The 124738-nt window shown below is 51.9% G+C and overlaps 3 protein-coding genes, 1 long non-coding RNA gene, 1 other non-coding gene and 1 pseudogene across 8 annotated transcripts; 2 read left to right on the forward strand and 4 right to left on the reverse strand.

Moving 5' to 3' along the window:
* Positions 1-789: 789 nt before the first annotated feature.
* RPS17 (ribosomal protein S17) lies at positions 790-4021 on the reverse strand. Its single transcript, XM_036306329.1, has 5 exons — positions 3799-4021; positions 3385-3536; positions 2793-2898; positions 2005-2070; positions 790-916 (listed from the first exon to the last, which is right to left on the reverse strand). Exons 1-5 carry the CDS (start codon positions 3799-3801, stop codon positions 836-838), a joined length of 408 nt encoding a protein of 135 aa, XP_036162222.1. The 5' UTR covers positions 3802-4021; the 3' UTR covers positions 790-835.
* A 2377-nt stretch (positions 4022-6398) lies between these two features.
* On the reverse strand, positions 6399-69717 carry CPEB1 (cytoplasmic polyadenylation element binding protein 1). 4 transcript variants are annotated; one of them, XM_036306310.1, is made up of 12 exons: positions 69620-69717; positions 58784-58958; positions 31203-31391; positions 19894-20117; positions 17677-17947; positions 15607-15720; positions 15265-15354; positions 14270-14406; positions 11071-11269; positions 9668-9762; positions 9097-9177; positions 6399-7853 (listed from the first exon to the last, which is right to left on the reverse strand). In XM_036306310.1, the coding sequence occupies exons 3-12, from the start codon at positions 31354-31356 to the stop codon at positions 7743-7745; spliced, it is 1476 nt and encodes a 491-aa protein (XP_036162203.1). In that variant the 5' UTR covers positions 31357-31391; positions 58784-58958; positions 69620-69717; the 3' UTR covers positions 6399-7742. The 4 variants fall into 4 exon arrangements, with proteins under 4 accessions (XP_036162203.1, XP_036162202.1, XP_036162205.1 ...); XM_036306309.1 differs by having other exon boundaries at positions 15250-15354; XM_036306312.1 differs by lacking the exon at positions 69620-69717 and adding an exon at positions 68556-68794.
* An 8514-nt stretch (positions 69718-78231) lies between these two features.
* Positions 78232-109068, reverse strand: AP3B2 (adaptor related protein complex 3 subunit beta 2). Its single transcript, XM_036306330.1, has 26 exons — positions 108753-109068; positions 100268-100343; positions 99633-99707; positions 99261-99356; positions 93919-94079; positions 93198-93264; positions 92915-93097; positions 92543-92826; positions 92052-92106; positions 91662-91733; positions 89998-90060; positions 89551-89683; positions 89175-89284; positions 87940-88116; positions 85645-85831; positions 84980-85098; positions 84436-84544; positions 83927-84050; positions 83291-83474; positions 83112-83172; positions 82486-82592; positions 82098-82326; positions 81410-81494; positions 81073-81170; positions 78713-78851; positions 78232-78613 (listed from the first exon to the last, which is right to left on the reverse strand). Exons 1-26 carry the CDS (start codon positions 108863-108865, stop codon positions 78463-78465), a joined length of 3258 nt encoding a protein of 1085 aa, XP_036162223.1. The 5' UTR covers positions 108866-109068; the 3' UTR covers positions 78232-78462.
* LOC118654998 lies at positions 96425-98031 on the reverse strand (annotated as a pseudogene).
* Positions 109069-119887: 10819 nt separating the features above from the next.
* LOC118654997 lies at positions 119888-122844 on the forward strand. Its single transcript, XR_004967171.1, has 2 exons — positions 119888-119971; positions 122614-122844. It is a non-coding gene; the product is annotated as an uncharacterized LOC118654997 (long non-coding RNA).
* On the forward strand, positions 121825-121951 carry LOC118655005. Its single transcript, XR_004967176.1, has one exon.
* Positions 122845-124738: the final 1894 nt, after the last annotated feature.

A 124738-nucleotide genomic window follows, 5' to 3' on the forward strand; every position in this document is an offset into this window, starting at 1 on the left:
TTTGTGGGGCCAAATAGCCGCATGTGGCTCGCGAGCCGCGGTTTGCCGACCAGCCCTAGCTGATTTGGCTCAGTGGATAGAGCGTCGGCTCATGGACTGAAGGGTCCCTAGTTTGATTCTGGGTAAGGGCACATGCCCAGGTTGCGGGCTTGGTCCCCAGTGGGGGGTGTGCAGGAGGCCGCCAATCAATGTCTTTCTCATTATTGATGTTTCTCTCTCTGTCTCTGAAATCAAAAAAAAAGGGGCACCTGTCTATGCATATATACATTCTCCTGAACACTAAGAATCAGAAAAAAGTACATATACAGAGAATATAAAGCAATTGGGGCAAAATATAACTGAAAGATCTAGGTAGAACATTTTGAAGCTCCTTTGCACTGTTCTTGCAGCTTTCCCCCGTTTGAAATTACAAGAGACTTTTAGAATGTCTGCTACACCCGTCTCACAGAAGCAGGTGTACAGGGATCCGTGGACAGCCAGACCTGAGCTCTGCCACTTCTGTGCAGAGACCCACACACATGCACGGCATAAACACACCCAGACCAGCATCAGCAGTAAAAACAGACAAGTGTGCAGAACACACAACTGAACAGCTCCTTCTCCCCACGACTCAAGAGGGACGCCCAGCCCAGTGCTCGCCCCTCCCCATGCACACAGTAGGACCCACAGCCTCAGCGGATCCAAGGTCAGAGCCACCTACCCAGGACGCTGCCAGCAGGCTCTCCCTTCCTTGATAAGGAACTCCTGCCCTTCGCTCCAACCAGCACCCAACCCCACAGACGACACGGGCAAGGTGTCCATGGTTTATTGATAATATTACAGCATAGCAAAAGATTCAAACGGCTCCACGCGGTGTTTTGAAATTCATCCCAACTGTGGGCTGAGTGACCTGCAAGTTGGACAGACTGCCGAAGTCCTGGAACAACAAAACGGGTTCAGTGAGATCTGTGGTCATGGCTCCAGGACCACCAGGGAGCCTTGCTTCTTGGCCTCCACCCGCTTGCAGTGGGACTTCAAAGAAACCCAACGAAGGGCGTTCTCCCCCCCACCCCAGAATGATGACTTAAAGGACCCTGCACTCCAACAGGCAGCAGCTAGGAAGCTGTCCTGTGCTCTGTCGGATGCTTAGCAGCACCGCTGCCCTCTATCCACCAGTGTCTGCACGGATTCCCTAGCTGTGACAAGGAAAAAACGTGTCCAGCCCAGCCGACGTGGCTCAGTGCTTGAGTGTTGACCTATGAACCAGGAGGTCAGGGCACATGCCCAGGTTGTGGGCTGGATCCCCAGTGGTGGGAGACCCCATGTGGGGCGTGCAGGAGGCAGCCGATCAATGACTCTCTCTCATCATTGATGTTTCTATCGCTCTCTCCTTCTTCACTCAATAAAACTTTATTAAAAAAGAAAAAGTGTGTCCAGACATTACCAAATGTCCTGGGGTAGGAGTGGAGGTATGTCTCTCTCCCTTTTCGAATCATTTCTCTAGGCATACACAGAGCCACCTCCTGTCCAGGACCAGCCTGAGGCAGGCTGCCTCACAAATGGCAGGCCCTAGGCAATCAACAACTATGTAAAAAGGCCTAAGATAAGCCACAGAAGAGACACACATCAACCTGTACTGAAGACAGCTAAGCTCTCTAAGTAGTGCCTGTATTAAGCATCTGGAAAGGAGACCACAGCTCACTCAAGTGGTCAGCACACAGACAAAGAAAGAAGGAAGTCGGGGGTGGGGAGTCCAATGGGGGGACAAAAGGGGACATATGTAATACTTTCAACAATAAAGATAATTTTTTTTTTAAAAGGAAGAAATAAAACCCCCAAGGGAAAGCCCACATAATGAAAAAGAACCAGCTGGATGGAACCATGGGGGCAAATGTGAGGAGCCAGCCACAGAACTGAGGTCGAAAGAAAGTAATGCCTGGAAAACACTGAGAACAAACACCTGGTGTTATACAGACAGAGGATGCTACTGGGAAGCCCCACTTCAGGAACTCAGCACATGCTTACCAAGAGCTTCAGCATTTCCTTAGTGTCAGGATCAACTTCAATGATCTCCTGATCCAGGGCCGAGACCTAGAAGGAACAGGACCCCACCAAATACCATCAGTGAGTTCTCTCACCTTCCCCGCCCTTTCCCCAACATTCCTAAACAAAAAAGAGGCGCACTTGCAAAGGAGACAGGATCCCACTAAGAGAGCAGTTGGCTTAAGGATCACAGGCCCCAAAGACCACTTCTGGGTTCACCTTGTATGCGCCCTTCGCTATTCTCTTACCGGCATTCTGGAAACCTTAAGACTATGTTCATGTTTCGGGAATACTGTGCTAAGGCAAGCAAACATGACGAAGGGCTCTCAGGTGAAAACCAGGATGGACTTAAATGGCCCCTACAGCCCTGGCCGGTTTGGTTCAGTGGGTAGAGCGTCGGCCTGCGGACTGAAGGGTCCCGGGTTCGAGTCGGATCAGGGGCACATGCCTGGGTTGCGGCTGGAGCCCCAGTAGGGGACGTGCAGGAGGCAGCCGATCAATGGTTCTCTCTCATCACTGACGCTTCTCTCTCACCCTCTCTCTTCCTCTCTGAAATAAATTTAAAAATGTACCCCCCAAAAAATGGCCCCAACAGGGCAGAACAGAGATTCACACCCAGGCAGGCAGGTTGCGGGCGCCTGCAGCTGGGTGAGGGTTTATGGATAAGGAACCTTCTTCTCCAGCTCAGCTGAGGTCCCTTGAGAAGCCAGGCACCTGCTTTCCCGTTTCAGCAGGAGCCCGAGGCCCAGAGAGAGGCGCGGCGAGCTTACCTCGGGCACGTAGTTGTCCCTCCTCTCCCTCTCCTCCTCCTGCAGCTTGATGGAGATGCCTCGCACGGGGCCCCTCTGGATCCGCTTCATCAGGTGCGTGACATAGCTGCAGCACAAGCGCCCCCCAACACTGAGAACGCCCCTGCACGCTGCATCCGGGCATTCCCGCAGCACTTTTAGGGCTTCTTCCTCCGTGAGAAGGGAGAGGACCCCCCGTCCTAGGAGCCCCGACTCCGACAGCGACACACAGCGCCTGCCTGCCTGCCACCCTCTATCAAGTTCTGCCAGCGCATCAAGACTCCCAGGACCCCTCCCCAGCCTTCGTTTCCTCTCCTCCCAATGGACTGCAATTAAGATTCAGTCTCCCGGAGGCCTGGCCGCGGCCAGGTGTCACCGCCCCAGGTATGACACCAACACGGCCCAGTCCCACCCGGGCTCCCTGCAAACGCGCGCCCGCCTCCGGGGTGACGGGGGGCGAAATCCCCAGGACACGGCGGCCCCCCACCCCCACCCCCGAGCCGGGGACGGCAGACCCGGGACAGACCCAGGCCCCGCGCCCCACCTCCCGCCAGGCCCCGGCGGCTCCCCTCACCCCGCGATCTTGTTCCGGAGCTTCTTGCTGGGGATAATGGCGATCTCCTCGCACACGCGCTTGTTGGTGTGGAAGTCGTTGCCCAGGCGCGTGTAGTATTTCTCGATGATGACCCGGGCCGCCTTCTTCACGGTCTTGGTGCGAACGCGGCCCTGCGGGGGGGGAGAGACGGGGTCACCGCGAGCCCGACCCGCTCCGGGGAGGAGCGCGGCGTCGCGCGCCGGCCGCCGGGGGCCGCGGGGCTGGGGCCGCGCCCGGGAGGGAAGGCAGGGGCAGCGGGCGGAGCTGGGGCGCGGGAACCGACGCGGGAGCCCGCGGCCCGCGGAGGCCCCGGCCTGACGGGGTTAGAAGCCGCAGAAAGACGTGGATGGAGGTCGATTGCGGGAGATAACAGCTGCGGCCCAGAAAACCTACCATGGTGGCGGGTGCCTGTTGAAAGAGGAAACAGGAAGCACAAGAGAGGCCTATAAGGCGCCGGCTAGACAGCCGCTTCCGCTCTCCCTGGACGCGGAGCCAGCGCGGGGGGCCGGGCGACCCCTGGCGGCCGGTGGCGGGGGCGCAGGCGGCAGCCGCCGGCGGGCGGGTCTCCGGTTTCCCAGTCCCGCGCAGCCTCGGTCCCGCTTCTCTAGCCCCAGGTTCTGGGACCGGGTCGCCTATTTGCTGTGCTCCAGGCCAGGGCGACAGAGGGAGGGAGGTGGAGTCCTTGGGAAGCCATTCGGGGGCTTGGAAAGGTGAGGAAGGAAGGAGGGCACCCTGCCCAGGACCCCCACCTGGTCCAGGGGTCAGTGATCTGTCGGGCCAGCCTGGTGGGGGCCGGTCCACCTGGGACAGCTTATCTCATTTTCCCCAGCCTTTGCTCAAACGTCCTTATATGAGGGGCTTTCCCTCCAACGTACATAGCGTCGCTATCCTTTCAAAGCTGCGCTAATGTTTCCTACTCCTTGTCACAGTGACATGTGAGTCTTCTCAATCAGGGGCGAGCTCCATGGCGCAAGGGCCCTTTGGCTCAGCTCCTCCCCATGCCCCGCACAGTGCCCAGCACAAAGCAAGCTCTCCGATAGGTAAGCCCAGGGCCCAGCTCACCTGCAATGCTGCCAACTGAGGCACCTTCTCCACCTACCGCCCTCTTCAGGCTGTTTCTGCCATACCCATCCCAGACCCAGCCCTCTAAGCCACCAGCTCAGGCCGCCCTGGTGGCCTCATTCGCCTAGGGCCGTGGTCAGCAAACAGTGGCTCGCGAGCCACATGCGGCTCTTTGACCCCTCGAGTGTGGCTCTTCCACAAAATACCACGTGCGGGCGCACACGTACAGGGCGATTGAAACTTCGTGGCCCATACGCAGAAGTCGGTTTTCGGCCTGGGCGAGTCTATTTTGAAGAAGTGGCGTTAGAAGAAGTGGGGGGTGGACATACAGAGAGGATGAACGAAAGGAGATAGACGAAATAAGTATGTAAGACGAGTGTGGATGGGAGAGTTGGAAGGGGTCGAACTCAGCGAATGTACCTCAATCAGCATGAGGACGTTTTTAGCCAAGGCCAGCTTAGGAGCACCCTGATTAAGTTAATAACAATGTACCTACCTGTATAGTTTAAGTTTAAAAAATGTGGCTCTCAAAAGAAATTTCAATCATTTTACTGTTGATATTTGGCTCTGTTGACTAATGAGTTTGCCAACCACTGGCCTAGGGAGTACCCTGCCCCCTCCCTCCAACTCTGTTAAAGGGAGACCTGGCCACCTCCACCCTCCACCCCAACTGACTCAAGGAAAGGCTGGGCTGGCCAGGTTGAATGAGTTAAGGGGCACAGCGCTGTGCCTCATTCCTCAACTCCTCTACCCATCACCTCGGTCAGTCCAGTCACTCTGAATGGAAGGCTCTATGGAGTAGGGGGGTAGGAGAAGAAAGCCTGGCCCATGGCTCAGTGGCTGAGCGTTGACCTATGAACCAGGAGGTCACAGTTCCATTCCCAGGGCACATGCCTGCACCAGGCTCGATCCCCAGTGGAGGGTGTGCAGGAGGCAGCCCGTCAGCGATCTCTCTCATCACTGATGTTTCTATCTCGCTCTCCCTCTCCCTTCCTCTCTGAAGTCGATGTGTGTATATATATATATATGGGCAAGGGACAGGCAGACTCGCTCTGAGAGTTGCAGGAACTTATTTTACCAGCAAACTTCACACCAAGCTGCTGCCATCCAGGCCTCAAGTGGAAGGTGAGGGCTCTGCTTGGCTGAGGGATTCCCGACCCCACGTGTGGGCTCCCGCACCTGCCACAGGATGCTTCTTCCGAGGGTGTAGGGTTCCTGCACCTCCAACTAAAATGCTATCTTCCAAAGGACCAGCCCGGCAGATGGGCCCAGCACAGCCTACCTGACGGAATTTGAGCAGACCCTCTCAAATCGGGAGCCTGTGAGGACGAGGGCAGGTGATGGGGCCCTCCAACAGGAAGACACAGGCTCAGGGCTCACAGGAAAAGTGAGACGAAAGCTGCCAAGCAGCGGTGCCCCCACGTCCTCCAAGCTGGGTCTGTGGCCGAGAGAGGAGGAGCCCCCAGCAGCTTTTCACACTTGGCCTAGTGGTACCCACCTCCAAGGTGCACTTGACCACGGAAGTGACCAAGAGTACTTACAGGGGCAGGCCCCCCACAAGGTCCCACCATCCACCTGGGCTGGAAACTCATCACTGAAAATCAGAGGAAATGTGAGGCGTTTTTTGTTTGTTTGTTTTGTTCTTTATTCCTTTCAGAGCAGAAGGGAGAGGGAGAGAGAGAGAGAAACATCAATGATGAGAGAGAATCAATGATTGGCTGCCTTCTGCACACCCCACACTGGGGATTAAGCCCGAAACCCAGGCATGTGCCCTTGACCGGAATTGAACCCGGGACCCTTCAGACCGCAGGCCGACGCTCTATCCTGAGCCAAATCAGCCAGAGTGGAAATGTGAGTTTTTAACTCTGAAATCTTATTACCCCACTGCCCCCAAGCCCCCACCCCTCAGACACAGTGACAAGAGACAAGAGCAGGAGTCTGCTGCAACGTGTTTATTATGTGCCAAAAAAAACGACACCACAGCTTACTCCACACATCTGTAGGAGAGTGCAGTCTTGCCTGCATATACTACAATGAGGTAGAGACTTCACACAGCTTCACAAAACCCACAGAGTAGCTGGGATAGGCAACAATGCAAGGTCAGCTCAGCGGGGAGGGGATGGGGGGGAAGGACACTGGTTCTTTGGCACACAGCTTCCCAAAGAGGGGCAAGTCGATTCTTTTTTTTTTTAAAGAAAGAAAAAGTCAAGTTTTCAAATCCCAGTAGCATTTCCATCCACTGCAACGGTTGCTCCATACATTTCTCAAATCAAAGAAACAAGGAAGGGTACTTGTCCCCTCTGAGAGAAAGGGCTCCTGTGAGCCTTCTTCTGCCCCCACCAAAAAGCAGCCCTTTTTAGCTCAGTTACAAAAGAAAGAAGTCCTGTGACTGTGATTAAAAACTTCTATCAACCCTCCCCCCCAAATAAGTGCAACGTAAGAAGGTGCAGTAAACCGTTTAAACCTATGTACAGCAGCTGCTCAAACACCTTTTACCCGGTCCAGTTTGCAATTCAAAAACATTTTTTTTCTTGGTTGCAATTTTTTTTTTCCTCTTCATTCGCAACTGTGAGAAACAGTGACCAGCAGTCCCCCAGACACAAATTTGCTATAATGTTAAAAGCTGCCAGGAAAGAAAAAAGAACAACTCTTGTTCCAAATGACTTAAAAACTATTTTAAGGAGTGTAAAAAGGAACCGGTAAAAACCCTCGAGCATAAAATATGAAATATGATTTTGGTTTAAATGAAGAGCAAAGTCTCCTTGTTGTGTACAGTAAAAACACCAGCTGAACACCCAGTTTATGCCGTTCAGGTGGGGGTTAAATAAATGGAAAGGCACTGTATGGCAACTGCAAGAATGAAACCAACGAGACCTGCGCATCACCACCATCAGTATTGCAAGGAATGTAAAAAAAGCGCTTTTAATAAATAAACCTAGATGTAGGCATCGTGTCAATACCTTCTGGACACGTAATTCTTTTTTGCTTTTCATCGGCAAAATGAGGAACTAAAATCTGGGAAAACTACAGAGTCGCTTGGAGGGTGAGCCAGAGGGTCCTTGCCCTGGCCCAGCCCCTGAAAACAAACCCGACAAAACTCATTGTGCATTAATTAGTGCAGAAACAAAGACAGACTCAGCGAGTGCAAAGGTGACTACGATCTTCCCTTGTCCTCGGGAAGCCGGCTCCCTGGTCGCCAGGTGCCCAGGTGGGGCAGGCCGCTGCCTGACCTGCCAGCTGCGGGCGCCGCAGGCCACCAGGCAAGGCCGGCTCCTCTAGCTGGAATCTCGGTTCTTCTGGTTCCGCATCAGGGGGCTGTGGTGGCGCAGGCCCTCCGTGCTGTGCCGCCAGTGCCAGCAGCTCCGGCAGAAGTACTTGAAGCACACCTGCGCAGAGAAAGGGAGACAGGGCGCTCCGGTGTCAGCCGTGTCAGCCGCAGGCCCCGTGCGCAAGCGAGTGGGGCCTCCTGGGGCCTCCGTGGTGCTAGAAGAGAGGGTCTCAGGAACTTGGAACCTCTCACACAGGCCTGATCGACCCTGGAAACCTGCTGTGTTCCTGCAGGTGCCCTGACTTCATCCAACATTCAGGGCTCCCACTGTGTACAGCTTCCCTCACCCCTCACCGCTGCAGCGGCTCCTCAGGCCCCGCCCTTCTCTCACCTCCTCGCTGCTAACCTGCAAGGACATCTGAAGACAGTGACCCCAGGTCCCAATGTAAAGGACATGCCTCCTTCTTCAGCCGAAGTGAGGGAAGGTGACAGACCCTGGGGCTCTGTCCCACCTCCTGCTCTGAGCTGTGTAACCTCTGACAAGCCACTGACCTCTGAGCAATTACCTAAAAATGGAGGGTCCCCCAAAACCTGTGATGAGGCTGATCAGAGAGATGCTCGTCCTTAGATCCAAGGTACTGCACACCCTCACCTGGGAGCATCGGTTTAACCACTGTCGACCAGGGGCTCCCAGCCTGAGCGAGCACTGCAAACACTAGTGGACGCACCGCCAAGCCCCAAGCTCCCGTCACACATCACAGACCAGCTGCAGGGGCACCACTTGGACACTTGGCAGAAACACGAGTCTCGGGCCCCACCCCAAACCCGCTGAGTCACAATCTGCATTTAAACAAGGTCCTCAAGTGATGTGCACACACATTCAAGTGTGAGAAGCATTTTTGCTGAAAAACACGCCCAGATGTGTGCACAGCCACCCACAAACAGTCAACAAGAAGCTGCCGTGCTGTGCTCTCTGCCTGTGTCTGACAACTGGGGGTACAAACCAGGTATAAACATCAAAAACACTCCAGGGGTCCCTGAGTGGGGGAACAGCAGCCTCGAAGTCCTAAGAATTAGAACAACACTGCCTGGCTCACAGGTCCTGCTGACCAGGCCCACCCAGGTTCCTGTCACCCTCAGAACCCACCCATGATCAGCAGCAGCCCACATGTCTGCCCACATCGTGTAAAAGGAGAAGGCCCGAGTGTCAAGACTCAACTCGAGAGCTTTCTGATCACCAGCGCCTCCTCTGCTCAACCACAAGGTACCCGAGAACCCCAACACTCTGTGTGACGAACCTGGCGTAACCATTTTCAATTAAGGGGGACTTCCTAGGCACCTCCAGGGCCCAGGGGACTCACCTGATCTCGACAGAAGAAAGGGCCAGGCTGAGAACTGCAGATATGACACAGAGAATCTTCTAGGTAGGGGTCGATCTGAACCTGCATGAAGCGAGACAGGAGAAGGAAGTGGCTCTAAGGCCAGGCGGCCAGTGGCTGGGAGGGAGGGTACACGATGGGGCTCTCCGCGTGAATGCAGGGCGCTTCCTGGGTTAAAGGGGCGGAGAGTGTGGAGACCCCAGGGGACAGATGAGCTCACCATGCAGGGCCAGGCTGGCAGCCTCTGCAGTGTGGGCGACCACACACATTCCTGCCTGGCCCCCAGCTCACTGCACCCCCCAGTCTCACCCAGGGAAGCGTTCAGAGGACACAGATCAGGAGAAGGCAGTCAGGCTCCGGCAATGCCCAGCCAGGGCAGGCGCCCCGCAGGCTGGGAAGGCTCAACAGCCATGGCCCCTCTCCTGAGTCACCACAACCAGGCTCTCCCAGACCTGAACCCAGAGTCCCCAGGGCACACCCAGCACAGGGACCGCTCCGCCTCAGCTGCCCTGGTGGTAACCTGCCCAGAGGAAGGGACAGATCAGCCTCTCACCTTCTTGGTGAACTTGGTGGTTTTGATCTCCACAAAAGCAGCGCTGACGGCTTTCAGGTAACTGCGTTGATTATTGAAGGTCACGCGCCCAGACCCTGTTGTAGAAACAGCAGAACAAATTCACCTTCTAAGGGGTAGGGATGCCCAGCCCTCAGGCTGTATGGGCCGGGGAAAGCATTTGGTCTGGCCCTGCCAAGGCACTGGGTGAGTTAATAGTGCTTGACGAAATAGAGCAGGCCAATTTTTAAGTTGATAATTTTGTATGGCCCAAGAATGACATTCTAGCCAAATTCTCCCACATGTCACTTTTCAACACTTGTCAGCACTCAGGAAACCCTGTGTCTAGACCAGTGACGTCCAATAGAAATGTATTGTGAGCAACTCGTATTAAGTTTTCTAGTAGCCACGTCTAAGTGTGTGTGTGTCGGGGGGGTGGTTGGTGGTGGTGGAATTTACTTTAATATACTTTATTTAACCCAATATATACAAAACCTTATCATTTTAACCTGTGGCACTAGCCACATTTCCAGCGGCCCAGCAGCCACATTCAGTGGGTGGCTACCAACTCAGACGGCTGGTTACAGACCACATAGGCACCAGCCCCAAAGGAACAGGGTAAGGCATGCTAATGGGCATGGGGAGGGAAGAGCCCTCTGGTGCAGGCAGGGGCAGAGGGAAGACTACAGGGCTCAGAATGGAAGCCAAGATTCAGCTAGAGCCTCTCTCTGAAGGTGGGCCCAGCAGCCACACACTCGTCCGAGGTCCTGGAGACCAGGCAGGGAGCCAGGAGAGACTAGTCCTGCCAAGGGCCGTCCGCCCCCGCACCTTGGAAGGCCGCTCTGTCTGAGGTGCAGCACCAATGCACACGGCTCCACGTGAGGGGAGTGGGTCAGCCACGTCCCGATCACTAAGCTCAAGGCTCCACCTCCAACCGGCTCCTGAGATTCCTGTGCGGTGTCTGGAAGTGGCCTCCCTGCTCAGAGGGGCTGACCAGAACCCAGCGGCTGGGCCCAGACTGCCCTGTGCTGGGGATCACCCAGTTCTCCCTCAGCCTGACTGGGCTCTGCCCCTGCACAGGACACTTAATAAAGGAAAGCCAGGCAAGTTCAGGGAAGTACTGGCCTCTTCGTGAACTATATGACCTGTTGTGTCCCAGACGGTTTGGCTCTGAGCTTCCCACCAGAGTTCCTGTCCCATTTTCACCTCCTGGATCCCTGCCTGTGTGTTCCCCCTTTCACGGGAGGAGGGGGAGGGTGGGTGCAGAGGGTGGTTTAGCTCTGCTGCTGGGATGCGCCATCTGCAGCCCTGGGCCAGGCCTGCCTTTCGCTCCCACGGGGAAGTCTCACGCTCTTGGGCTGCCTCCCAGGGCCGCACGCGGCCCCACACAGAAGTGGGACGCTCACCAATGGGATACTTGTGCTTATCTGTGTCAATCCCGGCGTACACCACTCCTCCAAACAGGTCGTTCAGGATGGCCGCCAGGGCCTCGGCATTGAGCATCCCGTGCAGGGCGCCCACAAACACCGTCCTGCTGGGGTCCAGTCTCTGAGATGGGTTCCGCACAAAGTTGCTGTCAGCCAAGACCCAGGGGATCACTTGTACCTGGAAAAGCACGCAAAGGTGTGTCATGCTGGCAGGGAGCCAGGCCGGCTCTGGCAGGGAGAGGCGCAGCTCCTGGCCTTGCTGGAGCCGGGTGGGAGGCCCGGGCGGCGGGCGAGAGGTGCTGCCCCCAGCACACAGGCCTGCCTCCCCCAGCCCAACCAGAGTTGACTTTCACTGAGTCCATGTGTCCAAGTGGTGACAGCAAGTGGCCCAAACGCAGTCACTCATCCTGGGGAGCAAGCAAAGCAGAACCGAACCGTCACCTGTGTGGTTCCAACAAAGGGCCGTGGACACTGATGTACAGAGAGCACAGGCCAGAGTCCCAGGAGCAGAAAGGCTCCACAGGGAAACTTAAGGACAGGAGCTGGGGGCAGAGGCTGGGGCGCTTAGGATACTGGTAGGCGGTGGTCACTGGCCCGGAAGCCGGTGCCGTGGGGGCGACAGAGGCGGGCAGGGTCACTCATGGAGGCTCACAGAGCAGACCAGCACCAGGGCAGGAGCCGACCACGTCTCTGCCTCAGACAAAACCTGGCAGAGCAGGCAGAGATCCACAGTGCAGTGCAGACTGTAGTGTTCTGGAAGATTAATGTGTAAAGTTCTAAAAGACTGTCTCAAAGCAGGAAGAGATGAGGTGGAAACCAGCAAAAGGCAGACGCAAAGGAGGGTCAGAGGAAGGAGAGGCAGACCTGCAGGGCCTCCGGGGCACGGGCACGGGCAGCTAAGCCCAGAAGACCCGCCGGCAGAGCCCGGGCCTGGGCGTGTGGGACAACAGGAGGAACCTGGCCGGGGTCCAGGCCTAGAGGACCCTGGGAAGAGAGGGCCTGGCAGAAGTCACCCAGAGCCAATTTCACTGGGAGATGCAAAAGCCCACTCTACTTTGTCCACTCCCACGGGAGGTGCCACCATCTTGGTCCACATGCCACGGGCCACCAGGCTCTCCAAGCTTTTTGTTACACTAAACAGAACCGTTGAGGACCACAGGCCATTCCCAAAGAGAGGCCCCAGGGGAGGCGGGCCAAGCAGGCAAGAGCCCGGAGAGGTGTCTGAAGGTAAGAGCAGAGCCACAGGTGAATAACGTGTCTGATCCGGAAAGAAGAGAGAAGAGAGTCAGATGCTGACCATACGGTGGTGGGAAGGGACCTGAAGGAAGTAGAAGAGGCCAAGCGACAGGGCAGCCTACGGTCAGCACACCAGACACTGCAGGGCAGTCACTGCAGGGCAGTGAGGGAAGAGGGACAGGACGGAGTCGGCAGGGCACGGAGGGGGCGGAGGGGGCTGAGGGGCCGGGGAAAGCAGGACAGGCAGAGGAGCATGCTGACCAGTCCTAGGGTGCAGCAAGGGGTCACTGCATGGGCCCCAGCAGAGAGAACGGAAAGGAGGGGGAGCTCTGGGTCACTGGGGGCAGCCAGAGGATGGACCCGCCCTGTGACTAAGACAAAATGTGAACTGACACCAGGAAACAGCTATAAAACAAAGAGCCAGCTTCGTGACATGCCTTGTTTTTAGAATATATCTATATCTATATCTATATCTATATCTATATCTATATCTATATCTATATCTATATCTATATCTATATCTATCTATCTATCTAATCTTTTTATTGACTTCATAGAGGAAGGGAGAGGGAGAGATAGAAACATCCATGATGAGACTCTTGGATCGGCTGCCTCCTGCACGCCCCCTACTGGAGATGGAGCCGGCAACCGGGGCGTGTGTGCTGACCAGAATCGAACCTGGGATCCTTCAGTCCGCAGGCCGACACTCTATCCACTGAGCCAAACCAGGTAGGGCACGTGCCTTATTTTAATTCTGAGGCGACCACCTCAATAAAATAGACATTTCCCCACTTACCCTACAGATTTTACTTCTAGAGCAGTTTTAGGTTCACAGCAAAACTAAGCTAAGGTTCAGAGTTCCCTCATAATGCCTGTCCCCCTCAGCTCAGCCCCCGCATCAACATCTGCACCCCAGGTGCACTTGGTGGTCAGGGAACCTCTGTGGCCACGTCACTGTCACCCCAAGCCAGAGCTCACATCAGGGTTCACTGTTATGGGTGTTGTATGTTACGGGTGTGACACCGTAACGGGCAGGGTGAAAATAGCACCTGCCTCCTTTCCGCAGGGAGGGACCTCATTTTGGGGGTGGTGCTAGTGTAAGGACATGTGTGAACCTTTACGGGATCACAGAGGTGTGTCACTGCCCTGAAGACCCCCCGTGCCACCTGTTCATCGTCCCCTCCCCAGGACCCTGGCAACTGCCTCTCCTCACGAACACAGGCACTCCGATCCCCCATTTGACAGAGGAGCAAACCATGTTTCAGAGACACTACACATCTAGTCCAATGTCACAACAGGGACTTGAATGGAACCAGAATCTAAAACAGCAGCACCGGTTCCTAAGCTCAACAGCCCCCTTTACGAGATGTGAGGTCGTGATGGGCCCTCGTGACCTAAAGGGCGTTGTGAGCTCAGGAACCAGTGCTGTTTTCAAAACCTGTTTCTCAAACACCATCCACTCCTAAAACCACGCGGCAGCTTGGCTGAACGGGAGCTTCCTGAGCTCCCCCCACACCGACGCAGTGAGTCTGAGAAGGGCCCGAACACGCACTGAGGTCCAGGCGGGAATCTGGGCTAGAAACCCCAGAGGCGAAGGGCACGCGGCCGATAGAGAGGGAGTGAGGAGAGAGAGCACCCGCAGGGGAACCACAGGGCTAGCAAAGGGCAGGAGGGAAGCAGGGATCCCGGGAGTGTGGGCTGCAGACTTACCCACCCCGGGTCAGAGGTGGCTGGGAGCCAGTGTGACCTCCATGGGCAGGAGACACACATACCACGAGGACCCAAAGGTTGCTTTTTTTTTTTTATGGAATTGAGAGTATTTTGCTGTATTTGCTGTGAGGCAGGAGGAACTTCTTGCCTCAGTAGGACACTCGCCTGCAGCCTGCGTGTCCTGCCACCCAAGGACACTGGCCTCTTAGGAGAGGACGTGGTGCTCACTCACCTCCTTGCAGCGCATCCTTCGGCTGGACATCTTGAAGTAGTATTCGCTCAGGCCGTCGGGGCTCAGCGGGTCATGCGAGCAAGCCTGCAGCAAGGCCCGGACAGACTTCTCCAGTTCGAAGACCAGGTACACATACCCTATTCCCAACGAAAGAGAAGCAGCATGAGCACCCTCGGCCCCTCCTCAGCCTTCGTTCTGCAGCTCTCGGTTCCAGGAGAGGCGGCCTCGTGCGTGCGTACGACACAAGTGTGTCCTGCTCCTGGGGAGTCTTGTTGAAGGGAGTCCTGCTCTGCCGAGCCCAGGCCTGGGGGGGCGGGGACCTCTCCCACCTGGCAGGGGGAGGTTGGCAAGGCAGGACGGGCCTGTCATACCACACAGCCCTTCACCCGACCGGAGCACGTGTTCCTGGCCAGGGGAGGCGGGGAGCGGAGGCAGGTCTGCAGCCTACCTGCGGGGTGGGGGTGCTGCTCTAAAAGCCTAGTTACCACTGGTCCCGTCCCCCCCGGGACACTGCCAGTGGAGACGGGCAGGGTGAAAATAGCACCTGCCTCCACTCTGCAGGGAAGGGATCTCATTTCAGACCAGTGAGGGATCCGAGGCTTGGTCCTCCTTCCTGCCGGCTCCAAAGGGAGCTCAGAAGGAGGTCAGCAACAATGTAACTAAGCAGGGGGCAGGCAAAGGGGGCCCTGCGAATGCCTTGTTCTGCGAGGGAAGCGGCTGGGTCCAGGTGGGGGAGGGCACAGGAGGTGTCACACGGGGGTTTCAGCGGCAGCTCCCACTGCAGGTCAGTTTGGACAGACGGACCATTAGCCAGAAGAACAGAGGGGTGGTGCTAGGTGGGGAGCAGTGCTGACAGCGGAAAGCTGTGTGCTCCAGGTGCCTACACCACGGTACCAGCATGCAGCGGTGACATCCCAGCATCCCTCAGTGCAATTATGTGCCAGGGAGGAAAAAAAAAGCTCCTACCATGTCTTTATTACCTTTGGGCATATTACCTTTGGGAGGACACCGGGGGTGCTTGCCATCCTTACCGGGCCACTCCACACTCAGGGAGCCAAAAACACGGAAGGTGTTAACCAATCCAGCTGCGAAGAGATGGACAAGAGGGGTGCTGAGGCACACCCTCCCCAGGGGGCCCAGCTCTCCCAGGCTCATCCCCCCACAAACAACATCTGAGAGGACTCTGGTCTCGGGGGCAGGTGCAAGCACCGAGAAGAGCACGATGGGAGTCGGTGAAGCGCCCCTCCCCAGGCTCCTGGAGACCCTGAGCTCAGAGGTCAGCCCGGCCTCCAGCCCAGCGTCATGCTCCTGAAGCAGGAGGCCTGGAGGCAGCTCACCTTCCGTAATATCCCAAGGAACACCTCCGAGGAACACTTTGCAGGAGTAGACAGGGTTCTTGTAGTTCCGGGGAGGAAGCTGGCCACTCCAGGTACAAGTAGCTTCATTCACAGCTTTGGGGGCAGAGACAGAGAAATGGGTCAGAGAACCACCGCCCTCCCCTGGGGTGAAGGTGTCCAGGAAGAACAGGACGGCCCGGCGCAGCCAGGCTGCTGGGAGGACACCCCTGGCTATTCCGAAAGGCGGGAAACCTTACACCTCACCACGCCGTCAGCCCAATCCCGACAGCCCGGCCCTCATCACTAATTCTGTCTCCACGAAAACAGAGATGTGTAGGTAAAAATGCTCACAACCCAAGCTGTTTCCAAACACGTAACTGGTAACTAACCACAAAGCAGTTTTGTCTAGGCATTGCTTCCAATGCTAATTAAAATAAAATTACTTGAACGTAAATAGAACAATTCTGTGTACGAGATCCCAAAGGCTGGCTGCTCCACATGGGCCTTGTCCCCACATGTTCACACAAGAAACAGTTGCCTCTACTTTCGCTGCCTTCGCTCTGAACTCACCCATCACGGAAGTGAGGACCCTGCCAATAAAGCGCCCCCACCAGCAGCCCAACAAGACCAGAGTCCCAGCCGTTCCCAAGCCAGAACCAGGCCCCACCCCCACAGCTATGTGTGCGACGCCCCAACAAACATCGGGCCTTCCTTAGATAATGGACCCACCCCACCCCCACCCCCCCACTCAGCGTCCAATGTATGCCCATGACAAGCCTGTCCCAACCCGCTGTGATGTGTCTGACTCCGACTCAAAACTCCGACTGCTCTTCTGTTCAGCCCTACAGTTTCTAACGGTTCTCAACCTGTGGGTCGCGACCCCTTTGTGGGTGGAACAACCCTTTCACAGGGGTCGCCTAAGACCATCCTGCATATCAGATATTTACATTAGGATTCATCACAGTAGCAACATTACAGTTATGAAGTAGCAATGAAAATAATTTTATGGTTGGGTCACAACATGAGGAACTGTATTTAAAGGGCCAGAAGGTTGAGGCTCTGTTCTTGGTGACCAATTTGGCCTTCTAGCAGTCTTTAATCCTGTCCCCACTCGGTCTGTGCTGTTCCAGATCCGGGAGTGACCTCCTGGGCATGGCCAGGCCCTGCCTACTGCACTCCCCGCCGTAGCACCAGGACAGGGAGCCAAGGAAACCAAGCCTCATGTTCACTCAGGCGATGATATGACATGAAGCCATTTCCTACAAGGCCCAACGTGCCAGCAAGAAACTCAACTATCAGCAATGTTTTGCGAACAATAACGGAACTAGATATAACATCCCTTCGCAGGGACAGTGGCACTGGAGAAAGTGCAAAGATGGGCGGCCAAGACCACGAAGTGGACAGGGCAGTGGCACCATCAGAGGAGAATGAGATCAGGTCCAGCTCTGTGAGCAGAAAGTCAGACATACTGATGCCTCTGGAAACACAGGGAAGGGCGACACTGAACACCGGCCGTCATCGGCTCAGCACCTCCGAACCGCGGTCGGTGGGCACCTGACGCCTCAGTAAACACTGACTGTGACTCATTTACTTCTGGGTATTGGCGGAAGATGACAAACAGATGCAGTGCGTATCTCAGCTCAGGTCAATGACGGAGCCCGAGGTCTGTGGGAGACCAGGACACCTGGGGACAGCCCTTACCTTAGAGGCTGCCCACCCGTGTCCCGGAGTTCACCTGTCAGAAAGCCTCGGGGAAGAAGCTCCTGCCTGAGTTAGGAAGGTAAAGGGAGACAAAGCTCAGAGCATCCGCCAGGGTTTCCCGTGAGAGAATAAACAGACGGCTGCGCACAGCCAGCCTCCAGAGGAAACAGGTGAGAGGGAGCCAACGCTCACCACACGGCCCGCACGCAGGTCACCGCTCCTTCCTGCCTGCCAGCCCTGAAAACCCGACTGTCCCATCAGCACTCACTCCAGAGGACAGACTGCGCTGCAGATCCAGGGCCTTCACCGCAGCCAAGTCCTCTTCCAGTCAGGTCCCCTGTCGGGCCCAGCCTGCCCACCCACACTCACCTGCCGCCTGCCGGTGCAGCCTGGCCTCTCTCTCTATGCTGAAGGGGTCTTTGGGGGCTTCCAGGAGGTCCCAGGAGGGCCACACGGACGCTCCTGGCCATCTCTTCGACGCACTGGTTGGGGAAGGAGTGACAGCGGCGGCAGCAGCGGCGGCGGCAAGAGCAGCTTGCTCTTGGTCCATCCGGGACCCAACCCCCATCTTTAAGGAATCTCGGGGGCCACCCCCTGTCAGGGACAGGAAGGGCAGAGGGGGGGAGATGCGCAGGCTGGACTGAAGGAGGAAAAGGGAGACAGGTTTTCAGAGGGCGGTCTGGTGGAAAGAGCAACAACTGCACTGCAGACATTATGAAAAATACCATTAAGCACTGGGTCTACTTTCTTCCAGACTCTCTCCCTAAGCATTTTTAAGATTAGTTGTCCTACCCTAATTTAAACAAATTCTTTTGTCCCCAAGTCAACATTTTTTTTTTCATTTTGCCAGACAGTCTTTGTAAGCATTTTTAATTAATTTACGATATTCTATTTAGGGACCAAGCTACATTTCCCTGACCTATTGCCCCACTGATGAACACTCAGATACTCTTGGTCTATAAATAGGTACTTTAAGATGTAGCTTCATATCTTGTGTTTTCTTTGGTCAGATTCCTAGGTCTAGAGTCAAAATGCTTTCTGTTGCGGGGGGGGGGGGTGTTCTATCAGAAATATGTAAGAACGCGGGGTTTATTCTAAGCTTGTGCCAAAGCTTTAAATTCTACTGGTTTCAGTGGGTAAAATGACATCACATTATCATAAAAACAAACAAATAATCACTCAACAGAATATGTCCTAAAAGTTCAAATACTGCCTCTATTCCCTCTTCTGTGAGGAGTGAGGTATCTGGGGATGTTCTTTTTTTGTGTGTTTTTATTCATTTTTAGATAGAGGAAGGGAGAGGGAAAGACAGATAGAACCATTGATGAGAGAGAATCATCGATTGACCACCTCCTGCACGTCCCTTACTGGGGATCGAGCCCAAAACCCGGCATGTGCCCTGACCAGGAATTGAACCGTGACCTTCTGGTTCATGGCTCGACACTCAACCACTGAGCCACATGGGCCAGGCCTGAGGAAATTCTTTCAACAAAACTCAAACAATTAAAGCTTTATGAGGTAAATTTCCAAGACTGAGACCCCCTCTGAAGGCCATAACCAGAAGCACCTCATCTCACCCCATTTACAGGAGGCAACTGCGGCCCAGGGTAGCAGGGCCCACTGTGGGGGCCCCTCTGGGAGTAGCCTGAGCCGGGCAAGGGGAACAGGAGCGCCAGCTCATGCTCTAGGGGAGCGGACAGGAGACCAGGTGGGTGCTCACGGCTGGGCTACGAATGGTAACTGTATCCACGACCAGGGAGGCCAGTCCTGGGTGTGGAAGGGAAGAGGTAGGAAGCCAGCCTTCCATTCATCGACCAGCCAGTGTAGGGACCCGGAACAGAGGCCAGGATGAGGAGGCAGCGAAGGCTGCATGGCACTGTGCTCCTCACCTAACCCACCGCCAACTCCGTGCAGCCTGGGCGCCCCCGCCACCCGGCTGCAGGTGAGGAGCCTGGGTGCCACATTAACACTGGGCAGCACTTCACAGGTGCACAGTGGCCTCAGACAGCCAACATGGGTCAGGAAAGGCTTTAGGAGCCAGGGGCAGTCAGGTCTGGGTGAGAACCCTGGCCCCGCCAATGAAGGCGCACCCAGGCGGTGGGGCGGGTCTGGCTCCAGACCACTGCAAGAAAGCGTGTCATCACCTCTTTGGCTGGTGGAGGGTCTTGCCTTCATTTGTAAACAATTGCAACACCTCATAGCCCAGTAAAACGGAGCATGCCCATAATTTTAAAAATCATCACTTAAGAGTTCTGAGATATCATACATAAAGGCACATAAACGATACTGTGTTTAGGCTAAAGAACACCCCGTGTAGGCCAGGACACGGAACTCGGCTAGGACTCCCATGTTTGCCTGTGAAGTAACTGTGACCCAACGGCTCCTGGAGAAACTCATAGGAAGTGTCCCGGGCTCAGGTCCTGAAATGCATCGCCCAATGGGTGTACAAGGCATCCTCTATTCTGTCGAGGACGAAAAGCTCTGTATGTGCCCACGATGGCCTCCACACCTTCCAGCATCCTAGTGGGCACGTACCCCTGTCAAGCATGCTGGCCCTCCCACCCGGCTCCCCGACAAGCGACATACAATCAAGTCTGAGAGATGATCTGATCCGGAGCTGAAGCCACTGGTGTCTGAGTCCGAGGGGCTGCTGGAGCGGGAGTCCAGGATGGGCCGCGTGTCCAGGCGGGAGCCTCTGACTGAGGGTACTGAGAACTTGTCCACGTCAGATCCAAGGGGGTCCAGTGGCAGGAAGCTCAAGGGGGGCTTCCCCAGGACATTGCCCAGGGGGTTGTGGAGCATGCTCAGTACTAGGAGGAAAAATAAAGGAAGTCCTGTAACTTCTTAGTTTTCTTCCCAGCCAACAGCCCTCCCTTCTTCTCCCACAGCCACGCAACAGGATACGCTGAGGCACAACCATTGAAAGCACAACAGAACCACAGTTCGCATGCACCGAGCAGACACACATCCAGGGCCGACACTGGCCACCCAGGGCCTGTGAGAGGCAGTTACAGGACAGCTTTGTGAAGCCTGGAGGTCCTGCTGTCACAGAAGCAACAAAATTCCAGCTCTTGCCTGACCGATATGGTTCAGAGGTTGAGTATCGACCTATAAACTAGGTGGTCACGGTTCAATTCCGGTCAGGACACATGCCCGGGTTGCGGGTTCGATCCCCAGTAGGGGGCCTGCAGGAGGCAGCCAATTGATGATTCTCTCTCATCATTGATGTTTCTGTCTCCCTCTCCCTTCCTCTCTGAAATCAATAAAAATATATTTTAAAAAGACCAACAACAACAAAGCTCCAGCAATCTGACACCTAGGCTTAGGGGTCAGTGCCAGCATTCGGGGAACTCTGTACCACTGGGGACCCCGGTCATAGCTGCTATTTTTTTAAAATATATTTTTGTTGATTTCAGAGAGGAAGGTTAGAGAGGTAGGGAGAGGGATAGAGAAATAAAAACATCAATGATGAGAGAGAATCAATGATTGGCTGCTACCTGCACACCCCACACCAGGGATAGAGCTCACAGCCTGGGCATGTGCCCTGACCAGGAATGAAATGTGACCTGGTTGATAGGTCAATGCTCAACCACTGAGCCACGCTGGCTGGGCCATACCTGCTATTCGTGTCTGGGTGCACACGCCCACGTTGCCACAGGAGACCCCTTCAGCGCACACCATGCTCCTCCCTACTGCCTGGCGACCTGCTCACGAGAATCCCACCCCGACACCACGCAGCTGGAGTAGAGGACTCGGGCCACACCCTGAGGCCTAGGACAGCGTGAGCAGGCCTCTTCTCCGAGAGCTCCTGAGCAAGCGGCTAGCACATGCGGGGCTCTCTGCGCTGCACCCCGAATGTCAGTCGTTTGGGATGGAAGCAGAATGACGTCTGGTCAAGCCCGCTCTGGCTGAGGCACACCTGGGTGCAGCCCTAGGTCCTCCCTCCTCCGTGTGGCCGTGTGCTCTAGGAGGCTCTGCACGTCTCCACCTCGTCATGCATCTTGGGAGGAATGCCAACCCCTTCATGACACTGTCAGGAAAAGTGTTCAGGACACAGGCAATGTTTACACGTGAAATGGCAAGAGAGCGATGCAGAGCCCAGAGTCCTCAAGGGAAGCCCAGCACAGAGCTGCATGACAACTCCCAGCAACAGCCCAAAGGGCTTGGGCATGGTCAGTATGGGCCACAGCTCTGCATTCACCCCAGGTTTAAAAAAGAGTGTGTTTGGCCCAGCCAGTGTGGTCCAGCTGTTGAGCAATGACCCATGAACCAAGAGGTTGCCGGTTCAATTCCCAGTCAAGGCACACGCCTGGGTTGGGGGCTCAATCCCCAGAAGGGGGTAGGCAAGAGGCAAATGATCGATAATGTTTCTCTATCACTGATGTTTCTATCTCTCTATCCCTCTCCCTTCTCTCTCTCTAAAAATCAGTAAAAACATTTTTAAAAAATAAGAGAGTGTGTTTGAAAGAATCCAAAAGCAACAGGGGTGCCACTGCAGACCACTTCCCTCATGCATCAATCTGTGTTCACTACGGTGTTGGTACATCTGTGCTACCAGGCACAATTCCAACTAACCTGCAATTTTTTTATTTTTTATTTTTTGCAATGTCCACAAAGAAATCTTGAGGCCTTGTCAGATTCCTGTGTGAAAGCTAGGAATGATCTCTACCACATCCTCCCATCTGACAAGCCTGTCTCAACAGAAAAAGGCAGGACAGGCCCCGCTAGCCACCAATGAACTTTATGCCTGAAGTGCTCACAGTCCATGACCAGTCAGTCACCTGCTCCCTCTGGACCAGGTTCAGTCACACGCCTACCGTTTGCTGCTCACCCAGAACGTGCCAGACACCAGAACCCGACTTCAGGCTATAACTTCTGGAACGCACCTCCACTAGCAACTTAAAAAATGCCCAGAACTTTACATCTCGTCTTCATGTTCCCGACACCTCTCTTTTGTTGAAATTCCTTTACGACCATCAACTACAGACAAGCTATCTCACCTACCAGCGGTCAGTGCCCTGGGACCTACATCATCTGGGTCTGAAGCCTTTTCCAGGGCCTGGCCGCTGCGGGAACCTATTAACAATGCATCCCGGGCCCCACTCCGACCTCCTGGGTCAGAACCTGCATCTTAACAGGATCCCCAGGAGGTTTGTGTGCACATTAAAGCTGAGACGCACTGATTTAGAAAAACCCACGACGTGCTACTCCGAAGTTCTCGTCAGTTCCCTTCGCCACACCCAAAAACCTTTCGCACTGAATTCTTCACCTTGACTCAAGACTGCAGGTTATTTAAATACGGCTCTCACAGCACAATGCCCACTAATGCCCGAGAGAGAAGAGAAACCAACGTGGCTGCGTGGGACATTTCCCCAGGAGTGTGAGCTCTGGAACAGGGTTTGGGGAGAGAAGAGAGGGAGACATAGCCACCCAGGAATAAGTAAAGAATGTAAGAAAGAGTGGCATAAACCGTGATAATGATTTCAGGAAGTGATGGCCAGAACAAGCTGAACTTTGTAAAATACATTCAAGGCAAGCAAAGTTCGTAAGCTCACAGGGAGCAAAAACCAAGGGAGCAAGAAAGTCACTAATCATACGAGATGCCAATCAAAACGACAACGAGGTACCATCTCACACCTGTCAGAATGGCTACCATCAACAAATCAAACCTCAAGTGCTGGGAGGATGTGGAGAAAAGGGACCCTTCTGCACTGCTGGTGGGAATGCAGACCGGTACAGCCACTGTGGTGAACAGTATGGAGTTTCCTCAAAAAATTAAAAATGAAACTCCCGTTTGACTCAGTGATCCCACTTCTAGGAATATATCCCAAGCAAACAGAAACACCAATCAGAAAGGATATATGCATCCCTATGTTCATCATAGTGCAATGTACAATAGCTCAGATTTGGCAATAGCCCAAGTGCCCATCAGCAGATGAGTGGATGAAAAAGCTGTGGCACATCTACACAATGGAATACTATGTGGCAGTAAAAAAGGAGGAACTCCCACCATTGGCAACAGTATGGAGCAATCTGGAGAGTATCATGCTAAGTGAAATAAGTGTTTGAAAGAATCCAAAAGCAACAGGGGAAAGACAAGTATCACATGATCTCACTCATATGTGGAATCTAATGAACAAAATAAATTGATGAATAAAATAGATCCAGAAACACAGAAGCATGTAACAGACTAACAGACTGACGGATTTCAGAGTGAAGGTAAGGGTGGGGGGGCAGGGGGGGGGGAGAGGGAGGGAGTGGACAGGGAGAGATTAACCATGGGCTTATACACATACTAAAGGCCTGGTGCACAAATTCTTGCACGGGTGGGGTCCCTTGGGGGTGGCCTGCAGGGATCAGGCCCCAGCTTGCACCCCCAGCCTTGCAGCCCCACCTGGCACCCTGCCATGGCCTGGCATTGCCCCCTCACCTGCTCCACTATCCCGTCTGTGGGGCGATCGATCGGGGCCAGGCCCCCCACCCGGCTCCCTCAGCGCCTGGGAGACAGATGGCAGCCCCACCCCCTAACGCCACTGCTCGCCGTCTGTGGGGACATTGGGCCCCCACTCACACCTGCCTTGGCCTGGCACTGCCTGCTCACCTGCTCCACCATCCCGCCGTGGTCCTGCTCTTATCAGGGGCCATTGGGGCGGGCAGCACCTCCACTACCGCCTGCTGCAAGCACCGCGTCACCAACTCCCACCATGTTCCATACCACCCCCTGGTGGTCAGCACACGTCATAGTGAGTGAACTCCGGGTCAAATGACCGCCAGAGGGGACAATTTGCATATTTGGCTTTTATAATATAGGAGGATATGCATAGCCCATGGACACAAAGAATAGTGTGGTGAAGGCTGGGGAGGGGCCAGTGCATGGTGAAGGAGGTCAATGGAAAAATACACACACACACACACACACACACACACACACACACAAAAGGGACATCTGTAATACTTTCAACAATAAAGATTTTTAAGAAAACACCAACAAACCAAGGGAGCAAAACCGAAGGAGCTAGGGGCAGACACCTGTACAGAAAAAAGTGCTGTGAAGGACACTGCTGGGCCACCAGACAAAATGGGATACAAACAGCCGTTTAATGAGGGTATTGTATCAATTTCACATTGACTGCAGTTGACAGCTGTTTTGTTATGTTCTTAATGGTTCAGAACTTACACATATAGACACAGAGAGAGAGAACGTGGGAGGGATACAGCAGAGGAGGCAAACGTCAGCCTGGGAGGCTCTGGAGGAAGGGAAACACCAGCACCCCCTGCGTCCCTTTTGTTTCATATCCGTAACTTCTGTAAATTTGAAATTATTTCCAAACAAAGTTTTTTTTAAATGACAGGAAGGAAAACTAGTCAATTCCCATCTGACTTTACCTTTTCGGAGGCAACTGATCTAACCAGAGCGTGAGTGAGAGGGACTAGAATCCCCTCTACCTGGAAGAAGAAATACTCTCCTTTTAAAAAAACCTCTTTTTTTTTTTAAACATATTTTATTGATTTTTTACAGAGAGGAAGGGAAAGGGATAGAGAGTAAGAAACATCGATGAGAGAGAAACATCGATCAGCTGCCTCCTGCACATCTCCCACCGAGGGTGTGCCCGCAACCCAGGTACATGCCCTTGACCGGAATCGAACCGGGACCTTTTAGTCCACAGGCTGATGCTCTATCCACTGAGCCAAACCGGTTTCGGCTTAAAAAAACCTCTTAAATGCATTTGCACAGAAACCTGCAGGCACATGGGATGAAGTTCTGCCTTCTGGACTAAGTATACCCACCACTGGGCAAATGCAGGGAAGGGTGTGTGCTGGGTGTCCCGAGAGGGACTGTCCAGTGCCTTAACGGGGACACACCCTTTCAATCAGGGTGACCCAATTTACGGACACAATGCTGACTTAGATGCAACTCAGAATCAGGGGGAAACCTCAGTTTATCCCTACCCAGCCCATCACCCAGACAGACAGAATTACTTGCCACCTCAAATTTGTGACAGTACTTACTTCAAAGAGGACTAGATACTATTTATAGATCCGGGCTGCAGAGTCACCTCCCTGGCCTAATCCTCCCCAGAGTCTGCTGGGATCCTCACCGTCTACGGCCAAGAGCAGCAGGGAGAGCCCCAATGAACACTCTACCCACACAGGGAAACGGGAAAGGGCTTAGGCTGATAGCCTAGAAAGGGGCAATGCCACTTGGCAAACATATGAGATTGGGGTGCCCCAGAATTAGCACCCCTGGTTCCTGTCAGCACTCGGTGGATCAGTTTCCTGCAAATGTTAAACTGGACGGGCCAAGGACACAGTAGCAGTGTGACCGGGAGACACAGGGAAGACAAGAAAACCTAGTATCAAGGTGCCCGGAGTTTCTCAGGGAGTTTGATGTTTCCTTCAACCCACAGAAGAAGCCAAGTTTCGGGAAACTATCACCCATGGTCAAATGCCCCCAAGTAGCCTGACTGTCTCCCACAGGCCAAGACCACACAGGGCCTGGCCAGGTGGGTCTCTGAGGATCTACAGGTCAAAGGAAGGGGAGGCAGCAGAGACCGGGGGTCCCAGGAGGGGCCTTATTTCAAGAGAGGGACTCGCCTGATCCCAGCTCAGCCATGGAACCCTGCCTCCCTGTGAGTGAGCAGCACCGACTTCCAGCCATTGGGAGTCAAGGGGAGGAGAACGCAGCTGGGAACTGCGTGAAGGAGGGACCATCTGATGACGGGGACTCTCATTAAGCCATGCCTACACTGCAGGTCAGTGACCACCTCGAACTCCACCCCCCAGCACAGGGCACAGAGCTGCGTCATGGCCAGATGCCAAGTGTGAACCTAGATGGCTTAAGGGGGTGGGGGCTGTGGGAGAGAAGTCCCTCCGTCCCCCTCTGCGTGGCTCCTGTCCCTGGTGGCCAAGGGCACAGCGGATCCACATCTCCCGAAAGTGACTCAGGGGAACAGCGTGCTCTTCCTGGGGCAGGCACCCATGCCCACGCACATGCTGGCAGGAAGCGGTGCCAGCCACAGACGGGGAGTCACGGGAGGCGAGGGCCTGGCAGAAGGTCCCAGCTCATTAATGCTACCTCAGAGGGTACAGGAGACCACATCAGCAGTAATATTTTTAGACCGATTGTTAACTTTCTCCACTTTCACCCTTCTATGCCAGCTCCTGTGGGTTTCACCGCTGAGTCACTGCTGGAATTTTCTGAAGCCTTGCCCAAGAGGACAAAGGCACCCGAGCCGGGTGGCAGCGAGAGCCTCGCACTGGACGGAGGCCTGCGTGGAAGACACTGTCAGAGCGAGAGCTCAGTCTGGGAGACGAGGCCCAGACACACAGGTGCCGTTACATAACGGGAACTAGTACTCCGGCCCTGAGATAGAAGGCCGCGTACCTGGAACCCTCCCTCCCTCTCCCAACCTTTGGTTCTAGGCTGTTTGTCCAACATCACCCTGAAGGCACAGGTAGGAAGTGGAGGGCAGCACTCAGTACAGACCCCAGTCTTCAACTCTTCACCCACCCAACTCCGGGCAAGCTCCGAGTCTACCTCCCACCACTGGCTCTGGGTCCCAGGTCCTGACATTGCCTTCCCCGACCTCGATCCCTGGAGTAGTCTCATTGACTGTCCTTGCAGCCGCCCACCTCGCCTAGGAGGGACCCACTGTCACACGGCTTCCCAGGAAGCCCTCCCCTCCCCACAGGCCACCTGTCCATCCAGCTAACCAACACACACATAGGAGGCAGAAGATGGGAGAGACCTTGTAGTGCAAAAATGCAGTGTCAGGCCTGCTACTCATCACTCAGTAAATACTTACCACAGAGCCATGACCAGGCACCGTGCTACGTGCTGGGAATACAGAGGTGGAGGGCTGAATGGCCCGGGCAGACTGCAGGAGACCTTGGACCCGGATGTCCATGCCACACACAGGAGGAACCCAGCCCCATTCTGGACGCTGCCTGAGAGGCTGTTTGGAAGTACAGCAGCAGCAGAAGCGAAACGCAGAGGCCGCCCCTTCCAGCCCAGGTCTTCAAGCCTGCACACCCGTGGGGAGCAGCACAGCAGAGCACCCTGGTCAGCAGCCGGGCAGAGACCAGAGCATGCACAGGCCCGTCCCCCAGGGACCTCCACAGAGAGGGAAAGAACCAGGACAGGCCCCTGGCATTGCTACCTGGGCACCTAGTCTGCCCAGGCTGCTGCACAGGCATCACTACGAGCCCTTGTTTCCCAGGTAGATGCTCAATCACCCCACTGTCTTCCGAGTTATGCCACATGGGGGATTCACCTGGGGAAAGCAGGAAGAGAGCCATCGGGTAGCACAGTGGATGAGCTGAGCCCTGCCTGTCGCCTGCCCTGGCCTCCAGGGACTTCAGCAAGGCCACACCTTGCCTCTGGCTCAGGAGCCCCCGCACTGTCCACGGAGATACCCTAACCTAAGTGCTCTTGCCCAGCATGTGAGGGTTCTGCACGTGGGAACGCAGGTGTAGCCGAGCAGAAGAGGTCTGGAACCACAGAGCCTGGGCTGAATTCTGGCAGCTATCGCCTCTAGCCTTTGGCAACGTCTGTGGGCCTATGTCCTCGTCTTTCCGACAGTAATGGTTATCAGTACCCACTTCCCAGGGCCCTGAGGACTAAAGTCAGGTGATGCACTCAGTGCAGGAAGCAGTCGATAATGCTGGCTGCTCACTAGCCACTGTACCCCCATCCCAGGACACCGAGTGTGGCCTTCACAGGGCAGCACCGTCTAGAAGGAAGGGACCCCTCCAAAGCGCCACGTGCCAAACAACAGTGGCCTTGAAGGCACGACTCTCAAAAGCAGACCCCACCCCAGGGTCTTCCCACGGGCCTGCGAGGCTGGTGACACCCACGCGGCAGAAGGCCCCACCCTAGAGAAAGGCCCAGGTCCCGTCTCAGGCTAAGACCCACTGAAAGGTGTCCCGATGCAAAACCCCCACCGCAGCAACCACCAAGCTGCAGGTGGCACACTGTCTCATCTGTCTTCCTTTAACGGTCACGGGATTTTTATGGGCAACCATTTTATTCACTGAGGTTACCTCCAGTGCCCAACACAGTGCCTGGCACACAGCAAGTGCTCCACGTTGGTTGAATAAACTTAGCCAAGATTTCCCAGTCGCGAGTTCTGCTACCTCCAACCCTGCTGCCCTCACATGTGAAGCTACAGCTGCCTGGGGCCACACGCCACCCCGCAGAGCCCGAGGAGGAAGTCTACGCAGAGAGAGCAGGTACCAGAGAGGACGACTCCAGACTGTCCAGAGCCCCCGAAGGAGAGGAGCTGCTGGTCTTCAGGCGGAGGCGTGTGGGCACTGGAGTGGGCTGCGTGTTCCTGCACTGCTGGCAAGGGCGCCGCTGCAGCTGGCGGTGGGAGGGCCGCATCCCACGGCAGGAGGCGGCACCCTCCTGTGGGCTTCCCAGGAGGCCAGGAACACGGGAAGAGACGACATGGCCATCCCCACAGCTCCACAACGCAGGGGCAACATGGGGACCAGGGATGGGTGTGTCTCCGACATCAGGGAGAAAGGCATGGGCATGCAAACCCTGCCCATAGCCAGACCACAGCCCAGAACCCCCCTGCCCCGTCCCTGTGAATGCAAGGGCCACACTGCAGTCCCTCCCTGATCCACAAAATCATGTATGTTTATCACTAAAGTGTGTGTGGTGGAAGAAGAAGAAGAAGTAAACCCATCCTCACTTCAGAGGCAGCAGCAGCACAGGCTGCTGGGGGTGGGAAAGCTGGGAGTGAAGGCTGGACCAAGCTATTCTTTATTAAAGAACAGTTGACACACACTATTATGTCAGCCTCAGGTGTATAACGTAGTGATTCGACATTCACATACCTTAAGACATATGCCTTCTATACCTTGGTAAGTCTAGTAGCCATCTGTCTCCATGCAGTTATTACAATAATATTGACTATCTTCCCCGAGCTGCACATTACATCCCTGTGACTTATTCATTTTATAACTGGAGGTTTGTACCTCTTATCCCCTTCACCTTTTTCACCCATGTCCCAGCCCCCACCCCTGCAACCTTCAGTGTGTTCTCTGTATCTCCGAGTCGGTTTCTGTTTTGTGTTTTAGGATCCACATACATATAAGAGGGATCATACGGTATATTTGTCTTTCTCTGTCTGACTTATTTCACTGAGCATAATTCTCCCTGAGTCCATCCATGTGGTTGCAAATGGCAGGATTTCACTCTTTTTTTATATTGCTGAGTAATAACCCAAGCTATTTTTTACAGCCCAATTTCACAGTCACTTTCAGGCCGAGCTCTCCCAGGCCCACGATGGCCCTCCTGCACGTCTATGTGCTGTGATTAGATTTCAGGAGGACCCTTGTAGTGGAGACAAACCGGAGCCAAGGAAGGGCCACACCCCAACCTGACTCAGTGAAAGACAGAGCCCTGGTCAGACGCCGACCACCACAGACAGGTGGCCACTTCCTGGGAGCTCTTCTATCTTTTGCTCAGATACCGGGGGGCAGAGCACAAGGTCAGCTTGTGGGCCACCCAGGTTGGCTTCAGAGTACCACACACACAAAAGCAGCTTCCCCGGCCTCCAAGCCAAGATCTGCAAGCACAGAACCAGTGACACCCCACTTCCTTGCCCAGAGTAAGAGGGCCATCACCAGCCTTTCTGAAAAGCCAGAGCCAGCTGAAGGCCAGTACTTCAAGAAATTCTACCTTGACCCAGAGGTAGCCACTTAAGGCAAAGCTCTTCCCCACCCACACCAAATAAAAAACAAAAAACCCAACCCCCAACCCAATGGGCTTTTACTGAAGTAAGTGAGCATTATAATGTCAGCAGATGCAACAGTACCAAGCCCTGCAAAGTATACTAAGAAAAGAGCTGCACCAAATAGGGTGGAGGCCGGAGAATCAACAAGACAGTACCTGGCTGCCATGGCGGCCAGTGTCGGGGCGGGGAGGTGGGAGGCTGGCAGCTCAGTGACTCCCTGGGCACCAACAACAAATGGCTGCCCCCCCCCCCCCCCGCTTGTAAAGTAGCTGCTGCCAGTATTCTTGTTATTAAGGCACAATTCACATAAAGCCAAATACGTAGATTTTAAGTATACCTACAGCATTTAAGTTCACATTTCTTCCTGAATACTCCAAGACCTGCATCTGGCCAGCCCTCCCCCTTATACCACCAGGGGGAAATAAATGGGCAACGGGAAGGTCTGAGCAGAAGCTGTTCCAAGGGTGGCCAAGAAGCCCCTTCATTCTGTCCCCAGTGACTCCCTGCAAGTGACAGGGGGTCCTAAAGGGGCGTGGCCCTTCCTTCATCCACTTGGTTCCCCTTCACACAAAGAGCCTCCACAGCCAGTTACTCCATCCTGCTTACCCGGCTGACCCCCTTCCGGGATCAGTGCTCTTAACCTATGCAAAGCCAACTCCAATATCCCGGGATCACCCAGCCTCGATTGCCAGCTTGCCTTCTCAGGGGACCACCTACCCTGAAGAGAGCTCCCTGGCCCTCAAAGGCACCGAGAAACAGAAGCCAGACCTCCAGTAATCAGCCCTGAAGTCCCCTCCCCCGCCCAAAAATGTTTTGCTTCATCATCTCTACGACAGGCCTGGGCACCAGGGGGTTTGTCTGGGTCTTCTCTGCATGAGGCTGACGCCTTGGGGACCTTTCTCAGGGCCACCCAGGTGCAGATGAACAACTCCAGGGAGTCTGTCAGGGTAAGTGAGGAGCTGTGCCTGCCTTTACGAGCAACCATCTGTCCTGCACACTCACGGCCAGCATTTCCATCTCTTGCAAAACAGCTCCATGCTGTGCGTGTGTGGTGGGGGATGCGGAGGGGAACGAACAACTGTTGCTGCGGGCATCTCCGCTCACCACCCGGGCACCCCCCTCCCCCGCCGGCTCATTCCTGGCACTCACCGGAGTGTGTGCTGCTCTGGGCTGAGGAATCTGCGTCCTGGGTGCTCCAGGGTCGGTCCCAGCCTGTGAGGCTGAGGGACTGCAGGCCAAGGCACAAGTCATTAGCATCTGGGAGGCCCCGGGGAGAATCTTGCGCAGAGGTGGGGAAAAGCATCCTGCTTGTGACTGCGTCTTCAGAGTCCGGGAAGTCTGCTTCGGACAGGAGGACAGCAAAACCCCAGAGTTAAGGGCTGTTTGCCCCAGGATTATCAGCAATAAATATCAATAATAATAGTTTCCCCAAGCTTAAGGACCAGACATCCACGCAGGCTGGATGCTGCAGCTGCTGCCTCTGCACTTTTGGGGGCGTTAGAGCAAGAGCAGTGGCCATACAGCCCCCTCCCCACACACACACCCCTATCCCGTCTGCATTACAGGCTGGGCCAGCATGTGACCAGGCTGCTGATGCTTCCCGCTGCCAGTGACATCAGCCGGCTGAGCGTGCAATAGAGAACGGCACCATCCCTCACAGAACGGGGAGGAGCAGGAGGGGACGACAGGGAGGAGACTTGCCTCCCAGGGAAAAGACAGCACAACAGCTACTTGGAACCGCCGGGTGTGGTGCGGTGCCGGTAAGTCAGGGTCTCCAGCAATGGTGGCCAGCGGCCCTCGGGCAAGACTGAGGTCCTCACTGCCGAAGCTGCGACTGCTGGCTTGTGTAGCGCTGCCCTCCTGCCCCTCCCGTTTCTTCCCTCTGCTCTCCACCCCCAAACCCAAAAACACTCTAGTCCTGGACTCCCTCCAGCTGCTTGCTCAAGCCCTGGTTTTGCAGCCGAACGCAAAGCTCCGAGATCCTGCTGGCAAAAATCTATGTGCTGCAAGTGGCCCCGGGCAGCACCCTGACACAGCAGGGCTGCCACTGAGGAAGGGGAACCTTCAGAGAAACACTGCACACGTGCACCCAGCACCACCACCTGGTGCTCCCGGCGTGTCTACAGCAGCTGATCACAGAGAAGGGGGTCAGTGTGGGCAGTGGGAGGGGGAGTCACTGGGCTGCTGGAGGTATGGCCCACAGCCCACATGCCACGGCCAGTAAGATCTGCCCTGACTAGAATAATCCGGTCCCAGGTCCCTTCACCCTAAAAGGGAGGGCACTGCCATGAGCACGTATTATCAGGTTCAGTGCCTCCCTCACTCCCCTAACCGTAGGCCTAGGTAGACCTAACACTCCCCAGTGTCTGACACGCCAGAACACGAGAAACAGGCTCAGAGGTGGTCTAACACCCACGGTGCCCGGTTCGGCACCTCGCATCACCCGCTCTGCCAGGAGCCTCAGAGCCGTCTGCCAGCTGTGAGCATCACTGAGGCCGCCAGCTGCCTGCGTCCCCTCTCATCAGGGTGCCGCTAGGACCAAGGCCCTACTCCCATGACCACTCAGCTCCAGCAACAGAGGCCGGCTCTGCCCAGAGCTTCTGGAACCTCCAGCACCTCGTCCTCGCCAGCGTCCTCTCTGCATCAGTCTTTTTCCAACGTGACCCTCAGAAAGGAGGGAGACAGGCAGGCTGCACACCCCCAGCCCAGGCTGGGAGCACCCACCCTGCTGTGCCCCCACGTGGCAGAAGTAACCAGACGTGGGAAGCAGGCCGACCTGGGACCGCCCGCCTGCCTGCCTGTGACAGGGTCTGAGGTGGGCAGAGAGGCACAATGCTGTCAGCCACAGGAATGCTGGCCAGCGTGTGTCCACAGGCACCAGCCTCAGCCGCAGGGGAATGGCCCGTCTGTGAGGGACTCCTCCCTGCTGCTGTGTCATCCATCCCTATCCCTGCCTGGCTCCGTGTCGATGCCTGTCAGGCCTTGGTCTAGCACTGCACAGGCTGGTGCTGCGCCACCCAACCTGCTCTGCTCTCCACGGCACTCCTCCCCCAAGCTAAGCATACACTTTTTAAAACCATCCGTGTGTGTTAATTACAAGACATAATGCTTTCTTTAAAAACATCCACATTTGCCGAAACTGGTTTGGCTCAGTGGATGGAGCGTCGGCCTGTGGACTGAAAGGTCCCAGGTTCGATTCCGGTCAAGGGCGTGTGCCTGGGTTGCGGGCATATCCCCGGTGGGAGGTGTGCAGGAGGCAGCTGATCGATGTTTCTCTCTCATCGATGTTTCTAACTCTCTCTCTCCCTTCCTCTCTGTAAAAAATCAATAAAATATATTTAAAAAACAAACAAACAAAAAAAATCCACATTTAAGTATCCATTCCTCCCAAACCCAGCTATCTGTATAGTCCCTCCCTTCCACCCAATGTGACGGCATCTATGTCCAGAAGCCACTGGTCCCCGCTCCCCCTAAAACCAGGGCATCTGTGCATATGGTGACCCGGACCCCAGGTGGGGAGTCTAATCACTGACCATTCTCTTGCTGCCCAAAGTCTAGGTGGTGGAGCAGCAGTTCCGGGGTCACCGGGAGCCTGTTGTCAACACAGAACCTCAGGCCCCACCTGAGACCGGTGGAATTTATCCGCATTCCAACAGATTCCCATGTGGAATGTGTGCACACGAAGTCTGAGCATTACTGACCTACACAACCCACACCAGCTTCCCACCCAACTGGAGCCCCAGGCCGCAGGGCAGGCCTGAAGGATGCTGGGAACTGGCTGCCTCACGCACCCAGGAGCTTGTGGGTCTAGGTTCACCCTCTGCCTTCACTGCGCACCCCACCGCAGACGCCAGCCTTATCGCGTCCTTCTCCCTCACACCGTTTCTTCCACACAAAGGATGCCCCTTCACTATGTCCTAAAATCAAGAGGCCTGGGAAAAGGAACTCGCTTTCTAAGTCTGACAGACCTTGCTTTGCTCCCAGGTCTGCGCTGTGTGAGCTCAGTCAAGTCGCTTAGCCTCTCTGAGCATCTTCTTATCTGCAAAGCAGCAACAGCAGCCACCTTCAGGCATTTCGTGAGGACTGCACAGAGCACTCAGTACAGTGGCTGGCACTAACATTTGTGTCAGTATCTTACTTTCAGTAGTATGACAGTATAATTTACCACCCGAACCAAAACACTTTTGAGAGAAGAGGGGCAAACATTAATACTCATGGCAGGACAACAGATTACACCGACGGTCCTGGATGAAAAGCAGGCTTGATCGCTCTGCAGCCATTTGTGGCCCGAAATATTTTACTCAAAAACCTCCTTCTAATGCCTTGCTGATCCTGTCTTTCCAAACTTACCCGTTCTGCTCCACTGGGACCAAGTGTGAGGAATAAACTGTCAGCACAGGCTAACAGGCAGTGTGGTCAAAGGTCTGAAAGCGAAAGGCTGATTTTACTAAGCAGAAGCCCAGCTTTGCCTCTTAAACTCATATCTGATGCTGGGCAGGAACGTGGCCCTTTTTCCTGGAGAATATTCTTTATCATCTTTTGCCGTGTACCAACTAGACACGCAAAGCTATCTTCAATGACCAGCACAAGACAGAGTGGTGATTCTCGGTCTAAGGCAGTGGTTCTCAACCGGTCGTGACCCCTTTGGGGGTCGAACAACCCTTTCACAGGGGTCGCCTAAGACCATCGGAAAACACATATATAATTACATATTGTTTACAGTAGCAAAACTACAGTTATGAAGTAGCAACGAAAATAATTTTATGGTTGGGGGTCACCACAACATGAGGAACTGTATTAAAGGGTCGCAGCATTAGGAAGGTTGAGAACCACTGGTCTAAGGCAATCTACCTGAACAATGTCTCAGGTCGAATGCTGTCTCCTGTAAGGCTCTTTTATCAATACCTGCATGGAGTCTGTGACTTAAGTTCCTTAATTTGGTGAGCTGGGGGCTCTGGCTCCAGGGCTCAGAGTGGCGTTGCCTCCACCCTGACCTTCCTAAGACCCTGTCTGTCCTCTGATGACCCCTGCTGCTAGCAAACTCAGCACACATTTGCTCAGGGTCCCCGGCAACCATCATTCTTGAGCATCTGACAAAGAGGGGAAGTTAGACAAGAGAACAGGGCCTTTAGGCCCCACCTGTGAAACCATGAGGGCAGACTCCATTGTAAAAGGCAGGTGGTAACTGCAAGAAGTCAGGAGGATCCGGGAGAGCTGAGGAGATGTGTCATGAGCTGGTCGTAGGGAACAAGAGATCCAGTTCTGAGGAGGTATCAGAGGAGACGGTAAGCCAGGAGTGTCTGGGCCAGCCGAGCCGGGAAGAGTCTGATGCCGGGCAGGCAGCGAGGAAGCTCTGTAAACTCTTGGACAGGAAATAATGTGGCAGAGGCCCACTGTGAAGCAGAGATCAGAGCAGGGAGGCCAAGGATGAGAGGAAGAGGAGCAGGCACATCTGGGAGAGGTGGGGAGCTGCCCCTTATACCATGGTTATAACTGGGTGAAGTTCTGTGTGTTGATGGACAATGTTGATAAAAGACAGAAAAATGCAGCTACTGTGTGAGAGTAGCAGGCTCTAATAGATTTATTTTCCTTTAGTTACTGCACAAACATCACCATACAAAATAAAATCTGTCCTCTGCTTTTTTACCTTTTTATACTTTAGGGGGTTTTTTGGTTTGTTTTTGTTTTTTTTACCTTTTTATATTTTAAACACACGCACTGCTGCAGTTCGTACAGCAAACACACTTGAGCTCTTTTACAAAATCTCAACCTCACCCCAAATTCCAGTCCCTGGGAACAGCAGAGATAGGACGCATGGGCCATGCGTCCCCATTAGATTTGTTCAAATGACTGACTTTACAATCAGCTCCGACTATTAAAGTTTTAACAAGTCCATAAAGTAGCATTTCTAAGACTATTTCTAAAAAGACTGTTTAAAAGACTCCCCCCCCCCCCCCCGCCAACCCCCGCCAAAATAAAGAAAACCCAAACGATGATTTTGAAAATCCATTTGGCAACTGAAAGAGCAAACACACAGGAAGCCAGACACCAGTCCCGGTCTTCCAGCTGCTGAGTGCCCTGTGGCCCTTGATGCCAGGGAGCCTGCATGGTTCTCAAACTGTAACGGGCATTCGGATGACATGGGAATCTCTTTAAAACACTGATCCTCATTCAGTGGATCTAGGTCAGGCCCCAGATTTTGCATTTCTAACAAACGCCCAAGTGATGTCGACGCTATTGGTCTGCTGATCACACTTCAAGCAGCAGAAGTTTGAAATAGTTTTTCTATCCCAGGTTCTCTCTTCCAGGTGATTCATCCCATTCTCACCCAACCTCTTTCTTCACCGTATTCATTCTCTTAAACAAGGCCCTTTCCAGGGTTCCCTGTGGCCCCTCCGATGAAAGCCCTGGCTCACCTATCAACTGTCTCTTACATGACTCACCAAAAGGAAAGGCTCAGCTCCCCAGAGCTCACATCCTAGAACAGTGGTTCTCAACCTTCTGGCCCTTTACACACTTCCTCATGTTGTGACCCAACCATAAAATTATTTTCGTTGTTACTTCATAACTGTAATTATTACTGTGATGAATCGTCATGTAAATATCTGATATGCAGGATGGTCTTAGGCGACCACTGTGAAAGGGTCGTTTGACCGCCGAAGGGGTCGCGACCCACAGGTTGAGAACCGCTGTCCTAGAACAACCTCTTGTTTGTCTTTGTGCTCATACGTGCAGTAGGGATTCAGAGGAGCAAAAAGGCTAGGATCCTCAAGGCTGCCTTACCATTTTAACTGTACCTTCAAAATCACATTACAGGTTAAGGTATAAGAGAAAACATTAAGTTACCTTTGTACTTCCCACCATAAAAACATGATCGTTGGGTTATTTTAGTCGTGACTAGTTTCAATAATCTCCAAATGAGTACTGTAAATTATTTCAAAGTGATTTCTATAATATTCCTTACAATAAATATTACAAATGTTCAGGTTTGACAATGTTATATTCCATGCTCATATATTGGAAGATTCAATACTGTTAAAAAGCAAATTCCCACCAAATTGATCTACAAAGTCAATGCAACCCTAGGAAGATACCCGTCTTCAAGCAAGTCAGTGGGGAAAGACTTTAACAAATGGTATAGAACAGCCTATGGGAGAAAAATGAACCTTGACTCCCTACCTCACACCATATGCAAACATTACTTTCACATGGATCAGAGAGACCTGTAAGTGAAAGTTAAAACTAAAGCTTCTCTACGAAAACCGAGTATCTTTGTGACTTGGGTGCGGGCGTGCAGATTTCCTGAACAGGACTCAGCAAGCAGCAATCACTAAGGAAGAACTCTGATAAAATTAAAAACTTATCAAAATTATAAACTGCTCATCAAGATGCCGTTAAGAAGATAATGAGGCAAGCTACCAAATGGGAGGAGGTACCTGTGACCATATCTGACAATGACTAATTTCCACAGTACATAGGAAGTCTTAGCAAAAGTAAGAGAAAAAAACAATTTTAAAGGGGAACAACTGCCTTGGCTGGTTTGGCTCGGTGGATAGAGCATCGGCCTGTGGACTGAAGGGTCCCAGGTTCAATTCTGGTCAAGGGCATGTACCTTGGTTGCACGTTCGATCCCCAGTAGGGGGCGTGCAGGAGGCAGCCGATCAAAGATTCTCTCTCATCATTGATGTTTCTATCCCTCTCTCCCTGTCCTTTCCACTCTGAAACCAATAAAAATATATTTTTTTAAAAAAATAAAAGGGCACAACATCTTGAAAAGGCATTTCACCAAGATGTATAAATAGCCAATAAGCCCTTGAAAAAGTGCTCAGCATCATTAGTCATCAAAGAAATGCAAATTAAGCCACAATGAGAACCGCTACACATTCATCAGATGCCCCCTCCCCACCTCCCTTTAGAAACAGGGCTGGGTGCTGTGAATGAGAACTTCACACCGACGTTAGGGAAAATGAAGTCACTTTTTTTCCCCTGACAAACAGCAAGCCTGATGGAACTAATTGGTTTGACAATAAGAACTAACTTCATTTAATTAGATTGTATGGTTGACATTACCACAAGTTAAAAATCTATAGACCCAGGGTTTTGACACAACAAACGTAGAGCAAGTAATGGGATAAAGAGCACTTTTAAGATATTGTATTAGCAAAGGTGTGTGTTTAAGTTAACAGTACTTCAACTTTCTCAATTCTTCAGGTAAACTGAGCTCAACGAGGTCTCAAAGTGAAAGAATAACAGACATAGTTAGAAGTCTTCTGAAATTTTCACAAAGCATTCCTGGTATACTTCCAAAAAACTGAGAAATTCATGACAGCTGACTTAGGTAACAAATCTTTTCACAAACTGGATGGTTTCTAGTTCCTTCTTCTCAACAAATATGAGAAAGTGGAACTGTAAGCATGTAAATGACTGATTTTTTCTTTTGCACAAAACACAGAGTTTAACCAATTGAGCGATACTGTTCTAGCAACACCTGATGGTCCTGTGTGCTTATTTATGTGAACAAGTTTACTCAGAGCCCAGATTTATAAACAAATAATAGGAATATATCTGGTGCTTAAAAGTCTGAGTCATTCCAGCAATAAGTGAGTCATCTAATATTACATGAGTTTTTTAAATGCTTCATTTATCTCATTATGAAGATTTCCAATAAAGAATGATCAAAGAATAGAATTGTATCAAAATCTGTCACATTTAGATTGTTTTAATCAATTGTCCTAGCAATCAACAGCCACAACAATCCAGAACATGTACAGCTTCTAGTCACAGGAAATCATTTAAAATTTCAGATTTAGCCCTAGCTGGTTTGACTCAGTGGATAGAGTGTTGGCCTGTGGACTGAAGGGTCCTGGGTTTGATTCCCACTCAGGGCACATGCCTGGGTTGCAGGCTCGATCCCCAGTAGGGGATGTGCAGGAGGCAGCCAATGAACGATTATCTCTCATCACTGATGTTTCTCTCTCGCTCTCTCTCTCCCTTTCTCTCTCTGAAATCAATAAAAAATATATTAAATTTTTTTTTCAGATATATGTGCTATTTTTGTTGCAGAAAAGAATAACATGATCAACAGAGACTCCATAAAATATTACATTAGGATAAAATTCTGTGGGAGAAGCAGACTGGAAATATGAGTAAAACAAAGACAAGGAATAATGAGAAAATTCCCACTGTTAAAAAACTAGTTCACACATTTTAAAATAGATGATAGGTACCAATCTCTACAATTTCCGATTCCACTGGATACATTTTCACTTACAATGAAAATTCAATTACCAGGTTAAATGTGCCAGAGTACTTTATATATTTTTAAAGTATCATGGTAAAATATACATAACAAAATTTTACCATTTTTCAGTGTACAATTCGGAGCCATTAAGTACATGCACATTTTGTGCACCTGTCACCACTATCCAGTGCCAGAACTTTTTCATCTCAGGTTGAAGCTCTGTGCCCATGAAACACGAACTTTTCACTAGCCTCCAATAATCACTTTCTGTCTCTATAAATCAATTATTCCAGGTACCTCATAGAAATGAAATCATACAATATTTGTCCTTTGTGACTGGTTTATTTCATTTAGTATCATTAATGTCTTCAAGGTTCATCCAAGTTGTGGTTCAAAATTTCCTTGCCTTTTGAGGCTGAATAATATTCTACTATATGGATGGACCACATTTTGTTTATCCATCTGTCCACCTTTTGGCTATTATGAATAGCACGGTTATGAACATTAGTGTACAAATGTGTCTTCACATCCTTGCACGCAATTCTTTTCATATAAATCTAGAAGTGGAATTTCTGGATCATAATACTAATTCTATGTTTAATCTTTTTTTTAGGAACACCATGCTGTTTACCACGTGGCTGCACCACTTACATTACATAAAGCCCAAGTATTCCAATTTCTCCACACCCTCGCTAACATTTACTATATTGGTGGGTTTTTTGGGGTCAACGACCATCCCAAAGGGTATGAATTGGTATCTCACTGTGGGGTACATTGTTTTTATAAAAACAAGATGCATACAAACATTTGAAGATGCTGCTGCCTACTTCATGAATCCCCAAGATCATGCTTTTAAAAATCTCCCCCACACCAGATTTTTGGTGAACTGTTTCTTCCTATGCCATCCAAGTGGACTTAAAGGCAAATGCCATTTTCTTGCAGGGCTCTGCCCATGATCACTGCAAAGGTCCGTAGATCTGACCCAACCCAGGCCCATAATAACCCATGGCTATGACTACAGAGACCCGTCCAGCTATGTGCACAATGCAAGCCAACCTAATTGGGAGCCGTTCCTTGAGATTTTCCCAATTTTATCTAGTGGAGAAAGATCCATTTCCTGGCTTCATGGCACCAGGAGATGTGAGCATAGCCCCTTTCTCAGATGATAGGAAACTGTGTAAAAGACAAACAGGAAACTCACTCTGAGAGAGAGGCAGCAAAGAGGCAGAGTCTTGACAAAATTGGAGGCTACCGGATTCAGCTGGCGGATTTAATTTTTCAGATATTTCTTTCCTACCCTGTGACCTATATACCAAAAGCTTTCTGACACATCCCACATTTTGCTAAAGTTAGCTCTAATTAGGTGTTTGTTCATTTGCAAGTAAGAGTGTTGCGTGTAATTCAGGTCCTTGGTCTCCTGCCTCTCTTCTGCTCTGGGGTACTTGCTCAGCCCAGGTCTACACTCTCACCATCCCAACTCAGACTTAAAAAAATAATCTAATCTAATAAAAGGCAAACATGCAAACTGACCCTACCTTCACTATGCCTTAAGCCACGCCCACCAGCCAATCAGAGCGACTATATGCAAATTAACCCAACCAAGATGGCGGCTGGCAGCCACGGAGATGGAGCGAGCAGGAGGCTTGGTTGCGCCAGTGATGAAGGAAGCCAAGCTTCCTGCCTATCATGGCCGGCTCTGAGCTCCACTGAAGGCAACAAAGTTTCAATTATAGAAAGTAAATAAATCCCAGAATAAAAAAAAGAAAAGAAAAAAAGGAGAGGCTGGGAGCTTCCGTCACTGGGGGCTTGGCCAGCTGGAAACGGCCCTCAGCCCCTTACCCAGACTGGCCAAACCTCCATGGGGTGAGGGTCCACACTGCAGGGGTCTTGACCAGCCTGCAAACAGCCATCAGCCCCTCACCCAGGCTGGCCAGGGACCCCAGTGGGGACCCCCACCCTGAAGGGGGTGTAACTAGCTGCAAACAGCCATCAGCCCTTCACCCAGGCTGGCCAGGCACCCCAGCGGGACTCCCACCCTGATCCAGGACACCCTTCAGGGCAAACCGGCCAGCCCCCACCCGTGCACCAGGCCTCTACCCTATATAATCCTATATAATAAAAGAGAAACATGCAAATTAACCATCCCTCCACTATACTCAAGCCACGCCCACAAGCCATTCCCACCAGCCAATCAGGAGCGAGTATGCAAATTAACCCAACTAAGATGGCAGCAGCCACAGAGCTGGAGTGAGCAGGAGGCTTGGGTTGCCCCTGGCGATGGAGGAAGCCATACTTCCCACCTGCCCTGGCTGGCCCTTAGCTCCGCTCAAGGCTACAAAGTTTCAATTATAGAAGATAAATAGGATTCAGGAAGATGGCGGCGGTATAGGCAGACGCGTCCCAGGTCGTGTCCCTGAGCAAATGGAGTGAGCAGCTGAAACTAGTAACATCCACCCCGAATTGGCGAAATTCCTCAGCTGGTGAGACTGTTTGCAGCCGGGAAGAGCAGAACTCCCCTGGAAAGGTAAAAAAAAAAAACCAGGGATTTGGGCAGGAAAGTTTGCCAGACCTCTGAGCCCAGAGAGTCGGAGGGAGACCGCGTGGCAGACAGCCGCGTCCCTTGGGACAGGCACAGCCCCTGACAGGGGAAAGGAGAACCGTGGGATTCCTGGCGCTGCCGGGGGAATTGAGAGCTCGGTCTGTGATCACAGAGGACTGAGCCTAAAGGGGGCAGCCTGAAGAGCTGACCAGACCATGCAGTCCCGGTAAGAGAAGAAGCTTACAGAAACCAAGCCTTCCCCGTTTCCGCGGCCGGCGTTTGTTTGTTTGTTTTCACTGAACCCTGTTCATGGGACATTTCGGATACAGACACTCACCTGTGCTGAAGAGAGGGAGAGGGTGCGGAGGAGTGGAATCTGGGGAGAGACTGAGGAGAGAAGGGGGGCCGGGAGAGGTGGCAGCGAATTGAGTGCTGAGACACCCCTGAGCCCAGGTCTGGGGCAGCCATTCTCTCCAGAGAGTGAGACTCCTCCCCCCAGCCCCCAGGCAAGGAGCACAGCCACACCCAGATTCCACCCTACAGGAGATCAAGGATTAAAATAACCTGATCAGTCCCTGGGAGTTAACAGGGTCTGGCCTATAGAGGGATTTTCAATCCCAGCAACAACACAGCACTGGTAACTCTTACGCAGCCAGCTCTGGGCAGTGAACTTCCACTGGACAGAGAGGCCCTGTAGCCTCAGAGGCCGACCCCAGAACACTGCCACCCAGAGGCTGACCCACAAACTGACTCTTTGCTAAACACAAAATAAGGCAGTCTGGGAAACAAATGCGGCTTGCTTTAAAATAAGGACTGTGGTTTACAACACAGAGGAACAGTGTATCGCAGGGAAACTCAACACTCTCCTGAATACCTGGCAGGTCTAAGGCGAGCCACACTGAAGAATAGAAGAACCGAAGGACCTTCACTACTGCAATATTTTTTTTTTTTTTTTTCACCTTTTAACTAAGAAACCAATTTTTTTTCTTTTCTTTTTTTCTTTTTCTTTTCTTCTTTTTTTCTTCTTTTTTCCATCACCTGATTTTACCCTTTTAATTACTACCTTCTTATTTTTAACCAGTATTATTACTGCTACCATTTTACCATTTTTTTTTAAAGTGCCATTTTATTTTCTCTTTATTTTATTTTGGGATTAGTGTTCTCCATTCTATTTTCATCGTTATATTATTGGTTGTTTCTAGTTTGCATTCATCTCCAGGGAGCTGTTGCTGGAATTTGTTGGGATTAATGGCTGTTCTATAGGAGTATTCTCCTCATATAAAAAAGTCTCTTCCCCTCTTCCACTTCATTCTCTCTTTTCGCTCTTTTTTTTTCTTTTCCTTTCTTTTCTCGCTTTTACTTTCCCCCCTCCTTTTTCCCAATTTCATTTTTGCACTCCTTTTTTTGGTCCCTAATTTTCTTTTCTTTTTTCTCTTTTCTCTTTTTCTCTTCCTTCTTCCTTATCCCCTAATTCTCTTAATTCAGGTGGTCACCTTTATTTGGGGTTATTAATATCGTGAATATATTTGTGTATAGTGCCTGGTACGTGGTGCCTTGTTGTGTTGTATTTTGTGCCTTTAAATCAACACAGCAGATCCAAGCAACAGCAACCTCCTGAGCACCACACCCTCTGCTGAGGAACAGCAGCTGTACGTGAAACCTCGCCCCACCAGCCAGAAGAGCCACCACAGCTGTGAACAGCACCCACCAGAGGAGTTGCTGCCAACTGAAGAGCAGCTGCTACCGCAACCGCCCGAAGAGCAACCGCAGACCAAGGAGTCACTGCCACCAAGGGAGCAGCCACTGAACGACTCAACGTCTAGATATGTCAGTGAGATCAAACATGGGTAGACAAAGAAACCCCCAAAGGAAAGAGAAGGAGGACTCTCCAGAAAAGCAGCTAAGTAATACAGAGGCATGCAACATGACAGAAAAAGAATTCAGAATAAGGGTCCTAGAGTGCATAAACCGGATGGAGGAAAAAATCGACAACCTCAGCAAGAAGCAAGAAGAAACAGATGAAAAAATCGATAACATATGGAAGAAGCTAGAAGAAACAGATGAAAAAATCAACAACTTAAGTAAGACCCAAGAAGAAATGAAGAGTGATATAGCTGCAATGAAAAACTCCATTGAAAGTATCAACAGTAGACTAGGAGAAGCGGAGGACCGAATTAGTGATTTAGAAGACAAGGAAGCAAAACACACCCAAAACGTACTGCAATTGGAGAAAAAAATGAAAAGACAGGAGGAGAGCCTAAGGGAGCTTTGGGACAACATGAAACGAAACAACATACGAATAATAGGGGTACCAGAACAACAGAAGGATGAACAAGGATTAGAAAACCTATTAGAAGAAATAATATCAGAAAACTTCCCTGAGGTGGGGAAGAAAAAAGTCACACAAGCCCAGAGAGTCCCAAACAAGGTGAACCCAAAAAGACCCACACCAAGACACATCATAATTACCATGGCAAATGTTCAGGACAAAGAGAGAATCTTACAGGCTGCAAGAGAGAGACGGAAAGTTACATACAAGGGATCTCCCATTAGATTGTCAAATGATTTCTCAACAGAAACACATCAGGCCAGAAAAGAATGGACAGAAATTTACAAAGTGATGCAAAGCAAAGGACTGAATCCAAGAATACTCTATCCAGCAAGGCTATCATTCAAACTTGAAGGGGAAATAAGAAGCTTCACGGACAAAAAAAGGCTAAAGGAGTTTATCACCACCAAGCCAGCAATGCAAGGAATGCTAAAGGGACTGGTATAAAAATAAGAAATAAAAAGCTCAGAAAGAAAACAGCCACACAAAAACAGAAATGCCTACAAACAAGTACCTTTCAATAATAACTTTAAACGTAAACGGACTAAATGCTCCAAACAAAAGACATCGAGTGGCTGAATGGATAAAAAAACATGACCCATACATCTGCTGTCTACAAGAAACCCACCTCATTAGAAGGGACTCACACAGACTGAAAGTGAAAGGATGGAAAAATATCTTTCAGGCAAATGGAAAGGAAAAGAAAGCTGGGGTAGCAATACTTATATCGGACAAAATAGACCTCAAAGTGAAGGCCATAACAAGAGATAAGGAAGGCCACTTCATAATACTAAGGGGATCAATACAACAAGAAGATATAACCCTGGTAAACATATATGCACCCAATGCAGGAGCACCCAAATTCATAAAAAAACTCCTGGAAGATATCAAAGGAGACATCGACAACAATACAATCATAGTAGGGGACTTTAATACACCACTGACAGCTCTGGATAAGTCCTCTAGACAAATAATCAGCAAAGATACAGCAATCCTAAATGACTCACTAGATCAGATGGACTTAATAGACATCTTCAGAACACTTCACCCGAAAGCCAGGGAATATACATTCTACTCAAATGCTCATAGGACATATTCAAAAATAGACCATATATTGGGTCACAAGCAAAGTATCCCCAAATTCAAGAAAATTGAAATCATAAAAAGCGTCTTCACAGACCACGATGGCATAATATTAGAAATAAACTACAATAAAAACAACCCAAAATACTCAAACACCTGGAAGCTGAATAGCATGCTATTAAATATTGATTGGGTTACCAATGAAATCAAAGAAGAAATTCGAAACATCCTGGAAACTAATGACAATGAAAACACAACAATCCAAAACCTATGGGACACAATGAAAGCAGTCCTGAGAGGGAAGTGTATAGCTCTACAGGCCTATCTCAACAAACAAGAAAAAATGGTAGTAAATCATCTAACTCTACAACTCAAAGAATTAGAAAGAGAGCAACAAGAAAACCCCAGAGTGAGCAGAAGGAAGGAGATAATAAAGATTAGAGCAGAAATAAATGACACAGAGACCAAAAAAACAATACAGAAAATCAATGAAACCAAGAGCTGGTTCTTTGAAAGGATAAACAAGATTGACAAACCTCTAGCCAGACTCACCAAGAAGCAAAGAGAGAGGACCCAAATAAACAAAATCAGAAACGATAGAGGCAAAATAACAACAGACCCCACAGAAATACAAATGATTGTTAAAAAATACTATGGACAGCTCTACTCCAACAAACTAGACAACCTGGAGGAAATGGACAAATTCCTCGAAAAATACAACATTCCAAAACTCAATCAGGAAGAATCTAAAAATCTCAACAGGCCAATAACTATGGAAGAAATTGAAGCAGTCATCAAAAAGCTTCCAGCAAACAAAAGCCCAGGACCAGACGGCTTCACAGGGGAGTTTTACCAAACATTCAAGGAAGAACTAAAACCTATCCTCCTCAGACTACTACAAAAAATTCAAGAGGAAGGAACACTTCCAAGCTCATTCTATGAAGCCAGCATCACCCTAATACCAAAACCAGGTAAAGACAACACAATGAAAGAGAATTACAGGCCAATATCCCTCATGAACATAGATGCCAAAATCCTCAACAAAATCTTAGCAAATCGGATCCAGCAGTACATCAGAAAGATCATACACCATGACCAAGTAGGATTTATCCCAGGGATGCAAGGATGGTACAATATCCGCAAATCAATAAACGTGATACATCACATAAACAAATTGAAAGAAAAAAACCACATGGTCGTATCAATTGATGCAGAAAAAGCATTTGACAAAATTCAACACCCATTTTTGATAAAAGCTCTCAGCAAGGTGGGAGTAGAAGGATCATACCTCAACATAATAAAAGCCATATATGACAGGCCCACAGCCAACATCATACTCAATGGACAAAAACTAACACCATTTCCCCTAAGAACAGGAACAAGACAGGGATGCCCCCTCTCACCACTCCTGTTCAACATAGTACTGGAAGTGTTAGCCATTGCAATTCGGCAAGAAGAAGAAATAAAAGGCATCCAAATTGGAAAAGAGGAAGTAAAACTGTCCTTATTTGCAGACGACATGATATTATACATACAAAACCCTAGAGACTCCATCAAAAAGCTACTGGACTTAATACATGAATGTGGCAATGTAGCAGGATACAAAATTAACCCCAAGAAATCCGAGGCATTTCTATACACCAATAGTGAACTTTCAGAAAGAGAGATTATAAAAACAATCCCGTTTACCATCGCACCAAAACAATTAAGCTACCTAGGAATAAACTTAACTAAAGAGGTAAAAGACCTCTACTCAGAAAACTACAGGACGTTGAAAAAAGATATAGAGGAAGACATAAACAGATGGAAGAACATACCGTGTTCATGGATTGGTAGAATCAACATCATTAAAATGTCCATACTACCCAAAGCAATCTATAAATTCAACGCACTTCCCATTAAAATACCAACGGCATACTTCAGAGATCTAGAACGAACTCTCCAAAAATTCATCTGGAATAAAAAAAGACCTCGAATAGCTGCAGCAATCCTGAAAAAGACCAAAGTAGGTGGGATCTCAATACCAGATATCAAGATGTATTACAAAGCCACTGTTCTCAAAACTGCCTGGTACTGGCACAAGAATAGGCATATAGATCAATGGAATAGAATAGAGAGCCCAGAAATCGGCCCGAACCAATATGCTCAATTAATATTTGACAAAGGAGGCAAGAACATACAATGGAGCCAAGATAGTCTCTTCAATAAATGGTGCTGGGAAAATTGGACAGATATATGCAAGAAAATGAAACTAGACCACCAACTTACACCATACACAAAAATAAACTCAAAATGGATAAAGGACTTAAATGTACGACAGGAAACCATAAAAATTCTAGAAGAATCCAAAGGCAACAAAATCTCAGACATATGCCGAAGCAATTTCTTCACTGATACAGCTCCTAGGGCACTTGAAACGAAAGAGAAAATGAACAAATGGGACTACATCAAAATAAAAAGCTTCTGCACAGCAAAAGAAACCATGAACAAAACAACGAGAAAACCCACTGTGTGGGAAAACATATTTGCCAATGTCATATCTGATAAGGGCCTAATCTCCAAAATTTATAGGGAACTCATACAACTTAACAAAAGGAAGATAAACAATCCAATCAAAAAATGGGCAAAGGACCTAAATAGACACCTTTCAAAAGAGGACATTCAGAAAGCCAAGAGACATATGAAAACATGCTCAAAGTCACTAATCATCCGAGAGATGCACATCAAAACAACAATGAGGTACCATCTCACACCTGTCAGACTGGCTATCATCAACAAATCAACAAACGACAAGTGCTGGAGAGGATGTGGAGAAAAAGGAACACTTGTGCACTGCTGGTGGGATGCAGACTGGTGCAGCCACTATGGAAGACAGTATGGAGTTTCCTTAAAAAACTGAAAATGGAACTCCCATTTGACCCTGTGATCCCACTTCTAGGAATATAGCCCAAGAAACCAGAAACACCAATCAGAAAGGATATATGCACCCCTATGTTCATAGCAGCACAATTCACCATAGCTAAGATCTGGAAACAGCCTAAGTGCCCATCAGTAGATGAATGGATTAGAAAACTGTGGTACATCTACACGATGGAATACTATGCTGCTCTAAAAAGGAAGGAACTCTTACCATTTGCAACGTCATGGATGGAACTGGAGAGCATTATGCTAAGTGAAATAAGCCAGTCAATGAAGGAAAAATACCACATGATTTCACTCATTCATGGATAATAGAGACCATTATAAACTTTTGAACAATAATAGATACAGAGGCAGAGCTGCCTCAAACAGATTGTCAAACTGCAGCAGGAAGGCCGGGGAGGGTTGCGGGGCAGGAGGTAGGGGGGTAAGAGATCAACTAAAAGACTTGTATGCATGCATAGAAGCATAACCAGTGGACATAAGACATTGGGGGATAGGGGAGGCTAGGGGACTGTCTAGGGCGGGGGGATAAAATGGACACATATGTAATACCCTTTGTAATACTTTAAGCAATAAAAAAAAAAAAAAAAGAAGATAAATAAATCCCAGATACCTGCTTCCAGCTGGCCCTGGCCTCTGCTCAAGGCTACAAAGTTTCAATTATAGAAGATAAACCCCAGAAAAAAAAGAAATAAGAAAAAAAGGAGAGGCTGGGAGCTTGGGTCACTGGGGGGCATGGCCAGCCTGAAAATGGCCATCAGCCCCTCACCCAAGCTGGCCACACCCCCAGGGGTGAGGGTCCCCACTGGGGGGTTTGACCAGCCTGCAAACAGCCATCAGCCCCTCACCCAGGATGTCCAGGCACCCAGGTAGGGACCCCCACTCTGAAGGGGTGTGACCAGCCTGAAAACGGCCCTCAGCCCCTCACCCAGGCTGGCCAGCACCCCAGTGGGACCTCCACCCTGATCTGCGACACCCTTCAGGGCAAACCAGCCGGCCCCCACCCATGCACCAGGCCTCTATCCTATATAATAAAAGGGTAATATGCAAATTGACCCTGACAGCAGAAAGACTGGGAATGACTGGTCACTATGACACACACTGACTACCAGGGGGCAGATGTTCAATGCAGGAGCTGCCCCCTGGTGGTCAGTGCGCTCCCACAGGGAAGCTCTGCTCGGCTACAAGCCAGGCTGACGGCTGCCAGCACAGCGGTTGTGGCGGGATCCTCTCCCTTCTCCTCAGCAGTGCTAAGGATGTCTAACTGCAGCTTAGGCCTGCTCCCCGCTGGCAAGTGGACATCCCCCGAGGGCTCCCAGGCTGCCAGAGGGATGTCTGATTGCCAGCTTAGGCCCAATGCCCTGGAGAGCGGGCCTAAGCCAGCAGGTGGACATCCCCCGAGGGGTCCCAGACTGCGAGAGGGCACAGGCCAGGCTGAGGGACCCCTCTGAGTGCACAAGTTTTTGTGCACCAGGCCTCTAGTAAAAGGATAATATGCAAACTGACCCTAACAGCAGAAAGACTGGGAATGACTGGTCACCATGACACACACTGACCACCAAGGGGCAGACGCTCAATGCAGGAGCTGCCCCCTGGTGGTCAGTGCGCTCCCACAGGGGGACCTCTGCTCAGCCACAAGCCAGGCTAATGGCTGCCAGTACAGCGGTGGTGGTGGGAGCCTCTCACGCCGCCTCAGCAGCACTACGGATGTCCGACTGCAGCTTAGGCCTGCTCCCCGCTGGCAAGTGGACATCCCTTGAGGGCTCCCGGGATGCCAGAGGGATGTCTGATTGCCAGCTTAGGCCCGCTCCCCCTGGGGAGCGGGCCTAAGCCAGCAGGTGTCATCCCTGAGGGGTCCCAGACTGCAAGAGGGCACAGGCTGGCTGAGGGCCCCCCCCCCCCAGTGCACAAATTTTTGTGCACCGGGCCTCTAGTAATTTTATAAAATTATTAATGGATCCTTTCTCTTTTCTCCATTTAGGCCCCCATGGAGTGTTGTACTAAATCCAACCCATCCTACCAGCAGTTCATTTTTTAATACTAGCTCCTACTACCCACCCCCCCCCACCCCACCCCCGCTTATTTAGCGGAATGTCCACTTCACATCCAGTGTTTCCAAGATTCCACTGCCATGTGCATATACCATGTATAGAGAGCAAACGGACCCAAGTCCAGCTCCACCTAACCTATGGCTTCCAGTATGGGAGTTTCTGAAGCAGAATGTCTTGAAAACTACAGTCTTGGAATACAGCATGCTGTCCAAGTGGTGTCCCCAAATCCTTTTAATAAAAGCCTAATATGCTAAGTGTCCCGTAAGCCATTCAACCAATCAAAGAGTAATATGCTAATGATATGCTAAGGCCGTTCAACTGCTCCCTATGACGTGCACTGACCACCAGGGGGGTAGGCAGTCAACCGGTAGGTTAGCTTGCTGCTGGGGTCTGGCCAATCAGGCTGAGCGAGAGGGCCAGACACGCCCTGGAGCCCTCCTCAGCTGGCCAACCTCTCGTGTCCCTCCCCAGCCCCGATTGTGCACCAGTGGGGTTCCTCGGCCTCGCCTGTGCCCTTTCACAATCCGGGACCCCTCAGGGGATGTCGGAGAGCTGGTTTTGGCCTGATCCCACAGGCCAGGCCGAGGGACCCCACTGGTACACGAATTCATGCATTGGGCCTCTAGTTTTAAAATAAAACTAGTATAATCCAAACACAATGAAATGTTGCTTTACCTGATACTATAGTGTTCAAATGTCAGGTGCAGACATGACAGCAAATTCAAGACTCCTCAGAGTGCCAAATCACAGTAGAGCCACAGAATATAAAACTTAGGAATTTTAAAAAGCAATGTTTGTTTTTTCAAGTACTACAGAAAGGGAAGGTAATCTCATAAGTGCACAAAAAACATTAAAGATAAATCAACAAACAGTAAGTGCTGGTGAGGATGTGGGAAAAGGGAACCCTAGTACACTGCAGATAGGAATGCAGATGGGTGCAGCCACTGTGGAAAACAGCACAGAGTTTCTTCAAAAAATAAAAAATCAAAGTGATCCCACTTCTGGGAATATACACTAAGAATCCTGAAACACCAGTAAGAAAGAATATATGCACCCCAACATTCACAGCAGCATTGTTTACAATAGCTAAGATCTGGAAATATCCAAGTGCCCATCAGTAGATGAGTGGATAAAAAAGCTGTGGTCCATTTACACAATGGAATACTATGCAGCTGTGAAAAAGGGATCTCTTTGACACAGCATGGATGGACCTGGAGAGTATTATGCTAAGCGATAAGCCAGTTATAGAAAGACAAGTATCACATGATCTCACTTATATGTGGAATATAATGAACAAAATAAACTGATGAACAAAATAGGTCCAGAGACATAAAAGCATGGATGCATGGAACAGACTGACAGATCTCAGAGAGGAAGGGGATGGAGAAGATGGAAAAGATTAACCAAAGAACATATACGCACATATGCATAACCCACACATAAAGACAATGGTGTGGAGAAGGGCTGGGGTGGGGTGAGGGCTTGGTGGAGGGAGGCAAAGGGGGTAAATGAGGGCATCGGTAATACTGTCAACAATTAAAAAAGATACTTAAATTTTTTAAATTGATTTTAGCGAGACAGAGGGAGAGAAAAGGAGGGGGAGAAACATCCATTTGTTGTTCCACTCATTTATGCATTCATTGGTTAATTCTTCTATGTGCCCTGACTGGGGATCAAACCTGCAACTTTGGTGTAGTGAGACGACTCTCTAACCAACTGAGCTACCCGGCAAGGGCAAAATACAGTTATTTGATGAAACAGTTTTACTTTTAGGGGTTTGTACTATGTCCAAATAATCACATATGCAGACAAGAGTTTTAACCTCAGGTACTTCTACTGCTTAATAGACACCTATTTAAGCAACCTATCTCCAACAGTGGGGAATTATTAAGTTTTTGTACCATGAACTATTTGGCAGTCTGCTATAGCCCATGGATACCCTTTAAGAATAATGTTGCTAAATATGTGCAAGTGATAATTTTGAAATAATGAGCATAAATGACATTTCAATATATATGTGCAATGACTATTGAAAGAATCAGATTCAAAATGTTCAATCATCGTACTGATGGTGATGATTATTGCCAAAGTATTAGTTCAGGCTAATATCATTGTGACTTATTGCCTACATTTATAATAGAAAGAAATGCTAAATTTCAGTTCAGCATTGGTGAAAAAAAATCTAAGTTCCTACCTGCCCAAGTTACCTGACTCCCTGAATTCTACCCAGGGACCTAGGTTAAAAATGCTATAATGCATCTATCTATATATATATATAAAAGCCTAATATGCAAAGTGTCCCCTTGAGAGTTCAATCAACCGTGAGTTTGATCTCTCACTATGACATGCACTGGCCACCAGGGGGCGGCGTGGAATAAGGAAGGCCCCAGCCTTCATAATACACGGGTAGGCAGCCATTAAGGACCCTACCCGTGCACAAATTTCGTGCACTGGGCCTCTAGTCTATACAGTAAAATGCTATGTAGCTTTGAAAAATACAGAAAATGAATGACAGAAAGAGAAAAGATAAAGGGGCAAATTATTACACAGTATGCTCAGAAAGCTTTCACTTCAATAGATACATATATAAGAAAAATACTGAAGAGAGATACTAAAATGTCAAGAGTAGCGGGGTTATGTATAATTTTTTCCTTCTAACTTATTTCCTTCAGAAATTTTTTACAAGGAACATATTATTGTAACAAGAAAAAATATATGATTTAACATCCCCTAAATGAATTTGAAAATATTTTTCTAATTTTTACAAAGAAAGATTTCATACTGAAAGATTTCAACTTTGACATTAGTTTACTAATGATATAAAATTAGGTTGTACTTCTATTTTAATACAGTAAACCACAGAATAGAAGGGAACTTGGAATCCACTTAGTTCAAGCCCCTCATTTCAGAGCAGAAACACCCTTCTTAGTATTGATTCCAGAAGCCTTAGGCCTTGCTGGACCTCTGCACAGCACCCTCTCCCCCAGCAAGTGTGCTCAGCTCTTCTTCAGTCAAAAAGATGTAAAACACCTACATCCAGAAACTGAATGCACACACTCAAGTGGGAGTAATCCTACCTGTGGTTGAGGCATCAAGCCTTAAGCTCTCAGTGGCAAAGCCCTGACACTCCAGCAGGTGGGGATGGTACCACGCAGTCCAAGGCTTTTAGAAATCGCATATCACATTTCCTACACCTCATAGAGTGAGAAAGGGCAGTGCTGCAGACGGACTGGAGAGCAGTCTTCATGGGCTGCTCCCCTCCCACTCTCACTGCAGCTCTTCCAGTCCAAGTGCTGCTCTGCCTCCTTTCTACAGGTGATCTCTCTGCAGGTGGCTAGGACGGTAAAGAGCATCAGGTCTGCAGACCTGGCCAGAGTGAGGGACAGACACCGAGAGGGGGGCACGTTTCCGCTGGCGCCTGGTCTCCTCCACTCCACATCCAGTTCTCTGTCCTACAGCAGGCCCTGAAGACAAGAGCAAGCCCAGCTCCCCACCAGGTGCAGACCTCTGCCAGCTTCTTCTCCTTCATGCCCGACAGGCAGCTAGAGGTGCCTGGCTTCAACTGTCTGCCAATGCTTCAGGACGGCTGGTTGGTGACCCTTCTCTCATCTTTCAACTCCCACTCCTCTCTCATGTGTGCAAAGCCTAAGTCCTATAATAAGCCCCTTAGTCCATAATACTCATCGTGGTTCTAATTCCTGATCAAACCCTGAGAGTCTCATAAAAGAACATTATATGGCATCCCCACAATATCCCACAGGAAACACAGTAGCGAAGAGTTTCTCTTAGAAAGCTGAGAACATGCCCAACCAGTGTGGCTCAGTGATGGAGCGTGGACCTATGAACCAGGAGGTCACCGTTTGATTTCCGGCCAGAGCATATGCCCAGGTTATGGGCTTGATCCCCAGTAGTGGGTGTGAGGAGGCAGCCAATCAATGATTCTCTCATCATTGATGTTTCTATCTTTCTCTCCCTCTGAAATATATAAAGGAAGAAAGGGAGGGAGGGAGGGAGGGAGGGAGGGAGGGGGGAGGGGGGAGGGAGGAGGGAGGAGGGAGGGCTGAGGACATGAGGAAACCTGGACTGGCTGCCAGGCTGAAGAGCCCCAAGACCAACAAAAGGGGAGTGATGCCACTGACTGGCCTGCCAGACTGTACACAGCCTTCGTTCTAGGAAGCTCCCTCAGTCTGTACAAACACTGCTCTGAGGACAGTCCTCCACTTGGTGTGACAGAGGGGGAGGGGATCACTCCAAATGCTACCCCCCTCCCCCCCCCCCCCGCCTTCTAGTACAGACTGGAATAAGGCCGAGGGAGTATCCGTGGGAGCGGGGACAGCTCTGGAGCCTCTTAGTAAGTGATCAGAAAAGTATACTGACCCCAATTGCTGGGGACTCAGTGGACCACAGGTCAGTGACCGTCTCTTCATTTTCAGCTTTGGGCCCTAATGGCCAATTCAGATTATTTCTTAAAGTTTTTCCTGAAGTGACGGGGAAAATATCGACTCAACATCCAGTTAAGCTGGAATAACTTCTTCTTCAAAGCCCATTTCAAAGGCTGCTTCATCCTAAAGTGTTTCCTGGTTCCCTCGCAGGCACCATCTCCCCTCCTGTGCCACCGGCACAGCACTTCCCAGGGATGCCTTGTCACCAACCCCACTGTGTGGTGCACGGTGAGAGATCGGGTCACAGCTGGCACACAAGCAGCCTTACCAGTCACGGACCACAAACGTTTGTTCAAATGAAAAACAAATGGTACGTAACGCCTGCAACATGAGGACACCTACACGAGACAAGCTGTGCAATTAAAGTGAAATGTGATCGATGCAAAGCCTGTGTACATTTAGCTCCATCACCCCAGCACATTCCACACTGAAGGGAGTCCGTTTTGTACTCTGTCGTTACATTTCAGATACTGCAATTACCTTTCTCTATTAGTGCGCGGTCTTCTACAAGCATCTTGTTCAGACACTGCAGAACGTCCTCACGTATGCTTCTTAACCTTCAGCTGTTGCCATATTTTCCCTAGTTATAATGCTGTCATACTCAGAATTTCAAAAACTTAAGATTGTTTATTTTCTTAGGTAATATAATTACTTAATAATAGTTTATTATTTTTTTTTTATAGAGGAAGGGAGAGGGAGACAGAGAAACATTGGTGCAAGAGTGCAGCATCGACTTGCTGACTCCCGCACTCCCCCCACCTCCCACCCATCCCCCGCCCATTGGGGATCAAACCATAACCTGGGCATGTGCCCCAGACTAGGAATAGAACGAGCAACCTCCCAGGGCACAGGATGATGCCCAACCAACCAAGCCACACCGGCCAGAGCTCACGATTACTTTAGACCAGAAGCAACCAATTCAGATTATTTCTTTAAGTTCTTCATGGAAAATATACACCCCGGTTTCCTTCCTCATTAGCCACAGGCTGGTTTTCCTGCGGATCTGGCCTGTCAGTAGCTCTGCTGGGGAAACGGGAAAGCCGCCCTCTGCTCTGGGCCAGGCAGACCCTGAGCTATCCTCTCGAGTGGGGACAGAGAGAGAGCTGACCACACATGGGGGCAAAGTGTGTGTGAAGGGCTCAGAACACCAGCTCCTTGACCACAGCTTTCCCTATAATTCCTTGAGGTCCCTTGAAACTGCAGTCCTGCTTCCTCATGAGCCCCAGGAGAACCTGTGAGGCAGGATGGGCAGGTACCCTTCTGTCCAACAGCTGGAAACACTGTCTACTTTATCTCACTGCCCAGGGTCTACCTTAGAAACCAGGTTTCTCTACTTTTTCAAGGTATTCTTCTCACTGTGTCTCTTGGATGTGCCCTGAGAAGGATCTGAAGAGACCACCAAGTACACATATCTTGTAGTCTGACCAGCTGCTGACCTGGGCAGAGTGCAATGGCAACACCTTCACCAGGGCCTGGCAGCAAACAGGTGAGGTCATACACTCTTCGCAGCTCCCCTCTCACTAGCCATGGGCCCGTTCCCTTAGACCAGTGGTCGGCAAACTGTGGCTCGTGAGCCACATGCAGCTATTTGGCCCCTTGAGTGTGGCTCTTCCACAAAATACCATGTGTGGGCGCGCACGTACAGTGCAATTGAAACTTCGTGGCCCATGCGCAGAAGTCGGTATTTTGTGGAAGAGCCACACTCAAGGAGCCAAAGAGCCGCATATGGCTCGCAAGCCGCAGTTTGCCGACCACTGCCTTAGACCAGTGGTTCTCAACCTTCCTAACGCCGCGACCCTTTAATACAGTTCCCCATGTTGTGGTGACCCCCAATTTCATTGTTACAAATTGAACATAATTAAAGCATAGTAATTAATCACAAAAACAATATGTAATTATATATGTTTTCCGATGGTCTGAGGCGACCCCTGTGAAAGGGTCGTTCGACCCCCAAAAGGGGTCGCGACCCACAGGTTGAAAACCACTGCCTTATACCAAGCATGTCAATCTCACGGCCCGCAAGTCACATACAGCCCACACGAATATTTTTGCAGCCCAGCCAATATAACGGTTTGTAAGAAACGTTTTAATAAAAATTTCATAACCTAATTTTTACAATATCCTGTTATACATAATCATTAATGACGAACTACAACGTTCGCTAATGACTGATTACTATCGTTGTGTTGCATTCATTTCCCTTACGCGCCTTCCACACAGGCACACCATTTCTCTCCGCTGATACTAGCAGCGAATATTTTAGCAGCCGATGGCCACATCATTAGTCTTGGACTGACTTGTTTGGTGTGCGCAACAGGAAATATGTCGCTTTCAGAGAACAAGAAAAATAGGTTTATTTACTTTATGCTTATTAATTTGTGCAGTTATTCAGTGTCTAGTAAGTTCATGTTCAAGAAAAAATATTTTTTATTAAAATGTTCTATTATTTTATGTTAACGATGACTCATTTATTTCAGCCCTTTGTATTCGGCATGTTTCTATCGAAATACACCTACATTTCTATGAAAATTGAAGCTTTTGTTTTTTGCGGCCCACATAAACTTAAACCTTGCTTATTTGGCCCATGTTAGCCTTTGAGTTTGACATTCTTGCCTTACACAATTCAACAACCTAGCATTAGCTGAAAAATACTCTGCTATAAACTACAAGTTTCCAGCATATGTAAAGTAATCCAGTGAGAATTAAACCATTGTTGATTGTCATTCTTACTGGAATAGAATTCATACAATTTTCTCAAAGGAGAAAAACAGAACATGTATAGAACCAAGCAGATTCTCTGAATTCTTAACTCAGCATAAGCTAAAAGGGAATGAGGTTTAGCTGATGGATTATTCCAATTAACAGAAAATATAACATATCTACACTTTTTGGAAGTTAGAAAAGACAGAACCCTCCAGTTCCCAGTGACCTTGTCTCAACTGCCCTCCAGTATAATAGAAACAGATTCTACAATTACCACAAGTCGGTCTCCCTCAAACATTTAGCTACTCTATGTTCACATACCCCCGCCAAGTTAAAAAATAAATAAAACACTTGTAACTAAACATCAGCAATCACTTGTCCTTGAGAAACCCTGTTGTTGCCACATTTTTTCCCAAGGTCCACTTAAAAAATTAAAAATGTTCACATTCATATAAAACATTCCATCAATGTTCTTATAACATGCTGCACCTCCCACACAAAAAGATTATGAAGCGCTATTGGCACCTCCAAGCCTCCTTGGGAAGTATCGCCCTCAGGAGATGCGGAACTGCTCTGTGGAGTAACCCTAAATACAGTATCATAAGAACTCATTCATGTTGACTTGCACTCATGTTTAAAAGCAACGAAAATATGCAAGAGCTAGTGCCGTCCAATACAGTAGCCACTGGTCACATGTGGCTACTGAGCACTCCAAATGCAGGTAGTTCAAACTAAGCTGAGCTGTACATGCACAATATACTCTGGATTTAGAAGTCTTAATATTAACAAAAGAAACAATATTTCATTAATGGCTTTATATTGATTATATGCTATTAAAATTTTTTGTATATGTTGGATCAGAAAAAATATTAATTTCACCCTTTGAACTTTTTTAATTTGTAAAAATATTTTTTTATTGATTTTAAGAGAAAGGAAGGAAGAAGGGGAGATAGAAACATCAATGATGAGAGAGAATCATTGATTGGCTGCCTCCTGCATGCCCCCTCCTGGGGATTGAACCCCCAACCCAGACATGTGCCCTGACCTGGAATTGAGCCTTGGCCTCCTGGTTCATGGGTCAACGCTTAACCATTGAACCACACCAGCTGGACACCTTTTTAAAAATGGTGCTACCAGAAAATCTATAATCACTTGTGACGTGCACTGTAATTCTCTATGTAAACAGCCCTGTCACTTCTGACCTATCCTTTCTTACCCAATCTTCTTGACCATCATAAAATAGATTTCTATATTGTAATCAAAGGCAGTCTTTGCCCAGAGGGGGGCCCACAAAGGAAACTACAGGAGGGGTAAGTGCTGGCGGAGATTCAAGGCCATTCTTCACAGGCTTCGCAAGAAGGCTGCCTAGAAACAACGCTGCACACAGGCCCAGAGCATCTGGTTTTCAAATCCAACTCACCTGGAAAATGATCATGAACTTCTCGATTGACGGGTGTAGTGCAGACTCTAGTGAAATCCAGAGAGTTATCCAATATGGCATTTATCTTTTGAAAGATACTGGCATTGCTGCATGTGGAGAGAGCATGGGCTTCCTGGTGGTCCCAGCAATCTTTTATCCTTCCTGCTCCCTCCTCCTAGACACAGAATAAAGATATTCAGGTTTACACTCCTTTAGGACAAACAGAGACTTTCACCCCTTCTCTCAACCCCACAGCAGGAGTTAAAGTAATAAGGATTTGGCCCTGGCTGGTGTTCCCAGTGGTTAGAGCGTCGGCCCGTGCATCAGAGGGGCGCAGGCTTGCTTCCTGGTCAGGGCACATACCTGGGTTGCAGGTTTGCTCCCCAAGAGCGTGCAGGAGGCAACCAGGTGATGTGAGATCTCACATTGATGTCTGTCTTTCTGTCTGTCTCTCTCCCTCCCTCCTTCCACTCTCTCTGAAAAGCAATGGGGGGAAAATTCTCTGGTGATGATTGACGAAAAAATAATAATAAAAGTAAGGAGGGTTCATGTTTCCTGCTTATTTATTAATATACTTAATGAGTGTTTACTGTGAGCAAGGTGCCGAGAAAAGTACCTCAAGTGCCTTCTACAGTAATGGGATTTACCTTGGCAAGGTAGCAGCGAGGGGAGTTTAAGAACCAGACATACCTGGTCCAAAGCCTGGGGTATGTCTTTACAGTAGCACATTATTTCCCAATAAAAGGGAATGGAGTATTGATACAAGTTACTACATGGATAAACCTTGAAAATATTAGGCTAAGTGAAAGAAGCTAGTCACAAAGGATCATATATTATGTAAGCCTATTTATTTAAAACATCCAGAACAGCAAGTCTAAAGCAGATTAGTTGCCTTCAACAAGGGAGTGGGAGAGAGATTAGGAGGTGGTGGCTAATGGGTACGAGGTTTCTTTCTGAGATGATGAAAATACCCTCATTAGATTACGACTGCAAACCTCTGTAAACATACTAAATATCATTGAGTTGCACATTGAGAGGTGAATTGTATGGTTATGTAACTTATATCTCAATACATTTGTTTAAAAAGTATGGTTTGGCCACTTATTGGCAGTTAATCCCTGTGCCTCAGTTTCCCCATTTGTGAAATGGAAAGTATCTACCAACCTTCAACCAGAGGTTTCCAAACTGTAAAAGGCCCCTCTTAATATAAAAAAAATTAACCTAATTTTTATTCACTACCACAGGTCCTGACCACACTTACAGGAAGGTCAATGACAACTGTATGTGAGTGTTAGAGGGGGACAATGCGCAACCCCCTGAAAGATGGGGGCAGGCGAGCCAGGGAGGGAAGTGCCTCAGTTGTCTGGGGAAAGATGCAGACCTGGAGGCCTCTGAGAAAAACTTCCCCAGGAAGAAGGGAAGGTCTGAGACTCTTACTATCTGAAGCCGTCTTTAAAAACCTAATTAGGAGTATGCCTGTCCAACGGTGCCCCATTCCCAATCCTACTAGGAACATACACCACAACCTCCACATTCAAAGCAAATGACATCTGAACGACTCCCTCCCTCCCTCCTCTCATGTACACAAATGAGAGATGCAGAGGACACTGAAATGAGAAAAAAGGTAAAATGAAGTATTCCATTTATACCCAAACGGCATAATCACATCAGTAAGTACCCAACTGTTTGCCTTGAGTAACGAATTTGGAAGGGGGCGGCGGGGAGACCAAAGCCAGCAATGTCAGAGGGGAACAGACCTACAACCTCATGTTTACAACAGGAATAAAAGCAGTAACACCATCTCACAGGGATTTTGTGAATCAGTAACAGAACATGCTGGGCACAGTACCTGGTACATGATTATGTGCTGAACAAATGGAAGTTGGCTATCAGAAGTGTCATTATTATGACACCAAGGGGTCAGAGGCCACCAGAGGGACCCTTGAAGAAAAGAATCCATTGGCTCATAAAGGAGAAAAAGGTACTCTGGCCAACTATTCCTTTGTAGACCCCAAGTCCTTCCATGTCTAATCTTGCTAGTCCGTTGATTTGAAAAGCTTAATTCAAAGACTAGACACATAATAGAAATCAGACTGCCTAAAACCTGAACCTAGTACAGATTACAGGGATCCTTTCAAACTCTCCAGTTAAATGAATTCAGTTTTCATTTTCAAAATACACACACTATCCACCCCTCTACTTACAGACCCATTACTTTGTATATTCTATCTGACTTTGATCGCTTTATAGGTCTGAGTTCATACTCATGTTTTCTCGAGGAAATGCTTTCCCCCCATGGTTTTCCTACTACTGTCTTATAGCTTTCACTGTGATTTTTGGCATATCCTATCCCCGTGGTCGGCAAAGCACAGCTCGCGAGCCACATGCGGCTCTTTGGCCCCTTGAGTGTGGCTCTTCCACAAAATACCACGTGCGAGCGCACACGTACAATGTGATTGAAACTTCGTGGCCCATGCGCAGAAGTCAGTATTTTGTGGAAGAGCCACACTCAAGGGGCCAAAGAGCCCCATGTGGCTCGCGAGCCATGGTTTGCCGAGCCGCAGTTTGCCAACCACTGTCCTATCCTATAAAATAAAAGCCTAATACGCAAATTGCCCCTCGGGCAGTCTTTCCACGGAGAGTTCGACCGCTCACTATGACGTGCACTGACCACCAGGGGGTGGCACGGAACATGGTGGGCATCAGCGATGCGGCGCTGGCAGCGGGTGGCAGTGGAGGCGCTGCCCGCCCCAATGGGCCCCTGAGGAGAGTGAGAGTGGGACCGGGATGCAGTGGGATGGTGGAGCAGGTGAGCGGGCGGCACCAGGTAGAGGCAGACAAGAGCAGGGACCGATCACCCCCCACCAATCCCCCCACAGATGGGGACCAGCAGCAGCAACAGGGCCCCCACTTGGCTCCTAGGCGCTGAAGCGGGAGTGGGGGGCGGCCCCGACTGATCGCCCCATAGGCAGGATGGTGGAGCAGGTGAGGGAGCGGCGCCAGGCCAAGGTAGGGTGTCAGGTGGGGCTGCAAGGCTGGGGACACAAGCTGAGTCCTGCTCTCTGCAGGCCACCCCAAGGGACCCCACCCATGCACGAATGGGGCCTCTAGTTTTGCCATAAAGAGACCATTTGCAGCCCTGGCCGGTTTGGCTCTGTGGATAGAGCGTCGGCCTGCGGGCTGAAGGGTCCCGGGTTCGAGTACGGTCAGGGGCATGTATCTTGGTTGTGGGCACGTCCCCGTTGGGGGGTGTGCAGGAGGCAGCTGATCGATGTTTCTCTCTCATCGATGTTTCTGGCTCTCGATACCTCTCCCTTCCTCTCTGTGAAAAATCAATAAAATGTAAATAAAAAAAGAAACCATTTGCAGCTTTTTAAAAAAACTTCTATTTGGTCTTTCACTATGGACAGGAAAGTAGGTTTTAAGACAAAGACTTACAAGAGAGGGCAAACCTTAGTGCTACTGTGAATCATGGATCAACAGGAAGAAATAATCAGCAATGCTAGAAAAGAAAAACAACAATTCTTAGTTACTGGTTAAAAATGGCCTCAATAAAACTAGACGTAAATGTCAGAAAGGATGGTTCATGAGGAATCTCTGCCAATACAAGCTATTATTTTAGCAGGTATCAGTTTTCCTCTTTTCAAGCAGATTAACAGTTGACATTCCCATCATGAAACAGTGGTTTCCTCTGGTAATAATCCTTGAAGGAGAAGGGAAGAGAGGAGAGACTACCATCTGAAAAAAGCACCCCCTTTTTCCACAGGGGAAGAATTCTCCCCAAAACTGTGATTCACCGTTTTGCAGAACAGAAAAAACTCAGGCCCTGAAGTACATATACTAAGTTCACCACTTAGGTATCTTCTCTGAGCCTTGGATGCCTTAGGTATAGAATGGATGGAGTACCACCTAGAGAAATATATAAAGCACCTGCATATGCTAAGTAAGTAACGTATTTAGTGACAGATGTTCCCCAATTCCACAGCTGATTAAGTCACTGTTACTCAGAAGCATCCTTTCAAGGTATTCATGGTTGTCAGGTTCACCAAGAAGCTTATGTACATGTTCAGAATGTAACAGGACCATTTGCTGGGGTTTTTTTTTTGTTGTTTTTGCATTTGTGAAACACTCAGAAGGTTTAGTGTTAAGACGTTTTCTCAAACCCAGGCAAGAAAAGCAGTAGGAGCCCTAGCTCCAGTTTGGCTCAGTAGACAGAGCATCAGCCTGTGGACTGAAGGGTCCCGGGTTCGATTTTGGTCAAGGGCACATGCCCAGACTGCGGGCTCGATCCCTATAGGGGGCGTGCAGGAGGCAGCCAATCAGTGATTCTCTCTCATCATTGATGTTTCTCTCCCTCCCCCTCCCTTCCTCTCTGAAATCAATAAAAATATATTTTAAAAAAGAAAAGGAAAGCAGTAGGATGGTGGACCTGGCAGAACCTCCTGAGCAGCTAAATTCAGCCTCTTCAAGTCAAAACCCAAGGGAAGTTTGTGTTTCATCTTAAAACTCCTGAGCTTAATCAAGCAACACCTCACAGTCATTCCGGGAAGGTGGGGGGTGGGCAGAAGGAGGGAGGGCAGGAAAAGGCCCTCTCGTGCACAGCTTTCCACCCAGCTTGGGGGATACAACCATCCATGAAGACCCAAGGAGCCACAGGCAGAGGGACCACCAGCAAGGCCAAGCCCCGCCCAGAGCGGTGGGTGTGAACAGACCCAAGTGGGGCCTCTAGTGGTAAAAACCACCACCGCCACCCAGACAGCTCTTTCCCCCAAGAGGTCCCCAGAGCAGGGCTGCAAAAAACAGCAGACTAATTGGGTGGAGGGGATAGAATCAGATTGGCCCCAGGAGATGAAGCCATTGGTTCTGCTTTCCGACCTGGTGGGTTTAATATGCCTCAGATACACACATTATCCAGGAGGCCAAGCAGAACCAGGGGTCTTGAGAACAATCAGAGCCAAAGAGCTCCACCTAAAACTTGATCAGGGAGAGGGAGCGGGTGCTATGGGAACACACAGGCCCTCTGTGTGAGAGGACAAGAATGAGCCAACAGAACCAACCACAGGGAATGTGGCATTCGGGGGAGGAGGAAGCCTGCAAGAGCCAGGGCAAGAAAGGATCTATCGGACAGAAGTGGGGAAAAGGAAGCCACAGTCTTAAGAACCAAGTGGGAATTTTAAGTAAAATGAAATAATCAAGAGACCAACATGAAGGTCAAGGTGCATGAATTCTAGAAATAGCACTAGTCTGGAAACGAAGAGGCCTGGGTTCCAAATCTGGGTCTATCATCCACTCACTGGATAAACTCAGAACAATCATTTTTCATCCTAAGCCTGTCTCCTTGTCCGTGAAAATAGAGTCAGATGTTACAATCCGGGCTTGGTGTCAGCTCCAAGTTTTACCTGGGAGACAGGTCTCTAACACCTTTCAAACTTCCAAAATTACAGGTTAAAAAAAAAAGTCTCAGGAGAAAGGGCAAACTCAGGAGACAGATGGTGTCAGAACCAGAAGCCAGGAGCACAAAACCAGAATCCAGAGAACACAGGTGTTTATTAAGAGATTAAGTGTTCTGGCAAAACACACACACACACACACCACCACCACCACCAACAACAACAACAACAACAAAACAACAAAAACCCCAACCTGCCCTTCCAGGTAACTACTTTCTTCCAACTGAGAACTACTCCCCCACCTTTAGGAAGGGAGACCTCTAGCCAAGGTGCTAAGCCTGTCAGGATGGCACCTGTATCAGTATATTATGCTGCCCAAGAAGAAAGAAAACTCAACGCTATTATAGTCAAGTTACTCAGAATCAACAGCTACCGGCAACCATGACCCATTTTAGCACACAAATCAATCTGCAGACCTGCCCTCTGGGGATTCTCCAATTACCTCAAGGAAAGTCATCACAAAACAGGTCTTAAAACATCAAAACAGTGTTAACTCACTATAACCTAAAAGGGTGCTCCAACCATACAGGAATACAAAAAACAAGAAACAAAAAAAACCCACAAAAAAGCAAAAAACAAAGTAGAAATCAGAGGTTACCGTGCATGCCTAAGTGTTCTGTACAACTGAGAGCAAAGACCATTGGTCAGGAATGCCCCCCTCTGGGCTGTTATTTTAAACACATTATATGTCAAGGAAGCAAGATAATCCCTAATAGGAGCCTTTTAAAATCCGAGAAGCAAAACTCATTGAACATTATGCCTACAATGTGAATTTAACAGTGAAATTTGGAGACTGACTTTTTATGGGAAATCAGATAATTTTCCTATGAACTAACCACAGATATCATGTACATTTTAGTTCAGTATTTTCAGGCAGTTTATTATAAGTGAGAAATGCCTTATTGGGGGGTCCTATGGAACATGAAAACTTTCAGCATTTAGAATCCATGCTTACAGAAGATGACAAGTTCTCACCACCAGGTCTAACTATCAACAGACTCAACAACGGCAGAAAAGGAAACGAAGGGCATTTCCAAAGCTACAATGTGGGGGGCAAAAGGGAGGGGCAAGCAAAAGGCTTAATAAAACCTGAAAGGGTTCATCTGCACGTCCTGGTTTTAACTCAGAAAGTAGCGAAAATTCTTTATGCAACCTCCTCCATTCCAACCTCAAGGTCCAACCCCTCTCCTACCCCTCGCTCCCTAACACACTCTCCCCCCAACCCTTAGGGGCTTCCTGGCAAGTTCTCCCCAGAGTCAGTACAGCTTAGATTCTGGCTAGGAAACGATTTGCAGAACAGGATGGATGGGATTAGCACGGCTCTTCCATCGAAGAGAAAATAATTTGCAATTTGATCCCATGATTCTTCTACTGCCTCCACCACTAGCTACTGCAGACAACAGCCTAAACATTCACCTACAGGTCTGGTACACGTTCCTGTCCCAAACTTCCATCCAGAACTACAAATTCACTAATTAACTTGCCTTTTAAACAAACACATAATTTTAGAAACCAGTCATTTAGCTGAGGGACCTGTAGGCAGAGTGAGAAAGTCTGCAGAGATACTGCCTAGCACATAAAAGCATTAAAATACCAGCAGAGAGAGAGCCCCTGAAACCAGCCACCCTTCCCTCCACCCTCGAATTCCCAAACATGACCTCATAGCTGGGGGGCTTGGCCTGTAAAGGCTGCTCGAGAAGCAGCTGGGGACAGGTAACATTTTAAAGTTCCACCTTTCCCAAAGCTTCCCTGACCGCAGGTTAAAAAGCTCTCTAGTTCGTATTTGAGTCTGCATTCTCACGGAGAAATCGCTTTGGCAAAGGCTCTGAGTATGCTCTTTACTGCTGTATGCTTTAACTCCCTTGGGAAGAAGATGCAGAAATAAAGGTACGCATCCCTGTACATGTGCTAGTGGGGCTGTGTACACTGCTTGGGACACTAAGTTTTGCCCGTAATGACAGTCCAGATCCTCATTTCTAGCGCAAGGCTATTTGATGCCCTGGGGGCTCACCCCAGAAGATTTTACTGGGATGCTGCTAAAACCCTTATTAATGCTTCCTGGAAACCCAAGAAACAGGATTAGGGGAATTTTAGCTAAGGCAGAAGAGGCGAGATTTAATAAGCCCCATTCTACTCTCATGGGTCTTAAAACAATGATATAATTTCAAATTTGCCTTGTCTCGGGAGAAAAAAGTTGCTGAAACTGTTCTGAAAAAGGCAAGTCTTTGGTGCAGAGGCCTGCGAGGGTCACCCCCATGGTGGGAGGAGTCCAGCCCTCTGGCTCTCCCGGGACCAGCTCACTGCTCTCATCCACATGGTGGAATGATGGACACAGCACATTCCTCCTGCGGTCAACACTGCCACCCTCATGCTCAGAAGACCCACACTGCCGCCCGCCACCCCCCCTCCAATGCAGCGGGGTCCCTGGGACCCGCCCACAGACCACTGCCCACCGCCCACCGCCCCGACCCCTCCGACTGCCAGAATACAGTGTCCTAGGCTGAGCGGTGGCACCAGGAAGACCTAGTTTTACCCCCTGGTTTAACACTTAGTCGCTGTGGTAGGATTTCTGAGCCCGTTTCTTCTTCTGCACAATGGGGGGGGGGGGGGGAGTCTCAAAGGGGTGCTTTAAGACACAACCCAGACTGGCCCTCAGGTGGAATCCAGTCTTGAGAGGCATATTACCTTCGGTCCATACAGTGCTTACACTTTAAAAAAAAAATGTATATATATATGTATATATGTATGTGTGTGTGTGTGTGTGTATATATATATATATACACATATATATCTTTATTGATTTCAGAGAGGAAGGAAGAAGGAGAGAGAGACAGAAATATCAATGATAAGAGAATCATTGATCGGCTGCCTCCTGCACGCCCTACTGGGGATGGAGCCTGCAACCCAGGCATGTGCCCTTGGCCAGAATCGAACCTGGGACCCTTCAGTCCACAGGCTGACGCTCTATCCACTGAGCCAAACTGGCCAGGGCTACACTTTTTTTTTTTTTTAATCGCCTCATTTAAAAAGAGAGATTGGGAGCTTAACTAGGAAAAAAGCCAACTTTCCATCAACTCTGGGCCACACTTCTGCAGGGCAACACCCCAACACCCGCTCCTGGCTGCTCCTGTCAGCGGGGCCACTCATCCTTCCACCCTCTCCCTCTGGTCCTGTAGGTGACCTCGGCCCCTGAAGGAACTGGGTTTGCAGGCCGTTCTCAGGATGCAAAGCAAAATAAACAGCTGGAGAGCGTTAGCTGGCTGCAAGCTCGGTGTTGAGCCTAGAGTCTTACCGCCTCGCTCCCCTTCCTCCAGCTGCCCTTCCAGCCGGGGAGCCTGGCCCAGGGCGATGGGCCCAGGACCACGCCAGGGCGGGGGGTCGAGGGTGGACTTCCACACGGGGCTGTCCACGTCCGAGTCCTAGTTCTGTGCACAGCCAGGCCGCCCGAGTCCCAGTGAAATCACCGGGACCAGAGCAACCCCCAGGGGCTCTGGAAAGCCCCGCGAGGCAGGGGAGACCAGGGAGCCTGCACCCGCCCCGCCACCCCCCCACGCCAGGGCCCGCGGGCCTCCCCACAGCGCAGAGCTCCCCTGAGCTCCAGGAACAGAACTCCCTTCCGCCCCCGATAAAAACAAGCCGACCAGGAACCACCGCCACGCCGACGCTTCCACGGTTTTGTTCTGCCTGTTTGGCTCGGTAGCCAGGGAGACCAAGGAGGCAGTTGCCAGAGAAATGAGGCACCACCAGGAGCCCAGGCTGCGGGGTGGTGTGTGTGCGTGTGTGTGTGTTTGGGGGGGGGGGGTTGCGGGGCTGCTGGTCCCAGGGTCCCCCCCACAGGGCACCGTGCGAAGGGGCAAGGCCTGCAAGGTGCATCCGTGCAGGAGGGCCTTTCCCGGCCCCTCGGGCAACGCTGGGCCACGGCCTGGCCTGAGCCCTCCGGGAACCGGCAAGAAAGTCAGGGCAGCCTGACCGTGGAGAACACCCACGCGCAGAAAAGGCCAGGGAGGGATGCCAACCGGCGCGACCCAACCTTCGGGACTTCCCTCGGGCTGAGGCCCCAGGCCCCCCGGGGAGTCACGGCGGGTGCAGCCTCCCTCACCAGCCTGCGGGCCAGGCTGGCAACCCCTATGCCTCCTACCACGGCTCCGCCAAACCCACGGCCGCAGCCGGTCCTCCGTGACCCGCCCGGGAGCTGGGCCCCTGGCTGGGCCCTGGGCTGAGGAGGAGGATGGAGCCGCGGCCACGTGCATGCCTCTCCGCCGGCCGGCGCCAGGCCCGCGCCGCCTCCTCAGCCCGCGTGTCCCCACGGCCCCGGGACCCACCTCGAGCCGCAGGTTCCACAGCGCGAAGCCGAGCCGCACGTGCTGGGCTCCCACTCGCAAGACCCACCTGGCGAGCGTGGCGCCAGGGCCAGTCGAACGTGTGAAGCCACGTGACCTCCCGGGCTCGGGAAGCACGCGCAGCACGAGGGGCCGATCCCTCCGCCTTAAAGGAGCCGCGCCGCTGCCGTCGTGGCGTTCGCGGGGGGTGCCGGTCGCCAGCGGCCCCGCCCCACCCAGGCCGCTCGCCCCGCCGCCTGCTGGGCACGAAAGAGACTAGCGGGGGTCGCTGTGAGGCGCTGGTGGCTTCGGGGCTCACATGCGACGGCTACGGGAGGAAGCAGCGTCCGGGGACGGGGAGCTCCTCGGCTCCCGTCTGGACGGACACTCGAGGCCACCGGGTGCGTCTGCAGCGCAGCGCCCAGGCCCCGCCGGCCGCCCCCAGAGGGCCGCGGCGCCTTTAAAGCCAAAGGCCCTGAGTCACGAGGCGACGCCCTGCCCCCCCCCCCTCCGCCGCCACTCACCCCGCAACGCAGAGGCCCCACGCCCCGCGGGCACGTGACCTGCACCCCGCGGGGGACCCGGCGCACCGAGACCGGGGAGGGAACCCCCCGCGGGCCGGGCGAGGCTGCGCACGGACCGTTAGCTGCGGCTGCCGGGGCCGCGGCCCCGCCCCGGCGGACGGACGGCGGCGGCGGCGGCGGCTCTTACCAGCGGGAACGCCATGGGGCCGGTGCGGTCCTGCCGGCTGGACGGACCGGCGGACGGGCTGCGGGCCGGGGCGGCGAGGGACGCGCAGGCACGTGCGCTCGACTATTGCAGCAAGCCGCGAACAGCGCCCCGCCCCGGGCCGCTTATAAAGCCCCGCGGAGCCGCCGCACCCCACCCCCGCCCCCGCCCCCGCGGGATGCGGAACACCTGTGCCCGGACCCTCCGCCCCGCCCCCTCCGGGGCCCGCCGCCCACCGGATCGGCGCCGAGCGGGGGCGGCCGCGGCCACACACACACACACACACACACACAACCCCCCTCGGCGGCCAAAGGCGCAGCCCTGCGGGCGCCGCTCACCGAGCGACCCTGGTCCGGTCGCTCCTCTCTCGGGGCCTGTGGACCCTCCTAAACGGGGCGCGAGGGACAAGCCCCGCGACGCGGCGGCGGCGAGGCTTCCTGGCAGGAAAGCCTGGGATTCCCGCTGGCCACGCCGCGCTCCTTCCCGCACCCCTGGGGGGCGAGGCCAACCCGGCGCATCCCCGCCGGAGCCTGCGCCTCGGTTCCCGCCCGCGGGCGCGCCCCGCTCGCTCGGCCGGCGGATCCGCGCGGCGGCCGGGGATTCCGGAAACTTCTAAGGACTCCGGGGACCGCGCTGCCCGGGAGGGGGGCACTGCTTCCGACCCCCTGCCCGACTGCGGCCCGGAGGGTCACGGAGGAGGTACGGGGCGGGGTCCGCGGGCTGAGAGAGGCCGCCGGGGGGCCGGGCTGTGGTCGGGAAGGGTGTCCGGGCTGGGGGCGAGGGGGTGGCGTTCCCGGCGGGGAAGCGGGCTGACCGGGTGCTCCCTCCGACCCCCGCGGAGGAGCAGGCGTGCGGGGGGAAGCCCGGGCTCCGTGCGGGAAGGAAGGGCCTGCGTGTTGCCCGCAGCAGGGAACTGCTGAGAACTGCAAGCAGGGGGGTGTCTGTATGGAGTTCTTTGGCGATGATGGGGGAGCCTGAGTAGAGGTTGGACAGCAAAAGGGGAGAAACAAGGGCCTGGAATGAGGAGGAAAGGGGCCGCGTTTGCTGAGCGTTTCTGAGCGTTTTGCATGGGTTGCCTCCTCGTCATCGTCTATTTTCAAAGCTCTTACTGTGCTCCAGGCTCCTCGGGGCCGGCTGGTGGGGCTCGCCGGGACCTAATGGCCGCGGGGAGGGGGCCGGTCCCGGTTGGCTTCCGTCTGCGGCAGAGGCAGAGCGAGGAGAGGAAGGCAGTGGTCGGCCCGGTGTTCCCGGAGGATTGACGGGAGCGGGTGGTGAGAGGAAGAAGTCCCCCCGGACGGGCCCCGTGCAGACTTGCTTGGGTTGCTGAGGTCATGGGCAGAGAGGGCGATGGCTGCAGGAGCAGGGCGAGAGGGGGCCCTGGCACCCCCCTAGCCATGGGCTGCTCCACCCTGTCTTCCCTTCAGAGCTGCTTAGCCACCTGCCCTGCCTCCAGGTGGCCCCTTCCAGCTGCCCACGAACCCACCTCTGGTTCAGCCGCACCCCCGAGGCCCTTCCTTCTGTAGGAGCAGCCCACCCCCAAGTCCCAGCCTGGCCCACACACAGCGCAGCTGCTCCCCGTGGTGTGTCTTGCTTGTCCTCACAGGGGGTGCCACACCCAGATACTTTAGAGAAAAGGAGCCAAGCGAGGGTGGGCAAGCACATCTGAAAGAGCAGGGAGCTGATGGGTGCTGTGTAGGAATGAGGTCCCATCCCAGCCAGATCTTTTAAGATAAGCTGGAAATTGTTTTTGGTTTTTTTTTTCTTAAAGGTGAACTCTTCCTGCCCGTCTCGGGTGTCTCAATGGTTGAGCTCGATCCCCAGTGTGGGGTGTGCAGGGGGCAGCCGATGGGTGATTCTCTCTCATCATTGATGTTTCTTTCTCTTTCTCCCTCTCCCTTTCTCTCTGAAATCAATAAAAATATTTTTTTAAATGTGAAATCTCCCTAAAATTTTAAATTCTCTCACTACTACAGGTGAAGAGACAAGCCCAGCACGTCCAGGGACCCCATGCAGCTCACTGGCTGCCAACCTGTGATCCTTTCCATCCCTTCCTCCTCCCCGACCCAGAGCTGAAGATAAGAATCTGCAACCTGGAACAGTGCCCAAGGGAACAGGTATCTTTCATATTTTAAAACTCCCAGCCTTAAGAAAAGGAAGGCACCTTTCCGATGACTTGGAACAGAAATTTCTACTGTTTAAACCCCCCTTCCTAAACTTCTTCTTGGAAGTAATAATAGAATAATAATCTGGTCTTTACTGAGCATCTACTAGGTGCTTGGCACAATTCTAAGTGGTTTTTTTTTCTGTGTTAACCCATTTTGCAGATGAGGAAACTGAGGCTTAAAGAAGTTAAGTAACTAGCCCAGACTCCCAGCTAGAAGTAGAAGAGTGAGGTTTCTGGCTTTAGAGACTGAAGTCTTAACCACATATGACAAAACTCACAGCACCCTTCTGTGTACACTTTGTACTGCCTGACCCCAGGGCTCACTAGACAGTGAGGGAAGGGGTGGCTGAGTTCACATACAGTCATGGCCTCATCAGTGTGTGAGTCCTTGCTCCCCACCCATATTGGCCAGGCCTGCAGGGTTTACAGGAACAACATTACCTCTGACCAGAAAGGCAGGCTGTGCAAAGTGGCAGAGGTGCAGATATTAAATAACTTGGTCAAGTCCTCACAGCTGGTCACTGGCAGAAGCAGCAGGAACAAACAGGCAGCATTATCCATTCTCCCAGTCAACAAACAGCCTTTGAGCCCAGCCATGCCTGGCACCGGCTCTGCAGTCAAGCCCAGCGTTACAATGCAGGTTTTAAGTGTAACTAATTGGCTGGAGTAAGTGTTAAATGCACGCACCAGGGGGACAGGGGAGACCCTGCAGTCTTTTATATGCTCAGGTGTTCAGTGCTTCCACTGCAGGCAGACCTGAAAGGAGAGAGGCTGCTGGGAGAAATAATTTTCCTGGTTGAAAAAGATCAGAAAAGGGGCATTCACTTCGGAACTCAAGACCACAAGGTAAGGTGAGCTCGCAGTGTCTGCTCAACTTCTGCCAAGCTGTGTGCAGAAGAAAACACGTTCATTGTTGTGTGTGTGTGTCCTTTTTTTAAGTGGGATGAAAGAAAGCGGATCAGCCCTACCTTACATCCTACACAAATGTAAATTCAAAGTGCATTGAAGATATTAATATGAAAAGCATTACTTGGACATTTTTTAGAAGATGATGTTAGGAGATTTTTTTTTAACTTCAGAGTGTGGAGGGATTTTGTAAATATGGAACAAAAATCGATACACTTGAGCACATTGGGATTTACAAATTTGGTTTGTCAAAAGATACTTAAAACTTGAAAAGACAAGCCATAGACAGGAAAATGGTATTTGCAATATGTGATCTACAAAGGTCTAGTCTCCAGAATATATAAGAACTACAATGAGGAAAAAAGACAACCCCGTAGAAAAATGGGCAAAAGATGGGGACAGGCAACAGACAGGAGTGGAAACACAAATGGCCAACAAGCATCTCATTGGTGCCTAACCTCGCCACTCACCAGGAAATGCCAGTGAAACCTCAGGAGGACTGAGTTCACCCATCTCAGACAAAATAAAATCTCACTACCGGTCACTGTCGGTGAAGGTGTGGACTGCTTCGGCCTCTTCGGGTTTTGCTTTCATTTTCTACATTTTTAAGAAAATTCTTTACTGTTTAAAGTATTACATATGTCTCCTTCCCCCCCCCCCGCCCCCATTGGCCTCTCCCCTCCTCCCACTCCCCAGCACATGCCCTCACCCCCTACTGTCTGTGTCCATGGGTGATGCTTATATGCATGCATACAAGCCCTTTGGTTGATCTCTTACCCCCACTCCCTCCCTTGCCTTCCCTCTGAGGTTAGATGGTTTGTTCGATGCTCCTATGTCTCTGGATCTATTTTTGTTCATCAGTTTATGTTCATTATATTTCACAAATGAGTGAGATCATGTGATATTTATCTTTCTCTGACTGGCTTATTTCTCTTAGCATAATGCTCTCCATCCATGCTGTTGCAAATGGCGAGAGTTCCTTCCTTTTTACAGCAGCGTAGTATTCCATTGAGTAGACGTACCACAGTTTTTTAATCCATTCGTCTGCTGATGGGCACTTAGGCTGTTTCCAAATCTTAGCTGTTGTAAATTGTGCTGCTATGAACGTAAGGGTGCATATATCCTTTCTGATTGGTGTTTCTAATTTCTTGGGATATATTCCTAGAAGTGGGAACACAGGGTCAAATGGGAGATCCATTTTTAAGTTTTTGAGGAAACGCCATACTATTTTCCACTGTGGCTGCACCAGTCTGCATTCCCACCAGCAGTGCATGAGGGGTCCTTTTTCTCCACATCCTCGCCAGCACTTGTTGTTTGTTGATCATTTTCTACGTTGTTTTTTTTTTAATTGAGGGATAACACACATTCAATGAAGTGCACGAGTCTTAAGTGTACAGCTTAATTTTTTTACCTACCTACCTACCCAAGTCACCACCACCAATGGGGTCCCATCATGTCTCTTCCCACCTTACACCCTCTCCCTGAGGTAACTATTATTCTTACTGCTCTCCTCAGATTCATTCTGCCTGGTTTAGAACTTCATTTAAGCACTTGGCTTCTCTCATTCAACGTGGTATCTGTGAGATTCATCCATGTTCTCACACACAGCAGTAAAGTCCTTATTTATTGCTAACTAGTATTCCATTGCATGGACATACCATCATTTCTTTCTCCAGTTTCCTGTTGATTGGCCTTTGATTTGTTTCCAGTTGGGATATTATGAATAAGAGCTGCTGTGAACATTCTTCATGTTAAGCTCCCAGCTATTCTGGTGAGCAATTTGGTGATGTTGTCAAGTTGCAGATGTGTATACTTCATGACCCAGCAACTCTACCCCTGGGATAACACATTCATAGATGCTTTCACACATGTTAAAAGCGGCGAGAGTAAAAATGCTGATGGCTATGTTATTATAACTGCAAAAATACAATAAACTAACCTGAAATGCCCACCAACAGGAGAGTGAGTCAGTAAACTGTGGTCGAGTCATACAATGGAACACTATATATAAGTAAATGTAAATGACATAAAGCTAATCGTAGCAAGGTGATGGCTCAGAAATAATACTGGGTGAAGAAAGCAGGATCTAGGTGCACAATGCCATTTACATACAATTTTAAAACATGCAGTACACGCCCTAGCCGGTTTGGCTCAGTGGATAGAGCATTGGCCTGCAGACTGAAGGGTCCCAGGTTCAAATCTGATCAAGGGCACGTACCTTGGTTGCAGGCTTCTCTCAGCCCAAGCCCTAGTCAGGGCTTGTGCAGGAGGCAACCAATCAATGTGTTTCTCTCACATCGATGTTTCCCTCTCTCTTCCCCTCTCCCTGAAAATCAGTGGAAAAATATCCTCGCGTGAGGATTTGAAAAAATATATATATATACAGTGGGGCCTTGACTTACGAGTGTCCCGACTAACGAGTTTTTTGAGATACCAGCTGTCTCTCGGCTGATTTTTTGCATTGAGTTGATAGAATAATTTGAGTTAACGAGCTCGGTCTCGGAACGAATTAAACTCGTAAGTCAAGGCCCCACTGTATATATAAAACACGCAGTACACTCTCTCATTGGCTGGGAACACAGCTGCATGTAATAAAGGTACAAAAAATGCATGGTGTTGATAAACAGACAATTGAGAATAGTGATTCCCTTCAGGCGGGGAGGGCAGAGCTTGTGCAGTGGGGAGTACAGGGGGGTCGACTGAATGCATAGGTGCTTTGCTGCTTCAGCCAGGCGACCAGTACACAGGTGGCTGGTATTTCATTTTTAAGTTTGACATGTATCATCAGGGCCGTTCCATTCAGGCGGAATCCTGGGGTGGAAGATTTGAAAGGAGCTAAAATTGGAGGGTCCTTGGCACGAGGACAGGAAGTGACCAGTGAGACGTTCAGAGGGTTCAGCGGGTGTGGGCACCCCTGGCCCTGCTCACCCTGCTCAGCGCTGACCCAGGCCCAGCTGTGAAGACTCAGAGACGCCAGAGCACAGTCTGCACTGAAGGGCCGTAAGGACGGGGTTCCCCGTGGTCAGGACCGAACAGTGGGGTCTAAGTGCTTCCTCTTGGTAGACAGGTCAGCGGGATGGGGACGGGGAGAGGCAAGGGGGTCAGACCAGCACCATCAAGTGGGTGATGCGGGAAGGTGCGCCCGGCCGCTCTTCCTTTGGGCGCGCCCCACCTTAACCCCATTCTCCATACCTCCTCCTGGGCTTCACCTTTCCAGGCACTGTTTGCTGGCCTCCTCTTGACCCGGGAAGACAAACTGACCAGGGCCTGTCACCACAATCCCCAGCACAGTAAGTGCTCGGTGAGGAAGCAGGGACCTGAGGCAGGCCTTTGCAGTAGAAATGGGGTGACCGGGAGGACACAAGTGGGGCAGGGGAGTCAGGGAAGACATGGGCAGTGAGGACCCTGGCGAGTCAGAATGTTCCTGTTTTCCTTTCCTTGTCCACTCGGGCTAGGAAAGTCCCGTGACGCCCAGCCTCCACCCCTCCGATCGGCAGGCTGTGCCTTGAGGTGACCCTCAAGGTGCCCAGTGCAAGGTGCTGACTAGCACAGGGGCGGGATGGGGGTTCAGCTGTGGGCACAGCTCACCCACTCCTGGGGTCCTCTTAGCTTCCCAGGTGTCCCTAATGGATCTGTTCCCCAACCATTGCAGCTAACCAGTTGCTATAGAAACTGGAGCCGTTTCTCTTACCCATTTGCCAGGGCACCACTAGGAAGCCGTCCTGGACGGGGCTCCTGTTCCCAGCCTCTCGCCATCCTGTTGAAGCCTATGGTCAGGCTCAGACCGCCTGGGCCCACGTTAATGCTCTACCCCACCCTTGCTGGAGGCACTTCCTGCCTCTGTGCCAGTCCCTGTGTGGCCGTGACTTCTGCCTCCTCCCCCAAGCCCTCCCTGGGCTACCATGTTTCTTAGCTAAGAACCCGCCCCCATTTTCTTTCTCCTGCACAGGAAGTGCTGACTCAGAGAGAGAAGGGCAGTCCCCCATTCAGTCCCCCAACGGAGGATCAGTTCCACCTGCAGGGACTTGGGCCCCCAGGCTCTCAGAGGCAATGGCTCCAGCTGCTCCCTAGTGTCACACGGCCCTGCAGGTCCCGGAGCCAGAGGCAGGGGTGTGCCCGGCACCGCCTTCACACCTGCTTCACCGTCTTTCCCCTGAACACACCTGCCCAGGTGCCTCAGCGCCAGGGCTGTGGCCAAAGAACTAGGGACCTGGTCATGGAGGGTCAGGCGGAGGCCCCACACTCCCAGCCGTCACTGGGCGTGTTCCTTGTCACCTAGTCCACCAAGATGTCCGGGGACGAAAGCATTCCACGGTCCAGACCCAGCTGGTAACACTGAGCTCTAACCCCTCTTGGGTGGGCGGGGTGTGGAAATGCACAGTAGCACAGTCAAGGCTCTGAGAAGGCCTGTGGGAAATAAACTTGCTTTAAGCCATGATTCTTAAATGTATTTGACCAGACTTTTTTTTTTAAGAACATATGCTAGTCCTAGCCGGTTTGGCTCAGTGGATAGAGCATTGACCGGCGGACTGAAGGGTTCTGGGTTTGATTCCAGTACCTCGGTTGCAGGCTCTTCCCCAGCCCCTGATCTGGTCGGGACTCATGCAGAGGCAACCAATCGATGTGTTTCTCTCACATCGATATTTCTGTCTTTCCCTCTCTCTACCACGTTCTACAAATCAATGGGAAAATATCCTCAGGTGAGGATTAAAAAATGTTTTAAATAAGTAAAAGAGCCCTCACCGGTTTGGCTCAGTGGATAGAGTGTTGGCCTGTGAACTGAAGGGTCCCGTGTTCGATTCCAGTCAAGGGCACATCCCTAGGTTGCGGGCTCCATCCCCAGTAGGGGGTGTAGAGGCAGCCGATCAATGATTCTTTCTCATCGTTGATGTTTCCATCTCTCTCCCCCTCTCCTTTCCTCTCTGAAATCAATAAAAATATATTTAAACAAATAAATAGATAAATAAAAGAACGTGCTAACGGAACACCTCTTATACCTTTTGGAAATACTGCTCACGCGGCCGCTTTCCTCACCGGGAAAGGTATGGGCAGGGCCCAGATCTCACTGCCACCCCCAGAAGGCTGTCCCAGGTGGAGGGCTCTATATCCTTCCTACTCAGTGTCCGAGGGGCAACAGCGTTGGTGGCTGGGACCTTGTGAGAAAGTCCTGGACCTCGGGCCCCACCCCCACCTCCTGCTCTGAGTCTGCAGGTTAATACCGTGCCTAGGGGGTCGGACAGTGTGAGCAGCCCTGTCCCACACCTGCTGTTTCTCCTGCCCCACGATGGCTAGCTGACCCCCTCCCCGCAGGATGGGGCCCTGGGCCCTGTATCCACATGTATTGGCCTGTTTTGAATCTCGCACCTGATTGGGAAACTCCCCACATCATGAATTCTCCTTCCCAGGGGCCCATGAGGGGCCCCAGGGGGCCGGCCATTGAAGAGGCCTCGCTTTTTCAGAGGCTCAGAGGAAGGACCACGCGGCCTTTTGTCCCTGCTCAGCTGTCTCTTCCACAGAGACGCCTGGGGACCCGGAGACTGTCCTCTCGGGGGCTCCAACCAGAGTCACCTCCGAGCCAGTCCAGTCTCCCTAATGGTCATTCACGAGGGTCTAAAGCAGCGGTTCTCAACCTGTGGGTCATGACCCCTGAAAATACATCCTGCATATCAGATATTTACATGACGATTCATAACAGTAGCAAAATGACAGCTATAAAGTAGCAACGAAAATAATTTTATGGTTGGGGGTCACCACAACATGAGGAACTGTACTAAAGGGTCGCGGCATTAGGAAGGTTGAGAACCACTAACGGAACCGTTAGCCGCTCTCCCCCAACCCCTTAGAACCCGGAAGAAGGGAGAGGTGAGCCGGCCTCTAGGGAGAAGACCTTTATTGAGAATTTGCTCCATAAATAACTACAGAAAGTGTGTGTGTGGGGTGGGGGGCGCTCTGCGTGCTGTCTGACGTGAGGAATCTTATCTGAAAGAGAGGGAGGGAGGGAGCTGGGGGGGGGGAGAGAGAGAGAGAGAGAGAGAGAGAGGGAGGAGGGTGCTAACAGCCCAGGTGTCACGAGGGAGAAACCAGTGGCAGAGAAGTCGGAGCACTTGGGGGTCACTGGGTCAGAGCTTGCACCACATCCTTCACCAGCATGGTTCCGATCACCATCTTCTCGCTGTTGACTGTCAGCTGGGCGGGGCCGGGGGGCCGCGCGTCCAGGGTCAGCAGGACCAGGCTCCCGCTGGTCAGCGTCCTCCCTGCAAACCTGAGGGGGACGGAGGGAGGGGCTCAGCCCCTGCGGTAGGTGGCCCTCCTTCAAACCAGGCCCAATAGCCCATCTCCTTCTCGGGGAGGGGCCCAGTACCTGTACTCGTCAGACGTCCCACAAGGGACACGGCCCAGGTTAGCCGTGGCGGTCACTTTCTGCACCACAGTGTGGTCACTCCGACAGCTGTCCGGCAGCGTGAGCTTCTCTGTGATCTCGTTCATGCCCGTCAGCTTCCCTGGGGGCAGAGGTCACGATGAGGGCAGAGGCTGTGATGGGTTCACCTGGGTCTGCCCACGGAGCTTCCTCACCAAGCTCACAGTCCTCAGGAAGCCTGAGGGGTCTCCCCAGCCCACCCAGGCCTCCATCCATGTTACTGACCGAAGACTCGGTGGCCACTTAGAGCTTTCCTGCACCCTAGACCCCACACCCAACCAAGTTCAAATCCCTCCCGGCTCCTGCGGCTGAGTCCTCACAGAGAACACTGGTGGCTGCTGCCCTCCTGGCCAAGGCCTGGTCCTCACCAGGCAGGCCAGAGCCCAGACCCGAACCTCACCGGGGGCAGCAGCTCCAGACCTGGCCAGGCGCTCACAGCACCCGGGAACGCCTCACTCAACTGGGCTGACTCACACACTCTCAGGCAGCCCTGGGAGCTCCGTGTCCGCCCTCCTGCCCACCTTCTCTGCAGCCCCTCTCCTCCCTCTGAGATGCTCCATCCCCTCCATGCCCGACCAGTGATCTCTTCTTGCCCTTGTACCTTAAGCCTCTCCGTGTCCAAGTCTCCCTGCTCCTAAGAAGTCCTCTCCAGAAGCCAGATTGCTCATCATGCCAAGGCTGTGTCTCCCATTCAGAGCCCACATCCTCCATAGAGGACTCCCTGTCCTCAGTGGGTCTCCTTCAACCCACGGCGACTGGCCCTGCCCCCTTTTGACAGGCCCCGCCCCCTTTGACTGGGCCTGCCCCTTTGAGCAGCCCCGCCCCCTTTCTCAATGACCTGCTCTCCCCAAGGTTCCTATCTGCTGGCTCTGAAGGTTTTTGAAGCTTCTCCCCAGGGCGATCTCACGCACATTCACAGCTTCAGTTCCCACTTCCGTGCTTCCTGGGCACAGACCCACATTTACAGCTGCATACTCAACACCGCCCCCTGACTTTCCCGAACGCATTGCAAAACCAGCTTATCCAGAGCTAACCTTGCTCTTCCCTCACCCCTCACCCAAACCCATTCTTTCTACCAGATCAGGGGTTTGGCAAATTACAGCCTGCAGGCCAAATTCCGCTCCCCACAGGGCCCACAAAGCCTAAAATACTGGCTTTATGGCGCATTGCAGAAAAAGCAACAGCATGCCGACCACTGGTCTAGGTGAAAGGCACTGCCATTCTCCTTGTCATCCAAGCCCAAAATTCTAGGACAGCTTCTATGCCTCCCTCTTCCCGGGGGCCACCCGCCTCAGCCCCTCGCTCCCTTTGTCAGGGCTCTAATCCTGGTCCTCACCGTCTCTGGGCAGATCTGTTGCAACAGCCTCATTAATGATCAGAATGTGGCCCAAGGTCACAGACCAAGTGAGTGCAGGTTCGGAACCTAAACCAGGGCCCAACGAAGCCCAGGGCTTCTCCCACGGGGGCTGCCCTGCCTCCTCCAGCTGCTGCAGCTCCTCCCAGCCTCAGTCCTGGCAGAACGCTGCCAGCTTCCTCTGTGGGAAGCAGAAGTCTGAACCTGGCCCGCCCTCACTCAGACACCTTCCCTGACGCCTCCGCCGCCAGGAAGACGGAATCCAAGGCCCGCCTCTCTCTAGCGATGGAGCTGGACCCACCAGCCCCGTGCAGCTCTGAAATTCTAGGGCTGAAACCCTTCAGCACCACGTTTGAGGCTTTGGGAAACGAGACTATACATGCCTTCAGCTTCGTTCTCACCACTCCCCTGTGCTGGGGACTCCCGTGTCCTCTCTTCCCTTCCTGGAAACCTTCACTGACACCCACCCGCGATGTTCCCCCAGCTGGAGTGCTTGCTGGCCTAGTGGCCGAGGGCCCACTCTCTCCACAGCCTCGCTGAAGTGTCCCGGCCCCTGCGGGGCCCCTGCAGAGCCCACCCCCCCCCACACACACACACACACCCCGCGATCCCCCGCAGGGCTGTGAGCTGGAGCTGAGGGCCCTAGACTTTAGGGCCTAGAACAGGGATGGAGAACTTATGACACACGTGTCAGAGGTGACACGCGAACTCATTTTTTTTGGTTGATTTTTCTTTGTTAAATGGCATTTAAATATATAAAATAAATATCAAAAATATAAATCTTTGTTTTACTATGGTTGCAAATATAAAAAAATTTCTATATGTGACACGGCACCAGAGTTAAGTTAGGGTTTTTCAAAATGCTGACAGGCCGAGCTCAAAAGGTTCGCCGTCACTGGCCTAGAGGATGGTGCTGAGTACCACCCCTGTCTGCCCAGGGCACACTCACCCTGTTCCTTCTTAAACTCATTCTCACTCATGAACACCGGGGCCATCAGCTCCCCAACCGGCGGCTGAATGGAGACGTAGAACTGTCGCACTTGGGTGCTGGGTGGGGGGAGAAGACAGAGAAAGAGGCAGTGAGGCCCATCTCTCCCCTTTCCTCCCACTTTGGGGACAGGGCCTGGGGGCAGCAGGAGAGGGAGGTGAGACCCGAGGGCGTGGGCTGGCTTCCAGACCCTCCACCTCATGACGTACCCCCTGCTGCCACCACCTCCAGCTCCTCTCCACTGTGACCCACCTCTCCCCGGCCCACCCTCGCCCCCCACCACGAGGCAGACACTCACCACAGCTGGAAGTTGGCCGCCTGGGTGGAGTCACAGAAATTAATGCCCATGACAGCAGTAGCAGACTCTCCGGGTGCCAGGGACTCTGCAGGGGGTGAGGTGGGAGGGGGAGAGGGAGTCTGCGTCCCAGACCCATTCTCCCTCCTCTGCCAGAGCTGACCACTCCCAGCTTCCCGCCCTGGGAGACCGTTCCTGGTTTTCTCCTGAAATCTAAACACTCCTCCCCCCCACTCTCTCATCCACGGAAGTCAGTCTTTTTGTTTGTTTTGTTAATCCTCACCTGAGGATATTTTCCCATTGATTTTTAAGGAGAGTAGAAAAAAAAGGGAAAAACAGAAAAACGCATCAATTGGTTGCCTCCTGCATGCACCCTGACCAGGGCCCGGGTCGGGGAGGAGCCTGCAACCAAGGTACGTGCCCTTGACCAAAATCGAACCCGGGACCCTTTGGTCCACAGGCCGATGCTCTATCCACTGAGCCAAACCAGCTAGGGCTGAAGTCAGTCTTGAAGTAACCGAGCCTCAAGCACCCCCTGCCCTGATCAGGACCCCCTCACTTCCTAGCCTGTCTTGCCCACTGGGTGTGGATCATGCTAGATGCCCTCTCTGTGCCCCCAGGGCCTGGCCCCTGGCCCGGCAGGGAGAGGGTGTCGGCAGCTGTAAGGAGACTGACTTCCCGGGAGCCGCACCGATTTCAGGGAACTCCTGGATGCTGATGCCCGCAGGCAGTTTGGGGGTGCCCACATGCAGGCCCTTGATGGGGGTGTCGGAGCTGTTGGAGAAGTGGATGAGCAGAGACACCATGTGGGGGTCCCCGGAGAAGGGCTGGCGGCTGAAGGTGTAGTCCACAGCCAGGCCCTCGCCCGCCACGCGGTGCAGCAGCTCCTGCCGCCCCACGCCGGACACCGGGCTCAGCAGCTGGACGGGAGGGAGAGGGGGATGGGAGTGAGCAAGCAGCAGCCTGCCCAGCCCTGTCCCCACCGAGGGTCACAGCCAGCAAGTTCCCTTCCTTCACCCCCCACACACAGATCCACACCCCAGGGTGCAGCACGGAACTGTAGGTCCCATCCCACTCACCGAGGGCACCAGTGGGGAGTCCGTGAGAGTCAGGCCCTCCAGGTCTGCGGCCAGACTGCTGGACACGACCGTGGGGGGAGACACAGGCTGGGCGCTGGGCGGGGTGACTGTGGACAGACGAGGAAGACTGTGATGGGGAGAGGTAACATGGAACTGGCCTGAATTGAGCAGGGCTCAGGGAGCAGACGGTTCAGCACCATGGACAGCGGGGCATGTGGCAGCCTGGTGGCTCTAACCACTCACCACCCCAGCCCCACACCTAGTGCCCTCTCAGGCCTGAAGATGTGTTATTTTTTAAAATATATACATTTTTAATTGATTTCAGTGAGGAAGGGAGTGGGAGAGAGAGAGATAGAAACATCAATTATGAAAGAGAATCATTGGTCGGCTGCCTCCTGTACGCCCCCCATTGGGATCAAGCCCACAACCCAGGCATGTGCCTTGACCAGGAATCAAACCGTGACCTCCTGGTTCATAGGTGGATGCTCAAGCACCGAGCCACGCTGGCCAGGATGTCTGCTCTCCCCACGTCCAAGCCCTGAGGACCCTAACCCAGAGCTCCCTCAGACCTTCCTAAGTCCCACTCCCCAGGCCTCCTTCCCCGTGACTTCTACCCCCAAACTCACAGTCCTCGAGATCCAGCAGGGACACCTCCTTGGCTGCAGGGGCGCTTTTGCTGCTGGGAGGCTGCAAGAGAACACGGGGAGTGGGCATGGGAGGGAGTGCCCGGGTACAGGACACACTGAGTGTCTGGAAGGTGGGAGGACCCTGTCCCAGAGCCCACCCCTCTCGGCCCGACTCTCACCGTCTTCTTCCTCCAGGACACGGGTTCCCCCTGCTCCTCCTCGCTCTCCGACGACACCTCGGACTCTGAGGAGCTGCTGCTGGAATCGCTGCCCTCATCCGAGGACGAGCCTTCTCCTTGTGCCTCCGTCACCTTCTTCCTCTTCTTCCTCTTGCTCTTCTCACCTTCCTCCTCACTCTGTTCACTGGAGGACAGGGGCGGGGGCAGGTGGTACTCAGGCCCAGCCTGGGCTCCCACTCCTGGCCTCCCAGAAGAGCGGGGAAGCCCTGAAAAGTGGGGGTGAGGTGGGGAGCCTGGGCCAGTGGGGTCCTGTGCCAGCCCATGCCCAATTGCTTCTCTACGCTGCATCCCTGAGTCCTCCTGCAACTCCTGAGAGCAGCCTCAGCAGGAGCTGGCCGGGGGTCCGTGGGAGCTGGCCGGGGTCCATGGGAGCTGGCCTGGGTCTGTGGGAGCTGGCCGGGGGTCCACGGGAGCTGGCCGGGGGTCCGTGGGAGCTGGCCGGGGTCTGCGGGAGCTGGCCGGGGGTCTGCAGGCCCCACCAGCTCACCAGGCTCAGGGGCTCTTAGGAGGCTGGCCTGGGCTGTGTGGTTAGCCCTTCTTTTCCAGGGGAGACCCCAAACCCCACCATTCTCTTACCTCTCGCTGCTCCTCCCCTTCTCCTCATCCTCGTCCTGATCTTCATTGTCAGACTCGCTGCTCGACTCCCCAGAGCCACTCTCGCTGCTGCTCTTGCTGTCTGGCTCGCTCTCGGACTCGGGGTCTGCAGAGGAACCAGAGGAATGGTCTCAGACCCCCGCCCGCTCTCCCCCGACCCCGCCAAGTGCAGGCCTCCCGGTCCCCAGCAGGTGCCCTGGGCTCGCAGCTTCAGACTCAGCTCTGATGGAACCCTCTCCCGACCTGCCCCTGGTTCCAGGTGCCACCCAGACCAATGGGGACACAGCTGGACCCGCATGGACAGAGACCCGCACAAGCACACACACACCAGGAACCTGCAATCCCTCAGGTGAGTAAACACATAGGCAGGTGCATGTAAGTGCACACCCCCTTGGATACACAACCAGGTCACACACACACATGCGCGCGCACACGCCTCAGACAGCACACATGTGGGCAGCAGCACGGAGCCCAGCTCTCAATCTCCTCACCACTGTCTGCGGACTCCGTGGGGCCCGACTCGCCCTCAGAGTCTGAGTAGAAGGGTTTCTCCTTCTCCTTCCTCTTCTCCCGATTCGAGCTCTTGGTCCATTCAGGTACCTGGATGGTGCGGGGCGGGTAAGAGAGTTAGTAAATTGTGGTTGGGGAGGGGGAATGACAGCACAGAGTCTCCTTATCCTTCACCCCACCTCTTCCGGGCCCTGGTCCTGTCCCAGGAGGAACTGGTGAAGGGTAGCTGCTCGCAGAGGGGGCACAGACAAACCAAGGAAGAGACAGAGGGGAGGGAAGGCACGGGGCCAGCACGCAGGGGAGCGGGGAGAGGAAGCACTACAGGCCGAGCAGAGGGCACACGGCACACGGGGGCGGGGACCTCAGTGTATTCGCCCAGCAGGCCCACGTGGGTCTCAATAAGGGAGAGATCTTCTTCCTGTGTGTGGGGAGGGTGTCAGGAGGGCGTGGCCAGCACGCGAGACACCAGAGCTCCCTACCATCTGTCCCTCCACCTGTGAGACTCAACCTCCACCCCCCGCTGACCTCCACGTTGCGCACGGAGGGGTCCGGGGCTTCCTCTGGCCAGTCTGGGAGCTCCTGGTAGCCTGTGGCCTTGGCATTGAGCAGGTGGGACAGTGAGCCCAGCTGGAAGTGGTCCCGGTCTGGGGACAGGGTGAGAGGTCAGCCTGTGAGTTGTTTCCTAGGGGCTGGTGTTGATCCTGGTTGTGGGGGTGAGGTGGGGGAGCCTCGCTGGGCAGATGAAAGGGTGGATGTGCCTCTTAATCGCTCTTCCACCCTGACCTTCAGGCCCACATGCTGGAGGGAAGGTGCTCTGGCCCGACCAGAGCAGGCTGAGGGGTGGAGGAGGGACTCTGGCCCACGGGTGCTGCTGGCCCTGGGTGGTGGGAATGTGGTGTCCCCTCTCTTCCGGGGCAGCGGGGGCTGGGTGCTCAGCACCACCAGGTTCCACAAGGAGGCCCCGCAGGGATGAGCACAGCGACCAGGAATGAGAGGCTGGCCCGGCTGGGTCAGGGCCTGGAGGGGTGAGAGCCCGGTGGGAGCAGGAGGAGGTCAGGGCCAGAGGAGGGCAGCACAGAGACTTGCGAGTGGGGATGGTCCTGGGAGGAGAAAGGGACAGTTCCCCTTCTCCCAGGAGATTTTCAAATCTGCCCCTTCCCTCAGATGAGGGTCCCCACTTCAGCTCCCACCTTTGAAGGACGACTCCAGGACGGGGGCTGGTTTGGGCGCCAGGAAGAGCTTCTTGGCATGGCGACTAAGGGCCCCGCCCTGCTCCGAAGGCACGATGAGCTGCCGGGTGAAGCGTGCGCGGTCACGGATGTCATAGTTCTGGTCGTACTTGGCCAGGCTCAGCACGTACTGGGTCAGCAGCTTGGTCTTGGGGACAAGAGAGGGTGAGCACCGGTCAGGAAGTCGGGGACACAAGAGGTCCCAGACCAGGCTCTGACCGACACCACTGCATGGGGCTGCCCTCCCTCTTGGACCGCTGCCTCCCCCTCCCTCCACCCCAGTCCTTCCCACAGACTTTATGTCCCCTCACCTCCCTGACTCTTGACCCCAACATTTTTTTTTTTAATCCTCACCCAGGGATATTTTTCCATGATTTTTGGAGAAAGTGGGAGAGACAGGGAAAGATAGAAACATCGATGTGAGAGAAACACATCCATTGGTTGCCTCCTGCATGCGCCCCAACCAGGGCCCGGGCCACGGAGGAGCCTGCAACCAAGGTATGTGCCCTTGACTGGAATTAAACCCAGGACCCTTCAGTCCACAGGCTGATGCTCTATCCACTGAGCCAACCTGGCCAGGGCCTGACCCCAACTTTGACAGCTGCCCTTTGGGCCTTGGACTCCATTCGTCCTCAGACTTGTGGTCCCAGGTTTGCGGTCTCTACGGCCACAGTCCTCCCCTGAAAGGCTCTACTGAGAGCCAACCGCAGAGCCCGCACCGTGGGCTGCTGAAGGCACAGAGGTCCCGGCATGCACACTGCAGTGAGGCAGCCGTATCCCAGACCCAAACCTCTCCATTTCTGCCCCGTCCCTGCCTAGTCTACCTGTCTTTTTTTAAAATACATTTTTATTGACTTCAGAGAGGAAAGGAGAGGGAGAGATAGAAACATCAATGATGAGAATCATGGATCGGCTGCCTCCTGCACGCCCCACACTGGGGATAGAGCCCGGAACCCGGACATGTGCCCTTGACCAGAATCCAACCTGGGACCCTTCAGTCCTCAGGCCAATGCTCTATCCACTGAGCAAACTGGCCAGGGCTAGTCTACCTGTCTTTACAAACAACCGTGGTAGCCACTGTTGATGGAGTGCCTCCTAGCATTAAGCACTCCGCACCACCCCAGGACGGAGCTCTGTGCCAGGCACAGCAGGCACTCGGGAAATGTCCTTTAAATCAATCCGTCAGCACAGGCACACGTGGCAAACGCATGTGGCCAGCGGGACAACCTGGGGAAAGGCATGTGGACACCAGGCTTGGGAAACAGGCCGACATCAGCGTCCGGGGGCTCAGCGCTCGGCTCAGTCCTGAGCCTGTCAGTTCCGACCAGTGTGACTCCCCACCCACACGGCCTCACCTTGTCAAACGTTCCTCCCACTGCTCCTTGCTCCCCTCTGAACAAGGAGGCGCACATACTGTTCAGGGGCTGAACGCTCCCCCGGTGCTCCCTATACCTTCTCCTCTCCAGGCTTCTGCTCCCACAATCCTGACACCCACAGGCCCAGGGCCCCGCTGCTTCCACACGTGACTGCTGTCCCTTCCAGCTCCTGATGAGTCCCAGACCTGAGGGCCCCGCCTCCCCAGCCTGAGTTCCTGGGGCCCAGTATAGCTACTATGGATCAGAGGAGCCCCGAAGAAGCACAGTGCCACCACCCAAAGACTCCATGGGAGGCCGGAGAGGCTGCCTTCAGTCCTCCCAGGCCCTGGGCTCCCCGGAGGAAGCGTGCACACTGGGAACATTGGCCACTTGGGCCTGAGCCAAGTTGGCTCAGTGGATAGAGCGTCGGCCTGCGGACCAAAGGGTCCCGGGTTTGATTCTGGTCAAGGCATAGATCTCGGTTGCAGGCTCCTCCCCGGCCCAGGCCCTGGTCAAGGCATGTGCAGGAGACAACCAATCAATGTGTTTCTCTCACATGGATGTTTCTCTCTTTCCCTCTATCTTCCACTCTCTCTAAAAATCAATGGAAAAATATCCTCGGGTGAGGATTAGCGAAAGAAAAGAAAGAAAAGAGAAAAGAAAAGAAAAGAAAAAAGAGAAAAGAAAAGAAAAGAAGAGAAGAGAAAAAGAGAAAAGAAAAGAAAATAAAAGAAAAGAAAAGAAAAGAAAAGAAAAGAAAAGAAAAGAAAAGAAAAAAAAGAAAAGAAAAGAAAAGAAAAGAAAGCGGCCTTGGCGTTCACGCCCACCTGGTGAGGGCACACAGAGTACTGCTTGGCGGGTTCTGGGGACCGACTGTGGAGGGGCACCTCTCGATCTGTACCTGCTTCGAGTTGGTCAGGTAGAGCTTGGCCGCCAGGTTGATGACCTGCAGCTTGACAATGTCCTCCTCGGCTGTGAAGGACTTGGCCATCTTCCTGAGGACGTCGGGTGCGATCTTGGGGACGTGCTCACAGTACTCGCCGATGAGCCACAGGATGCTGGCGCGGGCCATGGGCACCTGTGGCGGAGGGAGAGGCGTTAGGACCTTGGTAAACATGGCACGTAGGCAGGCACGTGGCCTGCCAGGGAAATGGCAGGCCTCCCATCTGCACCGGCCGCTGTACGATGGGCTCCCCCGGAAACGAGAGTGGGGGCAGTGTGAGAGGCATTAAAAGGTGGGCAGCCTGACCAATGTGGCTCAGTGGGTGAGCATTGACCTATGAATTGGGAGGCTGCCGTTCAATTCCCGGTCAAGGGCACATGCCTGGGCTGTGGCTCGATCCCCAGTGTAGGGTGTGCAGGAGGCAGCTGATCCATGACTCTCTCATCATCTCTCTCCCTCTCCCTTCTCTGAAATCAATAAAATTATATATTTTTTAAAAGGTGGGCGTTTCCTGGGCGGCAAAGCCCTTCTTCCCTGGGGTTTCACTGGTTTCTTTTCTTTTTAAAGTAGATTGTTATTGATTTCAGAGAGGAAAGGAAAGGGGGAGAGAGAGAGAAACATCAGTGATGAGAATCATGGATCAGCTGCCTCCTGCACGCTACCTACTGGGGATCAAGCCCACAAGCCGGGCATGTGCCCTGACCAGGAATCGAACCTGGGACCCTTCAGTCCGCAGGCCGATGCTCTATCCACTGAACCACAGCAGTCAGGCTCACTGGCTTCTTCAAGCCCTAATGTCAGTCGAGGTTTTAAAGACCGACTTCCTGGATCCACTATGTCCTCAATGCTTCGCTCCATGTCACTTCTTCCCGAATCTCCAGGAACACCTTGTTTCAAAGTTCCAACTTGCCAGGAACACACAGGACTTGTCAACCAGCCACCCCTGGCGACAGCGTTGGAGAAAACACGAGTGGGGCGCTTGGTGAGGGGTCCCCAAAGGGAAGGCAAATCTTGGGCAACAAGGTCAGGGTCACATGGCCCCATCTCCTCCCATCCTTCCACCTGAAGACCTTGTAGAGCCAGTGTGGGAGGTTTGGAGGTTGATTTAGTTAATTATAGGGTCTTAGGATCGCGAAAGGACCCGGGGGTGGGGGAGGGAAGGGGAGGGGACGCGGCATCACTGCTGTCCACACCTGGATGTTGTCCGTGAGCTTCGCCAGGTGCTTGATGATCTCCCCGTGCTGTGCTGGCTGCATCTGCAGCAGCTTCTTAATGACGACCACTGACTCCGCGACCACCAGCTCTGCGGACGGAAGAGAGTGTGGGCCCCAGAGAGCCCGATGGCCACACGCAGGCGGACAGACCCTGCCACACCCAAACCCTGGCTCTCTTCCTCACCCCCTGCACTCCACCAGTGGCCCCGAGAGACGCAGGGACACCTGCATACCCACTGAGGCAGACAGACGTCATCACCTTGTGCCTGGACAGACAGATGGATACCCACTGGCCGTCGGACATGCAGGCAGACACCCACTGGTCATAGGGTCGGACACTCAGACAAGCACTGACCATCACGGTTGGACAGCAGCTGCACCAGGCCGTTGAGGCAGGTGTCACGGACTCGGCCTATGTTAGTGGCACAGCGTCCAATGGCCTGGATCGTGGCTGCCACGAAGTCCTTGTCCATGCTGCGGATGTAGGTCTGTGGGACATCACAACAGGGTGACCCCTCAGGGACCCTGCAGGCTTGCGGGTGACCTTTGGGAATGGTCACGCCTCATTCTGTGACTCATCACGCCAGAGACCAAATTCTGGGAGAGGAAGTGGCCCCCTCACCCGCTGCCCAGTGATTCCCTGGCCCGAGGCCAGCAGAGGGCATTGGGGAGGACCTAAGATGACCGTTTCTCCACTCTGGACCCTTAAGAGAAGGTCTGCCCACAGGACGACCCTCACTGTGCATAGGAGCTGTGGGCTGCTCTCCGGGGCCCTCTGGATGGGACCTGCCCCAGCCCGTACCTGGAATTCCCGCAGGACCGTAGGGATGTTGGTCTCGTTGGCCAGATTGGTCAGCACTTCCAGCTGCAGGGAGGCAGAGGGTGAGCGTCCTGTGCTTTCACACCCGGTCATTCCAGACACACTCCACACACCAGCAAACACTCCTCAGGCAGCCCCCAGCATCCTGAGGCTGACAGGGCACTGACAGGTCAGCAGCTTGCCTGCACTGCAGGAGGGCCTTTTCGCCTCTTAAATGGATTCCTTGACAGATGCACTTACAGCCTGATCATGTCACTTCTCCCTCCATTGAAAACGTAAAGCCTGCCCTAGGTGGTTTGGCTCAGTGGATAAAGCATCGGCCTGGGGACCAAAGGGTTCCGGGTTCAATTCCAGTCAAGGGCACAGACCTCGGTTGCAGGTTCCTCCCCGGCCTGGGCCCTGATTGGGGCGTGTGCAGGAGGCAACCAATCAATGTGTTTCTCTCACATCTATATTTCTCTCTGCCTTTCCCTCTCTCTTCCACTCTCTCTAAAAATCAAGGAAAAATATCCTCAGGTGAGGATTAAAATACTAATACAGTGGGGCCTTGACTTAGGAATCCGAGACCGAGCTCGTTAAGGAGCTCGTTAAGGAGCTCGTTAACTCAAATTACTCTATCAACTCAATGCAAAAAATCTGCCGAGAGACAGCTGGTATCTCAAAAAACTCGTTAGTCGGGACACTGATAAGTCAAGGTCCCACTGTATTAATAAAGAAAACAGAAAGCCTCCTACTGCTTTTAGGATAAAGACTAACATCTTCCCTCAGTCTGGAAGTCCCTGATCTCCCACCACTTCCCCTTGCCTCCCATGCCCCAGTCACACAGGCCCGTTGTCAGACTCCTGCCTGCCCCAGGGCCTTTGCATGTGCTGTTTCCACAATGTGGCTGGAGTGCTTCCAAATCCTGTCCCTGCCTTTACTTAGGTGATTCGTGTTCATTTCTCAGGCCTGAGTTCAAGCCACCTGCTGAGGGAAAATTCCCCTGGCACCAGACTACATCAGGTCCTCCTATTTTATGCCCTTACAGCTCCCTGTAACTGTTCTTCCATGCCACATTTCACAAATGGATTTTTACATTTGTTTTAGGATTAGCTGCGAAATGCCTCCTCCTCACCCCAATTAGACTGTGGGCTCCACCAGGGCAGGATGCCTGATTAGTTTGCTTTCTCTGAACTGTTTAAATGACTCAGTAAGGCAGCAGAGCAGGAACAGGATGGGGTACAGGTTCCTGTGGGCATATATGTGCATGAAAGCCCGAGGGGGTGGGAGTGTGAGAGTGATAACACCGTGGGTGGGAGACGGAGAGCTGCACTGAGAAAGCATGAATTTTCGAGTCAGCAGAACTGACCTTGGGGTGGTTACCTCCTCTCCTCGGGTCCACGTTTTAATAAAATGGCGAAAATGTGCACTTCCTGAGGTGGTTGTGAAAAGTGCCAGGTATAGGACAGGTCTAGGCAAGGGTCAGTTCCCTTCCCCGTCCCCCCGCCCTCATTAGCCTGGCTTCCTGAGCAAACACGTCTGGCTGGGAGGCCATGGGCTCAGCCCCAGACGCAGGCGCCCAGGGGGCCACCGTGGATACCTGAGTGGGTCTATGGAGACGGGGGACGTGGCCAGACAGGCCACAACCACTTCTGTCTGTCACTCACCTTCAGGATCTTGATCTGGGTGGGGTCGGTGGACCTGATGTAGAAGCTCTTCAGGTAGGGCTCGAACATACCCTGGCACGGGAGAGGCAGCCGGGAGTTCCCCCACAGCCTCTCTTCCAGGGCAACCCTCCTCCCGGCCCAGGGCCCAGTGACCTCCCCGCCATGTCACTGTCCCCCACTCCTCAATGTCCCCCTCCTCCCTCTAGATCCGACGGGGTCTTTCTTCATGGGCTTTCCTTCCTGAGTGACCCTCAGGATCCTGCATTTGGGGTCTCCCCTCCCACACGCTGCACTGCCAAAGCCCTTTCCCAGCCTGCTTCTCCCCGGAACCCCGAGCGCCATGGAAGCCACCCCTCGGACGGGGAAGGAAGGCCTTGGTCTCTTGCTCACCCGGCGCTTGATGGACATGGTGGCCACGTTCTGGAGCACCACGTACTGCACTTCACTGCAGAGGAGGGTCAGAGGTTATGTGAGCCCCTCGCTGGGGCAAGGGGCAGCCGATGGAGGTAAGGAAAGTGGACCAAGTAGGAAGGAAGAGGAGACCGGTATGGCCAGGGCACCAGTAGGAGGAGATGGGCCAGGGTGGGCTCAGGGTCCAGAAGTGGGCGGGCCAGGGCTGGATGTGGGCGGGGCCAGGGGAGTGGGAGGGCCAGGGCTGGATGTGGGCGGACCCAGGATTGATGTGGATGGGGGTAGGGGAGTGGGCGGGACCGGGGCGGGGAGTGTGGAGGGGGGGCGGGGCCAGGGCCGGTGTGGGCGAGGCCAGGGTAGTGGGTGGGGCCAGGGCTGGATGTGGGCGGGACCGGGGCGGGGAGTGTGGGCGGGACCGAGGCGGGGAGTGTGGGCGGGGCCAGAGCCGGTGTGGGCGGGGCGGGCCGCACCTGTGACTGCGCAGCAGGCGCACCAGCGCCTTGGCGATGACGCCCACCTCGGCCTTGGGCGCCAGGTGGAAGTAGAGCTGCGCCACGGCCATGACCACCGCGGCGCTGCGGCTCTGCAGCAGCGGCTTCGTGTTGCGCAGCAGCAGCCGGTGGTCGGGGTCCATGACATAGGGCTTCCGGGCGGGCAGCGCCGCGGTGGCCGTCTCCTCCGACCCCGCGCCCTTGGCCTCGTCCTCCTCCGAGCCGTAGAAGGCTTTCTCGGGGTTCTCCTCCAGCAGGGATTCCTGTAGGGGGACGAGGGTGGGGGGCAGCGGGCGCCTCCTCTCGGCGACCCTCCTGCCCGCGCTGGGGGTGGGTGGGGCGGGTGCTCACGTTCTGCGTGGGGCTCAGGAACTGCGTGCGCGCGTAGCGGGTGAGCATGCTGATGATGACCACCTGGCCCCACTCCTCCACGTCGATAAGCAGGTTGCAGAGCTTCCGGTAGTTCTTGTGGATCAGGTCAATGCGCTCCGGGCACACCTCCTCGAAGGCCATCACCACGCTGCCGGCCACCAGCTGGGGAGCAGACGGAGGCCAGAGGGTCACGGGGAGGGCGGGCCGGAGGGCCTCTGTCGAGCACCTTCCCACCACCCAGCCCGTGCACCCCTGCACGCACCGTGGTCTTGTCGGCCAGGAGCTTCTCAATGACCTCGATCAGCTGGTCCTTCTGGTCAGAATCCAAACTGCGGGAGACACTGTTGAGAGGGGCCTGCCCCTCCCTTCTCCATCCTTCCCAGTGTCCGCCCAGGCTGTGCTCACCTCCCTCACCCCAACCCTGTTCACGGGGAAGTGTGAGCGTGCTCCACTGTCCTCCATCTCTCAGTTCCCAAAACCGTCTTAAAATATATGATTTCAGAGAGGAAGGGAGGGAGAGAGCGATAGAAACATCAATGATGAATCATTGATCCGCTGCCTCCTGCAAGCCCCCCACTGGCCCTGTAACCTGGGCATATGCCCTTGACCTGAATCAAAGCTGGGACCCTTCAGTCCACAGGTCGACTGAACCAAACGGGCTAGGGCCCAAAACTGTCTTAAACCACCTAAAAAATAAAAAAAGCAGGGCATGCCTGACCGGCATGGACCCCTGAACCAGGTCATAGTTCGATCCCTGTTGGGGGATATGCATCCCCAGTAGGGGGCGTGCAGAAGGCAGCTGATCAATGATTCTCTCTCATCTCTCATCGCTGGTGTTTCTATCTCTCCCTTCCTCTCTGAAATCAATAAAAATGTATTTTAAAAAAGCAAAGCAGCATGCAAGACCCGGGACAGGCCAGAGGTGGGCTGGGGGCGTGGGGACCCCTCCCCCGGGGAGTGAGGGCAGGGCTGGGCCAGCACACCTGTAGAGCTTAGGGATTGCATGGGCGGCCGTTTTCCGCACGTAGGGCGACATGTCCGAGGCAGCTTCCTTGATGGCCAGCATCATGATGGGCACTATGATGGGCACGCGGATGCTAGAGAGGACGCGGAGGGCGCTGGCGCGGATCAGCTGGTTGGGGTCCTAGGGGCAGAGGGGGAGGCAGAGCCGTGAGAGGCCATCCCCGAGGAGCCCCGTTCTGACCCCGGAGGATGTGCCAGTGTTGGGTACCCCGGGGCACTGCTTGAGGGCGTTGACTCTTGGTCTTGGCCGCACAAATCTGACATCTAAGCGGGTGCGGCAATGGGCTGCTTCGTTTTCAGGGAGAGTGGAGAACTCTCAGAGCACCTAATGTTCCTCGAACAGCCCCGGTTCCTTAGTTCCCTTGTGTTCATGCAGAGGCCACTCCCAGCAAATGCAAGCTGGTCTCCCTTCCAAGAGTCCGTCCTTCCTTGCCTCTCCCCAAAGAACCTCTCCCAAGCTGCTCTTCTTCCTCTTCTCCCACAGTCTGTCTTTCTTTCCTTCTTTCTTTTTTTAAATATATTTTATTGATTTTTTAAAATATATTTTATTGATTTTTTACAGAGAGGAAGGGAGAGAGATAGAGAGTTAGAAACATCGATGAGAGAGAAACATCGATCAGCTGCCTCCTGCACATCTCCCACTGGGGATATGCCTGCAACCCAGGTACATGCCCTTGACCGGAATCGAACCAGGGACCCTTCAGTCCGCAGTCCGAGGCTCTATCCACTGAGCCAAACCGGTTTTGGCTATTGATTTTTTTTTACAGAGAGGAAGGGAGAGGGATGGAGAGTTAGAAACATCGATGAGAGAGAAACATCAATCATCTGCCTCCTGCACGCCCCCTGCTGGGAATGTGCCCGCAACCAAGGTACATGCCTTTGACCGGAATCGAACCTGGGACCTTTCAGTCCGCAGTCCGAGGCTCTATCCACTGAGCCAAACCGGACCGGTCAGGGCGCTTTCTTTCTTTTTAAATATATTTGTATTGATTTTAGAGAGGAAGGGAGAGGGAGACAAGGATAGAAACATCAATGATGAGAGAGAATCATTGGTCAGCTGCCTCCTGCACGCCCTCCCTAGAGGGGATGGAGCCTACAACCCAGGCATGTGCCCTGACCAGGAATGGAACCGTGACCTCCTGGTTCATAGGTTGACACTCAACCACCGAACCATGCCGCCCAGGCATCTTCCCCCACCGTGTTTAAAAGAGAAGAGTGTGGGGGCCCCTCCTCGTTGCTCCTATAGCTTCCTATACACTGAGAAGGACCTGGACAGTGTACTGCAGTCATGGGCTGCAGCAGAAGCAGCTGCAAGTGATGGTTCATCTTGGAGGGGGATGGACAATGGCAGGGGTGCTGGACACGTAAGACAGATGCTACCCGGATTTTCTAAAATGAAGAAAGAGAAGATCCACAACATTACTGATAAGAAAAATGATGGCAATGTCAAAATTCTGGAATTGATTTTTAAACAGAAGGCCTAAAAGCACTTATTTAAAAAGGCAGGAGTGTAGCCCAGTTGGTGTTGTTCAGTGGTTGAGTGTCAACCCATGAACCAAGAGGTCACCAGTTGATTCCTGGCCAGGGCACATGCCTGGGTTGTGGGCTAGATCCCCAGTGGGGATGTGCAGGAGGCAGCTGATCGATGTTTCTCATCGATGTTTCTATCTCTTTATCCCTCTCCCTTTCTCTCTCTCTAAAAAAAAATCAATAAGAAAATATATTTTTTTAAAAAGTTACTTTCAAAAAATAAATAAAAAGCAGAAGTGTGCATTTTAGCCAGTTTGGCTCAGTGGATAGAGCATCAGCCTGCAGACTGAAGGGACCCGGATTTGATTCTGGTCCAGGGCACGTTCCTCAGTTGCAGGCTGATCTGTGGTGCCCTGACTGAGGCTGCATGTGGGAGGCAACCAATCGACATGTCTCTCACATGGATGTTTCTCTCTGTGTCTCTCCCCAATCCTTCTACTCTCTCTAAAAATCTATGGAAAAGTGTCCTCGGATGAGGATTAACAAAAATCTCTCTATAGAAAAGCCTAATATGCAAAGTGTCCCTTCGGGAGTTCTACCTACCGGGAGTTCAATCACTCTCTATGATGTGCACTGACCACCAGGGGGCGGCGTGGAACGAAGGAAGGCCGGCAGCTGGCATCCGCTAGGGACCCTCTGCCCGTGCACAAATTTCATGCACTGGGCCTCCAGTAAATATATAAATAAAAATAAACAAATAAAAAGCAGGAGTGTGTATTTTTTTCTCTTTTTTTGCTTGAGAAAGAGCTTGCTTTACTGGGAATGGAGCGCTGTGCATCGGGCTCCTACGCGTGGTGCTCAGGAAGGTACACAGGGCACAGAATGTGCTGCCAATGAAGAGCAACTGGAATGGGCTCCTCTGGGCAACTTCCCAGCACCTCCCTCCCCCTCCCCCGGCTGGGCATTCCTGACCACTTCCTTGAAGGCAACTGTGGTTCACTGGAGATAGAGTCCCTCAGGGGTGCCTTGTTTTTTATACAGAACACTAGAGGCCTGATGCATGAAATTCATGCATGGGTAGGGTCCCTAAGCCTGGCCGGTGATCAGGGCAGATCTGTGGGGTGATCAGCGGGGTGATTAGGAGGGGGGTCCTGCTGGCACCCGCCTTGGCTGGCCTGGGGCCTGTGTCCTGGGGGCAGCTCCTACACTGAGCGTCTGCCCCCTGGTGGTCAGTGCATGTTATAGGGACCAGTCGTTCCACCAGTTGTTCCACCGTTTGGTCAATTTGCATATTAGGCTTTTATTATATAGGATAGCCTTCATTTGCTACTTTCATTCTAGGTTCCCTCAAGGCCCTCAGACCAGCTCCTGTGCAGATTGCCTTGATGTCGGCACCAGCGAGGTCACCCTTAGCTGTGACCACGTCGTCCAGTGTCACGTCATCAGCCAGCGTCCTTCTGCTTGTGTGGACCTGGAAGATGAGCTTCTTGGTCTTTTCATCTGGCGGGGGAACCCCATCTTCCTGTCAGTGCGGCCTGGTCTGATTAGTGCTGGATCCAGAGTCTCTGTTTGGTTTGTGGCCATGAAGACTTTTACGTCTCCCCTTGAACCAAATCCACCCAACTGGTTCAACAGCTCCAACACTGGTCACTGAGTTTCTCTCTCACCTCCGGAGTTTGAGTCAGACCTTTTTGTCCCAACGGCATCAACTTCGTCAATAAACACGGTGGATGGTGCATTTCTTCAGCAACTCGAAACAATTCCCGAACGAGTTTGGGGCCCATCACCTAGGCACTTCTGAATGAGTTCAGAGCCAACTGCTCTCAAGAAAGTGGCTGAGGTTTGGTTTGCTATTGCTTTAGCCCAGTGGTTCTCAGCCTTCTGGCCCTTTAAATACAGTTCCTCATGTTGTGACCCAACCATAAAATTATTTTCGTTGCTACTTCGTAACTGTAATGTTGCTACTGTTACGAATCATAATGTAAATATCTGATATGCAGGATGGTCTTAGGCAACCCCTGTGAAAGGGTCTTTCGACCACCAAAGGGGTCGCGGCCCACAGGTTGAGAACCGCTGCTTTAGCCAATAAGGTTTTACCTGTGCCAGGTGGACCGTAGGGAATGACGCCCTTAGGGGGCTTTATACCCCCATCTCTTCATAATATTCAGGAAGCTCCACAGATTCCTTAATTTCCTGGATTTGGTTGTCCAACCCTCTCCCTTCCACCCCCACCGTGTTGGCAGAGGTCTCCTGCGGGGCCTTTTCCACTTTCACCACCGTGACCAAGGGGTCCGTGTCATCCATCAGCACCCCTATCACATCATGCACCTGTGGCTGAGCAGGACGGAGCAGCCTGGTCCCGGCAGGTCCTTGTCCACCAAGGAAAGAATGCGGACATAGTGTTCTGAGCCCACAGACGTAGACATGATGGCGTGATTGTCATCAAAGATCTCTTCTAAGGTCCCCACCGACATGGGGGTCCCCCTCAGATCATCCACCTTTGATCTTTCCTCCTCTTGCTTTTCTTTTAAAGGCTTCATTTGTTCCTGATTTCTAATGAATTCTTCCCCCATGAGAAGATAGTCTTTAATTCTAATTTCAATCATTTTAGCCGGCACTGCGTGTGAGGTGTGACCAGTGGCAGTTTGCTGGCAGCATCTGGTCCCTTTGTTTTTTTCTTCTTTTTCCAACTCTGGTTGATACGGGAGGTTCGTATTTCTTTTTCTTGTCCTTGTCATCTCTCTTGTCACCTCCAGGACCATGACCATCACTATGACTATAACCTATCTTGCCAGGAGTGTGTATTTTCTTAGAGTAAAATCATATCACATTCACTACTAAAACCTATTTTCCTTTAAAAAAAAAAAAAACAACGCATTTTATCTGGAAATGATTATGGATTCACAGGAAGTTAACCCCAAATCCCCAGTTAGGTTGTGTATGGGAGGCAACCAAAATTGATGTTTTTCTCTCCCATCAATGCTTCTCTCTCTCTCTCTCTCTCTTCCCTTCCCTCTCTAAAATCAATAAAAACACATTTAAAAAAAATAAAATAAATAAATAGTGTGGGGGAATCAGCCTCCCTCCAGTATAAAGGACTTGACTCCTCCCATGTCCATTTCTGGAGGTGATTTCCCTTCCCAGCAGCCCCAGAGAAGGGAGCCAGGTCTTTAAGGAGCTGCTTTGCATACACTGGGCATCCGAGACCAGGCTAAACAGAACGAGGAATCTGTTCCAGCTCTAGGGGAATAGCTGGCTGTGCTGACCTTCCAGGAAATAGGTCACGTGTCGTGTCCTCTGCGCTCCCCGTGGAGTCCACCTCCGTGTCTGAGGCAGCCCTCCTGCAAGGCCACCTTCATCGCTGTCCTCTCAGTGCGGCTCAGGAGTTTCCCGTAAACCTTTAGGTCCTCCTTACCCAGTTTCAGGTGACAAGATTCCCAAGTCACTGTTCTCTACAGACACCTGGGCCAGGTGAGCCTGCGGTGACGAGGCTCTGACACCCAGAGGTGAGGACCCAGGTGGGCAGCCCCCGCCCCCCCTTAAGGAGCTTGACCTGTCTGCCGGGCTGTGAGCCCCAGGTCCTTTACACCAGTGGGGGGAGGGCAGCGGGGTCCACTGTCAGGGGTCCAGGGGTGTATATGTGAGGCAGCCATTAACACAGAAGACAAGAGACACCCACATCACCTTTCCTCTGAGTCTGACGCTCCCAACCTTGTGCAGGTAGGGAAGGGCCCCAGAGCTCAGCCCCCCACCCCCACCCCCGCCCTGGGCCCACTCCTCCAACACAGCACCATCCAGGCCCCGCCCCAAGGAGGCACGCCGAGACACTGACCTTGAGGCCGCGCTGGAAGGTGGAGATGGACAGCAGGGCCAGGTCTTGCTGCTCCTCGGCGTAGCGCACCAGGTACACGTAGACCAGCTTCTTCACCTGGGGAGAGCGGGTTTCCAACAGGGACCGGCGCCCCCACCCCATAAATGTCCTCACCCAGTGGGCTGCTGTCTTCGGGGACAGATCCCTCCAGTGGGGAAGAGCATCCCTGTGTGCCCACCCGCCTTCTCTCTGACCCACATCTAGCTCAGGGGCATGTAGACAGTGTCTCTTCCTGGACCAGGGACATTTCTGGGCAGGGCAGGCCCCCAGGGGCTGGAGGGCCCCCTTCCTCACCCCTGACCAACAGGACACCCCTCGCTGGGGAGCACTCACCTCTATGTTCTTACAGGCCACATTCTTCACCACAGCGGGAAACAGGTCTGAGGCATTCTTTCCCCGGGCGATCATCTGGGTGGTGAGGTCAAGGTCAGCAGGAGGAGGAGAAGAAGGAGGAGGGACGGGGCCAGCATTTAACAGGGGGTGGTCCACAAAGGGGACATGCTCTTTGACCCCAGGTCCCTTCCCCAAGGAAAGCAGACAGTGAGGACCAGAGGGCAAGGGTATGATATGAATGAGCAGGTGGAGGGATGACCTGGGAGGCCTCGACCAGGTAGGGCGGGAGGTGAGATAAGAGGAGACAAGAAGCCCTAGCCAGTTTGGCTCAGTCCATAGAGCCTGCGGACTGAAAGGTCCCGGGTTTGATTCCGGTCCAGGGCATGTACCTCGGTTGCAGGCTTGATCCCCGGCCCTGGTCGGGGCGCATGCGGGAGGCAACCAACCGATGTGTCTCTCTCACATTGATGTTTCTCTCTATCTCTTCCCCTCCTTTCCACTCTCTCTAAGAATCAATGGAAAAATATCCTTGAGTGAGGATTAACCAAAACAAAGAGGCAAAAAGTTGGGTCAGAGTAAGAAGGGTGTGCAAGGTTTCTCCAGCCCCCTTCCTCCCCCTTCCCCGCCACCCTTACCGCCACAATCCTCTTCATGGCCTCCAGCTTGAGGGAATCCTTGTTGCTGTCCAGCATCTCCTTCAGGTCATCGTGCCTGGTGGGAGGCACAGGGGGTCAGCGGAGGCACAGGGTGGGGGTGGGGCTGGGGCTATCAATCCGGAGGATCCAGGTGGAAAGAAGGGACATGGGTGGGGCTGGCTCGGGCAGAGGCCCATCAGAGGGGAAGGGAAAAATAAGTGGGTCAGACAGGGATATGGGTTCAACTGTGTCCCCCTCAAAAAAGAGATGTTGAGCCCTAGCCTGTTTGGCTCAGTGGATAGAATGTCAACCTGCGGACCGAAGGGTCCCGGGTTCGATTCTGTCAGGGGCATGTACCTTGGTTGCATGTACCTGGGCCCTGGTCTGGTTCATGCAGGAGGCAACCAATCATGTGTTTCTCTCACATGGATATTTCTCTCTGTCTTTCCCTCTCTCTTCTACTCTCCCTAAAAATCAATGGAAAAATATCTTCGAGAGAGGATTAACAACAACAACAAAAATAGACATGTTGAAGTCCTAATTCCTGGGCCCCAGAAGGTGACTTTATTTGCCGTTGTAAGTAGTAGTTAGGATGGGGTCATACTGGAGTAGGGTGGGACCAGTGTTCTTATAATAAGATGGCCCTGGTCGGGGAGGAGACTGCAACCGAGGTACATGCCCTTGGCCAGAATCGAACTTGGGACCCTTCAGTCAGCAGGCTGATGCTCTGTCCACTGAGCCAAACTCTCTAGGGCAGCGGTTCTCAAGCTATGGGTCGCAACCCCTTTGGGGGTCGAATGACCCTTTCACAGGCGTCGCCTAAAACCATCGGAAAACACATATCTAATTACATATTGTTTTTGTGACTAATCACTATGCTTTAATTATGTTCAATTTGTAACCATGAAAATACATCCTGCATATCAGATATTTACATGACGATTCATAACAGTAGCAAAATGACAGTGATGAAGTAGCAATGAAAATAATTTTATGGTTGGGGGTCACCACAACACGAGGAACTGTATGAAAGGGTCGCGGCATGAGGAAGGTTGAGAACCACTTCTCTAGGGCTTTATTAACATTCTTAACTTCAAAAAGAAGCAACAAGAACTTATTCATTCAATTCATTCATTCATTCATTCACCACTCAACCAATACTTTGTTGCTAGGCTGCCCTGTGAGTCTAGAGTCTGAACCCTGGGACTCTGGTCCGTAGGCCGACGCTCTATCCACTGAGCCAAACCGGCTAGGGCCTATTTGAGATTCTTGATGATACATTTAGGCTTCTAAGTTCAGCTACATCAGCCTTAGGGATCCTGGACCCTCCCGAGGAGTCAGGCCGGAGTCCTCGCCCGTCACCCTGAGGCAGGGGCCTTCCCTGGGAGCAGGGAGGTTGGAGGTCTCTTTAAACTCTGGGTGTTCTCTGGAGCAGAGCTCCTCACACCCAGGTGTCCTCGCCGCACCCACAGATGCCACAGGCACTTGTCAGAGGCAACACCCCCCAGGGGCACCCCCACCGCTCCCCCCCACCCAGCTTGCTACACACACTCCAGGCCCCTGAAGGTCCCAGGCCCTGGACCACGGAGAACTGAGGGGGGAGAAAGGAACCACTGGGTGTAGGCAGGAGAGCAGGCAGGGCTGTCGGATGCCACTAACACAGACAGACCGCCCGGGGCCCCTCGTCCTGCTCTCACCAGGGAATGTTCCCCAGAGGGCGGGGATGGGAGAAGCACAGCAGCACCGAGGCCCTGAAACCTTACTCCCTGAGGTCAGATCCCCTTACGCCACTCACTGACCTGACCCCTTGTCGGGCCTGAGGGACTCTCTGGGGTGAAACAAGCATCTGAGGCCAGTCACGGTCCCCCCTCACCCACACGTTCGAATTCACAAGCTGGGAAAGGCTGGCCAAACTCTATCCGAGCCTGATCCTGTCCCTGAACCCCACCTACAGCCCATTCCAACCAGGGCCTGGGGGAGGGAAAAGGTCAGTGTGGGACCTCAGCCTCCATCATTTTACTCTCCTCCTCCCCTCAGAGTTCTGGGGAGTTAGGCTCCTCGTCACCTCCTCATACTCAGTCCCCACCGGGACCCTAAATGCCAGCCCAGTCCTCCTCCCCAGAGCAGGTGGGACTAGCGGAGTCTGGCCGGAGTGGCAGCGGCCCATCCCTCGCCTTCCCGGGCTCCTAGGTGTGGCCCCTGGGGTTCCTCTGTACCGGAGTGGCTGGCTCTGACTCTGGCCTTGGCCGGGCTCTGGGCACGGTCCTTCCGGGAGCGCTTCTGGGGCTGTGTCTTCCTCGGGGGCCTGTAGCCACCGAAGCTCCTCGGGCTGCAGGGCCTGGTACCAGGCTGGGGGCCCGCCCTCGGGGGTCAGCACGGGGCTGGCAGCCTCCTGGTCCGCCCCGCTGGCCCCTCGGGCCCCCGTCCTGGCCACGGCCGCTGGGAGCTGCAGGAATCGCTGCATCGGGGCCGGGTCCTGCTCTGGGATGGGACTGAGCTGGCCAGGGAGCTGGGGACGCCTGTCACTGTCACCAGACGGCCCGCCCCCGAAACTCAGAAACCGGACACTGGCAGGGAGACAGGCTCTGGTTTCCTCTTCGCAGCTCAGAGACAAGGACTGAGGAGGGGAGGAGACTGGGCACCGAGCCAACCTCAATCTCTGAGCAGGAGGAGGCCAGAGGTCGGGGAGCTGGTTCAGAGGGAGGTTGAGGGGTGCCCTCCTCACCTCCACTCACGCCCCAGCGGGACCTCTGCCTCCCCAGAACTGCTCGTCAGAAACCTTGCATACCCTTCTTACTCTGACCTAACCTTTTTGCCTCTTTGTTTTGGTTAATCCTCACTCGAGGATATTTTTCCATTGATTTTTAGAGAGAGCGGAAAGGAGGGGACGAGATAGAGAGAAACATCAATGTGAGAGAGACACATCGGTTGGTTGCCTCCCGCATGCGCCCCGACCAGGGCCGGGGATCAAGCCTGCAACCGGGGTACATGCCCTTGACCAGAATCAAACCCGGGACCTTTCAGTCCACAGGCCAACGCTCTATGGACTGAGCCAAACCGGCTAGGGCTTCTTGTCTCTTCTTATCTCACCTCCCGCCCTACCTGGCCGAGGCCTCCCAGGTCATCCCTCCACCTGCTCATTCATATCATACCCTTGCCCTCTGGTCCTCACTGTCTCTACCCTGCCAGGGGTGGCTGGCTTTATTCACTGTATTTCACATTGCCTCAACCCTCCTCAAGTTCCCACCCTCACCTTTGCCTCTGATAAAATCCCTCAGAGCTCCCAACATCTATGCTCCCCTCTCCTCCAGCCCCCCTCCCACCCAAGCAGAGCTGGTCTGCCTTGAAGCCAGGCCATTCCTCCCACTCAGCTCTAGAAACACGCGCCCCCCCACCCCCCAAGGATTTGTGCCTCCTTCCATTCCCTTCAGCCGCTCCCACTCTACTGGCCCTTTCCCAACTACAGTTAAACTTGCTCTAGGCGCTCCCATCCTAATAAACAAACAACAATAAAACAGACTATGGAAAACAGTATAGAGTTTCCTCAAAAATTAAAAATGGAACTTGCGCCCTAACTGGTTTGGCTCAGTGGATAGAGCGTCGGCCTGCGGACCAAAAGGTCCCAAGTTCGATTCCGGTCAAGGGCATGTACCTTGGTTGCGGGCACATCCCCAGTAGGAGGTGTGCAGGAGGCAGCTGATCGATGTTTCTCTCTTATCGATGTTTCTCTCTCTCCCTTCCTCTCTGTAAAAAATCAATAAAATATATATATTTTTTAAAAAAAATGGAACTTGTGTTTGACCCAGCAATCCCACTTCTGGGAATATATCCTAAAAACCTCAAAACACCAATCAGAAAGAATATATGCACCCCTATGTTCATAGCAGCATTATTTATAATAGCTAAGATTTGGAAACAGCCCCAGTGCCCATCAGTAGATGAGTGGATAAAAAAGCTGTGGGACATTTACACTGTGGAATACTATGCAGCTGTAAAAAAGAGAGATCTCTTCCCTTTGGGACAGCATGGATAGACCTAGAAAACATTATGCTAAGTGAAATAAGCCAAACTGAGAAAGACAAATATCACATGATCTCACTTATTTGTGGAATCTAATGAACAAAATGAACTGACCAACAGCTCTTCAGCTCTTACAGGTGTACCAGTTAATAATGCGGATTTTTTTCAATAGATGGAGTTACACATATGTTGATATATATGCGGTTTGATATGTATGTCAATACAACAAAATTGACAGCAAGCTTCAAAACTTCATATGTCAAATTTTCTGAAGGTGTTAACATCATGAATATTTTTACGCTTAAAAATGTCGAATTTCATGCCAAAAAAAAAATAAGAGCATTTGCGGGAAGTTTTAATTCATTACTTTATTTTGAAGAACAGTGCTGCTGAAAGTTATCGTATACTTTGGGAAGCTTATGGTGAACATGCTCCATCTCAAGATACTTGTGAACGCTGGTTTAAACGCTTTAAAAGTGATGATTTCTATGTGAAAGACAAAGAACGTCCAAGTCAACCGAAAATGTTTGAAGACCAACAATTACAAGCATTATTGGATGAAGATGCATGTCAAATAAAAAAAGAACTTGCAGAAAGATTAACGTTGCTCAGCAAACAATTTCCAATTGTTTACAAGCAATGGGAAAGATTCTAAAGGAAGGAAAATGGGTGCCACATCAACTGAACGTAAGACAAATGGAAAACCGAAAAGTCATCAGTAAAATGTTGCTTCAGTGGCACGAAAGAAAGTCTTTTTTGCATCAAATTATGACTGGCGATGACAAGTGGATTTATTTTGAGAATCCCAAACACACAAAATCATGGGTCGATCCAGGTCAACCATCAACTGCAAGGCCAACTCGCTTCGGAAAGAAGACAATGCTCTACGTTTGTTGGGATCAGGAAGGTGTGGTGTATTATGAGCTTCTAAAACCAGGTGAAACCATTAAAACTGATGGCTACTAACAACAAATAATCAATTTGAAAAAAAAATAATCAATTTGAACCACGCTTTGATCGTGAAATGACCAGAATGGGCCAGAAGACAGGGCAGAGTAATTTTGCTTCATGATAACGCACCATGACACACTTCAAAACCAGTTAAAGACATGTTAAAAGATCTTGCCTGGGAAGTATTAACCCACCACTATATTCACCAGACCTTGCTCCTTCAGATGAACCACTTGTTCCGATCGATGGCACACACACTTTCTGAGCAGCACTTCAAAACGTACGAAGAAGTGGAAAATTTGGTCTCTGAATGGTTTGCCTCAAAATAAGAAAAGTTCTATTGGGACGGTATCCACAAAATACCTGAAAGATGGGGGAAATGTGTAGCTAGCGATGGACATTACTTTGAATAAAGCACTTTTGATATTTCTCTTGAAATTATCATGTTTTCTTGGATTACAAAATCTGCATTATTATTTTTAAGTACATTTTATTTAACAGAGATTTTTTACAGAGAGGAAGGGAGAGGGATAGAGAGTTAGAAACATCAATCAGCTGCCTCCTGCACACCCACCACCGGGGACGTGCCCGCAACCAAGGTACATGCCCTTGACCGGAATCGAACCCGGGACCCTTCAGTCCGCAGGCCGATGCTCTATCCACTGAGCCAAACCAGTTAGGGCTAAAATCCGCATTATTTACGGGTATACCTGTAAGAGCTGAAGCAGGGAGGCATGAAACAGACTGATATGCCTCGATGTGGGGTTGGGGGGACGAGAAGAGATAAACCAAAGAACTTATATATTTATATACATAGCCCATGGACAGGGGTAATATTGTAGGGAAGACCTGGAGAGGTGGGTAGAGGCTGGGAGGAGGGAGAAAAGGGGGGGGGGAGGGCGGGACGGGGGACATCTGTAATATTATCAACAATAAAAAATAAATTTAAAAAAATGACAAACCTCCCTGAACTTGTGTTCTCCTCCAGCAACTCTTTCCCTCCTTCCCCTTTCCACTGAAACTTCTTTTTTTTAAAAAAAAAAACAAACCACACATTTTTATTGATTTCAGAGAGGAAGGGAGAAGGAGAGATAGAAACATCAATGAGAAAGAATCACTGATCCGCTGCCTCCCTCCTGCATGCCCTCTACTGGGGATCGAGCCCACAACCCAGGCATGTGCCTGACCAGGAATCAAACGGTGACTTCCTGGTTCACAGTTCGATGCTCAACCACTGAGCCACGCTGGCCGCACCACTCAAACTTCTTGAAAGTGAAGTTCCCATTCACCGTGTTTTATTCATTCAGCTGCTATTCACTTATCTATCACTTTCATCTGGCTTTAGATGCTGATTAGAATTTAGGACTGAGGGGTCATGATGTCTGCAGCTTACGTGATTCAGCTAAAAACAAGTATGACTAGGTGGCTGGACAAAGCGACTGTGGCCCAATGTCAACAATGGTTGAATCGAGGTGAAGGGTGTACACATTATTGCATTACTCACTCAACTCATCTGTATGTTTAAAATGTTCATAATAGGATGTTGGGGGAGGCGGGGGGAGGAATGATCTAGCTCCTCCTCTGACTTTGCCAGAACTGGTCTCCCAGGGCAGAAGGTGGGGAATGAAGCAAGGAGGGGTTGACCTGCTCTTTGTCAAACCAAGGGTCACAAATGTCTTTCCTTGTCTGACTTGACCTCAATGGGCACTGACCATACTGGTCACTTCCTTCTTCTTGAATCTATGTTTTATTTTCCTCCTATCTTTTTTAAAAAATATTTTTTCATTGACTTCAGACAGGAAGGGAGAGGGGGAGAGAGAGAGAGACATCAATGATGAGCGAGAATCATTGATCAGCTGCCTCCTGCACACTGGGGATCGAGCCTGCAACCTGGGCATGTGCCATGACAGGGAATCCAACCCTCACCTCCTGGTTCATAGGTTGACACTCAACCACTGAGCCACGCCAGCTGGGCCCTCCTGCTTTTTGGTTTACTTTCTGTTATCTTGAAACACGTCTCCCCTGCTCTCTGGTCACCCCCCAATATCGGTGCTCTAGTTGAACCCATATACCCTCCCTGAGTTAATCTTCACTTCCTTCTGTGGCCTTAGCACCACACACACACACACACACACACACAAACACACACCTACTGGAATGCAAATCCTAATATCCAGCTACCAACTTGACTTGAATGACTTGAGTTTATAACGTCAGCATGTCCAAAGCTGGGCTCAACACTGCTTGTAACATCTTTATTTCTAGCCACACTGAATAGCACCACCATCCATCTGGCTGCAGTCACTAGTAACCTGAGTATCATCCTTATCTTCTCTCAGCCCCTTCCTCTCACCTCTTTCCAAGTTAGTCATCAGGTCCTGGCTTCTGCCTCCTCAAGAGCCCTCAAATCCTCTGTCCCTCCCCTATACCAGGCCATCACATATCCTCCTCCCTACTTCAACACCCCCCCCTCCACAACCCCCAACACACACACACTTATCTCTGGATCAATCCAGCACAAACTCCAATCTCTTCTCCACAGTCCAGCCTGGGATCCTTCTAAAATGCAAATCTGATATCAGTAGAGCACCCCACACCCCCACCCTGAAAAAAACCAAAAACCTGGCATCTCCCCACCCTCATTTCTGGTCACTACAATGGTTTGCATGGTGGTTTGTATGGGGATTCCGGCCCCACTGTACCTGCACCTACACAGCCTGTGATCTGACTCTCCTTCACCTGCCCACCTTTCTCTAAGCTCTGCCCGTAGCATCCCTCACTCTCCACCCTCCAGGCCAGGGACCAGCTCCTTCCGCCCTCCCACTGCCCACTCTACACTGAAAATCCTCTGTGCCGCCTTCTAGAGCAACTCGAGGACAAGGATCGGCTCACGTTCATGGCCACATTCACAGTGACTAGGATGACACTCCACACAGTGGGCCCTTATATATGCTTGTTACAGAATTTACGAATAAATGAATGAAGGAATAATGTGGGGGAGGGCAGAGGGAAGGGAAGGTGGGGCTGAACTACAGGAGCAGTGCACCAGGTAAGAGATGAGGGTGAGAACCTGGGGCTGAGAACGAGGGAAAATGGATTTGTAGGAGGAGCCAGGCCTGGAGGCTCCCAGTCTGTACCCCGTCGCCTTTCCTCGCCACCTCTGACCCCTCCCAAGTTCTTTTGGAATCAGCCTGCCTTGTGGGGGAAAAGGTAGGGAACCTGTAATCCACACACGCAGAGAAACCCTGGGGCGGGAGGTCGGTCCGGGAACAGAGGGGGCTGGCCCATCCCCCACGGCCTCCAACCCCGTCGCGGGCCCCAGGTCCGCCCCTGGGTGGGGAGCTGGTGTGGGGCCTGGGGCGAAGCAGACAGGGGCTGCAGGTTCAGTCGCGTGGCCAGGGTGGGGCCTGGTGCGCGGTCGCTGTCCATGGTGCCGGCGCGTCTGCGAGGCCAGGCGCAGGCGCGGACCCGGGAGGCCCCAGCCCCTGCCCACCCTCCGCTCGGGCTCCCTCACCGCTTGTAATCGGAGGAGAAGATGCCGCCGCTGGCCGGGTCGTGGCCGTACTCGGGCTCCCCTGGGCCCGCGGAGCCACCCTTGTCCTCATTGTAGGCGGGGGCCACCGACATGGGGTGGCTGGGGTGCGCGGCCGCAGAGGAAGGGGGCGCAGCGGGCAGGCGAGGTCTGTGGCCGAGGCGCGGGGTGCTGTGCCCGGCAGGGTGCCGAGGCGCGGGGTGCTGTACGCTGCAGAGGCCCAGCCACGGAGGCGCAGGGAGTGAGCGATTTATCAATCAGGGCCCTGGCGGAGGTTCTTAAAGGCACCGGTGCCCGGTCGCGGGAGGCGTGTCCACGGAGGGTCTGCCCCGCCCCGCCGCCTCGCAAATCCCTCCCTCCCCAGAGGATGGTGCCTGCCCCGAGGGGATGCCTCTCCAGGTTGCCAGAGTGTGCAGGCTGCTGAATTGAAGATGCGACTACGTTCTGGGGGTGCAGGCCGCCTTCGCCTGCCCTCCCCCACCCCCACCTGGCCCGGGGGGGACCCGCCTCTAGGGGCTGTGCTGATCCCAGACGCCAGCGCGGATGGATGGTCACCTACTCAGCGGAAGGAAAGAGGGGGGCTGAAGAGAAGGCTGTGCCTGAAGGCTGGGGGGGTTTAGACCATTGCACCAGAGACTGACCACAGAGACCAAAGACGCCAAAGAAAGAGACGAAGACAAAACAGAGGGGCGGTGAACCCAGATTCCGCCTTTGGAAAATAGTTTAATGGCCATTTCTTTTCTTTTCTTTTTTTTTTTTTAATATATTTTATTGATATTTTACAGCGAGGAAGGGAGAGGGATAGAGTTAGACACATCCATGAGAGAGAAACATGGATCAGCTGCCTCCTGCACACCCCCCACTGGGAATGTGCCCGCAACTAAGGTACATGCCCTTGACCGGAATCGAACCTGGGACTCTTCAGTCCACAGGCCGACGCTCTATCCACTGAGCCAAACTGGTCAGGGCTAATGACCATTTCTTGAAGCCTCCATGGCATTCTGGAGGGCCTGAGGTCAGCCTAGTCCAGGGGCAACTCCATGTCCACTGACACCGAGGAGGGAAGGGAAAGAGAAGAGGCTGGGAGAGGGTCTGATGCAATCATATGAAGCCTCCAGCTCAGCTCCCAAGGGTCCAGGCACCTCAAGGAGAGATGACCTGGGTCTAGAAGGAAAGGGATGGGATCTGGTTGGGCCTGAGTTTGAGGCACCGGGTTGGCTAGGGGGTAGCTGGGGTCTCTTGGCTGGGCTTGGGGGAGGAGGTGAGAAGAGTTTGTGGGGCTGAGTCTCAATCTACAGCAGTGGTTCCCAACATTTCTTTGGCCGTGCCACATCTAAGAATCTCTAACATCTGATGCCCACCCCCCCCCCCACATAGAATTCTTATTATTCAAAAAGTGAGCTCCCATTCACATGGAGGAAGCCTAAAAGGCCATGAACTTGGTCTGAACAAGCTTCCCAAGAACATGGCACCCATGAGAGAGAAAAACAAAAGAACGAAAGGACAGTTGAAGGGCTGAGCAAGAAATCACTAGAAATAGTTAAAAAAAAAAGAGAGAGATAATATGAAGTGATATGAAAAAATAGCAAATACAGTTCAAAACATAATAGAGAACTGAAATGCATAAATATGTCACAATATATATTTATAGACTGTATATGAGGCCCCTAGAACCATAAGAAATGCAAAAAAGCCACTGTTAGTAACTCATTCTCAAATCGCCCCCTTAAAAATTAAATTGCCTCCCTGTGGGGCTTGTGCCCCACGTTGGGACCCACTGGCCTATAGACTATGATGCCTGTGTCTCCAAGACCAAAATCGGTGAGCCTGGTGGAAGTGGGCGGGGCCCAGACAGGGGGAGCAGGGCTCCACAGGGAGGTCCCCCAGTCGCAGTGGGTTTGACCAGGACCAGGGCAGAGCCTGGAGTGAGAGGCTGGGAGGCTGCAGTAGAGCTATGGACGGGATCTCTGAGCTGTGGGCAGGCCTAGTTTGCTTCTGGGGGATTTCATCCTGCCAGACTCAAGCTGGCCTTGAGGCGAGTGGGCTGGGCGGGTGCAAGGGTGTGAGTTTTGCAGGAACACGGAGGTGAGCTGCCGTTGTTAACAGGCTCTGGAGGCGCGTGAGGTCCTGCGTGGGTGGCTCACCAAGCTAATGGGACTTGGATCCGTTTGCAGGGTGTCCGGGCTGGGCTCCAGGTAGAGCAAGTACAGCGCAAAGTGCACGCAGTTGCTGCGCGTAGGGTGGCAGGGAGACGAGTCCGCGTCCACGCCACTGTGCCTGCGCTGCACTCGCCACAGCGGGCGCCGCCCCTGCTTGAATTCAATGTCTTCGCAGGAGCCCAAGAGCATGTGCGGCCCGCGCCCACTGGGAATTTAGCCCGCGGGAATGACCAGATGGGTACGGATCACAGCCCGGCTTAGATCATGTGATCCTGCACCCCCACTTCCAGGACCCGGGGGTGGGTGCCTAAGCGCCTATTTTGAGAAACCTGCGGCCGCAGCTCGGACCACAGTCTCCCTTCCCCTGTGGCCCGCCCACTGGTGGAGCGGGACTCGGGTGGGCGGTCTTCTTTGCAGACCAGGCCTCTGCTTCAGCCGGAAACTCTTACCCTCCAAGTGGATGGTCTCTCCGTGGCCGCAGTACACCCCCACGTGGGCCCCGCACCAGCGTCCCGTGGGGGCCATCAGCCTGAACAGGAAGAGGTGTCCAGGCTCGGGCTCCCTGCCCTCCAATTCCACGGTCTCCAAGGGCTGACCCGGGAAAGCCTCCGAGAGGAAGAATTTAAGTCACGGCCTGTGAGGAGAAAGGGAACAGGAGTTTGCACAGGCCACCTCCTCCCACCAGGCATCTGGTTAGGGTTCAGGGAGACCTGGCTGGGGGACAGGCCCAGGGTGAATGTCCTCACTACCCCACACCTGCCTCCCTGTGCCGAGGAACCCCGAGGCCTGGAGATCACGGGTCAATCCTGCCCCGAGCCACCCCTGAGAACCCCTCAGTTTCCAGCAACTGGGTCCTCCTCTTCAGCCAAGTCGTCTTCTCATCTAGTTCCAGCTACTCCGTTATCTTCCCCTCCCCTGCTCGCGGACCCCCTCCCCAACCTTCTCCCATCTTGCTACTCCCTGGAGGAGGCACCATAGACAGTGTCAGCTGGTACCTGGGGTGACAGATGTCCCGAAGGAACAGAAACCACAGAGAGATCTGCCCCCAGGACCCCTCTACCCACCTCAACAGCAAACGTCTAGTGAGCACTTGCTCATTTGATCCTTAATATATATAATCCGTTTGATGGGTACAGTCGCCCATTTTCAGGATAAGGAAACAGGCTCAGAGGTTGCCAGAAAGTACACGGTTTGTGTCTTATGCCCTTTGTACTAAACATCGGTCACCTCTTACCGTCTCTTCCTCTACAAGGAAGTGAGAATGCATTTAGCTCGCATTTCTCCTTTCTTCACTGAGGGCTCTGGGACTTGGGAGGAGGGCCTCACTCCCTGGGCCTGGGCGAGGGTGGAAGAAGGGCCTGTTGGGCACGCGCTCTGGCAGAGCAGCTGAGAGACGGAAGTGACCCGCCACCCCTGGGTCTCTGCATATCTTTGTTGGACGGGAGTGGGTTGACTCCAGCTGATTTGATGTGGGTGGCAAGGACCCACATAGAAATGAGGAGCAGGGCTGCCCAAGCCCACACTGCAGAGTGCCAGCCGCTATGTTCCTCCCATCCCTGACCCCCTCGGAAGTTCCCTCTGGTCCCAGTCCACAGTATCCGCCACTTATCACCAGGTGAGTCTCATTTTCCCACACGGAGCTGTTGGAAGATCAGGTGACCAACTCCTCCTAGTTGGCCTTGGGACTTCCCAGGTTTTAAAGTAGAAAGTCCCACATCCAGGAACCCAGGAAAACCTGGACGGTAGCTCACCCGGGGCTCAGGTTCCCTCGTGTCCATCTCCCTTGACCTCAGGAGACCACAGGGAGGACCCAGTGTGCACAGTCCTGTGACCATGCTCTTCTGCACTCCGCCTTGGTTCCTGCTTCCCTGTCCGCCCCCTGCCCACTGGGTGAAGCAGCAGTCAGAGCTGTGGGAGAGGGTGCGCTGTCCTGGCACCTGTGGGGGCAGCGGGCACCCTACCTGGGGAGAAGACAGGCTGAGGGCTTCTGGTCCAGTTACTCGGGAGGAGAAGCTCATCTAAGGAGGAAAAAAACAGCAGCTGTCACACCTGGCTGCGCAGGAGTAAGGTCCAGGCCGCCACCCCTCCTGCCTCTCCCCTCAGGCCGGGACTTCTGCGTGGCTGTGCGTGTGATACACCCATGGGTCTGTGCTGCAAATATCGGGCACAGGACTGGCAGACCTAGTCCTGGCTAAGCCACTTTTTAAAAAATATATATTTTTATTGATTTCAGAGAGGAAGGGAGAGGGCGAGAGATAGAAACATGAATGATGAGAATCATTGATCGGCTGCCTTCTGCATGCCCCACACTGGGGATCGAGCCTGCAATCCGGGCATGTGCCCTTGACTGGAACAGAACCCGGGACCATTCAGTCCACAGGCCCACAGGCTGATGCTCTATCCACTGAGCCAAACCAGCCAGGGCTATACCACTATTTTTATATATAGGACATCTTGTTCCTCTGGGCCTCAACTTCCTCATCTGTGAACTAGGAATAACTAAAAGGCTGGGCACCACTGAGAGCTCTTTGTGAGCTGGACAACGGGGAACAGGCAAGGTTTGTTTATCTTAGATTTGCCCCTGAGTTGGGCATCAGAGGAGGAAGGGGGGAGAGAAGACATCTTTTCAGCTCAGAGGAGAACAATGGGCCCTCAGAGGCCGGCTGTCTCCCTCTGACCCCTGCCCCAGAGTCTCAGGGAATCACCCAGCTGGAAAGGCCCTGGCTCTCCCGCTGCAAGTTCCCAGGGGGGAGGAGGGGGGAGGGGAGAGGGGGAGAGGGATGAGGGGAGGAGGTACTCCGGCCAGCAGCAGCCGGGCCCCTGGACTCAGCCAGGGTCTGGGTGAGAAGATGCCCATTCAGATAGTGGATCTAGGTCCGAGGTGTTGCTCCATCCATCATGATGACACTGATTGCCAGACACTGCACTGCAACCCATTTGACCCTAACAACGTCACAAAAGATACTGTTGTTGTCATTCCTGTTTTCCACATGGGGAAACTGAGGCTAGGAGAGGTGGCCAAGGTTACAGACTGGTCAGTGGAGGAACCAGGATTCGGGTCCAGGCAGCCTGGCTCCAGTGCCCGTGACCCTAACCGCTGCACAGTACTGCCTCTTCCTGCTGCCAGCCAATGAGCGCTGCCCTTCCCCAGACCCCATCACCGGGAGGGACTGGCCCTGTGCCCGTCCCGCCCTGGGGAACCTTTCCCCTTGGTTTCCAATGACAGGAAAAGGAGCGAGGCCGGGAGCTGTGAGCAAGAACCCAGGGACGGGCAGCCCCATCCCAGGCACCAGCCTGAGAATGCTGCCCAGCCTATCAGGGCCCCTTCCAGAGGCCTGAGTTCTTCTCCTCGCCCTGACGCCTTCAGAACAGAGTGGTTGGGGTGGCCCTGAGACTGGGTGTGGGGGTGGCAGGCAGTCTCTGGGACCCAGGACCCTCTCCTTCCCCCAGAGGCCTCTGCAGGACCTCAACCCAGTGGGGTCCTGTCACTGAGCACAGGCCTGGTGGGGCTCTGTGGCTGTGCTCTGACCCGAATTTCCAGCCCCTCCTGTCCCATTTCAGTCTCATCCTGGACAAAAGTTCCTCTGTGAGAGGCAAGGTTTTGGGGTCAGTGCTCCCTGCTGGCCACCTTCAGTTACAAAAAGGGCTGGGGCAGCCCTAGCTGGTTTGGCTCAGTGGATAGAGTGTTGGCCTGCAGACTGAAGGGTCCCGGGTTCGATTCTGGTCAAGGGCACAGATCCGGGTTGCACGCTGGATCCCCAGTAGGGGGCGTGCAGGAGGCAGCCAATCAATGATTCTCTCTCATCGTTGATGTTTCTAGTTTTCTCTCACTTCCTCTCTGAAATCAATAAAATACATTTAATAAATAAATAAAAAAGAAAGAAAAAAGGCTGGGGCCAAGCAGGCCCTTCCCATGAGCCCCCAGCACACCGTGTGGTGGCCTTTCCTTCCCTTACAAAGCCTCTGGTCAGAGTGATCCCATCCCGCAGCCCAGCCCCAGCCCCAGCCCCAGCAGCTCACCTTGCAGCAGCGCGCTCCACACCTTGCTAGGTGCTCTCCTTCTGTGGACAGAGCAGGGAGAACAAGGGGTCTGGTCCGCCCCTCAGGCAGATAAAGATGCCAAGCAGGAAGCCCTGAGGGCCTGTTCTGAGCATCACAGGTTAGGCCAGTCTGGTGGCAGCACTTCTTGCTCCTGGCAGCCTTTGGGGGCAGGTGACAGCCAGATAGTGTGAGGCTAAGGTTTTTGGTTGGGTAACTGGTACCCTCACCCACCCTCTCTTCCTTCCTCCTGGTGTTCAGCCCCCACCCCATACTTGCTTGTGCCAGCCCTGCCGCTTGTGCCTGCTCTCTGAAGGGGTCCTTCTCCCTCACTGGCCTCCCCAGGGCACTCAAATGCCACATCCACCATATACCACATCATACAATGTAGTTCTCTCTACTAGTATATGTAATATAGTTCTCATCATATAACTGAGTTCTCTATTCAGCCTTAATAGGGCAAATAATTCTAAATTAAAAAATTTTCAGACTATAGAAAAAATAGCTCCCTAATTTAAGGGATCTAGTATAATTTCAAATACGCCACTCTGATTAACACAGTTCCAAAAAACCCTACATATCAATCTCACTCATAAAAGATACATTCTATGTCAGAATGGCTATCATCAACAAATCAACCAACGACAAGTGCTGGCGAGGATGTGGAGAAAAAGGAATCCTCATGCACTGCTGGTAGGAATGCAATCTGGTGCAGCCACTGTGGAAAACAGTATGGAGTTGCCTCAAAAAATTAAAAATAGAACTCCCATTTGACCCAGTAACCCCACTTCTAGGAATATATCCCAAGGAATCAGAAACACCAATGAGAAAGGATTTGTGTACCCCTATGTTCATAGCAGCACAATTTACAATAGCCAAGATTTGGAAACAAAATAGTAAAAGTGCCCATCAGCTGATGAGTGGATTAAAAACTGTGGTACGGCTACACAATGGAATACTACGCTGCTATAAAAAAGAAGGAATTCTTACCACTAGCAATAGCATTGATGGACATGGAGAGCATTATGCTAAGCTAAATAAGCCAGTTGGAGAAAAATATCACATGATCTCACTTATTTGTGGAATATAATGAACATAAATTGATGAACAAAAATATATCCAGAGACAGAGAAGCTTCAAACAGACCGTCCAACCTCAGAGGGAAGGCAGGGGTGTGTGGGGGCGGGGTAAGAGATCAACCAAAGGACTTGTGTGCGGGCATATAAGCATAACCCATAGACACAGACACTAGGGATGAGGGCATGTGCTGGGAGGTGGGAATGGCCGGGGAGAGGTCAATGGGGGGAAAAGGAGACATACGTAATACTTTAATCAATAAGGAGTAAAAAAAAAAAAAAAAAAAAAAATGATACATTCTAAATAAAATGCCAATAAATTGTACCCAAAAGTATATCAAAAGAATAATAATACTCTGACCAAATAGAGTTGATTGGAAATGCTATTAGTATTTTAAAAGACACCATATCGCCCAGCTGGTGTGGCTCAGTGGTTGAGCATCGACCTATGAACCAGGAAGTCACGGTTCAATTCCCGGTCAGGGCACATGCCTGAGTTCTGGGCTCGATCTCCAGTGTGGGGAGTGTAGGAGGCAGCTGATCCATGATCCTCTCTCAACATTGTTGCTTCTGTCTCCCTCTTGCTCTCTCTTCGTCTCTGAAATCAATAAAAAATATATTTAAAAATTTAAAAAAATAATAAAAGGCACCATATCAAAATGTTTATTATTTGGTGACAAAAGTGCTATCTTTAAAACACTGGATTTTCCCACTCTGGAACAGAAATCTATATTTACTTGAGTTTTTAATACCTTTCAATAAGATTTCCTATTTCCCATAAAAGTATTCTACATCTTTTGTTCAGTATCTACATTTCTGCATTTTATCAAGTTGTTATTTATCTATTCCCATTTTGCTAAGTGTTTTAAATGAGATACTGAATTTTTTCAGAAAACACTTTATCGGTTGAAATGCCCATATAGCTTAAAATCTCTTAACTGCTAATACAATGACTTACAGCAACAGATTTTTCTAATGGTATATCATTGCTGGGATCAACGCCTTCTTGTTCTAGAGGGAATGCAGGATTAATTTGTTAGTATTTTATTTTAGAGCTTTGTATCTATGTTTGGTGTCTAGTTTTTTCTTGTGCTGTTTTTGTTAGATTTTAGTAGGAAGGGGATGTTAATGTTATAAAATAAGTTGAACAACACTCCCCTTCACCCCAATGCTATATACAGCACAACTTCCATCACAGAAAAATTGACAAGTCAAAATTATGTGGCTTGATGGCAGCGTCCTAGGGATAAGGGACAGCATGAGCAGACACTATAGGATTGAAGAGTAACACTAAGTAGGTTTGGCTTAAGCTGCTAATTAACCTTCAAAGTACAACTCCTCTGCCCAAATACTGACTTATTCCTCATTTTATTTTTTAAGTAATATTTTTATTGATTTCAGAGAGGGAGAGGGAGAGATAGAAACATCAATGATGAGAATCACTGACTGGCTGCCTCCTGCACGCCTCCTACTGGGGATCCAGCCTGCAACCCGGGCATGTGCCCTTGATCGGAATCAAACCTGGGACCTTTCGGTCTGCAGGCTGACACTCTATCCCCTGAACTAAACCAGCTAGGGCTACCCCACATTTTACATCAAGCATAAGATCTTTCTTTTTTAACTCATTTTACAACTCAACCTGGGCTTTCTCGTCTGTGACGTTGGTTTGCCTGGAATAAATATCACATGATCTCACTTATTTGTGTAATATAATGAACATAAACTGATAGCACATCCAAATCCTACCCACCTATCAAGGAAATAGCCCAAATGTCCACAAAAACTTCTCAGATCCAATAGAATGACGTTTGAATTCACTTGCACTACAACCATTTATTGTTGACTGTTGTCTTGCCTACTTCTTAAGCTGTTGGCACCTGTATGGGGCTGGGCAGTGTCACCCCAAAAATGCATGTCCTCCTCGAACCTCAGAATGTGACTTCGTCTGGAAATAGGGTCACGGCAGATGTACTTAGTGAAGGCCAGGTCATACTGGGGTCGAGTGGGCCCTCGATCCAACAGGACTGGTGTCCTTCCAGGAGAAGAGACTCACAGAGGGAGAGGCACAGCGTGAAGTGGCTGCAAGCTAAACAACGCCAAGGATTGATGGACGCCACCCGAAACTAGCAGGAGGCAAGGACGAGATTTACCCAGTTGCAGAGGAATCGTGATCCTGCCGACACCTTCTTTTTGGATTTCTAGCCTCCAGACCTGTGGGAGAACAAATATCTGTTGTTCAGGCCACCCGGCTTGTGACAGCCTTAGGAAACTAAAACAAGGACTATGATGATTTCTAATCGGTCTGCCTGGCCCCACAGTGGAGCGGACGGCTACGTAGGTGCTATGTGAAACCAGACAACCAATGGGTCCAGGCTGCCTGTCACTACGAGCGCCAATGAAGCAGAGACAGGGTTGAATCAAATACGAGTGTTTATTCCAATACTGCCAGCAGCATGGGAGAGCAGCAGGTCACCCACAAAGATCCGCTTGCCTCTCTCTGTTAGCCAGCTGCTGATATGGGGGAGGAGAACGAAGATTACATGGGAAAGTTGGCACCGTATAAACAGGACAGGTTACAAGTCATGCGGGCTGGGGGGGTGGGGGTCGCAGAGGGCAGGTGCCTGTGTACAACTCCCACCCAGGTTAGACTGTGCTGTTTTTAAATCAGAACAGAACCATCACGGTTAACAGGGCATGATTAATATTTATTTTATTTTTTATAACTAACTAGGGGGCCCAGTGCACAAAATTTGTGCACTTGGGGTGGGGGTGGGGTGTCCCCTCAGCCCTGCACCTCTTGCAGTCCAGGAGCCCTCAGTCAGACGCCCTTAGTGCTGCCACCGAGGCAGGAGGCTCCAGCCACTGCCTCACCAGCCTGTGAGCCCAGCTTCTGGCTGAGCGGAGCTCCCCCTGTGGGAGCACAGGGACCACCAGGGGGTAGCTCTGCATTGAGCATCTGCCCCCTGGCGGTCAGTGCGCATCACGCCACTGGTGGTTCCTCTTCCATCAACTGCATATTAGCCTTTTATTATATAGGAAGGAGGCTAGCTAGTCCCCAATATTATATATATTTCTGCCCCTAACATACTAGTCCCTCCCTTGCCAGCAGTAAGAGTCCAGGATAACCTGGTGCTTAAGGGCCCCTGCTGACAGGATTGCACAGCCAATGGTCAGTAAGTGATGGGCTTTCTTTTTTTTTGTTTAATCCTCACCCGAGGGGTGGGGAGAGAGAGGGAGGGAGAGAGAGAGAGAGAGAGAGAGAGAGAGAGAGAGAGAGAGAGAGAGAGAGAGAGAGAGAGAGAGAAACATCCACCTGAGACACATCTGATTGGTTGCGCGCCCCAACCAGGGTATGGAACCTGCAACCCAGGCAGGTGCCTTTGACCGGGAACCGAACCCGCGACCCCTCGGTGCGCGGGCCGCGTTCTAACCACGGAGCCCACCGGCCAGCGGTGGGCATTCTTACAGCAGCTTGTGGGGCTACACGGATACGCAAAACACAGAGAAATTAAAAGCGAGTGGTAGGCGGAGCTAAGCACGAAAAGGGCGCGGAGGGGAGGTCGCCCCGAGAGGAGGAGGAGGGAGTTTTGAGGCGATGGAGCCTCCGAGCCGCCCTGCGGGCCCCGCTGAAGGGCTCCCGGCCCTCTCCCCACGCCTCGCACCCAGCAACATCAGCAACATGACCTCCTGTCCGGCTGTCTCTCTGTCCGAGCCCCATGGGTGACACTGGCCGACCTCAGGAAGAGCGCCCCGCCTCACTCGGTCTGAGCCCGCGCGCCGCGTCGGTCCTCTACGTCATCACGCTGTTCGGGGGGCGGGACTTCCTCCCCACGCCCCGGAAGCGGGGAAGGACTCTTTCCCGCGGTGAAGAAACAGGGCTTGTGATGGAGGTCAGGTGCCGGAGGGCTGCCTGCGTCTGTCGCGTAGAGTAAGGCCGCTCTCTGGCCACCTGGCGGGGCGGGTGACAGCGGCGTCCTCGTAGGCGGGCGGGTTTCAGGGGGTGCGGCGGGGACCCCGAGTTTAGGGGACGGGTTGGCGACACCAGCGAGCGTCCTAACTCATCCTAACTCATGGTGCTCAGCTGTCTCGCCCTCTTCTGAGAAACGAGCCGGTAGCGGTGGTGGGGAGAGGCGTGGAAGGGAGAAATACACAGAGTAAAGTTTAATTTTAAAAGTTCAGTAGATGAGCTTCGTGTCGGGGATACCCTGTGTCGCGTAAGGGATGTGATGGGGGTTGGGGGAGGGGGGCGTAGGGACCCAGATATTCTGAACCTGTGACTTCTGGAGGCATCAGCATCTGTCGCATTAATTTGGACGAGGAAGAGGAGGCCCTTTCTAGGTGCCTAGGGAGTCTGTGGCTGGTTTCTAAACTGTAAATAGTACATAAGACGGTGTCAGGTGTCTTATACCTTTCTCCATAGCGCTATCCTTACTTTTGGATTGTGCTTCTCTTGTTCTTTATTATTATTTTTTAATCTCACCGTCCCTCTCCTCCCTTCACTGGATGGAAAGGAAGCCCGAGGGTAGGAATCTTTCTCAGGGGCGGAGTGGTAGGACAGGTTTACCAAGAAGTAATGTTTAGACTCAGTAAATCCGTCTCTAAAAACCAAGTTCCTGCTTTGTTAGAAAGCACTCAGGGTGCTCATCGACCTGTGAACTAGGAGGTCAGGGTTCATCGACCTGTGAACTAGGAGGTCAGGGTTCGATTCCCGGTCAGGGCACAGGCCTGGGTTGCAGGCTCCAACCCCGGTGTGGGGCGTGCAGGAGGCAGCTGATCCCTGATTCTCTCTAATCGTTGACGTTTCTATCTCTCTCACTCTCCTTTCCTCGCTAAAATCAATAAAAAACATATACTTTCTTTTAAAAAAGCACACTGGGGCCCTAGCTGGTTTGGCTCAATGGATAGTGTTGTTAGCCTGTGGACTGAAGGGTCCCGGGGTTCTATTCTGGTCTAGGGCACATGCCCGGGTTGCGGGCTCATCCCCAGTAGGGGGCGAGCGGGAGGCAGCCGAACAATTGATTCTCTCTCATCATTGATGTTTCTAGCTCTCTCCCTCTCCCTTCCTCTCTGAAATCAATAAAATATATATATTTTATATATATCATATATTATATATATATATATCTCACACTGGGGAAACCTCAATTTTGTTTGGTGGATGCATTATATTCTTGCCTCCAATCCAGTCTGTTTGAATCTAACAGCATCTCCTATGCTCCTTTCAAAGGAGAGACTCACATCCAGGCTTAGGAATGAGCATGAGGGGCAGCAAGATTAGAGTCCAAGTTCATACTACAAGGAAAAGATGCTGCCTGGCTGGAGTTGTCTTTCCAAATTCTAAATTCTTTATCTTGCATTTAGACTCATTAACCACTGATTGCAGGGAAGCAGGTATATATGAGAGTTCAGGTCTCTTAAGTAAGCTTGAAAAGGATAGATGGCCATTCCATTAAAATCCTAACATGCTAGGACAGTGTTTTATTTATTTATTTATTTATTTATTTATTTATTTATTTATTTATTTATTTATAAAATATATTTTATTGATTTTTTTACAAAGAGGAAGGGAGAGGGATAGAGAGTTAGAAACATCGATGAGAGAAACACTGATCAGCTGCCTCCTGCACACTCCCTACTGGGGATGTGCCCGCAACCAAGGTACATGCCCTTGACCGGAATTGAACCTGGGACCCTTGAGTCTGCAGGCCGACGCTCTATCCACTGAGCCAAACCGGTTAGGGCTAGGACAGTGTTTTAAAAGCTGGACTGGGTCGTGTTCTTCTGGAGACTAAGAAAACAGAGTCCTTGAAGTCAAGCTGACTCAGCTTTCAGCCTCCTACATTAAAAGGTAGATAGAACAGGTCTTGTTTGCGAAATAAATTCGAGACCTACTGATCTACCAACAGCAATTATGCACTTTCCATTGTCATATTATAAGGTAGCAATGGTAAGTTTATAGATTAGAAAGGGTGGGTAAAGACGGGGGGAACCCAGGAGAATCTACTGTACTCATTGACAGGAAGTGATCAGAAATTGGAGACGTTTAAGAAAGGGGGAGAGGACCTTTCCCGTAATGTAGTATTGAGTGGGTCCAGGAAGTTTTCTGGTAGCTAAACCTCCCTGGGTAGAGACCCACATGCCCACGCAGTTGCTCTGCTTCAGAAATAGTTTATTGGATGTGTACGAGTGGTTACATACCATTTGAACCTGCAGGAAGTCACTATTAAGCATACACTTTTCCAAATAAAAGGCAATTTCATTATACCAGAAACGGATGTCATTTTATATGTCAAGTCTCACTAACTTGCCAATCCCACGTAGTAAGGGTGATACTTACATTCTGAGTATTCTGAATCACTAAGCCCATGTTAGTTTATACCAAGATTCTGTGCTTTTTTCCACATATTCTCTTTCCCTTTTGTTGATGGAAGCCAAAGCTTATGTTAACTACTCAGGAGTTATAAAGTGGTAGATATTGATGTCTTTTATTTAAGTTACCCAGTGTCAGGAATTGTGGCTACAGTGATCTGGCATTTTTTTAATCTTTTTTTTTTTTTTTTTTTTAAACAGGTTGCAGGTGAACATGGCCTTGAGGTAAATCTTGCCCTTGTTGAAGTTTAGTTTCAGCAGATGATTTCTGGCATTTTAAGGAATTGGAATATTTTACAAGAAACAAAAGTTTTATTTGCTTCTGTCCTAGACTTAATTTTTCTTCTTGTAGAAGATGAGAAACAGTTTAAACAAAAATTCTTTATGGTAAATAATTATGATGCTTAAATTAAATGGATTTTAAATGTCAAAGCCACTTGTAGATAGTTTTATTCTTGGTCAAATAAAATTTTACTAACCCCTAGGTGTCGAGTTTTTATCCATTTTAACCATGTTCATATTGTTTGCGAAGTACACCATAAAGCCTACAAGAACCCTGAATTCAACCCGACCTTATCTGTGATATCCTACTTCCTACTCCATAGTTCCTGTTGCAGTAGCTGAGAACATTTTTCAGTATACACATAATCTCTATATATAAAAGGCTAAGCGACCGGTAGGTATGATGTGCACTGACCACCAGGGGGCAGATGCTCAATGCAGGAGCTGCCCAGCAACAGCAACTTTGCAGAGTGCCCTCTCGCACTCCAGGACCCCTCGGGGGATGTCGGAGAGCTGGTTTTGGCCCAATTCCCGCAGGCCAGGCTGAGGGACCCCACCTGCTAGAGCAGCCGTGGGCAAACTACGGCCCGCGGGCCGGATCTGGCCCGTTTGAAATGAATAAAACTAAAAAAAAAAAAAAGACCGTACCCTTTTATGTAATGATGTTTACTTCTTTATTTATATTAGTTCATACAAACACTCCATCCATGCTTTTGTTCCGGCCCTCCGGTCCAGTTTAAGAACCCATTGTGGCCCTCGAGTCAAAAAGTTTGCCCACCCCTGTGCTAGAGGGACCCTGCTCACTTCTCAGATGCCCTTAGCCGTGGCGCAGCCCCAGGTGTGGCTGGCGGGACCACCGGCCACGGGAGGTTGGCTCCAGGGTGTGTCCAGCCCATCTCGCCTTGCCCCACTGGCCACCTTCTAATTTCCTTTAAATGTGCAAAAATTCATGCACTGGGCCACTAGTTATAATTGTTGACAGTTTGAAGCATTTCTGTGCTTATATGGGCTGTACTGTGCATGTTTCAAGGTAGTGATCCACCTTCGCAGGGCAGATGCGTGTGTGTGTGTGTGTGTGTGTAAAGGTGAGTTGTTAATTCAGGAATCTGAGCTGCTGTTTATAACAAGAGGCAGAGTTGAGACAGGAGATGAGAGGTGTTCATTGTGTCCAGCTTTGAGCGTGCTAGAAAACACGAATGTTTTAGAGTGAAAGATTTTTAAGTTAACACAAAATCTTAAGTGATGAGGTGAGGGACTGTCGTTTAGAGAGGCATCCACGGGGCACTAAATTGCTTCTGAGAATCGCTTCACAGAAAGAATCATCTACTCTGCATCTTGACCCGTAAGCTTGAAAATGCTGTGTGCGCAAAGCTTTCAGTGGCAACTGGAAACCAGAACTGGAGAGCCAGTGGGGCCGGGCACTGAGGTCAGAGAGCAGCGAGGGAGGGTGCCCCAGAGCCGCTGGCTGGGGACCACTCTGCCCCCAGGCTCAGCTTTGCCCGTTGGGCTGTTCTCTTTTAAGAACATTTGCTGTATGCCATACACGGCTGTGCACTCTCACATTTGTCATGAAACCCCCCAATCCTCTCAGACAAGAATGTATTATTTTTCTTTGTTTAAAGGGAAACAGATGCTCTGGAAGAATAAGTGACTTTTCTAGGGTTCGAAGGCAAAGGAGCTACAAAATAGCAGTCACACCTAGGCCTTGATTTCCAATCTGGTTCTCTTTACATTAAGGGACACTCCCAGAATTAGTTACAACCACTCTATTTTTTACAGGGATGCACAAATGGGTGAAGCTGACAACTAAAAGTGATCTATTCCCCCACCCCAATAACACAGTGAAAGCAGCACATTCATGTGCAGGCGTCTGTGCTACGAGGAGGTGGGTAGTGTGGGTAGTGTTCCACTTTCCCCAATCTTGCCATCAAGCCACAGGTGCCCTGTTCCGTCACGCTGCCTGCCTCCTGTCCGGGTTCTCCATCTGCAGGGCCTTTGTCAAATTTTCAAAGAGCCCCATCCTACCTCGTATAGAGAACAGAGA

Source organism: Myotis myotis, unplaced genomic scaffold (genome assembly GCF_014108235.1).
Source record: "Myotis myotis isolate mMyoMyo1 unplaced genomic scaffold, mMyoMyo1.p scaffold_m19_p_40, whole genome shotgun sequence".
Classification (NCBI taxonomy): Eukaryota; Metazoa; Chordata; class Mammalia; order Chiroptera; family Vespertilionidae; genus Myotis; species Myotis myotis.

Excerpts from the sequence above, each read along its gene's own strand:
- CPEB1 (XM_036306309.1), bottom strand. The coding sequence starts at position 31,356 with ATGCTTTTCCCCACCTCTGCGCAAGATTCTCCCCGGGGCCTCCCAGAT. Across the intron at positions 11,270-14,269 it reads GAAGGATGCGCTGCAAGGAG|GTACAAGTGATCCCCTGGGT; the intron begins GTGAGTGAGCAC and ends GTGCTTTTCCAG. Across the intron at positions 9,763-11,070 it reads TAAGCACAAGTATCCCATTG|GGTCTGGGCGCGTGACCTTC; the intron begins GTGAGCGTCCCA and ends TTTCTACAACAG.
- AP3B2 (XM_036306330.1), bottom strand. The coding sequence starts at position 108,865 with ATGTCGGTGGCCCCCGCCTACAATGAGGACAAGGGTGGCTCCGCGGGC. Across the intron at positions 99,708-100,267 it reads CCATGAAGAGGATTGTGGCG|ATGATCGCCCGGGGAAAGAA; the intron begins GTAAGGGTGGCG and ends CTCACCACCCAG. Across the intron at positions 92,827-92,914 it reads TCCTGAGCCCCACGCAGAAC|GAATCCCTGCTGGAGGAGAA; the intron begins GTGAGCACCCGC and ends GTCCCCCTACAG.
- RPS17 (XM_036306329.1), bottom strand. Across the intron at positions 2,071-2,792 it reads GGGACAACTACGTGCCCGAG|GTCTCGGCCCTGGATCAGGA; the intron begins GTAAGCTCGCCG and ends TGTTCCTTCTAG. Across the intron at positions 917-2,004 it reads AGGAAATGCTGAAGCTCTTG|GACTTCGGCAGTCTGTCCAA; the intron begins GTAAGCATGTGC and ends TTGTTGTTCCAG.